This window comes from Delphinapterus leucas, chromosome 21 (genome assembly GCF_059928025.1).
Source record: "Delphinapterus leucas isolate spDelLeu-1000000601 "Yukka" chromosome 21, BTC_Dleu_Yukka2, whole genome shotgun sequence".
Taxonomy (NCBI): Eukaryota; Metazoa; Chordata; class Mammalia; order Artiodactyla; family Monodontidae; genus Delphinapterus; species Delphinapterus leucas.
In genome coordinates, this window is record NC_143149.1 from 32,526,119 (window position 1) to 32,670,297 (window position 144,179).

General features: G+C 39.7%; 1 protein-coding gene across 2 annotated transcripts; it reads right to left on the minus strand.

The window, feature by feature from the left end:
* Positions 1-1,589: 1,589 nt before the first annotated feature.
* KAT6A (lysine acetyltransferase 6A) lies at positions 1,590-111,855 on the minus strand. Of its 2 annotated transcripts, none has more exons than XM_022571308.3 (17): positions 111,746-111,855; positions 108,311-109,225; positions 56,051-56,159; positions 52,030-52,145; positions 51,355-51,436; positions 48,509-48,623; positions 46,845-47,161; positions 44,299-44,417; positions 31,187-31,302; positions 20,722-20,863; positions 19,067-19,228; positions 17,960-18,053; positions 15,259-15,490; positions 14,318-14,564; positions 12,298-12,915; positions 9,067-9,379; positions 1,590-6,978 (listed from the first exon to the last, which is right to left on the minus strand). In XM_022571308.3, exons 2-17 carry the CDS (start codon positions 108,908-108,910, stop codon positions 4,298-4,300), a joined length of 6,063 nt encoding a protein of 2,020 aa, XP_022427016.1. In that variant the 5' UTR covers positions 108,911-109,225; positions 111,746-111,855; the 3' UTR covers positions 1,590-4,297. The 2 variants fall into 2 exon arrangements, with proteins under 2 accessions (XP_022427016.1, XP_022427015.1); XM_022571307.3 differs by having other exon boundaries at positions 48,488-48,623.
* Positions 111,856-144,179: the final 32,324 nt, after the last annotated feature.

The following is a 144,179-nucleotide window of genomic DNA, read 5'->3' on the forward strand; positions in this document are numbered from 1 at the left end:
ATTTTCAGCTTTTAATTGGATGGACCATGCTCAAGAATTCCAGACATTTGACAACACAAATAAATGTCACTCTTCATGGTTTTGAGTTCATTTATAGAATATGTCACTTGAATTTTTAGATTTAAGTTACATTAAGAATATGGAGCTCCCTCCCGCCCACCATTTGTCATAACTCTGCTTACTTTGTTCCATCAACAAGGTCATTTTTTCTCTTTTCACTATGCTTTTCCATCATCATCACTGACCCTTTATCTTGTACATTACGAAAAGACGAGAGGAAGCGCGAAAACCATACACCGCTGAGGGTGTCCCAGGGAGAACCTAACGCAGTAATTCTCACCTAAAGAGCTAGAACTGTCAACCTGACACTCGGTGTTCAGGGAATACACACGGTTCTCACCACACTACAGAAGAAGCTGGCACCACCTGAGATGCTCAGAGAGGCCGTATAGGAAACTGATCCCTGGAACCCTAGTAACTGAAGGCATGGCAGTCGATTCGAAAACCGGTAGACCAAGGCTCTCAGCAGTACACGTTAGTCAAATGTGTTGCCGTTTCCCCCAACACGTACCTTCTGAGAGTGAAAAGGCCTGATGGTAGACGGTAAAGGAGAGCATTGGCTGCACATGAGATTCCTCAAGTTACAGTTTACATGTAATACACAGTGAGGGTTGTTAGCACTTCAATGAAATCTATAGTATATTCTTTGGTCACATCACCTCCTTGTAGAAAAATCATAATTGTTGTTATGCTGAACTCACTTAAAGCAGGTAGTTTGCAGTAGCAAAGGCAGTATGTCTTTGGGACAATTCACTAGTAACTACGTAGAGCAGTGGCAGTCTTGGGCTCAAACTGTGACTATGAAGCAAGAAATCAAGGGAGACAAGCCATTTATTTTCTGGAGATGACATGACTCTACGGCCTAAAACTTCAGTGGCACGAGGTTTAGAACAAGCGCCCGCTACGGACAGTGTTCACATCGCTTCCTAAATCCCTAACTCAGCGGCGAGGAACGGCAGATCAAGTCAGGAGGGCATGGAAACCTGTGTCTGCCTCACCCCTGTACCCCGGAAAGCTGTTAGCTTCCCAAAGCTACATCTAATTCTGGAATCTGCCTTATATGCAAAGTTGTTAATGATGAGAGGCGAGCACGTTAACTCAGAACACATCAGAAAAGATCATCAGTATTTAGGGCCCGGATTTCTGGCAAATCTTCCTAGATCACATAATCAAGTCAACTGAAATGAGAAAAAACACTTTGTTCCAAGTGGGAGCTACTTGTTACTGCAACTGTATTTCCTTTTTTGGTTGGAGGAATTACAATCTCTTTAGAAGGTTTTCAAATGGGTTTCCCTAAAAAATCCAAAGTGAGGTTATACCATTTTCTTTGGAAAAGGGAAAACCATCTATATTCTTGGCACTGAAACACATTATGAGTGAAAACTGAAATTTCAAAGGTCATAAACTTATACTTGCTACATAAAGAAGAACATGAAAAGGCTTATATTTCTAAGTCTCTGTGTGTAGAAAAAGAATCAGAGAATTTGAAACACTTGGAAGGGAGAAAAATTCCACATGCAAGACAGACATCCAAAATGGCTCAACATAATTTATTTTTTTTTATGTTAAAATGTACAGAGTTCTTTTGAAAGTACTTGCTAGAAAGGGGAAAAAAAAGTGATATTACATACAGGAGAGGAAGGAGACCAGCTGGCCCAGGAGCGCGTGACATGGAGAAGTACAAAGGCATCTAGGCACCCCTTCCCCTTAGCTTACGAGTCACCATGAACAAAGTACAAAGAGGTTACAAAACAGGAAAAGCAAATATAAACAGACAGGAATAGACTTAGCTTCATTTGTACATGCGGCTTTTAGAGGCATCTGGAGCTCTATTCACACACTCTAGAGATCTCTTTAAAGAGAATTTTTATCTTTCTTAAAATAGTTTTTAATATTCTACAACAAAGATAAAAAATTTTAAAGATGGAATGAAATGAAAAAGCTTTTATTTTAAAAGGCATCAAAGTCACTAACAGTGAGTTTTAAAATTTTTTTTTAGAAGATTACCCAAGTTATCTTGCTAAAAATACATTTTTTTAAACAGAAGTGAAAAAATGACAGGTACCAATATTACTGTGTTGGATAATTTCTTTTATAATATAGAAAAGAACATTTTCTCTACAATAGTTCTAAAGTCACAAAAAGGCTTGTGGAAAAGGGAGCTGCCTGATTGAAATTTTTTTTTTTTTTTAAAGAAACAAACCCAAACACAACCGCAAACCAACAGAAACTGAATTCACGGCCCTCATTTCAACAGCTTCTCCTTCTGCCTTGACCCACCCTCCTCCCAATACACCTCCCTCCCTCCCGACCCACCCCGTCCCCACCCCAACCAGGAAGCAATGACAGCGCCGAAGAGTAGGCAGAGGGCAGCACAGTGCACGTTCTACACAGAGGACTGGGAACTGGAACAGTATATACAGAGAAACTGGGTCCTACACAGCCTTGCACATGCTCAGAATCGATAGCGGTAAGATGTGGAATTCTGCCTTTTTCTACCTAACACGTTTAATTGAGAAAGTCAATTAAAGTGTATAAAAAAACCCAACAAACCTGTGCATTTGAAAAAATTTAATGCCTAATTTGTACTTCAAAAATTTATCTATATAAAATGTACAAATAAAGGAGAGAATTTAATGCTTACAGATATTTCTTTAAGCAGTACTTCCCCCTTTTGGATATTTGACTGCACATACCAAGTGGTATAATAGTCTCCATCTTCTAATGATGGAACGTATATATGTATATATATATATATATACATATACATATATATATATATTTTTTTTTACCTATCCCTGGAGCAAGTAACAAGAAGAGAATGGGCGAACTGGCTGCACAAGAGAAAAGAGAATGAAGCTGGGAGCAACACAGGAGCCTGCTGAAACCCTGCTGTCCAGATTTGCCCTACTATGCTGGTGGTTGGTTTAATCCCTCTTCTCTTCAGCCACTCACAGGAGAGGGGCTGGCGCACTCTGATTCACAGGGGAGGAACTCAGGATCTCAAAAGACAAAGGAAAACTAGAGGTATGTATCACTGAAGTAGCTATAAAACTCACACCACGATCTCCCTCACGGCACACATTCTGCGTCATCTCTTCCAACACAAAGTAAACAGTGTCAAAGGTTAGTCAGGTATTTCTCAAATCACTGACATGTACAGTCATCCACCAACCCTTTACGTGAGAATGTAAGAGGCTAATCACTGGGGACTGCTGTTTGAGTTTAACCGGAGTCAAAGGCTCAAGAATCAAGACCCTTGGCATCTCAAAGTACATACTAAAAACAAGAGGCTGCGTGGAATATGTGCGTATGGCTGATTCACCAGGTGGTAAAAAACAAGAGGTTAGCTGCCTCTTTTTGATTGTTAATTGACCATCTATTCCTCCAAGGCTGGATTAGGACTGCAAACAGCTTTCCTCTGAGATTCCGCTGTTAACTGAGACTTACCGTATTTTTGTGTCTCTGAGTGCTGAGTGGGAATAGTTTAAAAAAAATTATATTACACTTGATTGAAGAAAAACAAACATTTCAATGAAGTTCACTTATAGAAACATTCTTGGGGAAAGGTTTCAAGAGGGGTGTGTGTGTGTGTGTGTGTGTGTGTGTAGGGAGTGGAGGGGATTTTAAGAGGAGAAGCATTTTCCTGCCTCACTTTATTAATAATAATAATAATATTAACAATAATAATAAGTTTAAGGAGCTTGGGTTGTTCTCCATGTCCCCGTCCGAGTCTCCCATAAGTGCCTCCTGCTGGAATGAAGTAGGGAATGAAAGGCTGGGTGTGGAGGAAAGGGTCTGGCTAACCCTCGAGATGTATATATAACATTTAAAAATGACAACATTGGGAGCTGCAAACACTGAGGGGAAACATACATCTTAAAATAAAATAGATAATTCACTCTTACACAAAGTCTGTCCATGTGGTGTGTAAAGAAAGTAAGGCTCTTTTTAATTATGAAAAGATTTTTGTGCATGTTTCCCCATCCCCAAATCCATTTTTAGATGAGTTCTATTGTAAAATGTTCAAGATTGTGAAGAAAACCAAAACCCAGAACAAAATGAACCCCCCAAAAAAGACCAGGTTTTCTAAAAAATAAAATAAACCAAAGAAAAATTCCTCTAAATCTACAGCAATATTTTAACTGGAAAAAAGGTCCATTTTTCTCTGGTTTGTCAGTATAAAAGGTTCCTTTATTTATATATATTTAAGTTTTTAACTGCAAGTTCGTCTTGCTCATCTTCTCATGTAAGGTCCGTTGAGTGACTGCTTGGGCACGCCAGCAGCGTTCATGTAGCTGTGATGGGAGGGGCCCGTGTACATCATGTTTCCATGAGGGTTTGGCTGCATAGGCTGCTGGGTATAGGCCTGGCTCCCCATCATCCCCATCTGCATCTGCATAGGATACTGTGCTGTCTGGTTCATGTAGGCAGGGTTACTATGGTAACTGCTGTTCATCATGGGCTGCGTCATCCGATAGCTGTTCATGGCGTTCAAGGTGTTCATATTCATGGAATTGACATTATAGGCGGGGGTTGGCATCAAATTAACCCCCATGTTCATGCCACGCTGAACAGCCAACGCACGAGGGCCAGCCTGCATGGCGACCGCAGGTGGGCTGCGGCCATACAGCTGCTGCTGGTGAGCTGCCGCGGAGGGCAGGGGCGCGGACTTGGAGCGGATGGAGATGTGCCCCTTGACTGGCATCTGCCCTTGCAGCCTCTGAGTGTGGGGAATGCCAATGTTGGTGGCAGACATGTTGCACTGCAGCAGAGGGGACGTGAGGTTCATGGTAGTGGAGGCCAAGTTCGGGGGCGGCGTCATGGTGGCTTGTGCTTGAGGGGTCCCAGCCAAGGGGTGCGACGGAGCCAGCTGAGGCAGTCCCGTGTTGGACAGAGAAACACTGGTTGCATAGGAAGTCACAGCAGGAGAATGGCTATAAGGCATGGCATGAGGGTCCATAATGGTGTTGGTCAGCTGCTGCAACTTGGCTAGACTGAAGGTGGCTGACGGCTGGGAGTAGCTGCCGGCCCCGAAGTCCCCAGGGATCCTCTCGTAGATGCTGATGTTCCCCGTGCTTCCAGATTCTGGGATCTCCATGATCATGGGCGCTGGGGTGAAACTGCTGTTCATGCTGCACTGGGACAGCGGGGGCTGCTGCTGCTGCGGGGTCGGGGCCGGGGGCTGGGGCTGAGGGGGCGGTGGCGGCGGCTGTGGGGCCGGCGGCGGCGGCGGGGGCGGCGGGGCCGGCGGCGGGGCGGGCGGCGCTTGCGGGGGCGGCTGAGGCGGCGGTGGCTGCTGGGTGCTGGGAGGCCGCTCCACTGCGCAGCTCTGAGGGGACTTGATGCTGCAGGTGGCGGCGGCGGGCGGGACGCTGCTCTGCGGCATCAGGCTGCAGCTGCCGCCCACGCCGGCCATCTGCTGGGTGACCACGCAGCTGTTCTGGGTGAGGCTGCTGGAGGACGACAGGCCGCCGTAGGAGCAGCTGCTCTGGGAGGAGCTGTTCCCGCAGATGCTGCCGCCCATAGTAGAGTCGTAACTGCTGGGGTTCTCATAATTCTCCGTGGTGCTCTCGATGCTGCCCAGGTCGCTGAAGCCGCTGTCCACCACCTGCTGGGAGTGGTCCGATACGGAAGGCACATCCATCATGGGGCTGGTCTCCATGTTCTGCATAGACGGCGCGGACAGGGATCCTTGCTCCGGGCTGATCTGGGTGTAGCCCCCTTCGAGGGCAGGCACGCTGGGACTGCCGACCGAGCGCACCGACTGGCTGGGGTGGGACTGGACAGAAGACAGCGGGCTGTTGTGCTCCGAGGCGTGGCAGTCCTCCACCAGGGGCAGCTGCGGGTCCTCGTCGGCCTGGGTGTAGCTCTGCAGGGTCTGACAGGCCGCCAGGGTTTCCTCGCAGTCCTGGTAGGCGCCCTCATGCTCGCTGCTCTCCTCCTGAGTCAAAGACTGCACGGCCTGCACGGTTTCCAGATCCAGGTCACTGTGAGGGATCTCCGCCTCCTCTTTCAGCTGCAGCAGCTCTTCTTTAGAGTGGGAGTCCTCCTCGTGGTCGTCCTCAGAGCCTGGCATGTGCTCCGAGACCACGGATGCTTCGTGGGAAGTCTGCTCCTCTTCGGAATCCGGCTCTGTCTCCTCCTTGTCTTTTGCGTGCTCCCGACTGCTGTGCACATCAGGATCTAAAAAAGACTCCTGGCCACCATGCGCCTCCTGGGCATCGCCCCCAGCCGGCTGCTCCTCCGGCCCCTTCTTCCCCGTGGACTCCAGGTGGCCGTCGTCCTCATCATCCGCATCGCGGTCTTCGCTCTGCTGGGTCTCCGCAGCAGCGTCCTCCTCCTCCTCCTCCTCCTCCTCCTCCTCCTCCTCCTCCCGTGCACGCTGCGCCAGGTCCTGCGACCCCTCCTCCGACGGCGGCTGCCCCACAGGGGCGCGGGACTCCTCCTCCTCCTCGCCCACCTCGGGCCCCTTGGCTCCGGTCTCGGGGCTGCAACTGTCTGCCGGAGAGGCTGCCCTGACGTCACTGCTGGTGGTGTCCTCCTCCTCCTCCCCTTCCTCCCCCTCCTCCGCTTCCAGGGGCAGCTCCTCCCCTTCCTTCCTTTCCTCCCTTAAAGGCAAGTCTTCTCGTGGTCCAACAGCTTCCTGGTTCTCTTGAACTTGGGGTTCACGTCCAGGCTCAGGAAGGGGGACAACAGGCTCAACAACGCATTCTCGAGTACAAACGGCTGCCAGCTCCCGATTCAGCTTAAGTCCCGGCTTGCGACCAGGTCTTTTCTTCCAGTGGACTGGTTTGCGGCTCTTGCCCTTGGGCCATCCCTTCTTCTTTTTCATGGGCGTGGACGTATCTGGCTCAAGTGGAGAATCCTTCACATCACATTTTCTCAAAAGAGATACTGGCTTTAGGATAGGAGTGTCTGCACAGGAGGGATAAAAAATAAAAACAGATTACAGGGTCTTGTATTTTTTAGTGCCTCTTTCTGAGACCACACGTACAACAGAAATGATTTTAATAATCATCCTGAACTCCTATCTTCACTTTCAAGTTAAGGATCTAAAGGAGACACCCATTCCGTGATATCCTCTAAAGTCACACAGTGAACCGGCAGAACAACGAGAGGATCCTGGCCCACCCACTAGGTTCAAGTTTATCATCACCAACTGCATGGCTTTGGAGAGTTACTCTTAATATTCAGTTTCACCATCTTTAAAATGGAAATAAGCTTTATAAGGATGCAAATACTAAATAGTTCCTACAGCTACTTTAGACAAGCTGTCTTTATTGTGTAAATTACACATCCGCTCATTTCTCCTTCTTTCCCCCCACCCCTGTTTGCAATTTATATTATTGCTCTGGTTTTCTTAGTTTCTACAAAATCACTACTTCAGGTAATATCAAGCCAATTACTCCAGGCCATGTTTGAGCAACCCTGCACCAACAGTTCCCAGCCAATGTTGTGTTTGTATAGGAAGAGCTGCAAGGCATGTAGTCCCGGACAAATACTGACCTGAAGCAAAAGTTAATGTACCAATGACAATGGTTTATTAGAAATAAATTTGATTATTAGCATTATTTTCTCCCCATTGATTTCTTCTATTTCTAAAAACTATAAATATGCACAGCATAAAATTTACCATTTTAACATTTTTAGGTGTACAGTTTGGTGTGGTATTAAGTACATCCACATTTCCCATTAATTTTTAAAGAGAAGACCAGCAAATCCTATTTTTTAATAGGATTGAGGGGGAGGGGCACTGGTGGGACTGAAAAGGTAGTTAGCAGTAACAACCTGAAAATAAACAAAGGAAATGTCTACATTAGAGAAAAATTTGTCCAACAGGAACTTATAGGATACTATTTTAATCTATGATGATCCAAGATAGAATTTTACTAAAGTGCCACAATGTTTTACAAAAGAAATTTTTAGCTTCCTAGTTATACATCTCAAAATATAACATAATAAAATTCTGGAAAATCATGCACGATAAAGCAAAAAACTTAGTCATTACTATATTAAAAGTATTTATTATACAAAACTATGAGACTTTAGAAAATGCAAGTTGTCTACTAGATTTGAAATTGAGTGAATTTATTTTTAAAAGGAGAATAAAAGCCCAACTGGTTAGTACATAAAAGCTATAGGCTTATGTACCAAGCATGGACAACAAGATTCCTACAAATTCGCCCAGCAAAGCAAAGCAGCTCAATCTGACCCCAGCAAGGCAAGCCCTGCAGACGGCAGCAGCACGACACATGGGCAGAAACTTTAGGCTAGACATGAACAGCTAGTTTGGGACCCAAGTCATATATAAGCCCATTTTTTTCATCTCTAAAAAGGAAATGACAACAAGTCTAATCAGTGGATTTTTAGCTATGCCATAAAATTTAACTTATTTTGAGGTACTGTTACCATTTTTATCAGAAATTTAACTACTTGTTGAGTAAGACATATTAGAGATATGATTCAGGAACAGATTTGAAGCAAGTCCAATTTACATGAATCTGACCTTATTTGAGAACCACTTCTAAGCACTTAGTCGTTGAACAATATTTACTGAGTGCCTATTTTAAGCACTCAGCATACACAATTAGCAAAACAGGCCAGGTCTATAGACCGCACATTCCATTAAAGGGTTATTAATTAAATATCTTCCTGATGCTAAGTCTAAAATACCCATTGACTAAAGATTCAGATAATGGCCGAGAAAGGAGCAGGCAAAAGAACAATTTCCTATAACAGCAAGATACTTTCTGCAGAGGCAAAAATAGGTCTTGAGTTGAAGGGGGAACTACGAGAAAGCACTTTTATAAAAGGACAGAAAACTAAGTGAGACAATGAGGATGAGTACACCTGACGCCACTCTTCAGAGGCTGCAAGTCATTCTGCACTTGCCCAGTGGGTCGTGTCTGCCTCTCAGCCCTCTCTGTTGGAGGTTTGCCACTATCACTGCTGTATCTTTCACAACAAGAAAACCACAGTAAGCAACAGCTCTGCGAAGCATACCGTCAGCATCATCTGAATCTTCGTCTTCATCTCTGTCTTTAGACTTCCTCTTAGAAGCAGGTCGACACCTGAGGACGTCCTGCGAGGACAAGTGACGGAAGTACCCTTGAGAGAAGAGCTCGTTCTCATCCTCTTCCTCTTCCTCCTGGTCAATCTCAAACGTGGGCTCTAATCTTGGCATCGGCCTCTCAGAGTCAGAGTCTTCAAAAGGCTCGTCTAAGACCTCCGTGGTCTCAGAAATGGTTTCTGTGACCACACTGCTATTGTGGTGTTTGCGCTTTCGGACTCGCCTTCTTCGGTGAAGAATTGGTTTCTATTTAAAAGAGAAAGGAGCATTTTATTTACAGTAATGAATGCTATCATTTCCATTAGTAACATGATTAATAGTTTTTAAACCTGCTAGAATTAGCACAAACAAAATGAATAGGCCGTTTGCCAAAAGACATTTTGAATATTATTTCAAAATACTATAGTAAAAGATAAAAAATACTATAGTAAGATACTATACATACATAAAGTGTCACAGATACAAAGTATCACTGAATACAACTTTGTAAAAGAATAGACAGGCATGCCTAGAGAGTAGATATTAACATTCCCTTACTAAAACAGTTCAGTTAAATTTAGCACCCTAGGGAAGCTGACTATTTCAGAAATGACACAGTGCTAGTCCCTTAACTTCTCTTTTCCTCAAAAGAAAAAAAGAAATAAAACACTCTTCGTCTCACAGCTCCACTGTGCAGGTCAGCAGAACCATCAGGAAGGCTGTACACCATTTTCATAGGCTATCCACAAAGAGTTACAGTGGAGCCTGGGAATGGGTTCAGGTCTCCTTGGTGTCCATGAGCATTCAGAAGTAAAATAACTCTGTTACTGGGACCTGGTACATTAGGCACAATTTTGTAGTAGGGTTGATCTAACACCTTGAATCACATGAAAGATATCACAAAATAATACTGTATCACCAAAACTGATCTAATTCAATCCCCTCATTCTAGAGAGGCCAGAGAATTTACAGAACTTGCTTTAAGGTCATATCCAGTCAGTAGAGAAATGGCTGTAAAACAGTTTCTGACTCCTAGTCAAGTGAATCTCTTCAAAAACTTCAAAAGTATCCTGTACATGATCTCACTGCCTGTTATAATATTCTCTTTTTACACAGGCAAATAGCACAATTTTATTTTATAAAAAGGCAATATAAGCCTAGGATGGCAAAGATATATTCTTCATGGTCACGTAACGAACAGCAGGTTAATCATTTTTTCTTCACTTCAAATTTACTAGTTTTCTAGTTGAGAACACAATTTTCAAACTAGGTTAAACATGGACTTGCTCTGAGGAGAAATGGCTGTTCCTAGGACTGGGGCATGAAATACACAAGATGAACCTGGAACATTTTGTAGAACCAGAATGTAACGAAGTGCTGAAAACAAAACAAACCAAAAACACTTCACAATGTTGAGGGTATGTATGTTGAAGAGACACAGGAGCAAAACTGAAAGAGTTCCTCATGGCCAAGGCTGGAACAATTTGAGCAACAAATTAGTAAGATGGTAGAACTGCATTATAACTTGAAGTATAAAGTAAATATCTATGAGTCCATACTGATATAAATAAATGCTTGAATCAAGAAATAGATGGGGGAAAATGGATAAATCCCCCAAACAGAATTCCAAATAATTAACACGATATTCTGCTCTTAGGGAGTAGAGCATAACTCCCTGTATCTTAAGTGTGGGCTGTAGGCAGTAACTTCCTTCCAAAGAATACAGTATGGAAAAGAGTTTGAAAAAAGGAGTAACTTTACAGTAGAGAAACCTGACAAACCTGCTACCTGGAGCCAGGCGACCGGGGTTAATGTGAACGTGAACAGTGAGAAGTCACACTGACAGCAAATACCCTTGTATTTGGTAATCGGTGCGGACTGACGGCAGATACCCTTATATGATGTGATGAGAATGGCACTTTACCTCTGGGGCCTTCTTCCCCAAAGCCCATCACCCCATTTTACTATCATAAGGGGCGTTCTACAAAATCTAGCCAGTACTCCTCAAACCTGGCAAGGCCTTCAAAAACAAGTAGTCTGAGAAACTGTCAACAACAAGAAGGGGCCCTAAAGAGACATGATGACTAAACGTAAGGTGGTGTGCTGGGGCAGGAGAGGACATTAGGGAAAACAGAGGAAAGCTGAATGAAGTATGGACTCTAGCTAAAAATGCATCAGTACTGGTTCACTGTGACAAATGTACCATACACCAAGGTAAAAGGTTAATAATAGGGGAAACTGGGGAATATAGGAACTCTTTGTACTTTCTTTGCAATAAATTTGTAAATCTAAAACTCTTCTAAAATGGAAAGCTCATTCTTTAATAAACAGCCCTATCTTCTTTTTTTTTTTTAAGGTTCTGCTAAGGAAAAGAATGATTTTATTGTTCTGGATGAAAGCTGTCACCTCACTAGCACAGAATGGCTCATCCAGAGCTGACACACTTCAGTCTGGCTGGTCTGCAGCAATGTTTGAAGTTCACCCCATAGCCTGGGAGATTTCTGGTATACAGATTAACAGAATTCATTGTCATCATCACACAGCGTTTACTAACGATCTGGCTATCATTCAACCTCTGCAAGATGATGAAATATAGTTTAGAAAATATTTTTAAAACAAAGTTAAGTCAAACCACTGGAGGGTTGGAGAGGAAAGTGAGAAGGGAGGACAGAGGACAGGAGAGACAGTACCACCAGGGGTGAGAAGAATGGCTTCACTCCGAGCATCGCAATGCAGGGCACCGTTACGCCCACTTTCCATCGAACTGTGTAGTGGTTTCCTCTCCTTTTCTAATAGAAACATTTCTAATCTGTACGTTTTGTTTGTTTGTGTTTGGCCACACTATGTGGCATGCGGGATCTTAGTTCCCCAACCACGGATCAAACCCGTGCCCCCTGCAGTGGAAGCGCAGCGTCTTAACCACTGGACCACCAGGGAAGTCCCTGTATGTTTTTTTTTAAATCCCTGAAAAGTCATACTTTGAAATCAAACTAGCAAGCTGAAAACAGTCTGTCAGCCCTTAAATAAGTTTATGACTTCTAAGTGAACTCCCACGAACCAAAGAAGTCATGTGCACGTTTCAAATGCTCACTGGGAACATCACATGCTGCAACATACTGAGGCTTGAAGCTGAAAGGCTAACACACTATGGGTTAACTCCAGGACAGCACAGAGACGGACCCCACCTTCCGCTTCAGCGTGGGCTTGGTGAGGACCGGGGGCGAGCTGGACCGCGGGCTCTCGGGCTCCCCCTCCTCCTCGCTGCTCTCGCTGCAGCCCCGCAGGAGGGCCCTGTCCCCATCGCTGTAGCGACCTTCACTGTAGCGACGGGGCAGCCTGTCGTGGCTTTCTGGCAGCCCACACTTCAGAGGCTCGGGGCTTTTCTTGAGCGGTCCTCGCCAGAGCTCGAGCCCCTCACTCGGTCTTCTTTTGGGACCATCTGGCTTCGCGTCCTGGCTCGGCTGCTCCTGCGAGGCTGCCGACTGCTCCTGGCCTTCCGTGTACTCTTCTTGGCAGGTTTCTGATTTTTCCTCACAGTCTCCATACTGCTCCGGAGGAGCTGATGTCTCTTCCAAAAGCAGTTTTGAATCCTCATCACCAAAGCGCTCCTGGGCTTTTCTGTTCTTCCTCCTCCAGCGGCCTCTCCGAGATGGCTGATTATTGGCAGGAAGACTGTCACGGGGAAGGACCTGCTTGTTCAAACGCGTAGAACTGGCTGGTGCTGTAACTTCTGGTTTCTTTTCACTTTCTACTGAAGAATAAGAATCTTGTTCTTTTTTCTCACGAGATGCAGACTTCCCCACCTGATGTTAGAAAATAAAACCATGCTGGTTAATTTTCAGTCTTATTTGGTTGTATCTCCTACTCTGACCTTTTAAATACTGAGATAAAAAAAGAAAACAGAGCTTTAAAGAGAAAGTTATTATTTAATGGCTAACAAATATCTCTTATGTGTTAGGGACTGTTTTAAATACTATATGGGTATAATTCACACCAATTACATGAAGTATTATTATTATTATATCCCCATTTTACAAATGACGTTAACTGAGGCACAAAAGAATGTAAGTAACTTGCCCCAGGTCATGGAATGGCAAATGAAGAAGCTGGGATATAAACCCAGACAGTCTGACCCAAGAGTCAGCGCTCTTAACTGCTATACAATACCATATTCAATAAACAAAGTGAATATTATTATTCTTATAATCTGGTAAATGTTAAATGAGATAGTTTATGAAATTTCTCAGAAACAAATTTATAAACAGAGGAGACGGACTCTGAGGCATGGGCAAGAGAAAGAGGATGCTCAAAAAATGAAAGAAAATTTCTGTAATTATTTTGACTTATTTTATTCTGAATATTTTATTTTGAAAATTACACTAAACAGGGGTATGAAACTTTATGTTTATCAAAGGAGGACACAGATTTTTAAAGGATGAAAAGCACTGCTTTAAAAAAAAGAACAGGGGCTTCCCTGGTGGCGCAGTGGTTGAGAGTCCGCCTGCCGATGCAGGGAACACGGGTTCGTGCCCCGGTCTGGGAAGATCTCACATGCCGCGGAGCGGCTAGGCCCGTGAGCCACGGCCGCTGAACCTGCGCGTCTGGAGCCTGTGCTCTGCAACGGGAGGGGCCACAACAGTGAGAGGCCCGCGTACCGCGAAAAAAAAATTAAATTAAAAATAAATAAATAAATAAGAAAAGAACAGAGACAAGTACACATCACATAAAGAAAAATACTGAAAATGATGTAATGGAGTACAGTCCCTCATTAACCTTTTAATGGCTAGAGACACTGAACTATTTGGTGCTCTATTAGAAAACATGCATCTGTTTATTTCCTTAATGTTTTAAGGAAAATGTATCTTCATTTTATTTTAAACAATGGTCAGATTTAGATTCAATTCAGATTCCTCAATTCCTATACAGCTTCAAATTTAGCTGCTTATTGGCACTGTGATAAGAAATATTTACTCATAAGTAACATAACAAATTTGAAGGTTTCCTAACGATACAAGGCTTAAAAATATAGAAAGAAGTAAACAAAACCCAGTCTTCCTGAAATTTCTATCACTGAAATAAACTCAGAAATTCTAATGTGAATTTATGGTGTTGGTTTAAGATATCATTATAGGTACATCACAAACACTCATGAAAACCAAAATATGCTCTTGTATCATCAACAACAGGGACCATTCGTGCCCTTACACTCGGCTCTAATTCTCCTTCCTGGCTCTGAGGCTCTTCCTGTTCTCCCTCCTCCTCCTCCTCCTCCTCCTCCTCTTCCTCCTCCTCCTCTTCCTCCTCCTCTTCCTCCTCCTCCGAGACGACTGAATTGGAGACTATGACAGGAGTCCAGCGCAAACACTCTGGATCTACATCCACAGGCCGCAGATTCAGCTGAAGCTTTGCCATGTGATCTTGGATCAGTTTTTCCCGGCGGATAATCACAAATCTGAAACCAGAGAAAAGTTTATAGCAATCAACGACGCACAAGGAGTACCAAACAATGAATATGGAGCTACACCCTCAGAAAGCCCTGGAGATAAAAATGCTTCATAAAAAGCCTCCCTGGGAAGGCACCACCACTGAGATGGCTCAGAATATGAACTGGACAAACACTTCACACTCAACTAGAGTGAGGGATGAGGTTGTTTCAGCCACTTCCCATTCTCACATTTCCCACCTCTGAAACTTCTGCTACTCTCCTGTACTCTTTTACTCTCCATCTTTCTAGCCCAAATGCCTCCTTTCTTTGTGACCTTTTCTCAACCACACTAGAAAAGGGTAAGCTGTCTTTCCTTTGACCTGTATTTCTTTTGTCCCATTTGTATGGAAATTAATCAAGGGTGTATTTTATTTGACACTATTTCTACAGTTGTTACCTCTTGTATTGTGAAGGAGCTCCCAATAAATAAAATAAAAGATTCAGTAGCTTAGGTACAAAAGTTAAAAGGAAGACCAGAAAAAAAGTTGTTAAAAAAAATATGGTCAATAGTATAAAATACAGAAAGGAAAATGATGTCTCAGTATCACCAAGTACACCATTTGTATTAGTTTATGTCCTTTAATTGACAATTTGGCTGTCCGATCCAAAACCTTCTACCTAATTATCTTTCAAAGGTTATACAAAGGGATGTGATACTCACTGGTCACTCCGGAAGTCCAGCATTCGCAGGTGGTGGAGTGTGGAAGTAATGTCTTGAGGGCAGATTCCAGTCAACTTACTTAACTTCTTAATGCTGATTTGCTTGTCGTTTTGGTGATAAAGGCACTCCAATATTACACTTTTCCAATAAGCCATGTAGGAAAGACGACCTAGATCGGATAACGGTTTCTCTGGAGACCCTGCTTGGCCTTCACGCTTTGATAACAAATAACCTAAAGAAACCCCCAAATCACAAATATGTCAGAGAGCCTAAAAGAGGACAGTTTACAAAAATAACAAGCCCCTCTTCCACAATCAATCCAAGTATCATACGCTATAATTTCAAAGGTAAATTCCTTCAAGAAAAAGAACAAAATTACAAAATCACTTGAAAACAAATTTGCAGGAAGATTACATAATTTGTACACACCGAACATGAAGTTAGCATTACTTTGTCTATAGTTAATATAAATCACACTTTTAGAATATTCAAACTTAAAAATCAGGACTTCACATTAATAGGCAAGAATGCTTTTTATTCAATGTACAAGGAGGGGAAACCACCCTTGCATGTTTTATTTAGACCACTAGATGGCAACAGATCTACATGAACTGCACAATACAAAAGAACGCCTTTAGTTTTTACATAACCCTATCTATGAAGACTGCAGTTCTTCTGTGAATGATTTAGATGACAATTTCTCACTTCAACCAAAGCTCTCCTCACAATTACCTATCACCCTAATTTCTGGTGAACAAGAATGTCAGTGTGCGAGTGTCACTGTGCGTGGTGGTATTACTTTGTCCTCTTGTCCAGTGCGTGAGTCTCAAGAACAGGAAAAGAAAGGCATAAATTCTAAGGGAAATCAGTCTAAGAATGGTAATGTGGGAAAATACATTACATTAAAATAATGTTTGATAATTAAAAATACTGTAATCATACAATTATTTGTATATCTCAAAAAAAATGACTAATAAATGCATAATAAAATATTTTCCCCTAACTTTGCTACTTAATGGCATACATGTCCAATCATGAGTCCTATTTCAAAACAGTATACTGATATTAAAGGAAATAATCTGAGTTTTACCCTCTACTATTAGTCGGAAAAAAAACCACCAAGAAAATGTAAAAAATAACCAACGGCACATATTTCCAATAAAGTATAGTCAGGAACACAGTCCAGGGCCAAGGAGAATAAGCTTCATTGGTCTGCATGAGAATACAGTGATGTAATCAGCTGATATTTAGAAGAATTTCCCGTATCAAAATCCTCAGTTTTAACCATTACTTCTTTAAATATTATTTAAATATTATTATTTATTTAAATATTATTCCTTTAAATATTATTTTTAGCCCAATTATCTGAGGGAAAATATGCCCTCGAATACCACTATTTTATAATCAGTATAAAATTTACCTCAAACATACATTTACTTTCTAAGCAAGATTATCAATGTATAAAACAAAATGCAGGGCTTCCCTGGTGGCGCAGTGGTTAAGAATCCGCCTGCCAATGCAGGGGACACAGGTTTGAGCCCTGGTCCGGGAAGATCCCACATGCCACAGAGCAACTAAGCCCATGTGCCACAACTACTGAGCCTGCGCTCTAGAGCCCGTGAGCCACAACTACTGAAGCCCACACGCCTAGAGCCCATGCTCCGCAAAAAGAGAAGCCACCGCAATGAGAAGCCCGCGCACCGCAACAAAGAGTAGCCCCCGCTCACTGCAACTAGGAGAAAGCCTGCGTGCAGCATCGAAGACCCAACACAGCCAAAAATAAATAAATAAATTTATAAAAACAACAACAACAAATTGCAAGTTCCACAATAACCTTTTTTAAGAACTGTTAGCTTTCAATTTTAACTCAAATTTTTTACTGTATCATTTACTTCTAAAATTTTTAAAGGTGCATATTTTTAACCACGAGGTAGATAGAGCCTGTAACTAAAAAAACGATGCACACACACATTTTCTCAGATAACTGGGTAATCAAAAGAGGGCAGGTGCTGCACTTCTTTATTAGTACTAATTTCAGTAGTTTTACAGTGTTTTTAATATTGTTGTGAGAATTAACTGCATAAAACAGAACTAAGTTCTGTTGTAAATTAATAACTGCAAATTAAAACTATTTGCTATAGATCACACAGAAGCTCATATCCAATATTAGCTATTTTGGAAATATTCACATGCAACCAAAAGAAAAAAAATGTTCATGGCCTTAGGCTTTAAAGTTCCACTCAGCAGGGCTTCCCTGGTGGCACAGTGGTTGAGAATCTGCCTGCTAATGCAGGGGACACGGGTTCGAGCCCTGGTCTGGGAAGATCCCACATGCCGCGGAGCAACTAGGCCCGTGAGCCACAACTACTGAGCCTGCGCGTCTGGAGCCTGTGCTCCACAACAAGAGAGGCCACGACAGTGAGAGGCCCGCGCACCATGATGAAGAGTGGCCCCCACTTGCCACAACTAGGGAAAGCCCTTGCACAGAAACGAAGACCCAACACAGCCAAAAATAAATAAATTAATTAATTAAAGTACCCTTAATTTTAAAGAATAAAAAAAAGTTCCACTCAGCAGTATGACAAAAGATACAAGCACCCAATAAATCATCTGCAAATCTTTAAAAACACACACACACACACACACACACACACTCTCCACAGGAAGAGACAATGAGCAATTATGTTACTATGATCCTTACTGAAATCGATGAGAAACCTGCCATAGCCCTTGCGTTGGTACTGGGGAAGAATCATTATACAGGAAACGTTGTACTTCTGTTGGCAGTGCTTTTCCTGGTGGAGAAAACAAAAGCCAAGTTTTTGGCTGGTAAGACTAAACACTGATGTTAATTTTTAAGAAACAGATACTAATAGTCAAAACCACAGCCCTGGTCCTTTGGGAATAGCAATGCACATCAAGAAAAAAACACCCCTCTGGGAGGAGAAAGGACACGGTTATGTCACTGCCATTACCCACAAAGCAACCATACCAGGAGAATAAAAATATAAAATGAAATGACGCCACCCAACACCATGTGCAACTCAAAAACAGTATGTCAATGCCTGAGGTGAGCAGAGGAATCCGAGTCCCAACGGATCTGCAAAGCTACAAATGGTGTCAGTGTGGCACCCTAGAAGTGGGACGATTCATCATCAAAGTTTCCTTTATTTCCCTTTTTGGTGCTACATAGGGTGGGAATAAATACACTTTTATAAATCAAGCAATATATTTAAAATTATATTTAACTACTGAAATAGCCTAATAACAGAACTAGGACTTTTCACTTAACTATCTTTATACACTTAGATTTTACCATGGGCTTGCTTAAATGAAAGTACATCTTTTACATTGTTTGACTACAAAAGAAACTATTTTTTCTCCCCAAGAGAATGAAAAATTGAAGGAGAGAAAATACCCTTTAATAAAAATGGCTTCCTAAAAATTCTTACTTCTATGCCTAAAATGCAAATTAGGAAGAGATTTAAAATGAGAAAGAACTCAGAGAGGTAATGACTCTGTTTATTTCATGAGTTCTATCTATCATCACCATGGGAGTAGAAATCATAGTAAAGCTTTCCCTCTGGGTAAGCAGCAGTTTATGTTCCCAGCAGAGTACAGTCTGTTGAACATTACTAGGCACCTGCTGGTAACAGGTAAGTTTCTCAACGTTCCTTCCGTTTCCCTTTCCAGAAAGCTAGATGGCACCCAGAGGTGCTGCATCCTGTAGTGTCTCCTAGTGAGAACCAACAAAGATTGTTTCAGATTTCCATATGAATTCAAAAAAAAATTAAGCTGATACACTTACTTTAGAAAAATAGCCAACAAGGTGGCAGCCCTTGACATCATTCTGGGTTAGTACATAAAAAAGAAATGGCTCCACGTCATAATAGAGTGTTTTGTGGTCAAGAAACAATTTTGCCAAGAGACACAGGTTCTGACAATAAATGGTACTCACATTCCCATCAACCTAGAGGAAAAAAATAGACAAAATGGTCAGCAGGGTGTCTCTTTAGTTCTAGAGTAACACACATCAGAAACAAGCACCTGTGAGTACCCACAGTCCAGCCTAAGAGGAGCTGGCAGCTATCAGAACAAAATGGACCTGGAAGCGGTCCCTTGAAACGGCAGAGTACAGCGCCTGCTATTTTAAAACAACTAAATATATAAAACACTGCACTTCAACAAAGCATGAAAAGTCTAGACAAGGAGGTGATGGCCAGTTTTAAAAACAGCACTTTTTGCTTTTATAACAAGATTGACTACAGGAATCCTTCAGATGGCAAGCTGATCTGATCTATTTTTTAAAGTATTTAATTCAACAAAAGATCTAAATGCAACCTCTTCTAAAATACATATAAGTAAAGCAAGGTAAAACTATAGTTTAATCTGTGCCAGCAGCTAAAAGCAATGTAATCTGACTGCCATGATGAGATTTCCCCCAAATAAAGCTACTCAAGGGATTATTATCTATTGTCAGAAGCACCAAGCAGGTTCCCTAGGCAGCAACCTGGCAAGTGAGGTTATTTCTTGGACTCCGGTTGGCCAAGATCAGGAGGACTAGGCTACATGCTCCCAATACCCCTGTAATTCTTGGCACTGCTGAAGCCAGCTCTTTTATGAAAATGCCAACAATTGTCTATATCAGACCCAAAGACATTGACATTTCAAGACTGCAATTTCTTTAGCAATTTAAGTAATTTATTGTACACCACACCCTTTCCCTCCCCACGAGGTCAAGAGCTCCTCTATTCCTCACCTAAAATAAAGGCTTTGGGAAGATGAAGAAAGTGAGGGATGGAATAGTTCCTGACAATCTGAAATTCTATCATCATAGTAATTAACAGAACTGAGCACATGGCAGGTACTCAATTAATACTTGGCAATTAAACCACAGAACTGAGATCAAGAAATTAAAAACCACTACTAACAACACAGAATCACAGATGTAGCATAAGTCATACAACCATGATGCAGTCAGGAAATATATTAAGATTTATTCAATATACAGCTATTACACATACCTCTACACAATATTCCTTTAAATAGAGCAGTAGAAATCTTTTCATTTAAGTGTCATATTTCATAGATTCCAAGACACAATCTTATCACATCTAAACGTAAGTAAAATCCGTTGGCATTTAATAATCAAATGGAGTTTGATCATAATTAGCAGTACCTTTACCTTCTCAGTGGTACATAAAATAAGATATATTACAACTGATGTCTTTGATTCAATGAAATACAGAATAGTTTATTCAGAGATCAAGCTTGTGAACTGGGTACCACTTAGATTGGCCTAATTCTGCTTCTCCCTCATACAGCTGAATTACTGACTCAACAGTGAATGAACAACAGTAAAATAACATTTCCAAAAAAAAAATCAAGTTGTGCAATTAAAGTACAGGTGGCACTGTATTTGAAATGGGTAGGAAGACAACTACTAAACATCTTCTACTTTACCTCAAAGACAGAAATGTTATTCTTTCTATAAATCTCATTAGCAGGAGGATGGAACCAACCACATTTCTTCATGTGCTGCTGTAGAATAGTTCTACTTTTCATATATTTTAGACAGAATTCACAGAGATACAACTTAGGCAGCCTGTAAAAAATAATTACACAAATAAGAGGGCTTTATAAAAGACTTTAAACTTTCATCACTATTCTTTTTTGATTCTCATTACTACCCAGGTAAAAAGGTAAAGAATGTATCATTATCCCCATTAACCAAAGGAAAAAAAGGAAAAACAAAAACTAAAGATAGAACTAAGTTGAATAACAGGATCCAACTAATTAACGGCAAGAAGGCAGGGGTGAGAATCAATTCACCCAATTCAGTGCTCTTCCTATTAGACTAATACTTTGCAGTCTTTTTAAGTTACCCACGGGAAAGATATGAAAATCTCACCTTCTCTACTCCTTGATAATCTCCAGTAAGTAAAAAGTAAAGTCTACCTTGAGAACACACCAATAAGTGAAGATTTTGTTACGCTATATATTCTTTCTTCCTTTATTTGATCATTCAGTCATTAATTTCAGAAAATGAACATTTATTGAATACTATCAGGCCCCTGTGCTAGGTACACTAGGTACAGAGTGCTAAGTAGGATGGACATATAGTAGGTATTATAAAAGCAGATTTTGTATATCTTTTTAAGTATAAAATTATAGTATGTTTTTTTCAAGTTAGGACATACTACACTACCTCCTTCCTTCCACCCCTGAAATTCTGGCTTCCTCTCTAGTTAAATATCACATTAAATCCTGCAACTCAAAAGTCTATTTTTCAAGGTGAAATAAAATTTCAATTTACTCATTCACATATTCTCTGTTATAGTCATATCATTTATATTTATTCAACAGTCTTGCTATTTTAGCCGTAGTTTAACAGGATTTCTTCCTTATAATGTCCCTTTTATGAGGAGCTAGGCAACAAAGTGATGAGATCAGTTCATAAAGTAACAGAAGGAACATAACCTAAGCTAAAACCCAGTGGCTTTTATATGTATTTTAGTCTGAATTGAGAAGACCCCCAATGGCTCTCTATTATAAAATATACACCCCATGTATCCTCAGCACAGAAGCTTCCCTGCATCCTGAACTGTGTCCAAAACTGGTAAGCACGCCTCTTGGTAAGCTAAGATCTGATCCTACAATGAAAACTGCATATGTGAAAATACTGGATGATATGACAAAAAATATAATCCAAATAAAATACGGTATCTTCCCTCATATAAATAAGTACTGAGGCTGAAGGAAATTTTTAAAAAACCTCATTAATTTAGTTGCCATCAGTTTAGATAGCTATGCTTTAAAAAGATTAACCTGGAATTAAAGAAAAAGTAGATTAATGTACAAAAATGTTTACTTTGTTAACGTGTGAAGACCATAACTATTTTTTCAAGTTCTGCTTTAGAAGCAGCTTTTGAAGCATATTTATCTGAAAACATCTAACATTCAACTAAAGCCTTTCCCAGGTGTATTATGGAACACTAGCTCTGTATACATTTAAGTGTTTCATGCTCAAGTAAAGTGGGAAAAGGCATGTGATTAATTTTTTCTTCTCCCTTGGGGATTCACAATGTGTATTAATTCCTTCTCTACAATCCCACATCTTATTTTTAAAACTGCCATTCAGCACACTAAAAGCTTCCATGGAACTGCTGTGGTATATAATATTTCTAAATGTCTACAATATGTAACACAAAAATAATGTCTAATATTAGTCAAACTCAAACAACCCGAAATTATATCATTAGTACAAAAATAAGCCATTCCAAAATAAAGTACTGAGTGAAACAAATAATGACTGACATTACAAATAAAAGCAGCAGGCGCCAAGAGCACAGAAAAGAAAGGCTTCCTAGGCCACTCTGCTTATTTCCTTTGCACGTTGCCTCAAACTACTCAGAGAAGGAACGACAGCAGGATAAATAGCTTTTTCCTTCTTTACCACCAAAACTAAAAAAAACTCAAAATGAAATGGCCCCAGTTGTATACTTCATCATCTAATGTGGGCACTAATGGTATTAACTGAGTCTCAAAGATGACCCACAACTGCCAGCCTGTCTTCCTGAATATCTTGGATTTTGAACGATTTCTTCTTCAAAGGAAGGTGGAAGAATGAGGTTCTCCCTATAAATGTACTTAATGGCATCCTCCTCCCTGCAACTACTCTACTACTTACCTATTCTTTACCTGTTCTAAATTCTCAATGGGCTATATCTAGAAAAGAGAAAAACTCTTTGAAAAGATACATGAACCTCAATGTTCATAGCAGCACTATTTACAATAGCCCAGACATGCAAGCAACCCAAGCGCACATCAACAGAAGATGTGGTACATATACACCCGTATACATACAATGGAATATTACTCAGCCATGAAGAAGAACGAACTATTGTCATCTGCAGCAACATGCATGGACCTAGAGAATATCATACTAAGTGAAGTCAGACAGGGAAAGACAAACACTTTATGGTATCACTTATATGTGGAGGCTAAAAACGAATACAAATGAATCTACATACAAAACAGAAACAGATTCACAAACACAGAAAACAAACTTATGGTTACCGAAGGGGAAAGGGAGGGCGGAAGGGATAAATTAGGAGTATGGGATTAACAGATATAAACTATACATAAAATAGATAAGCAACAAGAATCTACTGTGTAGCACAGGGAACTATATTCATTATCTTGTAATAATCTATTGATATAATGGAAAATAATATATATCAAATTATTTATAATATATATAAATATATATAACAGAATCACTTTGCTGTACACCTGAAACTAATACAATATTGTAAACCAACTATACTTTAATAAAATAAATAAATAAATTCTCAACGACCAATTTTAACTTGTTACAACATGAAGACAGAGAAGAATCCTTGAGTATAGGTTCAGTGTGACAGCTAAATATTACAAATAAATATTTCCTACAAATGTGAATCTAAAAAACCTAAACAAAATTCTGAGCTTTTTGAAATAAGAAAGAAAGAGACAGAGAGATGGAGGGAGGGAGGGAAGGAAGAGAAGAGAGGAGGAGGGGGAAGGGAAGGGGGGAGAGGAGGGAGGAGAAGGGAAGAGAGAAAGAACCAGTGACTTTTCCAGGTTACAATAATGACAAATGCCAACTTCAAGCTGTTTACTTGGAATAGCAAGATGTATGGCATTTTATTGATTATTTTTTTAAAAACTTCACTGGGCCTTATTATGTGAAAACTAATAAAACAGAAGCAAGCATAATATGATCTAGTTTATTCTAAATCAGTTCCTGCTGAAAACATTTTTAAAGCCTCCTACTTATTTTTCTTTCTTTTTTTTTATTGAAGTATGGCTGATGAACAATAAGTCCCAGGTGTACAACATAGTGATTCACAATTTTTGAGTTATACTCCATTTATAGTTATTATTAAAATATTGGCTATGTTCCCTGTGCTGTAAAATATGTCATTTTAGCTTATTTATTTTATACATAGTAGTTTGCACCTCTTCATCTGCACCACTACCTTGCCCCTCCCCCTTCCCTCTCCCCACTGGTAACCACTAGTTTGTTCCCTGTGTCTGTGTGTCTATTTCTTTTTTGTTACATCCACTAGTTTATTTTTTAGATTCCACACATAAGTGATATCATATAGTATTTTTCTTTGTCTGACTTATTTACTAACCATAATACCCTCCAAGTCCATCCATGTTGCTGCAAATGGCATTATTTCGTTCCTTTTTATGGCTGAGTGGTATTCCTTTGTCATATGTACATATATACAGATACACACCACATACACAGATAAAGAAGATGTTATATATACATAACATCTTCTTTATCCATTCATTTGTTGATGGACACTTAGGTTGCTTCTATGTCTTCGCTATTGTAAACAATGCTGCTATGAACACTGAGGTGCATATATCTTTTCCCTTTAATGTTTTTGTTTTCTTTGGATATATACCCAGAAGTGGAATTGTTGGATCATATGGTAGTTCTATTTTTAGTTTTTTGAGGAACCTCCATACTGTTCTGCACAGTAACTGCATCAATTTAAATTCCCACCTAGTGTACAATGGTTCTCTATTCTCCACATCCTCGCCAACATGTTATTTGTAGATTTTTTTTGATGACAGCCATTCTGACAGGCGTGAGGTAATATCTCATTGTGGTTTTAATTTGCATCTCTCTAATGATCAACAATGTTGAGCATCTTTTCACATGCCTGTTGGCCATCTGCATGTCTTCTTTGGAAAAATATCTATTCAGGTCTTCTGCCCATTTTTTAATCAGCTGGTTTTGGGGGTTTTTTTTGTTTGTTTGATGTTGAGTTGTATGAGCTGTTTATATATTTTGTATATTAACCTCTTATTGGTCATATCATTTGCAAGTATTTTCTCCCATTCAGTAGTAGGTTGTCTTTTCATTTTGTCAGTGGTTTCCTTTGCTGGGCAAAAGCTTTTAAGTTTAATTAGGTTCCATTTGTTTATTTTTGCTTTTGCTTCCTTTGCTTTAGGAGACAGATCCCCCCAAAAAACTGCTGCGATTTATGTCAAAGAGTGTTCCACCTATATTTTCTTCTAGAAGTTTTATGGTTTCAGGTCTTATCTTTAGGTCTTTAAACCATTTTGAGTTTACTTTTGTACCTGGTTTAAGAAAATTGTCTAATTTCATTCTGTTGCATGTAGCTGTCCAGTCATCCCACCATCATTTACTGAAGAGACTTTTCCCCATTGTACATTCTTGCTTTCTTTGTCATAGATTAATTGACCATAAGTGTGTGGGTTTATTTCTGGGCTTTCTATCCTGTTCCACTGATCTGTGTGTCTGTTTCTGTGCCAGTACCATACTGTTTTGATTACTGTGGCTTTGTAGTATAGTCTGAAGTCAGGGAGCATGATGCCTCCAGCTCTGTTTTACTTTCTCAAGATTGTTTTAGCTATTCAGGATCTTTTGTGTTTCTACACAAAGATTAAAATTTTTGTTCCAGTTCTATGAAAAATGCCATTAGTAATTTGATAGGGACTGCACTGAATCGGTAGATTGCCTTGCGTAATATGGTCATTTTTAACAATAATAATTCTTCTAATCCATGAACACAGTATATACCTTTCCATTTGTTTGTGTCATCTTCAATTTCTTTCATCAATGTCTTAATAGTTTTCTGAGTACATGTCTTTTACCTCCTTAGGTAGGTTTATTCCTAGGTATTTTATTCTTTTTGATGCGACGGTAAATGGGATTGTTTCCTTAATTTCTCTTTCTGATAGTTCACTGTTAGTGTACAGAAACGCAACAAATTTTGTATCCTGCAACTTTACCAAATTCATTGATGAGCTCTAGAAGTTTTTTGTGGCATCTTTAGGATTTTCTATGTATAGTATCATGTTATCTGCAAACAGTGACAGTTTTATTTCTTCCTTTCCAATCGAGATTCCTTTTATTTCTTTTGCTTGTCTGACTGCTGCAGCTTGGACTTCCAACACTATGTTGAATAGAAGTGGTGAGTGGGCACCCCTGTCTTGTTCCTGATCTGAGAGGAAATGCTTTTGGCTTTCCATAACTGAGTATGAAATTAGCTGTGGGCTTATCATATATGGCCTTTATTATGTTGAGGTATGTTCCTTCTATGCCCACTTTCTGGAGAGTTTTTATCATAAATGGATGTTGAATTTTGTCAAAAGCTTTTTATGCATCTACTGAGATGATTATATCGTTTTTCTTCTTCAATTTGCTAATGTGGTATATATCACACTGACTGATTTGCAGATACTGAAAAATCTCTGAATCCCTGGGATAAATCTCACTTGATTACTGCTTACAATTGTTTATGATCATTTTAATGTACTGTTGTATTTGGTTTGCTAGTATTTTGTTGAGGATTTTTGTATCTATGTTCATCAGTGATATTGGCCTGTAATTTTCTTTTCTTGTGGTTATTTTTATCTGGTTTTGGTATCAGGGTGATGCTGGCCTCATAGAATGAGTTCAGAAGCATTCTTTCCTCTGCAGTTTTTTGGAATCGTTTGAGAAGGACAGGTGTTAACTCTTCACTATATGTTTGGTAGAATTCATCTATAATGCCATCTGGTCTTAGGGTTTTGTTTATTGGGAGTTGTTTTATTACTGATTCAATTTCATTACTGGGAATTGGTCTGTTCATATCTTCTATTTCTTCCTGCTTCAGCCTTGGGAGATTCTAAATTTCTAGGAATTTTTCCATTTTTTCTAGGTTGTCCATTTGACTGGCGTACAGTTGTTTGTCATAGTCTCTTATGATCCTTTGTATTTTAAAAGCCTCTTACTTTATTAAAACCAAGCCTACTGGGATGACACTGTTAGTCTAAAGGGAATCATCCAATAAAACTCAAGGAAAAAACAAAATATTTCTTCTTGTAATAGTACAAATGGCTGCAGTTCTCTCATTGAAAAGATATTATCATATAGGAAAAACATTAGATCACATGAAATGAAATGCAGTTATTGAGATTATGAATACTCCCTGCCCTAAAGAATACTGCTGGGTGCTCCTTTCTGTCATCTTCTTCCTGAGAGCACCTCGGCCTTGACTATCAAGTTGGTGTATGGTCACTGTGATTAGCTGCATCATGGGGTATAGCCCCCATACTTGACATTCAATTTTAAAGTCACCCATTATATGGACACCACAGTCTATGAAGTCAGGACTGGGCTGCAGCTTATTGTTTCCCTTACTTCTAGGATGATGCAAATATTCTTCCTAGAAGTTCCTACAATACCTTCTTGGCTTTTGAACATTGCCCAAGATAGTAGCAGTTTGTGTGACTTTTATAACAGGTCAACTTGTAGTAAAATTTTAATACAATAAAAATTATATCAAATACTACTTGAGTCAAAGACTATGGTACAAGCCATCTAAGATCAATCTAGATATCAATGCTATATGGAGTAGTGAAGCAGAGAGGTTAAAGGTTATGGCTATATGGTAAGAGAAAAGTGGGATTAAATCCTGGTTCTGCCACTTATAAACTGTATGGTCTTGAATATGTTTGCTGGGGGCCCTAGGCTGTAAAACAAAGAAAGCAATATCCACCTCACAGAATTATTCCAGAGATGTTTAGTCCAGTAGCAAGCTCAGTGAATGGTAACTATAGCTGCTATTATTTATAATTAATACTATGAATATTTTTATTCTCCTTTCATCCATTTTATGTCATCATTTAATGGGCATTCAAGGACTTCAAGGATGCTGTTCTTTAGTAACTGGGGCTGTACATAATCTACGCATCAAATCAAGTCAGGAACAGGATCAAAAGGTAGAGCAAGGTTCCTAAGCTACTCAATAATGTGGGAATCTGCCTTCTTAGGATCTTAATATGATCTTGCAGCAAAGAGGTCATTAAGAAGCTAGGCTCTAAGCAGCTCAGGAGTAGAGGCTATCCCATGATCACAGTTCCTCTTGCCTCTAGCCCATCAATGTCATGTTTTTAAAGGCAGAGCAGGGCCCTCTATGGACCTGTCTTCCATGTGTGTGCATAACATGGCCCTGTTGGAGAAACCTAGGGTTAAAACTCTGGTTTCTATTTTTCAACATCTGAGACTTAATCATACTGCTCCAAATGAAGCAGCATTATTGCTTCATTGCTGTTGTTTCATTTCGCTTTGTTTTTTTTTTTTAAGTCATGGATGCAATATTACTTAACATACACTACACACACAAATATCTGAATATTATGGGAGACAATGCATAATCCCACTTCCCAAAAGATTTTTCCTCCTGTGATCGTTTTTGTTTTTGCTCCAACTGTCCTATTTTGCATGCTTTAGGATTTGGAATTTTTTAAAAAGTGTTTAAAACCTTTAACAACAAGAAAATAATTTGAAGTAATTTAGCAGAGAATAATAGTCATTAACAAAGTAAAAATACAGGTTTATTGTTTGGAAAACATAAGATCTCTAAACATTTTAGCCAACTCAAGTTTAAAAGAACTCAGAAGTGAAACAAACCTAAACTCATTTTAAATAGATTATGTGGTTTCCTAACAATGTACTTAAAATTATGAATAGATAGAAAAAGATCACAATTATAGATACTAAAGAGCTTATTAAATTACAGAATATTTTCTGATGCAAAATTCAGGGAACCCTCCACAATGGTGGATAAGAAAATGAATAGAAAATGTCTAAAATTCTACTTAAGAAAGTTGATGAATTTTCCAGTTCTTACCCTATTGCTGCTTTCTATTACAATTCCTATTATACTTTTCTGGTTATTTATTTTTCTGCTGGCAGTGTTTGTTCATTCTTTCACTGATAACTAATTCCCTCAAAGCTGGTTAAGAAGTCACGTTCTAGTGACAACCTCATCAGAACAAAAAGCACATTTTTGATGAGGCTTAATATCTTAAAGTCAACAGCCTCATGGTTGGGTCCATTCTCATCTTCTATCTCCATTCCTTAGTAAATGGAGTTCCTCTCCTCCCCCTGGGGGGAAGAGAGACGGTGCCTGTGGTTCTAATCTCTGCACTACAATCCCTGGAACAGGTGACACATGTGTTGGACAAGCTTTCTTTTCTAAGTGAAGCACTCCTGTGATTTGGACAGCTCACTTAAAAACGGCAATAATTTATTTTAAATTACTATTAACTGGGCTTTCCTGGTGGCGCAGTGGTTGAGAGTCCGCCTGCCGAAGCAGGGGACACGGGTCCATGCCCCGGTCCGGGAAGACCCCACATGCCGCGGAGCAGCTGGGCCCATGAGCCATGGCCGTTGAGCCTGCGCGTCCGGAGCCTGTGCTCCGCAACGGGAGAGGCCACAACAGTGAGAGGCCCACATACCGCAAAAAAAAAAACAAAAAAAAAATTTACTTTAAATAATTTATTTATTAAAATAATTTATTTTAATGAAGGAATTAATTCCTCAACTTTGCTGTTCTTGATCATACAATATCCTGGCTACCCAGAACTCCTGAGGAGGAAATTGCACTGAATACCTGTGTTCTGTAGGTAGTTGAGGAACTTCCTTCCCTCTTTTAACATATATACATAAAATAATATATAAATATAATTTAATCTTTTTAACAAACTCAGATTGTTGTTCTTCCATGAAATAAACAGAATGCTGCCTTAAAGATCTACCACAGAGTTTGGAGCTGACTCTACAATAAATGGGTCTCAGTTTGCTGTGTTTCATAAGCTTTATGTTAGTTTCCTGGAGTTTTGCTTTCTCTCTCTCTCTCTCTCTTTTTCTTTTGGTCACTGAGATCTAGGTCTGTAAGAACATTCTCATTCTTATTTTTCTATTTCTGTTAGACTTGGAAACCAGACAAGCAAGTTATTAAGTTACATGGAAAGTTTAAAAAAATACTGAGTTCTAGTTTTTTAACAGATTATACTGGCCTATTCCCAGCTTCTTAGAAATAACCCCTATTAAAGCACTGTGTATACTATAAAGCACTAAATAAATCACTGTCAGTATAATTATTTTGGCTAACATTTTAGACAAACCATGTTACTAGATAGGTAAGAAGTTATATAATGAGTACTCTGAATACGTGTTTAACCCACAGAGCACCGTAATTTATTATTTCTCATAACACTCTGCTAAATGGGAAACTGAGGCATACGTAGCTTATGGATTAAAGAAAGAATTAATATGACTGCTGTACTTCAAATGGTAGGCCAGTATTTAATTTTCTGACCAAATCTTACTTTAACTCTTTCAATTTCAACCCTAAAAGAAAAAAGTAATAATAACTGACATTACTGGGCACTCACCATTTTGAAGTGATTTACATATTTCAACTCATTTAATGTTCACAATAAACCTCATGAAGAACTACTGTTATCTCTATTTTACGGATGAGGAAACTGAGGTAACAAGTAGCTGGGTAACTCCTAAGGTTACGTAGCTTATAAATGTCAGAGTTGAGTCATGAAACAAATCTGGCATGCTGCCTTACCCCAAAAAGCTGGTGACTGACCAGTTTTTATATCTAGAAACCCAAGCCATTTATATGTAATATTTGTCCAATTACTCCTGGGAAAACAAATTATTTACTAAGTTCGTTAAATTATAAAAATTTAAATAAAAGGCTACTCAGTGAAACTTTATTTATAGTTAAAAATAAGAATCTCCCTTTAAAAATATTCTTAGTGTGAAAGTATGAAGGCAAATTTCTCATAAACAAAAAATGTTCCCCTTTCATTCTGACCATGTGTCGGGTTTCCAATCTTAAGTAACAGCTTTTGGACAGGTTACAGCAAAGAAAATCTAAAGCCAACTGAGATTAAGTAGCTGCCAACGTATGCTGCTATTATGGACATTTAAAACCAACCAGTTTTTTCAAATGTAAAAACATGAACTGCACTACAGTGTCTCCAAGATCCCTTCTAGTGCTGAAGTTCTATGAATCTAAGAACAGAAAGTTAATGGTCTCTTGAAACATACCTTGAGTATTCTTGAGGATATGGAGAAGAGTACCAGGTGTGGATTTCATACTTCCCAAACTCAATAACAGAGGGACAGCGGACTTGTGGATCAGGGGGACCGGTCACTCCAACTTTCTGTGCAGTGAGAAAATACATTAATTACATAAGTTAGTTAAATTAAATACACTGAGACAGATAACAAAACCAACAAAACAAAAAAAACCCATCTGAATCTAAGTGTCGCCTTCTCAGGATTCCACAGGAAAAGTTAAAAAGCCAGGAACAAGCTAGTAAGTTTTGAAATAAGCTGTATTATCCTTTAAATAGAGCATCCAAATGAAGAATAAAAATGCTAATAAATCTCTTAGAACCAAATGCAGTTGGTGACATTGCAGTTTCCACATTTAATAATACTGTGAATATCCTCAACTAAACTCACTCCTTAATCACTTAGTTGTTAAAGAGACCCTGCCAGCACTTGGGGATATAAAGTCAGGGGTGGGGAGGAGTGCTTGCTGCCCACTGGCCGAGATCACATGTATAGTGTCCCAAGTGACAGCAACGGCAACCACCTACTCAACATGTGAGCACGTACAGAAAGGAATCATCCTCCGGTTTGTGAAAACAGATATTAAGGAATATGACAAAACAAGTAAGAGTCTTCATTTTACACTGCCCCTAAAATACCCTTCTTAGTGGCTTTTCATAGGTTTAACCAAAGAAAGTAATACTCTGTTAAACACACACTTTTATCCCTTTTTATCTATCTTCTGTATATAATTAAAATAATTTCTATACCCCCATCCCTGCAATAACCTGAACTACACTATCTTAAAAAAAGAATAACTTGTAAAGCGTTGAGGACTTCCACAGCAGCAGCTCAAATATAAGCCACTGCTATTGACTACAAGGATCAGGTTTTAAAAGCTTAAATTCAAGGGGAATCTGATCTGCCCTGCATCCACTACAGCAAGATTCATACATGTATACATGTATATAGGCATACCTCGGAGATACTGTGGATTCCGCTCCAGACCACAGCAACGAAGTGAATATCGCAAGTCACACGAATTTTTTGGTCTCCCAGTGCATATAAAAGCTATTTACACTATAGTCTAGTCTATTAAGTTTGCAATAGCATTATGTCTAAAAAAAACAACGGACGTACCTTAATTAAAAAATACTTTACTGCTAAAAAATGCTAACCATTATCTGAGCCTTCAGCAAGTCACCATAACAGATCATGAGAACAAATATAATAATAATGAAAAAGTCTGAAATATTGCAAAAATTACCAAAACGTGACAGAGGCACAAAGTGAACAAATGCTGCTGGAAAAGTGGTGCTGATACACTTGCTCAACTCAGAGCTGCCACAGCCTTCAATCTGTAAAAACCTAACTATCTATGAAGCACAATAAAGTGAAGTGCAATAAAACAAGGTATGCCCCTGTGTGTGTTATGCATATAACATATAATATATATGCATGTATATTTATTATGGATAGTCTATTAAATGACTTTTTTTAAAAAAAAAGGAGCTAGAATTTAGCCTAATCAAACACAAGTATTAATAACTCTTCAAACGAGCAACCAAAATTATCCTTCAACTTTATGCTTTAAAAATCACAGAGATTACTAAAGTCCCTTGTTGGAGCTCGTGACAAACACACACACACACACACACCCCTTCTAACAAAACTAAAAAAAAATTCAGAGGTTTTTATTCACTTTTCATATAAATTCATTTAAGGAAGAAGCCTTTTCACCACAACTCATTTGAGAACTCTCTGGTCTTTCTAACCATTCCCTTTTATAAAAGGCCAAGGGACTTATCTCAGGTTTCATGCTGGAACACAGCCAGGTGAAACCTCACCTCTTCCTCAGACACCTCAAAACAAAAGACAAACATCTATTAGTTGGATAAACTGCGTTATGACACCAAGGAGTACTGAGGCTCTTCCAAAGGCAAAAATCAAAAAGAAAAACACAAGACAGGGTTAAAATAAGATTTTTTTCATTTCTGAAAACCAAAACAGAACTCTGCAAAAGGTTTTAAACACACTGTTCTTTAAACTACATTCCAGAATCATGTATTCTAATTCATAAAGTAGTATCTTTTAGCCTATCTTCACAGCTCAAAACAACAAGGATAGTAGTATAGAAAATATCATAATAACCAATATCAGAAACCAAATCTAACTTCCTGAGCCAAGGATCAAGCAGGAAGCACGAAAGGTGAGACCATGCACCTGCTCCGGCACCGCCTGTTGTGTGAGAGCTTTCCCATCCGCTGCCCGGCGCTCCTCCAGGTGGATGCCCAACGCAAAAGTGGATACCCAGCCCCAGTACAACTGTCTGCACGTCGCCGTCACTAGGAGAGTCTATGTAAAACCAGACTCAGAGCAGACTTCCTCTGCCTTCGCAGCTCTCGCCTTCCCCCACTGTGCGAGATGCGCACAGCCACAGGGCTCCACGACCTCCAGCTCCCTTGGGAAAGAAGCCTCTGAGCCAGTGTGTTTCCCTTTACCAAGGTCTGGAAATTAACAAAGGCCCTGTGCAGTGAGGAAGTAACAGCTGCATCTATACCACTCATTAATCTAGTCCTTGCCAAATTCAAATTGTCAAATCTGAATTACAAGGTTATCTTTACTAAATCATTTTATTTTTAAATTTCAGTCAAAATTTCATTAAACATGCAGCTTTCAAAGTAGCAGATATCTAATATAATCAAGGGCACAACATTTTTTTAAACTTTTAACTCAGGTTCTGCCACTCTGTGCCCTCCTTCTCATTTGAATACGCCAAAATCTTTAAAACATAACATATATTCTGGGCCAGAATGGACTTTTTAATCTAAGAAAGTAAGGGGGGCACTAAATGCACTAGTAATTGGGCTAAATCAAAAGGTAACTTTAAATATACCTATTCTAGATAATGAAACTTTTATTACCAGCAATTTGAGAAAAGACTGTTACTCTTCTGCAAAAACTCCACTTCTGTCAAATGACTGATTTATATTTTCCAATATAGAGACCACTCTTGCACACAGAGACCCCCAAGTCTAGATATGGTACAGAATGAAAATTACAACTGATGTAAATACAGCCCTGTTCCCTCCCTCTGCCGGACCTTCCTTTTCCATTCCCTGTGGGAAATGACATTTTGGGGTGGGAGTGGAGGGTAGGACTGTACCCTTAGTATCAGTATGAGAATGTGAAATGTGGAGAGAGGACATGTCCTTCTGGTATTTGAACATTTTCCCATAAAAACTATGATAAAAAATAATTCTGTTCCTTAGGGATTAAAAGTTACCTGATGAAAGAGATGCATAAGAATGAGTTCACATGCTGCAAAGTGGAGAGAGCATGACCTTAAGGAGTAAAGAGACTCAGCATGTGTGGGGCACCTACTGTGCAGTCTCTGCACCTCGCACTGTCATCTCATTTATTCCCCACAATCCATTCCTCAAAGTAGGAAACAACATGCCTGCTTTATAGATGGGGGGAGGGGAGAGAAGCCAAGGATCAGAGAAGTTAAGAGGTGAAGAACTCCAGGACAGGAATATCAAGAGTGAAGCACAAAGAAAGAAAAGAACCAACCGGGTACAAGGTGAGATAGAAAGTATGGGTAGCCCTCAACTAATTAATTTCTGAATTCCAAAAGTTTGTGTGTAAGTTTCTTTGAACTGGAACTTAGTTTTCCAAAGAAATGAAGCTACTACATGTCCACAGTCTCTTATCCAAAACCCTTGGAATAGAATGTACTTTGGAATACTGAATTTTTCTCTTGTTAGAGAAGTACTACAGTACCTATATGTATCTTAAATCAACAGCCTCAGTAGGATTTGGGACAATGCTCCATAATCAGATACATTAATATTTCTTTAGCAAAGCATATGAATAGTCACATTAAATGGGATAAGTAAAGAATATATATAGTCTAAACTCAGTTCAGATCATGTTTTGCCAACAATTGAACTAGGGTAACTAAGATCTTACTATAAAATGAGTTATAATTTTTTTTCACTCTAAAGAAGATATACATACAGATGGCCAATATGTACATGAAAAGATGTTCAACATCACTAATCATCAGGGAAATGCAAATGTAAACCACAATGAGATACCACTTCACACCCATTAGGATTGCTACTATAAAAAACAAAACAAAACAAAACACCAGAAAATAACAAGTGTTGACGAGCATCTGGAGAAACTGGAACCCTTGAGCATTGCTGGTGGGAATGTAAAATAGTACAGCCACTGCAGAAAAAAACAGTATGGCAGTTCCTCAAAAAATTAAACACAGAATTATCATATGAACCAGCAACTGCACTTCTGGGAATACAGCCAAAAGAATTGAAAGCCAGGACTCAAACAATTATTTGTACACCATGTTCATAGCAGCCTTATTCATAAGTCGAAAAGGCAGAAGCAACCCAAGTGTCCATTGACGGATAAAGGGATAAAAAAGATGTGGTACAAACACACAATGGAATACTATTTAGACTTTAAAAAGGAAGAAAATTCTGACACATATTACAACATGGATGAACCTTGAAGACATTATGCTAAGTAAAATAAGGCCGACACAAAAGGACAAATATTTTACAACTGCACTCATGTGAAATCTACCTAGAGTAGTTAAATTCATAGACAGAAAGTAGAATGGTGGTTGTCAGGGGCTGGGGGAGGGAGAAATGGGGACTTAGACTTTCTTTTTCTTCTTATCCAGCTTAGATTCCAAGGTCTTTTACTGTACCTCATCTTTACATACATCCTTAACTTCCTTGCTTTTCTCCTGATTCACCAAAATCCCAACTCTGGTTAAATTCAATATTCCAACACAATCCAAGTTATTACCCTCATATCTGAACACTATTAGAGAAAAACACAGAACCATGCTCACTAGTCTCAATTTATAATTCATACCCACTAACCTCAATGGGCGCTTGATGCTTCCCTACTCCATTCACTCTCCTATTCTTCTAGATTATTTCATTACTTTCTCCTGTCTCTCAAGCCTCCAATACCTTGTACCCCATCTTCACATTCAAGCAATGCCTTTGCTTTCTAAGAAGCAATCAAAAGAGAGCTTCCACAGCTTTCCACCGCACATCTGTATGTCTACCCTTGTGGCCATGCACCCTGCCCTTCCTTAAGGCTATGGATGAATGGTCTAGTCTCCTACCTAAGGCCAACGCCCCAAATGATGTGAATGACATACTAAGCGCTTTGCAAATATCAATTCATTTAATCCTTTCAAGAAACCTATTAAGTAACTTGGTTGACCAAGGTCACTCAGCAGAGACAGGATTTGAACCCGTGCAGGCTATCTCTAATACCTAGGCTCTTAACCACTATCTTAATACTCAATAAAATTTTGCTAAATCATCAAATGAATGAACTCAAAATACATCTAAACAGCCTTTAATATGTGACTCATAATTAATGGGTAAATGCCTGCAGACACTAAAACAGCCCTCTGCTCCCATCCCTAATTTCAGCAGTACCAAGGAGTCCACTCCAGCAACAAAAAAGCAGTCATGGGGCTTCCCTGGTGGCGCAGTGCTTGAGAGTCCACCTGCCGATGCAGGGGACACGGGTTCGTGCCCAGGTCCGGGAAGATCCCACATGCCGCGGAGTGGCTGGGCCCGTGAGCCATGGCCGCTGAGCCTGCACGTCCGGAGCCTGTGCTCCGCAACGGGAGAGGCCACAACAGTGAGAGGCCCGCATACCGCAAAAAAAAAAAAAAAAAAAAAAAGCAGTCATGGAGATACCTTAAAACCCCAGCATGCTAAAACTAACGTCCTCTTACTAGCTTTCAAAGTCCTCTAAAATCCAGCCCTATACCAGTAATTCAATATATTTTTTACCATTACCCAACAATGTTCCATGCAGTTTTACCTCTCAGACTAAACTACAGGCGGTCCTTGCTTTGCATGCTACCATGTTAACTGAAACTTATGCATATCAAAACTGAGATCCAATCTCAGTTGCTACAGAGTGCATGAAGCACGAACACAATTCTGATATTCATGCGTCCCCATCAGCACAGCGCCATGCAAAGCAAGGACTGCCCGTGTTATAACACCTTCACAGGCAGCTATTGTGTTTCTACATCATCGCCACAGTATGACCTGCACATAGTAGGCCCTCAAATATCTGTTGACCTGATGGACCAATAATCACAATGTCTCTTGTATTAATATAATATATACACTGTATTCCTCAAAGCTGAAGTTAATGTTGTTTACTCTACCTGGTAAGCCCTCATCCTCTTCATTTACCTAAATCCTGCTTCTTCTGTGACCATCTCAGATCATACCAACTCTTACTAATCCTAGAATATACTGTGAACATATGGAACAGTCCATATCATTTAATACAGCAACAAATTACATCAACTGGTACTCTGGGCCACTGTTTGCTGTTTATCTTACCTTTCCCTACTTGCATTCAGTACAGGCTTTATGATTTTGATGCCTCTGTAATGTCTTTTACAAGGTAATGCAGGATGTTACTGTGATCAGGGGCACAAAAATGGAAGTCACACAGGCTCCAGCTCTAATCCACCTCTACCATTACTAGTTACATAACTTCAGGAAAGTCACTCAACTAAAAGTCTCGGTTTCCTTGTGTAAAATGGAGTGGGTTTCAAGAAGCATGCCCTTTGGGCACTCAAAGAAATCCAGAAATTTGCCATGAAGGAGATGGGAACTCCAGATGTGCGCGTTGACAACAGGCTCAACAAAGCTGCTGGGCCAAAGGAATAAGGAATGTCACATACCGTATCCGTGTGCAGTTGTCCAGAAAACGTAACGAAGATGAACAGTCGCCAAACAATCTCTATACATTGGTTACCTATGTACCTGTCACCACTTTCAAAAATCTCAGACAGTTAATGTGGATGAGAACTAACTGCTTAAAGTTATAGAACCGCCTTTGCATCTTGACTTTCCTATTCTAGTTGTAGCTAACAGGCTCATATATCTTAAAGCAGTTCCCAACTACAAGATCATCTGGCAAGTGTTTCCTAAATACTGTACCTGGGCCCCTTCTCCTCAGTCCCTGGAGTTTCTGAATATTTGAACAGAGCCTAGGCAGGTTAAGGTGGTTTTGCAGTACATCCTGGCTTGAGAATGACTGTTTAGGTAGTTGCGACATTAGGCATATAATGTTAATGCTTTTACATGCATGTTTTGTTAATGCTAAGATAAACATTTTTCTAGGAAAAAAATTACTTACTTAATTAAATTAAATAGGGATAACAATCCTTACCTCATAGGGTGAAGAGAGTTGTTGAACCTAGTTTACTCCATTTCTAATTAACTGTTCAATTCTTTATGCAAGGAAGAAAATTATTTTAGTGGCCCAGACAGATTTCAAAAATGCTGTTAACTTTCTAGAACCACAAAAAAAAACAATCAAATCCTTCAAAATTAGAAAGCACTAAAATTACTATAGAAATATAGTGTGCTATTTGGTGATATTTTATGTAAATATCATTCTATATATTTCGGGGAGGCTGTTATGCTCTTCAATGTAATGAGTTGAATACAAATGCTTCTTTCTGGTAATGCATCTTTTAAGAAAAACCATTTCTTCCAAGCTCACAAGATCACTGTTGAAATATAATTCCAAACAAAAGCCTATACTACTACTTTCTTATACTTCTGTTTTTCTTTTTAGAGGTGGCTCTTTTTTATGAAGTGTTCGCTGACTAGCTAGTAATGATGGAACATAGTACCAGGCAAACTATATCCTTCTCCTGAAATTAAAACAAAAACAAAAACAAAACAAAACAAAACCAATTAATAGATGACTTTTTTTGGGGGGGGTGGCACTTGCTAAACATTTCAATAATGCTCAACTTAATTAGATAATGTATCACACAAAATTTAATTGTTCAAGATCATCACTATGAGCCATCACTATTGGATTTGCTTTTGTGAGTACGTTTCCTACTAAATGGTAAAAGCTCTACGAAAATAAAAACAATGTCTCATTCATAGCCCCTGCACCTAGCATAGTTTCTAGAACAAAGTAGGTACTTAATAAATGATGGGTTTTTGCTTGGATGTATTCCTATATTAACTCCTTTATCATTTATTTATCTCTTATGAAGACTGCATAAGACCCTGTAATAAAATCTTCCTGCAAAATTTGTGGAACAAAGGTTGAAGCAGTTTCTACTAAAGAATATCTAGGCTCTCAAAAATGACTTTGTATGTTATGTTTATGAATGCTTCTATTATTTAAAAACATCATCTAATCTAATCAATAGTGACTCTCCCCACTGGCTTCAACCCACTTTCTCTGTTAACATTAGGTCAGAGAGCCTGGGAGCTGTCCTTGACAACCTCCTGCTCCTTTACACTGCACACTGAATCTACCACCAAGTTCTGCTGACTCTGTCTCTGAAATGCATTCTAAATCCATCCACTTCTCTCCCATTTCCACTGCCACCTCTCTAGTCTAAGTCACCATCTTCTTCCATCTGGATCACTGAAAAAGCCTCTAAATTGGTTTCCCAGCTTTGACTCTTGCCTAATTCCAATCCATTCCTCATAGAGTGGACAAAAAAAAAAAAAAAAATTAATGCAAATCTGATCTATTTCCTTTCTAAAATCATTCAATGATTAAAGAAGATGTGGTGGATATATACAATGGAATACTACTCAGCCATAAAAAAGAATGAAATAATGCCATTTGTAGCAACATGGATGGACCTAGAGATTATCATACTAAGCGAAGTAAGTCAGAGAAAGACGAATATCATATGACATCACTTATATGCAGAATCTAAAAAATATGATACAAATGAAACTTATTTAAAAAACAGAAATAGACTCACAAACATAGAAAACAAACTAATGGCTACCAAAGGGGAAAGGGACAGGGAGGGATAAATTAGGAGTTCGGGATAACAGATACACACTACTATATACAAAAGAGATAAACAACAAGGACCTACTGTATAGCATAGGGAACTATATTCAATATCTTATAATAAACCATAATGGAAAAGAATTTTCTAAAAAAAGCATTCAATGGTTTCCCACTACAGTTACAATAAAAACCCCAATCCTAACTTATGTCGTCAGCTTATCTCTTCAGCTTTATCTTTTGTGACTTTTATTCACTGTACTCTAGTTATACTGGCCTTCTTTCAGTTTCTCAAATTTACCAAGATCCTTTATGCCTCAAGACGTTTACACAGGCAGCTCCTATGTCTGGAACATTCTTCTTAGTAGTTTTGTGCCTTGCTGACTTTTCCACTCAACCTTTAGGTCCCTGTGTAAATTATCACTGCCCTAAAAGAGGAATCCCAGACACCTGGACCAGGAAGTGTCTACTATAACCTCTCATTGCATTCTTATTTCCTTCCTGTTACTTATCAGTTTGTAATAACAGATTTATTTGTATGATTGTTTACTATCTGTCTCACTCATGAGGCAAAGTTTCATGAAGGCAGAAGCTATGACTTTTTGTTCAGCCTATAGCTCTAGTTCCATGCCGGGCACATGAATTCCAAATGAATGAACCTCATGCAGAAATACCACCATCATCAGAATTTCAGTGCACTGCCAATGAAAATAAGCACAGATTAGAATTCAAATATCTAGTTATTTCTTTGGTGCCAGATACGTACATGGACAATCACAAGTTTAATAAAATGCTGGAAGAAACACACAATTAGCCAGATTATTGTCAGTACAAATTTATATTGTCTCCACTGGGTCTCAGCAAGGCTCAGCACCCCTTTTAACTCTCTCTAGTCATCTTTCTCTTCACACTCCTATTATTCCAACTCCTGGCCCATTTCTCCCAGCAGAAAATTTCATTTAAACATCCATATTTACTGAGCCTTTACTATATTCCAGGTACTTGGTATAAAGCAGTGACGAAAAAGAAAGTGCCTGTTCTCAAGGCACTTACATTCTAGAAATAAATATTTACATTCAGGAAGTGATAAGTACTATATAGGACCAGCAAGCAGGTAGGGGGACACAGAGTGATACAGTGGGGATAAATGTATGCTATTTCAGTTTGGGATTTAGGAAGGGCCTCTCTGATGGGTGACAGGAGCAGAGACCTAAACAGAGTGAGCCAACTAGACGTCTGGGCCAGAGGAAGGGCAATCCAGACGGGGAGCAGTAAGTGCAAAGGCTCCAAGGCAGAAGGGTGCCTGGTGTGTCTGAGGAAAAGGAGGAGGCCTGTGGCTGGAGCAGAGCAAACAAGGGCAAGAGTGGGAGGACAACGTGGAAGAGGGGGGCAGGCACAAGGTCATGGTGGGCCTTTTTAAACATTCTAAGCAAGACTGAAAGACACTGGAGGGCTTCTGAGCAGAGGAGTGGTATGTTTCAAAACATTTACTGCGGGCCCTGTATAAAGAATACAGACTAAGGACTGGGGTGAGGAACAGGAGTGGAAGCAAGTAGCTGGATCTGGAGACATTACAACAGCCCAAGCAGGTGCCAGCAGCTTAGGCTAAGACAGAGGTGGAAGGGAAAAGGAGGAGTCATATTCTGGATATATTGTGAAGGCAGAACCAACAGGATTTGCTGATGAACTGAATATGTACAGAGCATGAGACAGAAAAATAATCAAGGACCTCTTTGGGCCTGAGCAAGTAAAAGAACAGAACTACTACTGACTCCTGTTCTCCAATAAAAGGAACCAGGCATTCTTAGAGAAATGGCTGAATCTACAACTAGAACAACAAGAGCCTAGGATATACTGCTGTGGCCAAAAGTAAATATGAACATGGACTGTACAAATATCAAATCATTTTGTTGTACACCTGAAACTAATACAATGTTATATGTCAATTATACCTCAATTTTAAAAATCACCAAATGAATAGAATAAATTGGAGAAAGTAACACACACAAAAAAACCAAAGTTAAGGGTGAGGTAGAGATTAAAATCACAATAAATGTTCTCAATCTGTGTGGGGGGAAAAATGACAGAGACACGTCAGAATGACACAGGGGCTGGCTTAAGGTTCCCCCTGCCCAAATCTGGAACAATCTGAGCATCAAAATAAATATCAATAGCAACAAATGATAAGATAATTCATAAACTAAGAATCTACATGTCATAGATAGACAGATAGACATATGGATGGAGGGATGGATGGATGGATAGACAGACTGATAGACAGGAAGAAGGAAAAGCTCTTCCTTCCAGCAGTACGCCAATTAATAAACATAAAATAAATGATGGAATTAGAAAATCATCTAATTCCATCTAAAGCAACCTGCAAAGTCTAGCAGGTAAAATTTGATAAGAAACAGGATATTTACAGAAAGTGTATTCCCACAAGATACATATTAATAATTACAGAGGGCAAATGATTTCACAGAGAAGAAACAAGGCACGATACCACTGTAACCAAGTGATCAAGTTAACATCACTTGTAACAGGACGAACACCTACTACGTGCCTCCTGGTATGACACACTGACGAGGACACGTCACCTCTGTAAGACATTCAACAAAATAAATGACCTGCACACGTCAAAAATGTCGAGGGCGTGAAAGATAAAGACTGAGAAACTGTTTCAGGTTAAAGGAGACTAAGGAGACACAACAAGTAAACGAAACACATGATCCTAGACTGGACAGTGGACCAGGACACGGCTTATTTTTCCTTTTGCTATAAAGAACATTAGTGGTACAGCTGGTGAAATTTGATTAAAATCTCCAGATTAGGTAACATGCTTCATTGGTGTTAAATTCCTGATGCGACGACTGTACTGTGGTCAAGTATAAGAACGTCCTTGTTTTTAGGAAATACACACAAATAAGCAGGAATAAAAGGCATTAGCATATGTCTGCAACTTATTCAGGGAAAAAAAAGGTTCTTAAAAAGTGAAGAACTCCTTTGAATTCCCACTGAACATCATGTAACTTTCTACTACAGTACCTATAACACTTTTTTTTTTTTTTTTAACTTATTGTCCGGAAAAGAATATGCCTTCAGAGGTTAAGCAACTTGCCTGAAGTAGAAGTTAGTAAATGACAGACCAAGGCTTGACCTCAGATCTACCTGACTCAAAGCCATACCTGGTTAAATCATAAGACGGTGCAATGCCGAGTAAATGTTTGCTGAATATTTATACTGTTGTCTTTATTTTTCAAAAATACTCTACATAAACAGTCTATTCACTAATGGGTCTCTTAATCCAAAGAGTTTCACCTATGCAACAGGAATCCCCAGCATCAGCCTCATAAATTCTTAATTTCAAGAAAAGAGACAGAACTCAACTTGGCTTACACAGTGAGTTGGTGGCAAAGAAGGAAAAGACAAAAGAAAAATAAACACAATCCAAAGGAGCCTTTATGATCTACCCCTGCACTCTTCCAATCTGTTCTTCTGCCATTATCTACACCCTATGTTCTTCACATTTCCGCCCATTTTCAAATCTTCACACTTCTGTTCCTTCTAATTATACGGGACCCCATTCCTTGTCATCCCGATAAACTCCTATACATTCTTAAGACCACCTCAAGTAGTATTTCCCCTCAATGAATCCTCCTCTGACCTCCCCAGAAAGAAAGAAGTACATACTTACCTCCCATACTCCCCAAATTCCATGTATTCTATAATTAAACTTTCACATTAAGGAAATTATCTATTTACAAGTCTCTCCTGGCTAGAGAAGGAATCCTGTCATTTACCTTGGCATCTCTAGCATCTGGCACATAAGTAGGTTCTGTGTCTGTACATTTGTATCTTGCTACGTGTTAACAAAGGATTAAGGCAGAAGCATTTAATAAATATTTCCTGAATTAATGAATATGTGTTTTATCACTTGAGAGAGGCTTGGTTTTTGTTTGTTGGTAAAATCCTAAACTCTTCTTCATACGTAAGACAGAAAATATTGATAAATAAACCAAGCTCATTTGATACTGTTAGTCAAAGCAATGTGTTTATCTGCAAAACCAAAGCAGTTATCATGGGTTTGAAAAGAACACCAGCAAACTATGCACACGCACAAACCACATCTATTTGCAGATCAGATGGATAAATTGCTATTACTGCTTTACCCACAATACAATTAATCCTCTGTTTCTCATCCATGAACAAACTGTTTGTCCCATCTGAATATTCAACTTTACCTGCAGTGCTTGTTCTTGGATATCACGAAATAATTCCATATCTTTCTCAGTCATGATTTCCTGGCTCCCAAAAAGCCGTTCCTCACTTTCTTGTTTGCCGTCCCAGCCATCCTGATTGTCTGCACATTAAGAAAGGGCTCACGTTATTAATGCTACCTTCAGTTTAGTACATGAACTAGAACAAATTTCAAAAGTCTTAATATTATTTATATAAAAGAGAAGAGGATAACATTAAACTGACTCCCAGAAAGATACTAGTCAATAAACAATATGTACATATTATATCTTGCCTTATAATGAAAACCCTGAATTGACTTAAAGCTGCTTAAAAATACTAGCTAAATAACTAAACTTAAACTTCATTAAAAGAGATTATATTTCAGTATATACATACATACATATAAAAGTAGAACAGGGAAAAGGTCTAAGAAGTATGAAGTCTATTTTGAAATAACATGAATATAAAACTTTTAATATGAGTTTAACATGTCAACATGCAAATATTGCTTCTTCATTCTTTGGCAGTATGGATGAAGTTTATGTTATAGCAAGACATAATTTTTATCACTTCAGAGCAAAACAAGGAAATTTTGCTCCTTTTAAAATTCTCAATGATTCCGCAATCTTCATGAGGCCAATACATTCTTATCTCAACAAAAAGATGTATTTCAAATAGCTACTTTAACTGATGCCAAGTTACCAACTCCCCTCACATTCTGGGTACCCTTTTAAAGTACAAACTCCAAAGCCTGAGTATCACAGATGGTAATCCTCTGGGTAAGTATGACAAATTATAATAAGCATACACTAAATGATGCACCTTCCTCAAATGGGTAAAGAAATGAGGGAAAGGAGCATTGAGGGATTAAGTAGATCACTATCCTTTGCACTTGAAGATGACACTGATGTGGTCTCACTTCCTCTCTGTATGAGTATGGCTGAAAAAACCCCATTAGTGACAGACAGTTCTCTTTTAAAAATCAATTGCACATACAGTTACTCATTTAGTGTAAGAAGAAGAAGGACAAGGACTCACTCTTGACAATATTCCTAAACTGAAAAATACATATATAATCTGAAGATATTCTGTGCCTTTAATGCCCCCTAGTGCATGACACAGACGGATGCAGGCACAGATCTAGCACAGTATTCCGTAGCATTGTATCAGATGGTGCAGATTGCTTCTTAAACTCTACAATTCATAAAGAAAATGACAGAGCCAATTAAAGCAAAAGCTCATACCAATGCCTAAAGCTCAATACTGGTTCTCCATACACTTTATACATTTGCTCTAATAATTTCTAACACTTTCCAGTAGATTCTTCTAATAATCCACCACCAGTGAAATGGTTAATTCAAAAATGTCTTTTATCACGATCTGCTTTAAGAGATTCCTTCCTAAATCCAACCTAAATGGCTTGCATATTTTCTTAGATAAATGTACTCAGAGTGGAGCTTATCTACAGTCTACATGGCTGATAAAGACATGAAAAGTACTTAAATGCTTAAACTGTAGTTAGTTGATTGCCACTCAGGTGAAAAGCCAATCAATACAGCATAAAAGGGGGGACCTGACAAGGATGAGGATTTTTCTCTCCTGCAGTGGACCAATCAATCATTGATATAAGCAGGAATGATGAAGAAGTGAATACAATCACCAATGGGACACTGCGGGGAAGGAAATAAAAGTTAAGGAAGTCCTTGCAGCACATGAGACACTACAGATTCGGCCCTGTGATCCAAGAGCCCTTTCTAACTTTCTTCACAGGTTAGGCTCTCGCAACTCAACAGCGATAAGACCAGCTCTAATTATCTGGACAGCTCATCAAAATGTTCTCCTCTGACTTGAATTATCTGCTATACTTTTAACTCTTCTCCACAGATGTTTTCTACTTTGAAAACTAGGGACCTGAGCCTGACACATAAGCAAATGGTGTGAAGCTGTGGTTCTCTTTCTCTGTTTTTAAGTATAATCCATGAAAAATTACAACTGTATTTGCCAAGATATGAAGTAGAAAAATCAATGACCTCATCATATTTGCATATAATTTGGTCTTTCACTTATGCTCATATCATCAGCATTTTACTGGGTTGGCCCAAAACTTCGTTCAGGCTTGGAAAAACCCAAACGAACTTCTGGGCCAACCCAATATTTACCTATACTCTGCAATTTCCTTCCAGGAATAAAGTAAGCATCTTGATGTTCATCACATCATTTATTTTGTAATTTATGAAATATTACATGAAGTTATCCTTGAGTCAAGGTTATAACACCAAATTTCTGTAGGCAGATTCTTTGTGGTTCCACCCAAAAAGCATCTTCTTTTGTCTAAAACTCCTACTTGCCCATTCTCCAACTTCATCTCTAGCCTCTAAGTTCCTGCCACAGTTATCACCTGAGTATCACCTACATACATATCTTTAGCACATTCTTATAGTCCAAGACCAATTTTTAATAATCAAATATGAATCTACTCCAGATAGCTATTGTTATTCCAAATAACACACTTCGGAACACTTTTTGTCTCTAAGTGAACAGCTTTTACCTGTGGGCCAATCTGAAGTGCTTGATTTTCTGTTGCCCTTTTTCCTGACTCTGTATTGCTCAGAGTAGTCCACCACCTCCCCTCGAGGTTTCCGCCCATCAGGGGAAGGGGTAAAGAATTTGGTAAGGCCATCGATGAGCCCTTTGGTTTTCTTATTGAACTTCAAGGGGACGCTGCCATCTCTGCAGAAGTCCAAGCCATCTATTTGCTCTAGATATCCGTCTTCTGATGACGATGCTGACTGGCTGGAGAGAGTGATTTTACGTTTCCGACCCCTTCCAGGGCCTGTTCGAACTTTGCTGAAGGGACCTTTTGACCTAAAGAATCAAACAGGGAAAAGGGAAACTATTAAAAAGAAATCTTTATATGGTTTCTATTTAATATATAACACACAGTAAATAACCTAAAACTATATTTTAAAAATCTATATTGTTAAGAATATTCCATAAACTGTAAATATTATATGACTAAAAAGTAATGTTATTAGAAACATCTATTCCTGGGAAGGCTTTTCATTTTATAGAGAAAAGAATCCTAGGCCAGGAGTCAGAGGGCATATCTGAGTCATAATTCTGCCACTTACTAGCTGCACATCTTGGACAAATCACATTCTCTCTAAACAACAGTGTCTTCATCTATACAATGAGAGTTGTACCAGAGAAAAACTAAGACCTTTCCAGGTATGAAGTCCAAGGATCTCTGCACCAACTCAGTTATACTCTTACCTCTAAACATAAGGATGGGTTACTCTCTGCAAGTCAGGAATCAAAAGATCTTTTTACAGGAAAGTTAAAGCTTGATTTAAGATTTAAAATATGAACTACAATACTGGTTCTATGTATTTCAAGCTGCTAATGCCCACTCATTTCAGCTATACCACCTTCGTCTTAAGTGTACAAAGGGTGGGTAAATTTTGTGAGAGGTTGACAGGCCTAAAGATAGTTTACATATCATCAAAGGTGAATTACTGTAAAGATACTCCAAAGAAAAGAGAAAATTAGCTACTTAATCTTGCCCCACCTCCTCCAAACCTAGCCCAGTTTTCTAGTCCACAAGAGATAATTATATCCCTGATTTCTGCTAACAGATGAAAATTCACATTATTTTACTTCAGGACACAGAAATGGGACTTAGCTATGACCTCAATAGGAGAAGCTATCCAGCAATCTGTACATATAACAGAAATAAACTACTGAGATTACATCAAGAGAAGAATCTGTGAAATGCTTCAATAACGTAATTTTTTCTTCCTTGTTTTTTAGGTAAAAGAAGCAATCTAAGGTAACGGTTTAGAGCCAGACCTTGGGGCCAGCCTACTGGGGTTTTAATCTCAGTTGAACACTTACTATAAACTATGCAAGTTAATCGTTCTAGACTGCAGTTTCCTCCTTTGAAAAAGGAGAGTACCAGCAGTACCTACTTCACTGGGCTGGTGGGAGAATTAAATGATTTAACACATGTCAAGCACTTAGAACAGTGAGTGCCTTGGTACTTTATTAAGGGCTCAGTAAGAGCCATTATTATTACATAAAAGTGGCAGCTGTGACAACCGCGTGTCTTTTCGCAGAGCAAACAAGTGAACCCTGTGCTACAGAGAAGACCCTACGCTCTTCTCCCCTCACCTTGCCACAAGTACAACTTACACCGTGTTTTGTTTCTTTAACCTGTTTTTTGGACGTCCTATTGGATTAGCATAGCGCCGTTTTATCTGTGCCGCCTTCTTCTGTAGAAGTTTTCGTCCTTTTTTCCTAGGTCGACATATCTGACATATCCACATGCCTATAAAGAAAGAAAATTCCACATAAAAGCATAATGGACATAAATACAATGAAAGAGTTCAGATACTCTAAGCCAGGAGTTCTTAACCTCTTTCAGGTCAAGGACTCTCATTTGAAAATCTGATAAAAGCCCCCCAGAAAAATAAACATGAAAACATACACACACAAAATTCTACAAACAACTGGAAGAGACTCACAAATATCCTGAAGGCCACACATGGCTGAAGTCCACTGATCCTCACTTTATACCCAGAACCCACATACGGGCTTCTAATTACTGTTCTGCAAGAAAAGAAGCCAGGTTCCCATAGAGGAATGGCTGAGTCCAGGACTGGAGCTGGGAAAATACAAGATAGCCTGGAACAGCTTGTGGTGCCAGGAAATAAAGAAGAGCTCAACAGATGATGAAGGCATGTGAGAAGGACCCAGAAGCCAACGTGAAGGAACTCCCAACAGCCAGATCTGGGTCAATCCAGAAAAAAAGGAATAATCACAGCAATGGACTATAAGCCATAGAATAAAATAAATATCCATGAGTCCATAATGATTTGAATAGCTGAATAAATAAATAAGTGGGAGAAAGGGATCACTCTTACTTTTTTTTGGGGGGTGGGTTTTGTTGTTTTTACATGTCCATTTATTAAACAAGAACTCCTTCATGACAATTTAATACAGTATTTATTAACAATTACTGTTGAGAAAATTATTTCCCCCTACATACAAAAGTACAGATTTGAACACTATGAAAACAATCAGGACAAGTACCATGAAAAATTGGTTCTTCAAAAGAAATAAAGGGGGAAAACTGAGGGCAGCACGAGGCTTTGTCTGCTGTCAGGGACAAACCAGCAGGAGCAAAGGCTTTGGGGTCCCCAAGCCACTCCAAATGGATAGAGTCAAACCTGGGAGCCCGTGGGAGCCAGGTGGTGCCCACCCCAGGGCATCCATATCGGCTTCAGAAGCCAGGATGGGAGCTCTGACAGCAAAAACCAAAGTCTGACAAACAGGCATCACCTCTCAGATCATCCCACAGCTGGGGATCACTCTTTCTTATAGCAGAACTGCAGTTAGTAAATGTAGAAGAAATGATGGAAATAGAAAACTCATCACTATGTAGACAAACACCACAGTAAAAAGTGGTGCATGCACGAATCAATGACTGATGCTAAAGGAGATACAAAGCAGAAAAGGAGTAACTTTAAGGTGTCTGTCAAGTTTCTCCACTATAATCATGTGATCCAAGTTAACACCACTAGTAATAAGACACACCAGTATAATATACCCCTGTTATGATACACTAAGAGGGCACAAGATCACTTCGCTAGTATTCTTGTCAAACTGCATAGCCTCAATCTAATCACGATAAAGCAAGAGACAAACCCAAAATGAAGGACTTTCTACAAAATACTTTGGCCAGTATTCTTCAAAAGTGTCAAGGTCAGGAAAGAGAAAATCTGAGGAACTGACTGGAAGAGAGTAAGGAAATATGACAACTAAATGTAATGTGACATCCTGGATTGGATTCTCAGGACCAGAAATTCAAATAAGGTCTGTAGATTAATCACATCAGATCAATGTTAGTTTCCTGGTTTCAATAACTGTAAGATGTTAACATTAGGGGAAGCTGGGTAAAGGGTACAATGAGAACTCTCTATACTATTTGTACTACGTTTCTGTAAATCTGAAATTATTTCAAAATAAAATGTTGCCTGCTTTAAGCTTCCATAAAACTTCTTTTGTAGGCATTAAATACACAGGAATGAAGTCCTAAGAAAATCTTTACTATCTTGAAGGATTCTCAGAAGGCCTTTTGTCCACATTCAAGTAAATGGAAGAGGTAGGAAATGGGGGATACTTATTCTTCCAATACATATAAATGTAGGCTCTTCAAAAGGTGACAATCTATAGTGGCACAGAGGGACTCAAGTAAAATCCTAAAGTGGAATAACTTGGCTGTAACTAAGGTTGAGTCCCTTTCCATCAACAGGAAAAAGTTCTTCAAACAGACACATCAAGTATCCCATAAGCATTTTACTTAAGAAACCTATAAATCACAAAATCCGAGTTGAAAATGGAATTTATGGTAAGACAAAGCAGGGAAGACTAATGATTTTTTTTTTTTTAAGAAACTATAAGCATACGATAAGATGGAAATCCAACCAACAGGCAACTGAATCCCAACTAAATACCTTTCAAGGAACAGGAGTCAAAAGAGTAGAATAACATTATTAAGCTGTATTCTTCTGATTTGGGCACCTGTTTGTTTGCAAAATGTTATAAAATTTTTAAGGTTTTCGATAAATCAGAGGCCCTAATAGCTTTAGGCCCCTCAAAAGTGATGAGCTGTGATATAATCAACATGACCTAATACAATTTCACTTCTTCCTTTCAAGAAACAGATATTTCAAACTATTACATAAGGAGGCAAGTATTTTGCCCTCTAGCTATAGAGCTGGCAAAAAATTATAAATGAACACCTTCACCCTCCATGGATACTTAAATAATGAAAACAGAGGAAACTAATAATAAATCCACACCACATAAGAATGTTAGGATGCCTAAACAGAAAGACTATCCCCACCTTTAAGGTGACTGCTCGCTCTCTTCCTACTTATACAACACCAAATAGAAAGATGCAAACTATTCTCTCATCTTAACAAAGCAGATTAAAAAGCGCTTTCACTAACCTGCCCTTTTATATTGCCAGACTGATTTCAGAAAGTATGTCTTACCTTTTGGCATCCGGGTGAGTGGCGGATCACAACACTCCATGTGAAAACCTCGGTCACAGGAATCACAAAAGAGCATGTTATCCTAAAGGAGAGAAAGAAGAGTTCAGTTCAACCTTGTGAAACATGTCAGGATCATGACTTCATGAAACCTAGGAAGCTCCTTTCTGTAAAGAAGATGAGTTACCATAATAATGAAAGTTCCCTTAATTTGTATTAGTTGAGTAAACGGACAGCCTGAGTTAGCAAAAAGTTTTGCTTCATCCATCCTTAATAAAGAACTAAAGTTTCATTATTTTTAAGTTTATCCAGTAGCCAGATACAAGCCAACTTTAGTCTGTTTTAATAAAAGAAGAGAAATGGATGACTGTAATTAATATAACTGACCATCCCTAAATGAATACCTCCATATTACTCAAACAAATTTCACGAGTATTTCTTTAAAGTAGCTAGTCTCTCTGCAAACATACAATTAAGGTGCTTTAGAAACTACCTAGATATCATCCAAGTGTCAATGAGCAACTATTCTAAACTAATGATGGAGCTACTGAAGGAGCTACTGTTCTAAATTCTGCTGGACCACGTGACTGAAAATAACCAACCAAACTTAGAGGAAAATGCCAGTTGTACATTCTACTTCTAAATGAAATATTCACATTGGAGGACGAAGATACTCACTGCATTTTTGCCTTGATCTCGACAGGAGCTGCACGTTTTACACTCGATGCACTGCCACCGTAAGGCCTTCACTCTAACCGTTAGCTCAGGGGAAAACTTTAAACAGGATGGATGACCTAATAAGGGGAAAGTTCGCAAACAAAACAACGAAGAATCATTTTGTAACTGTATCAAAGGAATGAGGTAGAAAAAGGCAATTTTCTTAAACCAAAACATCAAGGAAAACAAGAAGCCCCTGGAAGCTTGCCACACACGCCTCATCAGGACTGGGCACTCAATTCAGTTTTATGCGTGCTAAATACATCACCCTCCCCAATTTGAAAATAAAAAACTTGACAAACTCCAAACTTTTATTAAGCCTGCATTAATTAAAGCACTATGTGTGTACACATGCTCCCATGCATATGAATACAAAACATACCTGGGCCGTTTCTGGAAGAGTAACACAAAAACTGTTTACAACTGTAACATCCTAGGATATAGAGCTATGAATATTTTGCAGGAAAAGGATTTTACATTTTACTTTATACCCTTCTGTGCTCTCATTTTAAAAACAATAACATGAGTTACTTTTACAACTAAAAAATATATTTTTTAAATGCCATCATTTAAAAGTGAGTTATGGGGCTTCCCTGGTAGCGCAGTGGTTGGGAGTCTGCCTGCCGATGCAGGGGACGCAGGTTCGTGCCCCGGTCCGGGAAGATCCCACATGCCGCGGAGCAGCTGGGCCCGTGAGCCATGGCCACTGAGTCTGCGCGTCCGGAGCCTGTGCTCCGCAACAAGCGAGACCACAACAGTGGGAGGCCCACATACCGCAAAAAATAAATAAATAAATAAATGTGAGTTATGTGCTCATGATTTAAGGCACTCAAGCTAAAATTAAAACCTAAGCAATATTTCTATTGTGATCAAAATTAATAGTAACAGAAAAAAATGTTTCTTCTCCCGAAAATTAGTATCAGTTTGATTCTCAAAAACTTAGGGTAGCCAATTTGCTCTTAACTCTGAAAAGATTTATCCCTTTCCTCTAAAAATTCGTTATGTTTATTTTTCTTCAGTGAGAGAAAGGGTTGGTTAAATTATCTTCTCTCCTCTCTCTTCTATCCCTAAATAATTTTCTCTTTTAAGAGATAAGAAATTTATCATCAAAACATCACTAACATCCAAGGAAAATAGAAGAGGCGTAAAAACCTCACCCATAATCTCATCATCCTAGAATAGCAATTTTGTGTCCTACTCTTCCTTTGTAAACTAACTAAAGCCCTTGCATGGTTTTAATTATAGAATATATACGGCTTTGATTTGCTTTTCTTCATTATTTTATTCAAGCAAACTTTATATTTACATTCCTTAAACTGATTATATTCCACTGACTTGACACACTATAACCTACCTGACCATTTCCCTGTTGCAAATATTTAGACAATTACCCGTAACAGTTATTAGATCACTAAAGTGAATTATTTCATGATGATAAGATTCTTTCCTTCTTTTAAGTTAATTCCTGAGAATAAATTCCTGAAAGAGGAGTTGGTGAGATGAAATAAACATTGTTATAGCTTGAGAGGTAGACTTGCTCTGCCAAAACATGCTTCAAATCCTATGATATAATACCCAGTGCCACCAGCAAAGCACAAATACTTCACCACAATTTTATCAGCTCCAGACCAGTTTGGGCTCTCTTATCTTTCGAGCTCTATAAAAGCTATAAAGTAACACTTCGCTGCTGCTTTGGTGTGCGCTCCTATTATTATTTGGGTAGAACGTTTTTCACACGCTCAACTCTTAAATTTCTCTCGTGTGAACTGCCTATTCATAGGCTCTGCCCCCAGACTTCACATTTAGAAATGTAAGCACACGCTCTATACTTTAGAGCTTTTGGCCCCTTGCCATATTTAATGCAATTATTTTTCTCAAACAATTCTTGCTTTTAAAAATTTGGGGTATTTTAGTTCTCAATTTGAAAAATACCAAATTTCGTATACTTGACCATGTCCATACTTTCTTCCTTGATTATTCTGATAGCCAAGCTCCAAGCAGCCCTCCTGGCAACACCACCAGTTCACGCCCTTGTGTAGTTCTCTCCCACACCAAACAGGATACTGCTGAGATGACAGCATGACTTCTAAGGTAAGTATAAGAGATGCTGCCAATTCCACCTTGCTCTTTCTCTCAGATACCTGCTTGGGGGAATCAGCCGCCACCTGTGGACACTCATGCAGCCCTATGGGAAGGTCCACAGGGCAAAGAGCTGAGGTTTCCTGTCAACAGGCAGCATTAACTTGCCAGCCAGGTAAATGAGTCACCATGAAAGCCTTCAGATGACACAAGCACAGGACCTGCAATCTTAATTGCAACCTCATGAAAGATCCCAAATCAAAACCACCCAGATAAGCCACTCCCTAATTCCTGACCCAAAGAAACAACATGAAATAAACACTGTTTGTTGTTGCTTTTAGCTAAGTTTTGTAGTAATTTATTTCTATAGCAATGGTAACTAATAGTTATTTATCTTACTAGTTCTTTAAAAGTCCCCTCTATAGTAAGATTTTCAAAGTACGCTCTTCCCTGTCTTACAGAAACTCCGAGACCACCTCAAATATAATGCTTCTTGGAAGGCAGGGCTACAACACAACCCTCTCCCTGCTCCCATTTCATTCCTACCTCACCTAAAGCAGATTCATTTTTATCTGTTTTATATATTTGAGTTCTCATGAGATTTCTGAAGGGTTCCATTACTAAAATAGTTTGGAAATCACTGTATTGTATGACATATCACTATATTTTTGTCTAACCTTTTATGATTTTATGGTTTATATTAACTGTGAAACCACCCAGAATTCATTTTGGTTTGTCGTATTATGCTGGATATGGTCACCACTACTCAAGATCTCTTCCCACCTCCTTCTAATGCCTTCTATACATAAAAACCGAAAAGCTGAAGACTATACTTCCCAGACTCTCTTGTAGTTAGGCTCTAGATACGAATTAAATTCTACCAATGGGATGTGTTTGAGTGATTTCTGAAAGGCAGTAATGAAGCAAAGACCATCTTCTTCCTGATACTGTTTTCTAATGAAAAGTTATGAAAACGCCAGTGTCTACTCTCCACCTTCATAGCTATCCAGAAGCAGTTGTGACGATGGCCGAATTCAGTATTTCAGCACCAGCTACAGAACTCAACGGTTCTGCAGTGACTTCCCACTTCCACCTCCTTCCAGATGGAGGCAGATGCAGTGGCTCCCTGGTGGGCCAGCTCTGCAACGTCCCAGGAATCAGTCCTTGAGGCCCAGTCCAGAGCTTGCCTCTTCAGCCCTTCCAACGATCTCACAAAAACCTGATTCTAGTATTAAATTCCTCTCCCCTTGAAGTATGTAGTGTGTTTTCTGCTTTCTGGACTAAATCCTATTTGTCACTGGTATAAAACACTGACTATTAAGCCAATGATTAAAGATACTCCAAAGCCTCTTAAGTTCTTAAAATGCAGACCAAGACTATCTCTGGAATTGACAAATTAGGAGACTCTTTGCAAAACCTTTTTTAGAGCCCAGAGTTTCACACAGCTCACTAAATTGCAGTGTCAACGCTCTATTTCCCAATGTGACATATGTTAAGTTTCTATCAAGAAAAACAAATCTGTTATCATCCTGGTTCTATTCATGAAGCCTGAGGCATAAATCAAGAAAGATAAGTAGTGATTATTAAAGAAACCAGCAATAACTTCTGATTGCTGTGATTTGAACAGATGTTTGATAGTGAAATATAAAGACCAACAGAAAAAAATAAGTCTATGGAAAGCTTTTTATAAAAACAACAATAACAGCTGAGGCCTGATTTAACTTAACTGAATAAAACATTTCAACTATACATTTAAATCCCTCCCTCATCTAGAAGCTCATCTCAGGTACCTAAAACCAGAATCAAATTTAAATGTTCCTTTCTTAAGGACCAAGGGTACAAACTCCAGTCAAACATCCTCTCGCCTGAGGGCACCTGTCACAAGGACACAAGGGCTACATACCACTGTTGCCGCAGTCTGCACAGGAGATTAGTTCCTCTGGCTTCTTTTCTCGGTTTTGGTCTTTTGTACCAAGACAGAAACTACAGATGGGGATTGGTTCAGCAACCGGCTGTAAAGAAAAACACAATTCACTCAGGTACTGGGCTTTTTTTTTAGTATAAATATAAAGACATTACAATTACAGTTGTAAATTCCTTCGAGAGTTACATATAACTTTAGGACAAATGTATCCCCCTCCTGAATTTCCAACAAAGTAGGTGAGTTTTTACCAAGCTGCTTTGGCTGGGCATTTACAAACAGTCCCCATAGTGACAAGTTTGGTCCAAAAAATCATATCCCAATCATGTTGGTCACTTAGAAACTAAATGATACAGTGTGGATTAGGCAAAGCAAATCCATTACCTAAGATTGAAAACTTCAACTGAATTAAGCACAAGAAATCATAGTATCAGCCCTTAAAAGGTATGTGATGTAGGAGAAAAATAAGATGTTTAATAAGCATAATGAAAGGTAACAGTAAGTAGCTCTGTACAAATGGGAAAGATAAATTGCGACTGTGGTTTGGAGGAGAAGGGTTGAACGAGGAAGATAACACATATGAAGTGCCAGTACTTAATACATGTGTGCTATGGTATCTTAAGAAGCTTGTCCAAGGACAACAGATAGTAATTGTTAAAAGCAGGTTTAAACCTAGGTCTCTAGGTTCCTCCACGGCACTGGATGGAGAGAAAGGCAATACAAGTAGTGTAAACAAGGTGAACTTCGGTTTGCAGTCTGCCAAAGCTAGTGCTTAAAGGATATGGCTTCCGTGATGAGTGGAGGGAGGAAGACTAGACCAGTTCTTTAAGATTGCCACTGAATGTCTTATAAAGAAGTTGGACTTTATCCTGAAGAAAAGACGAACAGGTTACTGAACCAAAAGATGATCAACTGTATTTGACAAAAATAATTCCAGTAGCAATAACAAAGACCAACTGGGGAAAACCTAAAGATAGGTAGAACAATTAAACAGTGATTGCAATAGTCTAGTGAAGACAAGATAAGAAGCTGAACCAAAGCTAAGGGAAAGGAATAGGAAAACATAGCTATGGACTCAGAAACCAGCTAGTTGTGGAAGTGATAGAATAAGAATTAAACATGACTAACTTAACTGAAAAGATGGGGATGTCATCAACTGTGAAAGGTGAGTCATTTTAAAGAAGAAAACCAGGAGGAAAGCAAAGGGATGATGAATCTGATTTCAGGTGTGTTTAGTTGGAGGTACTCTCATTCACCTCTCAACTACATATGCTAAGCATTGTGCAGGACAGTGATACAAACCCCTCAAGATGCTTTTAGTCTACAGGGGAGAACAGATGTTTGCAGGTACTATGATACGGAAACAAAGGAAGAAGTGACCAAGTAGGGAAAAGTGGTATCAGAGAAAGGCTTCACAGAGGTATCTGACAGGCAGGCATACCTGAAGGGGATGTTCAAAGAAAATATATAATCATACAGAACTGGATTTGGGAGATGGGAGGAATGAGCTTAGTTTGGGACTTAATGAGGTTAAAATGCCTAAGAAACATCAAAGGGGCAGTGCCCATGGATCTGGAGTTCAAGAGAAAAGGTGGTCTGGAAATAAAAATCTGGAAGTCACAGACAGTCAGCCCTCCATATCCGCAGGTTCCACATCCTTGAATTCAACCAACCGTGGATCCTAATCAGTTGAATCTGGAACCCGGACCCTGCAGATACCTTGAGGGCTGACTGCACGTACAAAATGGCAGTAAGGCCATCAGAGTTGATGAGTTCTCCCATGGAGAACAGGTGGAAAGAAGAAAGCCAAGGTCAAAACATCAAAATTTAAGGGACTGGCAGAGGAAAAAGCCTGAAAAGGAAATAGACTAGTCAGAGAGTTGGATGGTACATCAACGTAAAAATGTCCAACACAAGCAAACTAACAGTACTGCTCAGCCAAGAGATGAAATTGAGAGATGAACAGCAGGAAGCTGTCTTAACAACTGTGCCTGTGGTAAAGACAACCACATCCTTTCTTTATAAAGAAATATGAAAAGGAACCAGGGACTAAAGTCGGGAAAGACTTCATCCAGGAGTAGAAACTTGAAGTAACCTCTAAAGAAGGTAGAAGCAAGGTCATGAGGCTTAGGCTTTATGCTGTAGCCTCTAAGTACCACAAGAAGATTTTAACAGAGGAATGATATGAGTAAGATTTGAAGTTTAGAAAAGTCACTCTGTACGTGGTTGGAAATGGATGGGAAGGGATATGATCTATGATCCAGGCCCTGAGTACCAAGGGCCTGCATTAAGGCACTGATGAAAGGACTGGAGAAGAGACAAAAGAGGTATTTAAAGGTATAACTGGCAGGAACTGCTGGCTAACTGATTTGGGGTAGGAAACACAGTAAGAAGGACGCAAGACTAGAAAGACATCATTAAAGAAGTGAAGAGGCAAAGCCACAGAATGGAAGATATTAACTCACATTTAACCAACAAATGTTCATATCCAGTACTGTATATACAAAGAACTCTTACATGTCAATAAGGAAAAGACAGACAGAAGACTTCAACAGGTACTTTACAACAGAAAATACATATGTAATATACAAGTGGCCAATAAACATAAGAAAAGATGCTCAACCTCACTAGCCATCAAGGAAGCAGATCTTCAAGGATGGCTAAAATTATGAAGACTGGCAATAATAAGTATTGGTAAGAAAATGGAACAAAAGAAACTCTCTTACCCTGCTGATAGGAATATAAATTGACAAAACCACTCTGAAAACTACTAAAAATAAACACAGCATACCATATGATCCTGCACTTCCACTCCTGGCTATATACCCAAACGAAGTACATACACACAATATATAATAAAATATATACACAAAATGAGCAGAGCAGCATTATTCATAACACCAAAATCTACTCAAATAAAAACTACCCAAATAACTATCAATGAATGGTTACACAAATAAATTATGCTATATCCTACTACAGAACATTAAACAGTAATGAAAATAAATTACAGTCAACAACGTATCACAAACAACAGCAAATGAAAGAATAGACCCAGAAGAATACATAATATATCATTTTATTTATATAAAGTTCAAAAATAGTTCTATATTATTGTAGGTCAGGATAGTGATTATACCTTTAGGGAGAAAGAAAGAGGTAATGAATTGGAGAGGGACTTCTGAGGTATAAATAATGTTACTTTTCTTGACCTGGATGATGGTTTCATGGATCTTAATTAGGAATTAAGGCATACACTTACAATCTGTGTACTTTTCTGAATATATATTTTAATTAGAAAGTTAAATTTAATTATGAACATCTATTGAGGAGGACTGTGGTACCTCTGGAATATTCTGAAAGAAATACCAATGGTGATTTAGACAGTGAAGTTTGGAACTTAGAAAAGAGGCTAGAGATAGATTCAAAAGACATGAGTGTGCAGGTGATAACTGACAATGCCCAGTGAGAGGGTGGAGGTAAGTGGAGTAGGTGGAAGGGGTAGACAGTAAAGGGAGGGGAGTGGAGAAGTGAGACAAAGTCGGGATAGAAGAGCAGCAACATTTAGAAGCATCAGAGGAAAAGCAGGCCAGAAAGGACCAAGACAAAACAGAACCAAGAGAAGGGATGACACAAGAATTTCAAGAAGCAGAGAGCAATCAAAAATCAATGTTGGGAAGATAAAGTAACTACTGGATTCTACAACTGAGAAATAGCTGGAGACCTCACTAAGACAGAGCCCTTCTCAGTGACAGGATAAGAACTGAAGTCATAGGAACCAACAAGCTGCCATGCAGGGACAGAGAGTAGACAGGAGACAGCTAAAAGGAAATGACAAAGGGTTTTGATGTGTTCTAGTTATTTCAAATGAGAAAGACTAAACCTATTTAAATGTGGAAGAGAAGACACACATGGTCCAAGAGATTCAAGAAACAAGAAATAACAGGAACATATTATGTAGTAAGGATTAGGCTACACTGTTCAATATGGCAGGCACTACAACATGTGGCTATTTAAATTTAAAATAAAACTAATTTAATCCCTCAGTCATACCAGCTACATTTAAATTGCCCAAGAGTCGCATGTGGCTACTGACTACAGTTTTGGACAGCAAAAATATAGAACTATTTCATCATTACACAAAGTTCTATTGGAAAACACTGGCTTAGAAAAGAGGATGGATTTGTAAGCACAGGTAAAGGGACTGGCCTTCGCAGACAGAATGGTGTAGATGCATACTGCTTGTAGGTGGGATGGTGGGAACAGGGAAAAGTCGAGGATGTTCACTTTCAATAGCCTCATTATTTCTGGAAAATAGGAAATAAAATCACCTGCTACAAGTGGGACAGCGACTGGCTGGACAGACCATGAGAAAGTGATAACTGACAGAGAAAACTGAGAGGTGAGACTGGCTGGGTTTAAGAACAGAGATAACAGCAACAACAGAAAAACCTCCTATCAAAATGGAAATGGACACACATTCCTCAGGCAAGACAGAATCAGCAAAGTACGTATTAACATAGAATAAATTTGAAATACAGAAGAGAAAAGCTGATGAAATCCCTGCAAAGTGGCCTCTATATTTTCACTAAAATAGAAGGCTATGTTTTTGCTTAGAGAAGTAGATAGGTATGGGTTTGGGCATTTACAGAGCAGAAAAGTCTGAAAATCTGTGTGGAAAGTGACAGGGAATCACTTCGTGATGGAAAATAAAACTGTCAATCAGCCCTAACCACAAAGCTAAGATAGGAGAGAATCAATGTGTAGTATTTCCAATCAAGAAGGTTGTACAACTTTCCTTAACACCTCTGAAGCCTTGGACTCACAAAATCAGAGAACTGTAGATAGACAAGATAAGCTAAAGGGTGGGAATTCCCCAGAATGCAAATGCAAATATTTCTACAATAGTGGGCCACAAAGTTAAGGCTGGACATCATAAGCAGAACAGGGCCTGACAAACTGAAAGCCTGAGTTAAGGACCAACAGGAATCCTGATCAAATGGAAATAAAGGTCCAGTAGAAAGTAAAAGAAACAGAAAAGTAGAAAAACTAAAGATTCTGGTTAGCAGAGGAGTGTTAGAGTTTCTGATTTCCTACGTATGAAGTTCTTGCTAATAAAGAAAACCCCAGATGGCAAATGTGCATGAATTCTTTAACATTTAGTAAACACTATTCTAGACAATTGAGGATACAATGGTGAGAAAGACAAAGCTCCCACTTTCAAAGAGTTTTACATTCCAGTTGAAAGCAGAAGAAAGTAAAACTGAAGACAATAAAAGAAGTCAAAAAGCTGGGAAAGCATGATCTTAGAAGAATCATATACATGTGTTCAACTAAGTGAAAATGATGACTGTGCCCAAGATAGGAAAGTTTTGCAAAAACTTTTTTAAGTTTTAGAGAAAAGAATATTGGTAAATGACAGCTCTCCCCACCACCCGCCCGCACACACACACAATCAGAGCTCATGGTGGGAAGAACTTCATGTCAGAACTTGTTCCATAAGAGAACAACAATCATCTGAGAAGTGGTAACGATCAAGGACTGTGTATCAACTTGTCTTCTTGGGTCTCTCCCTACCCACCCTCTTTTTAAAATACGGATAAGAGTATGGAAAAGTAGCTCCACTAGGAAGATATGGACACAGTCCAATGTAAGGATCTGCTACTGGCAGACTAGTGGTTCCACTTTCACATAAAGTGCAGTGTATCACTTCAGCAGTCTGGCTAAAAAAGAAACAAAGCTGGGTTCAGATAAAGAATCCTGTATAACCTGCAATCGTGGAGCTGGAGAAACCTATGTTACAATAAGAAGCTACAGGGCAGAGCAGGAACAGTATCATAACTCAAATTTAGTTAACATAATTAACAGATATTAAGTTAATCTGCTGCTACTTCTGAGGGATAGATTAGATCATACTTAAGGAAGCAAACATGCAAGGATGAAGAAAAGAGGAAGTCTGAAAAACAAATTGCTCTTCTTCAGTATAGGAAATATAGTCTTAAAAAAGTAAAACTATGCAGTAATCTGTGTCTTCAAGCATATATCTTTGTCATCTAGAACCAGACAATGAAGTTCTTAATGGCAGAAATGTTATTTAAAATCATACCTAAGAAATCTTTACCAAAACTATCCCCATATGTTCCTGTATGTTCCCTGTAATATTTCTGCTGTTAATATTTTTAATATATGATCACTGCTCCATATTACTAGATTTTGTCTACCTCAAACAAAATAACTGAGTTCATTCAAGTCTTTCATTAAAGTTGGGGGAAAGGGGTGGGCAGTGATTTAGACATACTGGCTGCATGGTTAACATGGAGCTGTGCAGGCAGTGTAACTCGAAGCTGTGCAGGCAGTGTAACTCAGTTATTCTGGTACTTATCAAACAACAACAGTCTTAGACCTTGCCTACTCCCTACACAAAACAATTTGATTATTATCAGCAATAAAAAGTTTAAACAGTATTGGTATTTACAGTGTGAAAATAAGACAGGCTGGAAAGCAATTTGTTAAGTCAATTAAAGACATTGGTCCAAACAGACTCAAATTTTATACAGACAGATACTTTTCAGTAACACATGGCAGTACAGCCGTAATTTCCTTGAACTAAACACTGTACAATGAAGATGTTTATTCTTTGACATCATAGGACCAAGCATAAAAATAATAAATATTTCAGCTACCAAAACAAAATTGAATCCATAAAGAAATACTATTACCAACAGTGATCGTGATATTTTAACTAATTGATAATTTCAGGGGTTTAAAAAAATTATTTTCAGGGCATTTTTTAAGTGCAGTTTGGGAAAGAGTAACAGTACTTTGAGGATGAGTCATTTTAGCTGATGAACTAGAAGCAAAAAAGTGGTTTAAATAAATCATCTAGGTTACAAAATAAATCTGAGGTTTTCTGTGTTGATCAAATAGAACTGCTCATCAGTTAACTGTGTGATTTGTTTTAGCATATGCCTAACCATATCGTGAAGTGCGTAAAAACTTACAACTCCAGATCATTCTCATTCCCGAAATATCACTGAGCATGAAAATCAGTGAGAAAAGCTAACACTACATTGTGTTCACTGTAAGATTTGAACCTGAAATGTACTGGGGTAGTGATATTCATAACATTTTCCAAGTAAAACTCTACCAGCTGATTTCAATTATCCTGTATCACAAAGATAAAATAAGAACAATTGATAATCCATGAGTAAAGTCTTTTAAAATATGTATAGAGATACACAATATGCAATATAATCACTTGTTCCCAGAACTGTCCAAACATAGTCCTTATATCTGATTGTTCTCATATCTATATAAAGTAAACCTACTCCTACAGCTAACAAAACAAGAAAAAAAATTGTAGCAAATGACTTTACACACCACTGAACACAGAAGCCAGAGTGAGCCTGTTAGAAGGTAAATCAGAGCAGTCGCTTGGTGCCCCAAACTCTCCACCCAGCCCAGCACTTCCAGCTTAAAGGCCCCATGTGATCTGTACCCCTGCACACAAGCCCACAGTGGCCTCTCTGACCTAATCTCTTATTGCTCTCTCCCTCTCACTTTCTACTCCAGCCCCCTTGCTTGCTCTTTCTTTACAAGTCAACTGTTCCAGGCCTTTGCATTTGCTTTCCTTCTATCTGGAATGCTCTTCCCTAGATCCTTCTGATCTCTACACAAAAGTCACCTTCTCAGTAAGGCTTTCTGTGGCCACTCCAACACTTCAAAGCAACTCACCAGCTACAATAATTCATAAACCCCTGCCTTGCTTTATTTTTTCTTCTTAACCCTGTTCACTAATTAAAATATTGTGTGTATGTGTATCTTATCATTTGTCGCCCACTAAATGTAAACTCCATGAAGGCTCTGACTTCTGTTTGTTGAGGACTGTATTCCTAGTACTAACAGTGCCTAGCATGTAATATGCATTTGAGAAGTGTTCAATACATTAATCAAAGTACCTTGAAAAACTGGTAATAATAAGAAAAACAGTATCTCAGAAAGAACTATGAGTTGGTTATGAGCCTGATAAAGCTATGCACAGCTCAATAATACTCTTAATAATATAAAAATGCTCTACTGTTTCAAAGTAATCTCACCAAGTGATTTCATGGCCTCAATAACTAAGTAAGATTTCGCTCACAGCAACCTACTGCCATTCAATTTCTCAAAAGTAGGGGGAGATTTGTGGCAGGAGGCACTTAAATTGTACCCTGTGTCATGGGTTGCCCTAGGCTGCCTTAAGCACCACGTTGAGATCTCCACAATAATCACTGGATGGCAGCACTGAGCCAAATACAGTAGATGCTCCCATTAGTAGACAGATGGTTGAGGAGCACTCTGACTTGAGTTTTTGGAAATAACTTTGATTAAAAAAAGAACAGCAAAAATTTTGCCCAATGATCTCTATTACATGAGGCTACGCCATGAAAGAAAATAAATTTTGGACACAATCATTTAGACAATTTTAATATAATGACATTTTCTAAATGCTGAGATACATCATCTGAGATATTCCCATCTTTATTAAAGTCCAATTTTAATTTTTCCCAGACTTGACGTTAATTTTTTAATCCACTATATACCTGTCACTGTCGTCATCTTCTAATATCTTCTGATGACCTCAAATCCACCTTTATGTTGTCTCTGTTCTTAAACACTGACATAAAGGATAATCAAGAATCTGTTTTGTTGCAATTATTTCTTTCAAGACTGACCTGAATGATAAATTCTGGAATTGTGACCACCAGAATTTTCAAGGAAAAAAACCCTGCACTTAGACTTATGATTTCAGAAACCTCTAAGAGATCCTGTCACAGACTATCAGGCAATAAAGATTTGTGACTTCTTAAAAGCTACAAATTCTCGTTTTATGACCACTAGAAATGATTGAGACAAGTTAGCAGAGCCAATGTTAAGAGTATGAAAGAAGTACGTAATTCATATAAGACTCCCTATAATACTCAAACATGCACTAAGCAATAATAATGGTCATAACGTTCTTAGACTTAAATACGAAATATCTATAAAGCACTATAAAAACATTATATAAAAAACTTAAAAAAAACTTTATGTTCAACTATAATTGTTGCAACTCATTTTTTAAAAAATCAAGTGGCAAACCACAAAAAGGAAAAATATTGTATGATTCTACTTATATGGGGTACCTAGAGTGGTTAAATTCATACAGAAGTACAATAGAGGTTACCAGAAGCTGGGAAGAAGGGGAGAATGGGGAGTCACTGTTTAATGAGTACATACTTAAGATGATGAAAAAGTTCTGGAAATGGATAGTGGTGATGGCTTTAAAACACTGTGAAGGGAATTCCCTGGTGGCGCAGTGGTTAAGAATCCGCCTGCCAATTCAGGGGACACGGGTTCAAGCCCTGGTCCGGGAAGATCCCGCATGCCATAGAGCAACTAAGCCCGTGCGCCACAACTACTGAGCCTGCACTCTGGAGCCCGTGAGCCACACCTACTGAGCCCACATGCCCCAACTACTGAAGCCCACGTGCCTAGAGCCCGTGCTCCACAACAAGAGAAGCCACCACAATGAGAACCCCACGCACCGCAACAAAGAGCAGCCCCCGCTCGCTGCAACTAAAGAAAGCCCGTGAGCAGCAACAAAGACCCAACGCAGCCATAAATAAATAAACATTTTTTAAAATAAAACACTGTTAATATACTCAATGCCACTGAATTGTACACTAAAAAATGTTTAAAATAAATTTTATGTAAATTTTACAATAAAAAATAAAAAAATTAAGTGCTATGATTTTTCATATTCTCACAAGTCAGATGATTGAAGTAATAAGGTCAAAATTGATAAAGGTGAGAAGCAACTACTATAATTTGTCCTTATCTTGAAAACCTGTATCTTTTAACTGTTCCTGTGGAACCCCTTATTATGTTAACTTTGAGTGCAGTAATTAAGACTTAGAAATATAGTTTTAACTCTCCCCAAAATGAAAACGTCTTTAATTACTAATAACAAATTATGGTTATTAAATTTAACCATTAGGCATTTTATTCTCACTGTACCTACACCGAAGTTGGTTACCTTTTAATCCAATTACATAAAAATAGCTCACCCTTATGCCGTAACAATTTTCTTGTAAAACAAGTCTAAGAATAAGTCTATCAATCAAGCACCAGTCTCAAGCTGAAACCTCTTTCTGACCACTGTGTGATCCAGCCAGTTTCTGAACCACCATAAGCTCCTCTCAAATCTACCCACTGAACTTCTCTTCCTTACATTTAACTTTTCCTAAAACCACAGCCCTCACCTACCTCTCTGAATTTTTCTAGTGGTTCAGATCTATTTGTTTATCCTGTTTCTTCTACTGCAATTATAATCAAGTAAAATAAATTTAACTGCAAATTAACTTTCTTCAATGGATATTTATTTCACACAACTTGAAATTTAAATAACTTTCAGCAGAGATATCATTTATTAGTTGATAATATCTACTGCTGAAGTACTGTTGTGTATAATAAAGCTAAAAAAATGGCTCTATTATATATAATAAGTACCCAAAGGATAAACAGGAGGTAAGTCTTAGCTTAGAAAAGACGAAAACTGAACTATTCTTAGGTATGGTATAGTGAAGGAAACCAAAATGTTGCTCAGTGACAGAGCACACGGAAAGCAAATATTGCTACCTTTTCAAAATACTATCCAAAGCATAAGAAGTCTGGTAAATACTACTGTTTGGTAAGCACTGTAATGTAACATAAAAATCTGAGAAGACAAAAAAAGAATCAGGACTCACATTTTTAAAGCACTTATAAATGTCAGTAAATACAAAAAATCCACACAAAATAATTAGAAACCAATTAAATTGGTTTCACTTTTCACATTAACCACTTACACACACACACAAAAAAATTCAAAAGCAAGCCTTTTGAGAGGATGTTTGCACGATTCGTTTTTTCCAATATTAGAAGAGAAGCAAACTGCCCATAACAGTTCACTTTAGGAAATGAATGTGTTGTTGGAAGGCATTTATACACTGTTGAAAAAGCTGGACATTCTAACATACACTGTCCCTCTTCCAGCCAGGCAAGTCCTCCTCTCGGTTTCACCCAGTTCTTCATTCCTTCACTACCAACGGCCTTGGATGAACTCATGCTCCTTCCAAATCCTTTCCAACAGCTTAGAATCCAATCTGCCTTCATCTTTTCCAGAAAGACAACCCTAGGTAAGCAGAAATCACCCTAGACCTCTTAATTCATCTCGTTAAGTGCCTGTACACAGTATGTACTAAGCACTTGCTGAAATTAAAATACAACAAAATCATGCTTAGCTCCAAATAGGTTTATTAGCTACTTCCTCAAAGCCTTTCCTCCAAGAATCGATAACCTTCAGGGGAGACATAACTTGGGTAGGATTTAATCTCTTTAAATTCTTCAGCACCTCATAGGCTATTAAGTACTCTGTGGCTGCTTATTAAACATTCTTTTAGGATAATCTTTTCCTCAACAGCATACAGTCATAAAAGATATATAATAATAAAACAACATGAATGGCCTGGAAAAGAGTCCATTTTCTACTATTTACAGTCTACAATAAGGTAACCTTGCATAATTTTAATCAGTTCCAACATAACCCATTAGCCATTACAAAGCTTTAATAGGGGTACTAAATTGAGTTATTTTATTATTACGAGTTCATTCAATAACTTCTACACTTAGATACCATAACAAGATCACTGGTGAAAGAAAATACATTACTGATATAATGAGATCAGTAACGATCAATTTCAATTTACACTTTTACTATGTATACAGATTACTGTACATTTAGATGAGAAAGCAATCATCTGTCAAGATACTATAACAATTTTCTATTTCTTAATCAGAGGTGACATCAAAAATGATAATATGCTTATTTGCTGGATTTAAATTCTGTGCTAAGAAACAGTAAAGAGTTGTCTTTCTTTCACATATTCATCAGTTATTTGAAAGCTCCACTTTCAGTTTGTCAGATATATCACTATGTATCAATTTCCTCATTCATCCAAATATGATACTGCCAAGTTATTACTGCCTCTCCTTTCCTTTGTGGGCCTTTCCTTCCTATTTCAGTTTCTTTTCTATACCTATGGCTCTCCCCTAATTCACAGTCATATCACCATATACAATCTTCTACACGGACTGACTCTCTCTACTCTTTGTTTCTGCACACTACTACCAGATTAATCCCCCTAAAATACTTTTTTTTCATCCAGTTACTCGCCTGGCTCAAAACTTACACAACACATACCAACTCCTGCTGGCTGGTATTCCATTCCCTCCACCATACACCAAACTACCTTCCTCACACTATCTTCCTCTACTTCCAATTACTCACTTGTCTTCAAAGATCATACTTAATGCTCTTTCTCCAGGTTATTTTACCCCATCCCTCAAAGTCCTTTGTATCCCTGCCTCTAAGAATCAACTCAGTACAGCTTAGGGACAGACTGGGCTCCTACTACGGCATCACTTTGGCCAAGTTACTTAACATTTTGGTGTAAAACGGTACAACAAGTAACTTTCAAGTTATCACGAAGATAAAATGAGATAAAGTTATTGGGTGTGTAACTCAAACATAAGAAGTACCTAAAAACTCTGACTTCTTATATTCCTTTTCAAAACTGTATCTATCTTTCAAAGTTTACCTTTGTTAAATGACCACCACTTTTTAAGTCAGGGCAAATGTTTGTTTTGTTTTGACACCCCCAAAAAGGCATGGTGATAAAAATTTTCCATGGACTTATTAATTTTCTATATATGTTATTTATTTGCAAGACTGCATTAAGTGTTTAAGTCTTTCTGCACACACACATTTACCACTTAAAAAAAAAACGTTAGTGGTACCTGAGTATAACAGTATTAGCAAAAGAATATTTTCTATGCTAAAAATATACAAAAGTGATGGTTTACACGAAGCAAGATGTTCAACAAGACTTTTGTGTTCCCTTACATTTTTAAGAGACTGCAATTATAGGCATTTATTCTGGCCAAACTAAGGTCTAAAACAAGTAGCACTTAAACAAATTGGCAAAAAGCATCATTTCCTCAAGTCCTTACCAAAAATAATAACTGACACATATCTGACAGAACAGGTAAGTGCTCTGCTACTACCAGAATCACGGTGTTTGGAATTGGAAGGGATCTTCAAAAAACATTATATACTAATTTTACCAAAGATAAAAAACATTGTCAAAGGCTATACATGACTAGTAAAGTAATTAAGTTATTCAGTCAGGTAGATAGTCTGAATCTATTCATTAGAGTATTAACTCTAGTCAACAGCTTCAACTAAGTCACTCAAGTAAACAACCTAAAGATAAAATAATTTTTTAAAAGAAAGACCTTGCAGATGGGAAAGGTTGAGTTTCCATTATTGGTAAACAGTGATACCGTTCACTAATAATATGGTGTGGCAGGATTTAAACTTACATACTTAAAACTAAAGCTGACCAGTCATCCTCTCCTGCCTTCTTCAAAGAGAAGCATTATTCGCAGCAATAAGGAATCAATCTTTGGGAATTCCCTGGCAGTCCAGTGGTTAAGATACGGCGCTTTCACTGACGTGGGCCTGCGTTCAATCCCTGGTCAGGGAACTAAGATCCCGCAAACCACCTGGTGCGGCCAAAAATAACTAAGTTAAAAAAAAAAAAAAGGAATCAATCTTTTACCCCTTTTTCCTACTCTGGGGGAATGATTAAGGAGGGGGTAAGGAAAACAAAAATGTAGAAGTCACAGCAGGTTCCTAATTGTAACTAAAAGGCTAAAGAGCCCTTCTGTTTCAGCACAGCACATTAGGGTCTTGGTAAACGAGGAAGGCAAACTGTCTGCCTAAAAAACCAAGAGAGGGTATTGAGAGAGGGTCAAGAAATGTGGAGGGGGCTTTCCTGGTGACGCAGTGGTTGAGAGTCCGCCTGCCGATGCAGGGGACACGGGTTCGTGCCCCGGTCCGGGAGGATCCCACATGCCACAGAGCGGCTGGGCCCGTGAGCCATGGCCACTGAGCCTGCGCATCTGGAGCCTGTGCTCCGCAAGGGGAGAGGCCACAGCAGTGAGAGGCCTGCGTACCGCAAAAAAAAAAAAAAAAAAAAGAAATGTGGAAGAAGGCTGGAATGTGGATAAAGAGGTGGCCAGTAAAAGGACTTTGAAGAACTGTGTAACACTCAGTTCTAAGACTGTTTCCATGCTACAATAAAGATGTTGAAACTTGTACTCCACATGAAAAACAGAAGTGAGCGATTTTTCAGTAATTAAAAAAAAAAAGTGAGGGAACTTCAGTTTGGTTCTTCACAGAGCAGGGCAAAGGTAAGAGAGCCCACTCAAGGAGCCCAGTCAGAAGCTTGTCCCTGGGTATCTGAGTAAACCTGCCCCACAGGAGGAAGGAGGCTGTTAGGAGACCAGCCTCAGCATGGAGGCTGCAGTGGGAAATGCTCTCCTACATACAAAGCACCCTGGGGTTCTAGGACTTCCAGAAGTAAACAAGAATACTTATTATATATTTGTCAGCTTCCTCGTTTTTAGTTTTAATAGAAAACTTTATTGTTTACCCTAATAATAAAATCATTATATTCTCATTTTAAAAATTAGATAAGAAAGAGAGAAGAGACAGTTAAATTCTCCCTAGTCTTTCTCTTCCTCCCCTACAATACCTACCATTTACTGAGCAACCAAAACACTGTCATATATACTTTATAGGTATTAACACTTTTACACCTAACAACCACCCTATGGGGTAGGTACTATTATCACCATTTTCCAGATGAGAAAACAGATCCCTAGAAAGATTAACGTATCCTCGGTCATAAAAAGGGGCAGAGCCAGATATTATACAAACCCCAGGCATACTGGCTTCGGGGCCCACACTCTTCAACCTGGCACTGTGCTGCCTCTTTTCATGTACATTGTTCTCAGCTTTCCCTATATATACAGTTTTTTTTAAAACAAAAGACATAAATAGGCTCATATTACATATGACGTACAATCTGCTTTTTGTTAAATTTATTTCCACAATAAATCTAAATCAACATCATATTTCTAATGCCTATATAACATTCATTACATGTTTTAAGATAATTTAACCAATCCCATATACATGAACATCTAATGCTTCTAATATTTTATTATATCCAATACTGTAATCAAATATCCTTGTACATACATCTTTGCTCACCTTTGGGATTACTTCCTTAGGATATATTTCTTTTTTAGGATATATTTCTTGAACTGGAATTGCTGGGTCAAAGGGGTGCACATTTCTAAGATTTCTGACACATGCTGCCAACTGAATTTGAGAGAGGCTGACTCCCACCAGTAGTACCTGTGCCAGCTAGAAAGCTGTTGTCTCTCAATTCCAATCTCGCCCTTAGGCTGCTTTGTGATGCTGCACTCAGAATGCACACTTGGTTTCTCCTTGCTCAGCCGCCTTTCCATTAAGCTCCACCAGTCAGGGTGCTAGAGGGAGACCAGAAGGTAAAGACAAAAGAGTGGACTTGCTCCTTCTGGTCTGTCTCCTGTTCCTGCCAATGCCATCCTAGCACTGGTCCTTTCCCAGCAGCAACAGTCATCTGCCGTCTTCAGCTTCTTCCAGCTCTCTCAGAATCAGCCTCATCAGCAGCAGGACAATGTATCCTCTATCTTCTTGGGAGGTCTGCACCCCAACTCTGTCGGGCACCTCTCCAAGCTTTTATTTTTTATAAATTTATTTTATTTATTTATTTTTGGCTGTGTTGGGTCTTCATTGCTCTGTGCGGGCTTTCTCTAGTTGGGGCGAGCGGGGGCTACTCTTTGTTGTGGTGTGCAGGCTTCTCATTGTGGTGGCTGCTTTTGTTGCAGGGGTCTAGGCAAGCGAGCTTCAGGAGCTGTGGCTCACGGGGTCTAGAGCGCAGGCTCAGTAGTTGTGGCGCACAGGCTTAGCTGCTCCGAGGCATGGGGGATCTTCCCGGACCAGGGCTCGAACCCGTGTCCCCTGCACTGGCAGGCAGATTCTTAACCACTGCACCAGCAGGGAAGCCCTCTCCAAGCTTTTAAAAGCAACCAAGCAGTGGGCCCTCCTCACAGGTCTGAACTCCAGCTCCATGGGGCCTCTCCTCCAAGCTTCTAGGTTCTAATAATCCAAATCTCTTCCTTTTGTTGTCCCAGCCTTAGGAGTGGTAGCTGCTTATGGAAGTTATCATCGTCAGTGTTCCCACTGTGCTTTTCAGTTCTCCAACATCTGCCTTATCAATGCCCTATCCTGCATTCTCTCAGGGTTTCTGTTTTTCTGACTACATCTTGACTGGTATGTTATCTCATACCTTTTTTTTTTTTAGTTTTTATTTTATACTGGAGTATAGTTGACTAACAATGATGTGTTAGTTACAGGTGTACAGCAAAGTGTGTTACCTCATACCTTAATAACTTGGCATATCTATCTTCAGGCCAGTGTTCTGGACTGAACTGTACCCCTCCAGGATTCATATGTTAAACTCTAACCCTCAATGGGACACCTGTATCTGGAGATAGGACTCTTAAGGAGGTAAAGTTAAGTGAGGTTACAAGAGTGGGTCCCTAATTATAGAGGTCTGGTGTGTTGTAAGAGCAGGAAGAGACACCAGGGTGGTGTGCCCAGAGGAAAGGCCATGTGAGACACAGCAAGAAGGTGGCCATCTGCAAGCCAGGGAGAGAGGCCTCAGGAGAAACCAACCCTGCTGGCACCTTGATCTCAGACTTCAGCCTCCAGAACTGTGAGAAAAGAAATTTCTATTTTTTAAGCCACCCAGTCCATGGTATTCTTCAATGGAAGCCTTAGCTGACTTAGACAGTCAGCCAGTAAAATCACCTCACACAATTCTCATCTTCAATGTTACCTCTACATACTATTGTCCGTACGATCTATTATTTATAAGGACACCAAATTCGATGCTGGAGAAACAAGGTGTAACAAAACTAGTTCCCTGCTTCTGGGTCTCACAATCTAGTTGTAAAACCAGAACATACACATTAAAAATACATTACAATACAGGGTAACACATGATAAGGAACTAATACAATGAAAATACTATGGTTAAAGGCACCCAAATGAACCTATTTAAAATAATGCTTTTCTAAAATGATAAAAAGTAGGACCTCATCTTATTTTTTTAAAGGACTATATAAATCTTTAATTAATAGCTAAAACCATTTTCTTTAGACATGGATTTAAACAGTCTCACCAAACTATGGAAAAGAACAAAAAGCTAATTTTTTCTCTAAAATCACTGACACATTTTACACAATCTAGATACTCAATTTCATTAGTAGTCTTGAAAATAAGAACCCCAAACTTCCAGATCTCATATTATCTTCTTTAATTCAACACAGTAAGTAAATGAAATCACTTGTCCTAGAAATGTCTATCTGCAATGAAGATCAAGTTAAAAATGAGTACATCTCTGAACTGTCTTCGAAGTCATTTGAGATGATATGCCTCTTCCTGAAGAATACATTTTTTTTTTTTTTTTTTTTGCAGTACGCAGGCCTCTCACTGTTGCGGCCTCTCCTGTTGCGGAGCACAGGCTCTGGACGCGCAGGCTCAGCGGCCATGGCTCACGGGCCCAGCCGCTCCGCGGCATGTGGGATCTTCCCGGACCGGGGCACGAACCCGTGTCCCCTGCATCAGCAGGCGGACTCTCAACCACTGCGCCACCAGGGAAGCCCTGAAGAACAGATTTTTTAAAGTGATGTAATAATTTCAGGTAGTTACCAGGACCTTACTTCTCTACACCACCCTACGGTTGTCCAGAACACATGAGCACATGCCCACACATGCCCAAGTGGATATTACATCAAATTAAAATGTCTCTTTCAACCATAATTCAAGAAGAGTCATGTACCACAACGTTCACTGCAGCTCTATTTACAATAGCCAGGACATGAAAGCAACCTAGGCATCCATCGAAAGATGAATGGATAAAGATGTGGCACATATATACAATGGAATATTACTCAGCCATAAAAAGAAACGAAATTAAGTTATTTGTAGTGAGGTGGATGGACCTAGAGTCTGTCATACAGAGTGAAGTTAGTCAGAAAGAGAAAAACAAATACCGTATGCTAACACATATATATGGAATCTTAAAAAAAAAAAAAAGGTTCTGAAGAACCTAGGGGCAGGACAGGAATAAAGACGCAGATGTAGAGAATGGACTTGAGGACACAGGGAGGGGGAAGGGTAAGCTGGGACAAAGTGAGCGAGTGGCATGGACATATATACACTACCAAATGTAAAACAGACAGCTAGTGGGAAGCAGCTGCATAGCACAGGGAGATCAGCTCAGTGCTTTGTGACCACCTAGAGGGGTGGGATAGGGCGGATGGGAGGGAGACACAAGAGGGAGGAGATATGGGGATATATGTATGCTATAGCTGATTCACTTTGTTACAAAGCAGAAACTGACACACAATTGTAAAGCAATTATACTCCAATGAAGATGTTAAAAAAATAAAATAAAATGTCTCTTTCAGACACTAATATATTTCATCTTCAATATTACCTCCGTAACAGTATAAATAAAGCCTTAAGTGTTTAACAAGTTTGAAGCCTGAGGACAGTAGCTTGTCAAAAGAAAAGGCAGTGTCCTGAGGGTGGAGAACACAGTGACGTAATGCTCCACAAGGAAAGCCCTGGGCTCACAGACTGCACACACAATAAGAGATCAAGGAAGCAAGCCTGAGCAGCCAGCTTGGCTTCATGCTGCACATTTTTGGCAGACAGTCAATTCCTTCTGCTGTTTTCCTAGCCAGCACATTTATCTCTGTAATGTCACCAGATCTAGGGAGGGAGTGAGGTTGAGAGGAGGAGGAAGACCAAAAAAACTGTTTCACAGGCTGCCAGCCCCTCCACACGTGCTGTCACTCTACAAAGGATGTGTAGAAAGCCAGTGTGCTGCCGCTGCACAGATCCAAACGCTGCAAGCAAACACACCGTGCACACGCACGCGCACATGCACACACACGCGCACTCCACCCAAGAGCTACTGCAGAGGACAGAGCTGCCAGTGGAAAGAAGAAAGCCTATACTTAAAGTCTTGATTCACAAGCAATGACTCCGTTCTGAAACTGATGTCAGTTCTTGGAAGAAGGAAGGAGGAGGGGGAGGTATTCTGACCCTGTGGGGAAACAACGCAGTCTGAAAAAAGCCTCAGCTGGTCTGGTCCATGCCCACTACAAGCATATGCTACCACAGAAATAAACCAGTAATACTTCTGAGAAGCAAAAGTATCCTGTCTAATAACAATTACCTTATAAATACCTAATGTACACTTTGCCAATGACTACAGAGAATAAAAATGAATTTCAAGGAACAGTTCATATACCCTAGAAAGTCTTGTCTATATGTAGGGAAGTATGCCGTTCTTAGTATTCCTCTGTGTGTGTGTGTGTGTGTGTGTGTGTATGTGCCGGCATGCATGTGTGTGTACACAATAATAATATTGAAACTGGAACTGGAATATGAAAGTAGAGATCAGAATTCATAGCTCATAGAAACTCAACACTATTAGTTTCAATAAATGGATACTGCAACCCCATGACACATTACATGAGTCACTATTACCAAACGCAATACATGAAAATAAAAACCCTGAGTATTTATTTAACCTGAGAAACCAATCTATTTCAGTCTAAAACCAAAAATGCCTTTTCAAGATCAAATGCTGTATCTCCAAAAATAGAATACAATCTGCCCCTAAGAATGTGTCATAAGAAACAAACAGGAAATATCGTGTGTTGAAATCAGTAGTTATAAATAACTTTGTTGTACACTGACATAGTTTACACACAAAATAGATTCAACCAACAGTTGTGCTTAGGACTTGCTTCAGTTTAAACTTTAAAATCAGCTAATTAAGGAGACAGCTTGCCAGGAAGCTATCCAAGTTCTCTAGTCCTAGTTCTCCAGTAATGGGCAACTTAGCCTGTCATGTTCTTCATTTGTAAAATGAAAATATTTGACACGATTATCTCTAAAGCCTCTTTCAGTTCTTAATTTCTAAAATTACAGGTTAAATACAAAATAGGGTTTCCTACTTTCAAGGAGCTCATAATCTAGTTAAGGGTAATCGTATTGGGTAATCATAAATGAACTAGCAAATAATGTAAGACAGTGAGTGAGTGGTCCAGAGGAGTGACACAAGTGTGAGACCATTCAGCGAGGCACTGAGCTGAGAGTCCTGACGTTAAGTAAGGGTTTTAGAGGCTGAAGGAAAGCTGAGGCTGAGATAACTTCAAAATAGAGCAAAGAGTTCTGCTGGGACCAGGAGGTTCATCAGGATTCGAACTGTTAACTTCATAACCCCAATCAATTAATTCAAATTCCAGGTAGCCATTATCTCATTACCTCTATCGATAAGGAAAAAGATATTAAGCGTTAAGGCTTAAAAGATATTAAACATTAACAACATAAAACACATTTGCAAATTTTGTATTACTTAGCCCAAAATACCCTCAGCCTAGTATGACTGATTTATACAGAGCCAGAGAGACTAAAAAAGATTAGGGCGAGTGTGAACATGACAAGCTTGATCCACAGATAGTAAATCACAAAGCTCATCTCATTAGGATAAATAATTCAAAGCTCACATGCTTAATAAACAAAAGCAAACCCTGTCCTCCCATGATACTGTCTTTAATACTGTTCTTAAATGAACTTTCTGTGAAGATGAAAATGTTCTAGATCTGTGCTGTCCAATACGGTAACCACTAGCTACGTGTGGGCTAGTAGGTACCTGAAATGTGGCTACATTAATTTTTTTAACTTCTTTTTTTTTCTTTTGCAGTACGTGGGCCTCTCACTGTTGTGGCCTCTCCCGTTGCGGAGCACTGGCTCCGGACACGCAGGCTCAGCGGCGAGGGCTCACGGGCCCAGCCGCTCCGCGGCATGTGGGATCTTCCCGGACCGGGGCACGAACCCGTGTCCCCTGCATCGGCAGGCGGACTCTCAACCACTGCGCCACCAGGGAAGCCCCTTAACTTTAATTAATTTAAATTAAAATAGCTACATGTGGCTAATGGCATCTGTATGGGTACCATTCTAGAAAATCCATATAGAGGGAAATCACATTTTAAAACTGATAAAGTTTTAAAGTTGATGCATAAGACAATTATAAAAAGTGAATACAGCAATGTCTACACAGCAATATTTTACCCTGAAAAACAGTTTTTGACAAACTCACCAGTGTATGACTACATGCACAGCACCCTGTGCAAGGCCACTTTTTAATACCAAGTGCTTCACATCATGTGTCATCCCCCACCTTTAATATAATGCTCTGAGGGTTTAGCTTAGTCGGTTGATGAAAATATAGCTAGCTACCTATACTGGTTCTCTTTCATCCCCCATAAAATGGAGCTAACAGTAACTAGCTCTGTCTGACTTGATTAAATGAAATAAAATGGAAACCATTAAGTACTCTGAATTAAAACATAAAAAGGCAATGCCACTACTTCATATAGGAATAAAATTTTAAATATTATTTTTAATGTTATCTCAAGAAACTTCACAGTAACTGTGATTCTCACTGAAAAACCATATACAGTACTATTTATTCTATCTAGGTACATATAACTTAACAAGGGAGTTTTTTTTAAAAAAGCTATAAGAAAAGGCATAACAAGTGTCTTCATTGAAAAAGTTACATATGAGGTGGTCCTAAGTCAACTGTGTGCATGTATTTTACGTTCCTCACAAAACTTTTAATGCTTTTTTCTGTTTTCCCACAAAACATTCGATATTAGCATCCTTTGTCAAAAGCACAAAAATCTTATTAAAGAAAAAGCACACCTTTACCTAATTTAAGAAGATAAACCCAATTCTTGAGTGATAAGTTTACCTTTATAGAATCCATCATGCTACATACTGTAAAAGCTATTAATCTCAATTACCATGCTCCTATTAACAATCCCCAGATTGGAATCTAAAAAGCGAAGACAAAATTCTATGGTATGTACTTGGCTATAAAATTCTGCCCTCCCTCTAATTTAAGAGTTCAAGTTTGCTTCATATAAATAAGACTTAAAAACTACTCTTAAAGCCCATCTTTCCAACCTACTCTCAAATGTGCACTACAACTACCAATAGCACAAACTGGCAAGAGGCTGTGAAGGGAAAATCTTTCAAACACTAGTGCAAAAGACACGCAGTAATCTTCTACTGACAGTGGGCCAGACGCAGTCAGACAACCCATGTATTCTCTGAGTATTTCAGCAAAACACAATACTAGTTTCCTATGGGAAACAAAAAGAGAATTTGGTTCAGATTCTAGGATTTCAACCTTATCTATAAGGCAATTACATCTACTAAATGGGACAGAACCCTTGGCTAGCTGTTTACATTCAGTCCTCAAAAAGATTCAAGAAAGCCCAGAGCTCCGCCTGGGTTCCTCTAACACACTTTAGGCAAGGTGTTTTCCCATTCAAAGCTCTCAGGCTCAGAGCACCCTATCCTGCAACAACTGATTATCACCTCCCCATCACTGGGATTTGTGAGACAGTCCAGGTTTACACCTGTTTTCCCAGCACTCCCTTTCAGCTCAGAAACCACCTCACTTGAATGACAAACTGTATAATCACCTTAACCCTCACTAATTCAACAGTCATTCCCAGACAGGTTATAAACTTTGTGCTCTAGTGCATGTCCAAACATTCTTGACCAGATCCTTCTCTGTCTTGAACTTCCCAGCACTGGTTAAGAGAGCAGCAAATAAATGGACAGTCAAAAGGAAAGTGACAGGAAGGGACAATACAAGCAGCTGAACAGAAGCCTCCTAGGGTAAGCACAATGGAGCAACATGAAGGTGAATGTCATTACTGATGCTTTAAAACATCTGGTTGGCCCATAACTTGGCCACACCACACTATGTACTAGAAAAAGAGCGTTAATCAGACTCTACTGGCTATTGTTTTAAATCAAGATTTTAAACTTAGTTTGGACCAATGCCTGCAGATAACTCTTAGAGATTATTTCTATTCAAATAATTATACTAGTAAATACAATGACTAATACCAGAATTAATCACTATTATTTTTCTTTAAAAAACTAAAAGAAATGTGGCATCTCATCATAGGTTAACTTGGAGCCTACTGCGGTGGCTACTGTGTTTCTGTCTATCCACCAACCCCCACCCTAAATGGGCACTAAACCCAGGTTGGGCCAACTGTAAAAAAGCATTCTGATTCATTCATTCAAAAACCTTTACATCCTACCATATGCCCCTCACTACACTAGAATTGGCGATACAAAGGTAAACAAGATAGTCCCTAAATTCAAGCAATTTAGAGTCTAGTGGTAAAAAGACAAAATCCAAGCAAAGAGATGGATCAAACGACTCTCAGCTGTTATAAGTAGTACTATGAAGCAAATAAATAAGGAGTTTGGAAAGAGATGGGAATGAAGAAGGAGCTACACTCCTTAGAAAGAGAACCTCTGAGGTGGTGACACTTAAGCAGAGGTCTAATGGTAGAGAAGAAGCTATACCCCTAGAGGGGTAAGTCACTGCATGCAGAAGGAACAAACAACATGTGCAAAGGTCTCAAGAAGAGAAAGAGCTTGGCACATGGAGAAACTCGGGAAATAGCAGTGTGGTTACAGAGCAGCAAGCAAGGGTGATGGTCTGGATATGGAAGAAGAGGGCTATTCCTTACAGGAAATCGAGTAGGACTCCTTATTCTCTGGCTTTGACAAGGGGTGGATTTACTAATAGAAAGAAAACTATGGGGGAAAAAACAGAGGGAAGAAAACAAGAGTTTATTTCATTCCCATTAAATTTGAGTTAAGATGTTCAAGTAGGTCAGAGTGACTGCTTTTTACTGATCTGCATGTGCCTTCATGCTGAAAACCCCAGGGGTTTTCTGAACAAAGTCTGCAAAGAAGATCTTTTTTTCCCTCTAGGGTCACTAAGGTGGAAGGATCTGAGTCCTAAGAGAAGTGCGACCAGTGAGAGAAAACCTGTCTGAGATAGGGGACAATGTAACCAATTCAAAGAGAGAAGCAGAGTAGGGAAGAGAGAATTCGCAATGATCTAGTCCTTGGACCAGCGGTCCCTAAAGCCAGCTCCATCTCTACCTTTCCTTGCAGTTTGTTCTTATGCACTAATAAATCACTCTCCTTACAACCCCAGACCTGACTAACACACCCACCGCATGCTGATTTAGCTTCATTTCTTTTACATAGTAAATCTATTAGGAGCTTTTGAAAAGGACTCAAGTCTAATTTATTTAGCTTTAGAAACTCAAAAAGGAAACTTTGTAGCAAGGAAATGTAAGAAACATCAAGGATTACAAAAGCACCAACAGCTTCCTAATTTCCTGGGACCCAGAACTAACTTGGGGAGAACAGAGTTGTTAAAAAACGAACAAACTCGGGCTTCCCTGGTGGCGCAGTGGTCGACAGTCCGCCTGCCGATGCAGGGGACACGGGTTCCTGCCCTGGCCTGGGAAGATCCCACATGCCGCGGAGGGGCTAGGCCCGTGAGCCATGGCCGCTGAGCCTGCGCGTCCGGAGCCTGTGCTCTGCAACGGGAGAGGCCACAACAGTGAGAGGCCCGCGTACCGCAAAAAAAAAAAAAACCACGAACAAACTCAACTGAGAAAATAACCCAATTTTTAAAATGGTAAAATATACGAACACTTCACCAAAGAAGATGTAAATAAATAAATAAGCACATGAAAAGATGCTCAACATGCCTAATCACTATGGAAATGCAAATTAAATCACAATGATAAACCTATTAGAATGTGGTTTTTAAATGACAATACCAAGTGCTAGTGAGAATGCAGAGCAAATGAAACTCAAACATTGCTGGTATAAATGTGAAACAGGAACTCCCCTGGAGGCGCTGTGGTTAAGAATCCGCCTGCCAGTGCCGGGAACACGGGTTCGATCCCTGGTCCAGGAAGATCCCACATGCCGCAGAGCAACTGAGCCCGTGCGCTGCAACTACTGAAGCTCGCGTGCCGAGCCCGTGCTCCACAACAACAGAAGCCACCGCAGTGAGAAGCCCGCACACCGCAACAAAGCGTAGCCCCTGCTTGTAGCAACCAGACAAAGCCCGTGCGCAGCAACGAAGATCCAATGCAGACAAAAAAAAAAAAATTGCAAAACAGTAGAGCCACTGTGGAAACAGCCTGGCAGTGTGTTATAAAGTTAAACACACCTTTACCATTCAACCCCGCAGTCCCCCTCCTAGGTGTTTACCTAAGTGAAATGAAAACCTACTACAGTAAACTGAATGACTGTCCCGGAAGATATCAGGTCTTAAACCTAGGAACCTGTAAATGTTCATTTATTTGGAAAAGGATCTCTGCAGATGTGATTAAATTAAGGATCTTGATATTGGAAATTATCCCAGATTACCATGTGAGCCATCATATTTATCCTTATAAGAGAGGGACAGAGGAAGACTGGACACACAGAGGGCGGACGCTGATGTCAAGATGGAGGCAGAGCCTGAAGCGATGTGGCCACAAGCCCAGGAATGTCAGGAGCACCAGGAGCTGGAACAGCCTGTAAACTGAGTGTGTTCCTGCCAACACCTTGATTTTGGCCTTGAAATACCATTTCAGACTCTGGCCTCCAGGACTGTGCAGGAATAAACTTCCATGGTCTTTAAGGCACCCAGTCTGGCAATGTGTTACAGTAGCCACAGGAAACCAAGCCATCTATGTCCACACAAAAACCTGAATATGAACATTTATAGCAGCCTTATTCATAACTGATAAAAACTGAAACCAACCTAAATAACCCTCAATAAAGGAAGAGATAAACTATGGTACATCCATACAATGGAATGCTACTCAGCAATAAAAAGGAACAAAATACTGACATACACAACAACACGGATGAGTCTCAAATGCATTATGTTAAATGAAAGAAACCAGACTCAAAAGGCTATGATTTCATTTATATGATAGTCTGGAAAATGCAAAACTATAAGGAGAATAGCAGCTCAGTAGCATGCCTGGTCAGAGGGTAGCAGGGTTTGACTGCAAAAGGGTAGCACAGAGAAAGTTTTTTGGAGAAGATGATGGAATTTTTCTGTATCTTAATTGTGGTGGTGGTTAGACAACCCTACGCACTTGTCAAAACTTGTAAAAACTATACACCAAAAAGAATACATTACTGTACATAAAGGGAGGGAGGGAGGAAGGAAGGAAGGAGTTACAAGAACTCTGCCATTTACTACTTTAAAAGAAAGTTCACAGGCACACATGTAAAATCACTTTTTTATTCAATAAACATTTAAACACCAAATATGTGATTCCCTGCTCCTATCTTAACCAAGGTTGCTTGTCCTTTTATGACTTTCTTTCAAAACTGTGCTTGATATTAATTTACTGACCCTATTTCATCTAGACAGAGAGTATAGTAGGAGAGGAGATAGGCGAACAACGTGATGGCCTTCTAATCTCATAATATACCCCTCACAGACTAGGTAAACTAATCCATGCATAAATGACATTCTGAGCATTTTACAGCCTCCCAGCATTTCTATCACCACACACTAGAAATAAGCCTGGCCTGTAAAACCACAGCCCTGAATTCCCACAGGTGCTCTATTTCTTGCTCTCTCTTCCCTCATTCTTTTCCTTCAGCTCCCCCCAAAATCCCTTCTGCCTAAACTTTTTAGAAAAGTAATCTTCAATCAGCAATTCAACTTCAAAAAGTCTGTTTGTAAATCAGTGTTTACAACTTGGAACAAAATGTCCCATTTTTTAACAGTGTTCTAAAAGTTGATTAAGCCCCGCAAAACTCATGAAATACAGTATTACTGAAATAGTTAGATCTCTAACTACTTTTCAATACACAAAGAAGGTGTGAATTAAAGCTCTAGATGACAGAAACACCTTCCCTCCTTGGCCCTATCCCGTAAAAAATGTGTGGGGGGAGGGAGAGGGTGTGACTTCTAGGCACCAGAAATCTGTTAACTACAACGTGACAAAATATAATAGCTATAATCTGTTGAGCACTTTTAACTATATACTAGTATCTTATAACATTATTTCATTTAATTATTACAGAACGCCTACAGTATCAATTTCTCAGTTTTACAGATGATAAAAATTAGGCTTAGAAGAAGACAGTTTGCCTAAGATATCACAGAAGTGGGAATACCACTCCTTACTGATACGAAAAAAGGTACATAAAAAATAATGGGCTAGAGACTCAGGATCTATACCTAGAAAGCTGTGTTACCCCAAAAAGTTAACGTAGCTTTCTAGGTCTCGACACAACATTTAAAACAAGTGAGATGGAGTACATGTCCCAATTCTAAAGTTCTATTATTATGAAGACCACCATAGAGAAGTATCTTTCTACCCTGGAAGCAACCAAGAATGTGCCTACCTGTAAGTCAAAGGTTGGCAAACTGTTTCTGTAGAAGATCAGAAAGTAAGTGTATTTAGGTTTTGCAGGCCATGCAAAGTCTGTGTCATCTATAGTCTCTCTTTTTAAAATAACCCTTAAAAATATAAAATTGGCTGAAGGGCCATATAAAAATAGGTCTTGGACAGGATTTGGCCCACAGGCTGAGTCTAGTTTGCTGACCCCTGCTCTATATCAATTGTTTTGAGGCTATTTTGAATTAGGAAAGAGAAGAATCATGGACGAGGGGAGGAACATTTGCGTAGACTTCCTTATGGGCATTCCTATTTAGAAGTAGGACATTCAGGTCACTGCCTATCTAGATGTATCACTAAGCACAGTCTTGTTTTTTTCCCCCTTCCATCACCATCCAACATCACTTTTTTTAAATGGCTATCTTTCCACTATACATAGGTAGCTATTTGATCTGAAAAGAAACAAAATCATCTTGAAGAGTACTTAGTGGTGCTGAACTTCCTCCTTTGCTTCCAAATTTATCACCCAATAACCTATTTCTTACTAAAAAGCAGTAAATACATGCAGTGATAAGCATGCTATAAATACCACTGGTAAAGAATAAGTCTAGGGATTAACAGTTCACCTAGACTGATTCATTTCAGAAATACTTACTGAACACCCACTATGTGCCAGACACTAAGGAAAAAGCAGGAATCAAAAAGAAAGCTCTCTTGGAGCTTACATTCTAATTCTAGTAGGAGGAGGCAAACAAAAATAAAATACAGAGTATGTCAAATGACAGTAAGTACTATATACAAAAACAACACAAAAATGGCACTAATGAATCCCCAGTGTGGTGGAGAGACTGCAATTTTCTATAGGGCAGTCAGGGAAGAAGGTGAGGTACACAAGCCACACAAATACTTATTTTGGAGACCACTCCCCCCTCTCCGCACTGCCACTCCCAGAGATCTTTGCATACATCACTTTATCCACAAGGCCTCTCTTAGCAGTCTATTTTTTCCCATTGCATGTGTCTTACGACAAACTGTATCCTTTACTTTTTATATTTGCTATTATTTTTACTGTCTACACACACACAAACACACACACACACACACACACACACCAGTGTGAGCTACATAAGATGATAAGATTTCAGGTTTTGCTCACAGATAAATCCCAAGAGTTGAGCGCAGTACCTGGTACATAGCAGGTACACAACAGATACCGACTGGGCAGAGAGAGTTCCAAGTAGAGGGATCAGCAAATGCAAAATGTGCTTAGGCAGGGATGTACCTGGGGACAAAAATCAAGTCCATGTGGCTGGTGGACAGCAGGGGAGGAGAATAGGAGGAAGTAAAACCAGGAAGTGTGTGTTACGTGGAAGGAAGGGGTTTGGGAGGATTTCATAGTATCTAGAGCAGAAGTCAGAACACTTAAAACCCACAGGGCAAATCTAACTTACCACCTGTTTCTGCAAATAAAGTTTTATTGGAACTCAGCCATGTCCATCTGTTTTCATACTGCTATGTTTGCTTTTCCATTACAATCAGAGAAACTTTACACACTTTTCACACTTACTCTGAGCAAGACAGTAAACTATTAAATGGTTTTAAGCAAAGTAGTCACAAAATCTGGTTTACTTTCCAAAAAAAAGTCCTCTGGCCATGCAGATGTAGGGGAACAAGGACAAAAGCAAGGAGATAATTAGGAAGCAACAGCAATGGTCTAGTCAAAAAGTTTGACCCAGGGACTTCCCTGGCAGTCCAGTGGTTAGGATTTCGCCTTCCAATGCGGGGGTGTGTGTGCAGGTTTGATCCCTGGTCGGGGAGCTGAGATCGCACATGCCTCACTGCCAAAAGACCAAAGCATAAAACATAAGCAATACTGTAACAAAATTCAATATAGACTTTAAAAATGGTCCACGTCAAAAAAAATCTTAAAAAAAAAAAAGTTTGACCCAGATAGTAGCAGAGGAGGAAGTGGGAAGTGGATGGATCCTGCTGTGTACTCTAGAGCAGTGGTCCCCAACCTTTTGGCACCAGGGACCAGTTTCATGGAAGACAATTTTTCCATGGACCGCGGGGTGGGGGGGGGGCGGGGAGGATGGGGACCCCTGCTCTAGAGCAGGGCTTGGTAGACTCTTTCTGTAAAGGGCCAGGAAGTAAATATTTTAGCCTCTGCAGGGCATATTAGCTGCAATTACTCAACTCTGCTGTAAAGTGTGAAAGAAGCCACGAACAAGTGTAGCTGTGCTCTAATAAAACTCTTATAAAGATGTGAAATTTGAATTACATACACTTTACACATGTATGAAATACTATTCTTCCTTGGACCTTTTCAACCATTTTAAAATGTTTTTTAAAACATTCTTATAAAAAAAAAAAACATTCTTAGCTCACAGGCTGTACAAAAAAAGGTGGGGGCCAGATTTGGCTGGGGCCGTAAATCACCAACCCCTGCTGAGGGCAGAGCCAGAAGGGTTTGCTACTGGACTGCAGGTGATACGTGAGAAAAAGCTGCCAGACACACTACCAGTCTCTCTGCTATAGTTAGTACTCCTACCGCACTGCCCCATACACAATACAAAGCAAGTGCACTTCTGTAAGAACTTTTTAATTCCTGTAATCAGCTACTATAGGCCGTTCACAGTCACTGTACCCATGGTATAGCTATCCAGGGCCAAATCCCATAGAAAAATCAACTGAAGGCAAATATACCAGCAAAAACAGCCACATTTTTGGCTTAAGATTTAGGGGCTATGCTCTTTCTTAAAACACACACACAGAGAAGTCTCAAGCTACCAGGGTCTGCTTTTTTTTAATATATAAAATTAAGTCAACAAATAGCCCTTCAATCCATAGCATGATCAGTTTTTGTTTCTGTTTTTATGTTGGGGTGGGGCAGAAATCACAGCAATAAGACAAGGATAGGTAGGAAGACAAAAGAGAAGCAAAGTAAGAAAAAAGAAAAGGATAAAGTGAGGCAGGGAGGACAATAGATTAGCATGCATATATACTGGGTTGGCCAAGAAGTTCATTCGGTTAATGAATCCGTTTTTCAATAAAGTTCTTGGTGAAAATGAAAAATGTCTTATTTTTACTTAAAACCAAACGAACTTTTTGGCCAACCCTACACACACAAAGAAATTCAGAGATGTGTTACTCAATTAGAATGAGCAACTTCACGTACAAAGGAGACAGAAACTGAAGCAGAATAACAAACTTTGGTACATGCAATGATTAATTTTAGCTACAGGTTCAGGATTACATTAGGTTAGGTTAGATTATAGGTTCAGGTCTCTTTAACTAGCTGAGGAAACACTGTTCATAATTCTTCAACTACTCCTCATCCTTAAGCCTCAAGAGACTCTTTCAAATGGCTGAACCACTGCACGAGGGGAGACACTAAGGCAATGAGAATAGAGTAAGCTAGAAAATGTCAAGTCACAGTTAGAGATGCTCCACCAATGCCATCCACAAAGACATACCAAAACCTCCTGATATATCACTGACATCAAAACCCACAAATCATCTGTCCACTGAGGTCAGGGCCATGCCTGTGTCCCTTCTGTACTGAAGAGAATCCTGGCTCAAGCCGACAGGCCTGTGTTACAGTAAGCAGGACTACAATCTACAGCCAGATCCCTTCAGCCCCTGTGAGCTGGGGGAAAGCAGAGCTGGGAAGCAAGGAGGGCAGATGAATCAGGAGGTAACTACACAAACAACTTTCCAGATACCACAGTCACATTTAATGGCCATCCCAGGTGATGAACAATGTCAAGACACACAGGAGGCACTTGGTAACTGAACACAAAGCCCTTCTTGCCTTAAATGAGGACACAAATTACTGCGGCGCGTAAAACAATATTTGCCCGTGAGCAACATACAGATGAACACTTTACCTTCAAGGCGCTTACAGATTAGTAAATCTAAAAAGCCTGCAATGCGAGTTCACAATTTCCTGTAAGTTTTCTAGACACATTTCAATTCCTGGAATATGTATTATCCTATCTTCTCAACAGAGAAACAGGTAATTAAAAAGCCCGAGCCAAACAGTTATGTTCAAGGGTATTTTTCTTCGTTTGAAAGTTTTTCTTTAAAAAAAGAAAAAAAAGGCATTGATTTAATCACAATTTTGTTTTAAACATCTTTTTGTCCCTTCCAATGCCATGAAAAATTGAGCCGAACGTCAGTTTCCTCCTGCTCCAATAATCCAAACAGCCAACAAGTCTGATGTTCATATAAGAACTAAAAGACAGCAAAGAAGTTTGCTCATGGACATACACAGATGCCCTAGCCACAGGTTTTTCCAACCAAAAAAGGCTGGCTCCTTTTTCCCCCTTTAAGTAACTCCCCTAGATATTTTACTGCAAAAGCAGGCAAGAGCAAAGACTCCAGCTGCCATTAACAATCAAAAGGCCAGGTTCTGAAAGAATATTAGAGCCCCAGAAAAAGCATGACAGCCGTGGTTCCTAAACAGGTCTCAAGGGCAGTTAAGAGGTGGGAAAGGTGGGGAGTTGTCTCCCCTTATCCAAATAGGTTTAGTTAAGCAAAGTGAAAAAGATGTAGGGGTGGAGATTCCACAATGCTTTTAATATGCTTATGTGAACTATGAATATGCACTGTTCCTAAACTTACTGTTGACCAGGATTCCTCTGTTCTCTGAACACGAATTCAGGAACTGGTATACCAAGGAAGCAATTTGGGAAACACAACTCTCTTCTGCTTATTGTTTTAAAATTAGTATTAAAAGTGAGCAATAAAAATTAACATCAAGGCTCATCAGTCGAAGATTAACTAAACCTTTTCCTTATAACAAATATACACACACTGTGCGTGTATATTAACAATCCTTTTTAACAATCCTTTTCAAAACAGATTTACATATGCATATCCCTGAATTGAAAATACCAGCATGAGCATACAAACACTTTTAACATCTCTAAAAATATACAACAACAGATTGAGAGATTAACGGTTACAAAACACAAAGAGAACTGCAATATGAAAATAACTAATCTACTATTTTAAAAAGGAGGGATATTGGTGAAATATGAGATATACAAATAGACAGCTCTACTACAAAGGTCATTTAAGGTCAAAACTTTATGCTTATTTGGCGGAAGAAAACATTTACAAGCCTTCACATTTTTAAAGATAATAAATACAATGATTTAATGAGCAAACACAGTTGTTTAAAATATATTTTGTATGCTACTAAACTATGCAAATGACTTGGGATCTCTGAGGGGTGCAAAAAATACTGGCATTTTATATACTTCTATACTTCCATTTCCCCAGTTTTTTCCAAACTCTTATTAAATTTTTAATGTAAACTTATTGAAAGTGCTCTTATTTAGACATACTTTTATCATTATTAGTCTTGTGCAATCAAGAAGGAAAACTGTAAGCAAAGTTAATTAAGTATCCTTAAACCTTTTTCTGAATTCAGAGTTCATCTCTTTTGGAACACTTTTCTATTCAGAGTTGTCAGTGCTCATTTTTTGTTGGTGGTTTTTTGTTTGTTTAGAGTATCACTCTTTGAACCATGCAGGTGTCAGTGATACAGTAATTCTTAAAGACTATTTCACTGTGGTCTCCAGAATTTTCTTCCAAGCTACTGACCCATTCTCCAAGTTCGGATGCTGACACTTTCTTAATCTTACCAGAAGGTGTCCACAGAAGTTTTCTGACAAACCAGGACTCATATTCCTTCTTCATATGACCCTAAAATGGTTTGTGGGTCCCCAAATATTCATCAGTCTCTATTCAATAGTTTAAAACACTGCTTTACTAAAAAGATAACATCAACACTGTTTGGATACTTGATAGCAGAGACTATTTATTATTTACATGTGTGTGCACACACGTGTGTGTGTGCGTAATAATAAAAAAGATAGCCTGTTATAAAAGGAAGTTGTCAGCCTTATCATTGACTCATCTGAGAGCAGGTTATCTACTTATCTATTATCTGACACATAGTAAGCACTCCACAAATTCAAAGGTTTACTGAATGAACCCCCAACACACTTTAGTCATCTTGATAGCGCTGAGGTAGTATAAGTTTCATTTCACAGGCATTTTATTCACTGTTCAATAAAAATTTCAAACTATGAGCCAGGCCCTTTGACAGACACTGAAAAATAAAGAATAAAAAGCAACTCTGCCTTTAATTCCAGTAGCAGCAGAGGCAGCTAAATAGACTATCATAATACAGGGAGAAAAATCAGCATGCCTAATGTACCATGAGAATATGTCTGCTATGGCCACAGGAAGAAAGTCATCTCACCAAATCAGTAATGGTAGTGGGTAGGTCAAGGAGGCTTATTAGCTCGAGAATGTGGTGCCTACAGGGAACTGTAATACGTCGAAAGACAGTAAGTTAAAAGAGTGTGGCAACAGATGAAGCTGCATAAAGGCTCGGGAGCCTGAATTTTATCCAGACATTAACAGAAATCCAACAGGCTTGAGGATTCTAAACAAGGAGAAGACAAGATATTTTAGAGAGAATAATCAGACAGTATAGATATGAGCTCCAAAAGTCTAGACTGGAGTCTGCTAGATAATATAAGCCCATGAGGGCAGGGATTTTTATCCATTCGGTTCGCTGCTCAATCCACAGCATTTATTGTCAGGTATCATTTACTGAATGAGTGAAGGAAAGCCAGCTGAAAGACAACTGCAATAAACCAAGATAGAAAAGAACTGAGTTAAAGCAACAGGAGACAGATATAGGAGCATGACTAAACAGCAATTATCTTATATATATGTATAATTTTTTCTGGCTTGTCAGTATTCAATATCTCCTTTCCCTTCTACTAATGCAATTCAAAAAGACTCACAGTATTATAAGTTCTTAGGTCTGCAAAAAAATGCAAGTTAAAAGAGCTACAAAAATGCCATTTAAAAATTGTTCCTAGTGGCAACATTAAACAAATCAAGATTATTTAATTTATAATCAAGACTACAGTTACTCTTCATCTCTGTTGAAGTCAGAAAATTATTTGAGTCAACATTTACCAAGGTTCCAAAATAAGCAAAGAAAGCTATTAGGTGCTTAAAATGAAACAAGATGAATTTAGCTTAGAGATAAAGAAAATGCTAACCAAGAGCCAGTAACATGCATTCATCAACATTCGAGTGTCCTTCTCTACCTATTTACAAAGACAACATAGAGACGCTTAGGGGAAGTCGTTTAATCTCTTCTCATCTGTAAAAATATGGATCTGAATTAAAAGAATTCCTAAGACTTTTAGTTCCACAATTAAATGATAATTTCTTACCTACTTACCTCTCTATTAAGAGGCCTTACATTTGTTCGTGTGTTATTTTGAACATGCTCCTCTTTTACTTTTTTACCTCCAAGAATATTTTAACATTCTTATATGACAGAAACATTTTTTCTTAATTTTCCTCAGGCAGGTCAGAAGGGAGGGGAAGCAACATCTACTGAGGGCCTACTATTTACCAGTGCTATCAAATAGTGTTTCTTATCATCTCCAAAAACTGTATTCAGTATCATGATCCCATTAAGAAATTGAGGGGCAAAGAGGTTAAATTCTTTGCCCAAGATGACACAACTAGTTAAGTGGTGAAACCAGAAAGCAAACTCCAGAGCCCAAATTCTATTCACCACCCTAAATGATATCTTGTTTGAGTGCCCAAGAATGTCATCCTCTTCTGGTCCAGGAATTACATGTTTTTCAATACTGGCCAGAAAAAGTAACTTATGGAAACGTTTCATTATATAGCTGTACTGAAATTCCCTAATCCCTCTAACCTGTCACAGCTTCTTTCCCCATATAAGAAAAGGAGAAAATAAGTGTTTCTGCTACTCTTTAAGAACACTAACTATAATTCTTTACCCTTCCTTTCCCGATGATACACATGACAAATGACAATCACATGCATGATATATTCTCAGGGGTATCTATAGGTATATGAACAACTCATGTTCCAAGATAGCATATTTGAATGCAAACAAATCAGTAATGTTATTATAGAGGTAACCACCTCAATTTTTTAAATAAATCATTACTTTATTTTCAATTATTTTCAACACATCTTACAACTGAGTGTAATATACTGCTGTTCTAGAGCAGGGTGGGCAAACTATGGCCTTCAGACCAAATGACACGTGTTCATTTACGTATTGCCCATGGCTACTCTGCTAAGAGCTGAGTAGTTAGGTCAGAGGCTATAGAGCCTACAAAGCCTAAAATATGTACTATCTGGCGCTTTACAAAAAAAAGTTTGCCATCATCTGTTTTAGACTGACACTTTGATCAGAGTTCCACTTTATGCCTATTGGGAACTTAGATGTCAATATACCAGACAACCTAGCTTCACTATCTTCTTAAACCTGTTTAAAAAGTAGTTTTGTACTTAGATTTTCAGAGTTCCCTGGACTTAACACAATTTCATATACTTGGTTGTTATTATATCCTTGGCTTTCCCTTGACTGAGAGCAGAGTATCTATCTATCCAGCATCCCCATTATAATCCCAGTCCTAGCACAGTGCCTGTGACATAGACGTTCAGTGGAAGTCTAAATGAATACCTGAAAATAACCGTATGATTTAAGACACAATCAGTCAAGAGTAAAGGGGCTTCCCTGGTGGCGCAGTGGTTTAGAATCCACCTGCCAATGCAGGGGACACAGGTTCGAGCCCTGGTCCGGGAAGATCCCACATGCTGCAGAGCAACTAAGCCCATGTGCCACACTATTGAGCCTGTGCTCTAGAGCCCGCGAGCAACTACTGAGCCCGCGTGCCACAGCTACTGAAGCCCACATGCCTAGAGCCTGTGCTCCACAACAAGAGAAGCCACCGCAATGAGAAGCCCGCACACCGCAATGAGAAGCCCGCACACCGCAATGAGGAGTAGCCCCCGCTCACTGCAACTAGAGAAAGCCTGCGTGCAGCAACGAAGACCCAACACTGCCAACAATAAATTAATTTTTTTAAGAAAAGAGTAAAGGAGAGATTCAGTCCTACAGAAACTTGCTGCTCAAGGTGTGTTCTGTGCAGCAGCGGAACTGTTGGGAGCTTGTTAGAAATGCAAAATCTCAGGCTTCAGCAAAGACGTAAAACTGCATTTTAACAAGATTCCCAGATGAAAATTTGAGAAGCAGTGCTATAAAAATAAAACATGGTGCTTAATTATATTGAAGTCCTTAGTTTGACTTCTGATATGGGCCAGGTTGCTTTGCATGGGGAGAAACAACAGCTCTAAGGCTTCATCATTACTCTAATCTTGAAATTCAAGATACAAAATACAGACTTATATTAACAACTTTAACAAAGGGGGTACTCTGCAGGGAGGGGGGTGGTGAGGGTTGTTGGTGTTTTGGTTGTTGTTTTTACTCGGGGAAGAGAGAGCTACTATTACTTAAAAAACAGGACCAAATGAGGGATTGTCAAATATTTTGCCTATTCCAAAAGAACATGACCAGAGAACATCCATCCTAACTTAAATGGATTACAGATATGTGAAAAATGCTTTTTAAGCTATTTATATGTCTGCTTCTATGTCCTGTTAAAATTGACATGTGTTCATGAAAACTTCAGTCTTTAAAGTATGATGGCAAGATTTTGTGGTTTAATAAATTGATTTGTTTGGTTTGGTGTTTGGTGTTTTACCGGAGAAAGGAGAGGAAAATCAGCACTATATCCTGCTGTTTATTTTTGAAAGTGAAGGCAAAAAAAAAAAAAAAAAAAAAAATCCCTGGAGCCATGACCTGCTCAGGCTTAAAACAATCCTTAGCAGGCAGCTGCTGCATGCATTGGGTGGTTACTTCTCTTCTACAGAAAAGGAACTGAAGCTCATGGAGGGCAAAGTAATTTAAAGATCAAACAACAAGTAATTGATGAGGTCAAGATAACGTACTCTTAAATATAAGCCCTAAACTAATCAGAAATAATGTTGTAATAATTCAGGAATACTTTAAACCACTGCACCAATTTACCAGAGTTTCAGTTTATCTCAACTCTGAATTCACAGTGCTTTTTTCTTTTGACACTCCACTAGCCTCTACCTTCTGGCACGTATACTATAACTATACAACCTTGGGCATATCACTAGACCTCTATGAGCCTTTGTTTCTTCTATAAAATAGACAGTCTTCCTTAAAATGTTGTTATGACCTAAATGTAACATCAAGCATATAATATTTATTCAAAATTATATAAGTTTTCAAATACAAGCACTTAAAAAGATTGACAAAGAAGGTCATACTAAATCATCTGCTCCTTGCCATCAGCAGAAAAGCGACAGGCTAAGATTTCTACTTGGGGGTGTTGTGGGAGCTGACTCCACGTGACAGAAACCTATCAGTATAAGCTGCTGCTCACAAGGGAGGTCCAGCAAAAAGACCTAGATACTTCTTAAAGCAACAAAGCAGCAGTTAAAAAAAATTTACGATGACCCCAAAAATTGTACATTTTCAAGTAATCAGGCTTAAGACAGCCTAACAGTAGAAATACAGATCAGAGGTTGTCTCTGGTCACTAGGTTGGAAGAGCTAACTCCAATGAAAGCAAAAGAATAGAGTCAAAAATGGATGATTATTCATTTATCAGACTGCCAAAGATCAAAAGGTTTGATAAACTGTGTTGCCAAGGGTGTAGGGAAACAACTATTCTGATACACTGTGGGTGAATCTCTATGGAGAGGAATTTAGAAATATCAAAATTACCAAGACACACTCTTCGCCCAATTATTCCACTTCTAGGAATTTGTAAGTAAAATAATGCACAAAGGAGGTTATTGAGTGCTATTTGTAGTCACAAAAAATTGGAAACAAATGTCCATCAGCAAGGGACTGGTTATATAAATTATGGCACACCCACATAAAGGAATACCACCAAACTTTACGTATTGATGTGGAACACACTTAAGATATGTCCTTAAGTAGAGAGGGGAAAAAAGGAGGGTGCACAACAGTATGTTAAGATATGCTACCAACTGTGAGAAAAAAATGTATATATAAAGTGACTGCTTACATACACACAGAATCTCCTTGGAAGGTAAAAAAGAAACGAAAGCCACTGACCGCTGCCCAGGAAGGGAACCGGTCGGCTAGGGAACCAGAGTCAGAAGAACACTTCTCGTGGAATACTCTTTCGTACGTTTGAAATGTTATGTACCCGTGAATGTATTACCTATTGGGAAAACACCATTGTTTACACTTTTAAAAATACTACAGGGGTAACAGAGAACAAATATTACCCCAAAGGAAGTGGCAAATGGTACTTTTCAGCTGAGGTGTCAAGCATTTGCAGAAAACGTCTGAACTCTCTCTCCTTTCAATCTATATTATTTTGAGAGGATAAATGGTTCAGCTTCTAAGTTTACTAGGAGACTTAATATTTAAAAAAATTTTTTAATCAACCTAATTTCTATCATTCCCCTTTCCAGTTTAAACCTGACAGTTTCCATTCAACAAACATTTTCTGAGCATATTACAATCTGTCAAGACCTGGATACAGGATTAATAACATGTATGACTTGATAAGTGGTTTAACAGATGTATGTAATAAATGCTGAAGAAGTACCCACTTTTTTTAATGCTTGTCATTTTCATGAACAAGAGGCAGCCTAATGCGGCTGAAAGAGTACTGGGCTTGAAAGGGACCTGGTTCTAGTTCTATTTATTCCCTTAACTAACCATACAATTCTGCATAAGCAAAACCTGGCCACCATAGCACTTGGACTGCCTACCTTACTACAAGTACTATGTCAAAAATAATATGTATGAAAGCAAAATTCTTTTTAATCTGTGCAACACTTCAGAGTATGTTATTACCACTCATACAAAGTTTGGGGGGAAAAGACTATTTCCCTTTCTCCTTCTCTAGCTTTCTTGGCTGAAGTTGAGTTCTCCGCGTAGCTGAAGTTATCAGAAACAAAATTGTGTATTTTTAACTTTCTTCACAGTTAGTAGATGATGGAGCCAACCCACCTGTAGAACATTCAGAGAGAGTAAAAGGTGAGTTTCTACTAAAACGTACATAGATAAAGTGGGTATTCAACAGCTATGAAAAAGGGAGCTTACATAGCACATTAACCAAGGCCTTGATGCGCTTACAATGGAGGGTAAATGAGAGCAACAAGAAGCCAAGGATGGCAGCAACAAGGGCAAAAAGGGCCAACACAGAGCGGGGCTACAGAAGTGACCGGTGGTGACTGTCATGCTGGCTGCCTTTCAGCCCTCCTCATGATATGCTTTGTCAATGTCCTAAATTTGAAGTTGCCTGCTTAAAATCTTGGCCTATTCTTATGCAGTGAAAGGAATGCTGTTTACCTCTGCTACCACCGATGTGTTACTCACTCTGAAGGATAATTCTTCAGATAAATTCTTTCTTCTACCATAAAAAGGCAAAAAAAAAAAAAAAAAAACCAGGAAGGAAGAAAGAAAAAAGATAAATGTATCCTGCTGGCTTGGAGGTTACCCTATCATACCTTTAATCAGCAGCTCAAAGAAAGCATGATATCAAATACAAAAGCTGCTTATAAAATACAGAAACATAAAATGCTAACTAAAGTTTACTAGGGAGAGTAGCGACTTCAAAACCAAAACCTAAAAGTTAAACATGTGACTTTTTTATTCGTATTCAATTAAACATTTATTATGGGCCCACAATGTTTTGCTTCTAGGTCTTTGTACATGCTGTTCCTTCTGCAGGAACCGCTCTCTTTCCCACCCCACCCATCTGCTTCCCCATTTTCTAACCTCTCACATGTGACTTCCTCTGAGAAGGCTTCCCTAACTTTCCCCACCCCCTCTTCTGGGTTTCCACAGCACTCTGTTTCAGCCCATCAGAGCACTTATCACTGTGTGTGTTAATTACAGGACTGTATCTTCTTCACTCAGGACGTAATCACTGTGCTGGTACCTGGAAGATGTTCCATAAATAACTTGCAAAGCACCAGACACTGCGTTATTAGATAGACAGGGTATAAAGATGAAAAACCAGATCCTAAGTTCACTATCAATACAGTGTAAAATGGGCTATGAAGGAGGGGTGTTCAGGATATCAGGGGCTTGAAGAGAGCTCTCTAAGTCAGCCTGGAAGCAGGATGGGTGACAAGGAAGAAATAAAGGATACGCCTAGGCTAAGTCTTCAAGGTTAAATAAGAGCTAACTGGTAAAGAAGAGAGAAAGGATTCCAGATGGGACGAAAACAAAGGAGCAAGAGAAAACAAGGTAGACCTGAGGAACTCCAAGTAGTCTGGAATGTGCAAACCTCAGCACGCATCAGAATCAATGGGGGGCTTATTAACATACAAATTGCTGGACCCCACCCCCAGTTTGTGATTCAGTAGGCATGGAATATGGCCCAAAAATACGCACTTCAAACAAGTTTTCCAGTGACATTACTGCTACTTCTGGTCCTAGGACCACACTTTGAGAATCACTGGTATAGTGAAACACAGAGGGCTCATGAAGCAGTAGCAGTAGACAATTTGGAGCAACATGGGAGGTAAAGTAGGGGGTTAAAAATCATATATATGATGCCACAGAATTTGGCACTGAAGGATCTTAAGCAGAGTTTATTTTAGAAAGATGGTAATACGTAACATTTACAGAGCACTAGACTTATGTGTAGCTCAATGCAATAGCTGCTAGTCATATGTGGCTATTTCACTTAAGTTACAATTAAATAAAAATTTAATTTAAGTTCTACAGTCAACCAGCCATACTTCATGAGCTCAAGAGCCACATATGGCTAGTGGCTACTGCTTTGAGTACAGGTATAAAACATTCCACCATCATACAAAGCTCTATTAGACAACACTGATGTACATTACATTAACCCGTTAAATCTTCACTACTTCATTATGAGAGAGGTACTGTATTATCCCCATTCTATAAAAAGAAACGTGGCAAAGAAAGATTAAGCAAATTACCCAAGGTCATAAGGCAAGTAGTACCAACATGGGATGCAAACCTGGATGGTCTGGTTCTTGAGCCTGTGTTCTTAACTGCTTCTTGATAAGATCATTCTTGGCAATAATGTGAACCAGAAGGAGATGATACTGGAGGAAGGAAAAACAGTGAGGAAGCTACTACACTTAAGTCAGGAGAGAAACAATGAGGACCTGCACCAAGAGAGCAGCAGCTAGAATGGAGAAAGGGCTCATTAATAGAGATGTTAAAGCAGTAGAAAAGACTGGGGATGGACTAGAACTGAATCCAAAAGAGGTGCAAGCGAGGCATAGAAGATGGCACCAAAGTTCCTGTTTTAGGAATCAGAGTCAATGGCAATGCCTCTCACCACAGTAAAAAATCAAAAGAGCAAGCTGAAGGAGGGTGATAAACTCCTTCTGGGTCATCATGAATTTGAAGTGACTGAGATAAGACACTACACTACACAGTGAGATATATAAGTCCAGAGCTCAAAAGAGAGATTTGGTTTAAGATATGAATTTAGAGTCATCAGTATAGAGAAGGTACGTCTGGAGATAACTCAGGAAGGTTAACACAATAAGTAGACAAAGAACAGAACCTTAGGGAATCCAACATGTAAGCTACAGGCAAAAGATAAAAAGTCAGTAAACTGAAAATGAATCACCAGAAAGATGGGAGGAGTGGGGGAAGACCTAGGAAAGAATTATCCCAGAGGTCAAGGGAAGAGAGAAGAGTAAACACATGCTAAGTGCTGCTGAGAGGTCAGGTAAGATAAAGACTGAAAACTGTCCACAAGAGCTGTTTCAGACAGTGTTAGGGCCAAAGGCCAGATTGCAACAGATCTGGAACAACTGTAGACTTTTTTCCAAGAAATTTCAAAACGAAGGAAAGGAGACAGGGTACAGATGGAGAGAAGAATCTGGAGCAGTGTTGCGTCTATTCTGACTTGATGGGAAAGACTTCTCCATGCTAAGGGGCAAAGAGTGAAAAGACTGGAACACTTGATGGAAAGAAAAGGATCCTGCACATAAACAGAGATATTACCCCTAGACGCTTCTTTCACGTCCTCTGAAGGGGTAGTAAAGGGGGTAAAAGTAAGTACAAATATATTCAGGGTAGTGTGGGAAGGGTAAAGCTGGATGAGCTCATATGGTCAGAGAGATTCTCTTCTCTCTATGAAGCAGAATACAGGAGTATCTGCTGAAAATGAGAGAGGCAAAAGGGTTGGAGGGAATATTGAACTGCTGCAGAGAAAACAGACTACAGACACAGACGTACATCCCCAAGCAGAAGACAGAGCTGAGATTTGAGGCCACAAACTTGCAAGTGGCACCCTACCAGTGGGTTTGTGCCATTTTCTTCAAAATGATCGAGTCTCACAGAGGAGCAGGGAGAGGATGGTTGGCTTAATTTCAAGGTTGGGGTTTGCCAATTAGATGCAGGAGTAAAGTGAGTAACTGCAATGATAAACCGTAAGGCCATGCAATTAGAAGAAAAGCATTCATGGGGGGATAGGAGGGGCGTCAGAATCACACAGGGGACCTTCTTTGAACTACATTCCCTATGGGAAACCTTGATGAGATAAAAGAGCAGGTGCAGCAAGAGTGAAAAGAGAAAAGTGGAAAATTAAGGCAGTTATGGTCACGGAGTAGAACAAAATTCTGTTTCCAGAGGTACCCTGTCCTGGGTTCAAAGTGCGTTCATGAGAGTAGGTATGAAATGTGCTGTTTCCTGTATCTGAATTTCAATCCCTAGGCAATTCTGTCCCCTGACTCCCTCAGCCAGTTCCCACCACAGGACATGTTGGTTCGAAGCGCTAGAGCAGGGGTTCTCAACCCTAGTTGCATATCAGATGCACATGGAGACTTCAACAAACAAACAAATAAACAAACTGAAATCTGGGCCCCACTGTTGGAGTCTAATTGGCTTGGTGGTTATTTTTTAAGGCTCCTCAGGTAATTCTAAAGTGGATTTAGTGTCGAGAACCACTGCTTTAGAAAGAACAGGACTTTAGCTTTATGTTAGAGAATTAAAGGAAAACAGACTGGCATGAGAAGAAATGAAATAACTAAAGCAGGAAAATGGTGAAAGAGGATCTAAACCCTACGTCAGATATTTAAAGATGTCCTGAATAGAAAAGTTAGGAAACTATTAAAACACAGCATCATACTCAACACACACCCAAAAATGTAATAATGTTTCCAAGAGTTCTGTTATAGGTTCTAGAAAACTCAGGAGGTAAATGCTTCGCTGTAGCCAATGACTAAGAAAAAAGACAAACCTGCACTGTGCTAAGCAGAAAGAACTGAAAACCAACACTGAACAAGAGCTCTCTAGGTCAACTACGGTTCACAACTCCCTGGAGGAAAAGGCAGCCTACAGTAAAAGCACGGTAATAATCTCACGTACATGGACTCTACCTCTTCTGCACAAAAGGTAAAGGAATCAGCTGTCTTCTTTCACATATACAAAGGTTTTAAGTTTTTTAGTCTGCCTGATTGTCTTTCTACAGCACTTTCTCCTTAACAAGTTTTACCAATAATCTTAAAACCACCTACTGCAAATCTAAATGCTACACTCCTATAATCTCTATGCTTAATTTAACCCTAAACCAAATAGTGCCATACTACTCTATCCAATTATTTTATAACTGTCCCCAATCTTAACCTTTATTTGCCACTTCCTAGTCTATTTGCTAAGTTTTACAACAAAGTAAAAGTTAAAAGTAATGCAGAGATGAACGGTTAGTCATAAAGACCAAAAAAGACAAACATGACCTGTTGTCTGTTGCCTTCCCTGTAAGGTTTGTTTACTGGTATTAACAAACTCACCCAGAACCAAGATACTATGTATACATAACAATGAGTGATGAACTGTACACTCCTAGGCCACCCATATTTAATGCCTTTAATGAGAATTACTTCATTAATTAATATAAAGGCTTGTACCTTTCTATCTCCGTCTTAAATATTTAAAGTTGAAACCAATTACCCAAATCACGCGGACATCATGAGTTGTAGACTTTCTGAAAATTAGACTTAACTGGAAGTGGACATTTTTTTCAAAACTCAAGGAGTACTTTATCTCCCAGCATTAGGGTAGTTTAACATGTTCTCCTAATATTTAGCTAAAACAGAAGAAAACTTTCTAATTCCTCTAGTTTGGGTCATAAGAAAGCAGTCTTTTCCAAAAACAAAACAAAACAAAAAACTGTTTCGACTTTCTGGAGTCTTCAAACACTGAAACAAGCAGATTTACATATTTGTGGTTTACAAAAACCACCAAAATTCTCTACACCAGGGTTCATCCTATGGTTTCCATTAAGGAAGAGATTTCTAACAATGTTATTTTATACTCGTTGCTCTCTAAAACTGTAAGACAGTACTACAGCCTAACGAAAAAAGCACAGAACCGAGAAGGGCCCGACCACTTCTCCCAGACGCAATTAACTTGCTGTGGGGCATTAAGCAAGACACTCAAATCTCTCTGACCCTCAGTTTCTCTATTTGTGAAATAAGATTAGAATCATTTTTATCCAAGATTGCTACTGGCTACAAGTTCTACAAAATGGAGATGATTCTACCCTTTATTTTTTCTAAGAATGTATCTATGCTTTGTAAGAATAATCCAAAATAAAAATTACATACCTTAATAAAAATGTACACTTTAATATAAAATATTAACATAAAACATATAAAATATAAATAAATATATAAAAGATACTGTAATCAAAAAATATACCTTACTCAACACTACAGCCAGACTTATTTTTTCTTAGCAGGTCTTTTTCTTTAATTGCTAGCAGTTAAAAACTATTTTGACCCAGAATGGCATTCTGCAAATCTAAATGCTACACTCCTATAATCTCTATGCTTAATTTCAACCCTAAACCAAATAGGGCCATACTACGAACTGTTTCTTCACCTGTTCCTTAATAAAGTTGAAAGTAATTCTTTTGACTTGAATTTACAGAGTTATGTACAGTGCTGATGAAAGCCATCTGTTGGGAACTTTGACTTTCCTGTCAAAAGGAGAAAACCAGAAGAAACAGCCTAGATTTTCCTGGGAACCAGCTGCAGCTGAATGAGTCCTAATCCTACTCCAGCTGGGAAAAGCAGAAGGGTGAAGTGGCTACTGGCTTAATTCATCTGCTGCAGATTCTTTATGAACTGACTCCACCCCTGAGTAGCCAACTGGTAAACAACTTTACCAGACTGAGGCTCTTAATTAATCCCTATATGTAACATTTACTTGGTTCTTTAAAAAATTTCAAATCAGAGCATGAAAAGTATTCAATATTATAATTTTAAAAAACATTTCCCAGTTCACTAGAAACAACATTTTTAACTCTAGCTTAACCAGCAAACTTGGCACCCAGATTCAGTCCTCTCACATATCTAAGAAACACGTCAGTATAAATATACTTTATCCAGTATTCTAAATAGAAAGGGAAGAAATATCTGTGAAGGAGATTCTTACAACCTCAAGAAACCTGGAATGATACAATATTTCTTTCCCCAGATTCATCGCACAGTTCCTGTTATCTATTTGCTTTCATAGTATTAACAGTTAAGTACAATGTAAAAAAGTGCTGGCCCATGTGTCCGAATGAACTGAATAAAAAACAGGCAGCAGAATAAGAAAATAATGTATTTTGCATATATTTATTTTCCATTTGGCATTTTATAAGAAGCCATAATAAAAACTTGTATTATTAAATAGCTATTATATAAATATATCATGCCTATAAAACTTAACCATGTAAAGTTCTTTTGAGACTTCAATAAGAAAGTACTCAGAACAGTGCCCAACACACTGTTAGGCCTTAACAAATGTTAGCTATTAATAGGTTTCTACAAGCAACTGCTTACATTCCCTTGGCCTCCTGATACAGGATAAAGAAAGAGGTTAGAAGCAATTTGTAGTACTATCTGATGTCTTCGTTAATTTCTTCCCTTTATTTCATCAATTTACAAGAAGTTAGCCCAAGAAAGAGTAAAGTGTTAGCAACTGTAACTCTAAGAAAAATGTTTAGGTTGTGTGCACTGGCTGGGTACAGAAGTTTGATCAGCAATGGCTAAATCAAAGGTTGCTTTAGTAGCTCAAGTTTTCTTTCAGGGTGTGTCATGGACTGAAAACTACCAAAGCACACATAGCTCAAAGGCTAACTAGAAGACCAAAAAAGTATCTGTACAGGGACTTCCCTGGTGGCGCAGTGGTTAAGAATCCGCCTGCCAATGCAGGGGACATGGGTTCGAGCCCTGGTCCAGGAAGATCCCACATGCCGCGGAGCAACTAAGCCCATGCGCCACAACTACTGAAGCCTGCGTGCCTAGAGCCTGTGCCCTGCAACAAGAGAAGCCACCGCAATGAGAAGCCCGCACACCACAACGAAGAGTAGCCCCCGCTCGCCGCAACTAGAGCCTGCATGCAGCAATGAAAACCCAACACAGCCAAAAATAAAATTTTTTAAAATATCTGTACAATTGATTGTATTTAAATAAATATTGCATTACAAACATATCTCTGCCTGAGTTATTTTTAAATTTCTGTTTTGTTTTTTTTTTTAAATAGGACAAGTCTGCTGAGACGAAGTCAGTTTATATTAACCACGTTTATATTTAATCCACCTCAATGACTTGTTAGTAACAAATTTTTATTTCTAGCCAGTTTCTCCTCAGGACCCAGGATATTTAAGAGTCACCAAAAAATGGTATAAACAATGATGTAAGAAATGTACAATTACTGTAATTATAATTAATGTAATTAATTATAATGTAAGAAAATATAACTATTGAGATCAATCAGTTGCAAACTCGGTGACATTACAAAATCTACAATATTCATGTCGCTGTATCCTTGCCATTACTTGAAAAATAAAGTCAACTACATGAGGTTAGGACAATTTTCACTAAAATAATCCTTCTTCACTTAAAGACTGATACAGTTGGCATTATCCTCCATTCCTTCCCCCATGATGTAAGAATTAAAACTTGCAACTTAAAAAGTTTCCCAATAATTTTACTATGAAATACACTTCCTTGCATGCTCTCATAAGGATTTTTAAATTGAGAACTTCTTCCACTTTTTACTACTATGTATCTCTTCTCAACTTTTCTGTAGCACCTTTGCTTTGCAGTTTTTTGGTGTGCCTGTGTTTTTTTTTTTAAATAGACAATCATTCTGCCAAGCAGTCAACACACCCCTGAATTTAATAGCATGGACAATTACTATAAAGTATGATAGCAACAAAATATCTGAAAACAACATTACCAAGCTTACATTTATAAACAATTTTATCATATCACTGTTCTAACACATAACATGTGAAACAATTTTACAATAAATGCCATTTCCAAATAGCTAAATCAAAACTATCATTCTTAACTCTCGTAACCTGAAAACATACTTCCATTCTAATCAGCATCTCTACATCAAATACCAAAGTTCCTGTCAAAGCCCCTTTTATTCTATGAATTTAAAATGCCCAGTTCCAGTAACACAAAATAATCTGGACTGCACTAAGAGTTTACTGAATTGTGATATAACTTATATTAGAAGGCTAGTATTTATCACTTGATCTTTCTGCTCCAAGTCACCTAAATAATAACATTAATAACCTAATGGGTAATAAGCTAAACAATAACATTAGTTGACAATATCTTCTCTTCCTTTCCCAAGTGGAATGCTTCAGCAAAATATAATTCTGTTCCACAATACTCCACAGACTAACAACACTTTCCTGATGTGGCTGATTACCGTAAGCGTATAGTTTTCTGTACTAGTAATATGGAACATAAGCTTTAGATATTCAAGTAAATTATTCTTTGTGTAAAATGAACCCAGAAATTTGAAATGAAGGTGAAAATTACGCCTGAAAGGGAAATGGAGACTCAGTGTCCAAAGTAATTCTTTTAATGGACCATTAGAATCTCAAATAATTAGCCTCACCCAAGAAACATCTCATTCTTTCTCAGAGATTCACAATACCTAATTGTTACCAAAAATATATATATATAGTGAATGCAAAAAACTAAGTTATATTTCATAAGCTAAACAAACGTTGCAAAAAAGTTATTTCACATTTCTATGCCTTAATCCCCAACAGGACCTAAACCCTAAATGCACTGTTCATGGTAGACGCCTAAATGCTTACTGAATAAATAATGAATAAATGAAGTAAATGAACAAATTATCTTACAGTAATATCTGTATTTCAAAAAAAAGAGAAATTTGCAAGGAGGACATTGTTATTTAAGCTAGTTACACACTATCACCCTCACCCATATCCCATAATTCAAGGGAAAGCAACATTTTGTCCCAAATGAAAGCACTCTATTACAGCCATGCAACCAATCCCAAACTACAAATCAGAAGACTTCAGTGACATCTGAAAGGAAAATGAAACACAGAAAATATCTTTAAGAAAAAAAAAAAGTCATGTAGACCAAACTGTCTTTTTAATTTATGGACCTCAGGTATACAAAACTAGATTATTCATAATCTCTGGTTTCTGATACGTTCTTAGTGCTGGTTCAAAGTCAATTTTAGAATTCATTCTATGACAGAAAGAGAAAAAAGGGACGCAGTCAGTGAAATGGGAACGGGGGGGGGGGGCGGGGGGGCGGGACATGTCCTTTTATAATCAGAGAATGTGCCTTGAAGTTAACACCAAGAACATTTACAATTGTGTACTTGAATGCGGTGACAGGCATTATACCCAACAACTCCCAAGAGGCAGTAGGTATCGCTGTCACAAAGACTCTGGAGCCAGAATGCCCAAGTTCAAAACCTAGCTCTGTCACCTAATACCTCTGTGACTCGGACAAGTTACTGAACCTCTTTTACGCCTCAGTTTCTCCATCTGTAAAACAACAGTACCTATCTCATTGAGTTATTTGAGGATTAAATGAGTTAATATATGCCTGGCTGTAAAGTAACATCTGGCATATAGTATAAATACATCATTAAGTTAAATAAACTCACCATAAACTACAACAACCTAAAGTTAGTACAGCAAATCTCCCTTATAACATGGATAAAACTTTTAAATCACAGTATCTCCAGATTCTCCATCAAGTGAAAACACACTTAAGTTCAAGTGTCTTCACAAAAACTCTTAAAAATATTTCTGTACAGCTATCTCACCAAAAACAGCAAAACAAAAACCACTCAGTGGCTGAAAAGTTAATGTACAGTTCCTTCCAAAGGTTAATAATCACAATAAAAGTTAGAACCGTATAGAAAAAAGAAAAACGTACTCAGGCTGCTCCATTAGTCCCTGAACTTCATCTCTCACCCACACCTGAGCAGACCAGTAGGTACACATGCACTCCAGAGCAGGTAAGGCCACCACAGCTCCAAGCAGAGCACCTGGCCCACAGTAAGTGCTCAGTAACTATTTGCTGAATTAATTAATGCCCTAAAAGTGAAACTACTTCTAGCCTACACTTTCCTTTCTCCACCCCTGTCAAATATAATCTGGATAATTTTTTTAAAGAATATCTAGGTTTTCATAACAGCAAATCAATCAATTCCAAATGGGGAATGATTGGACAGTTTTGGTTTTTTTTTAAAAAAGAGGAAAGTAGTTAAATACAACAAAAGGAACAAATGTAATCTGTTCATAGGAGGAATAATTCCTTGCCCTAGAGTTTACTGTATTATGATTTTTAATGTGAGCTTTTCATATCTTTGGGGAAAGTCATGCACAAAACTTAACCACTGAAAATAAGACTCCATTCAAAAATATATAACAGATCTCATCAACTCTAATTTTGTGGATACTATCATAAGTTTGTTTCCCAATTAGACCAGTACAAATATACAAAAGTCTACTCAACGAAACACAACTTTTCCAAGTTTAGTTACTTTGGTTAACAATACTGTATATTAAAGTTATATAAACCGAAGAGATGTTCCTAACCAAAGCAAGCCAGCAGATCTCTACTGGATTAAACATTTTTTTAATGCAAACGTCTCAGGCTCAGCTGCAAAATAAGGATTGCTGGATTAGATGGTTCTTAAAAGTCCCTTTCAAAAGTAAAATCCTAGCGGGACCTCCCCAGACACGGGTTCGAGCCCTGGTCTGGGAAGATGTCACATGCCACGGAGCAACTAAGCCCGTGTGCCACAACTACTACTGAGCCTGCGCTCTAGAGCCTGCGAGCTACAACTACTGAGCCAGTGAGCCACAACTACTGAAGCCCGCGTGCCTAGAGCCCGTGCTCCACAACAAGAGAAGCCACCATAATGAGAAGCCTGCGCACCGCAACCAAGAGTAGCCCCCACTCGCCGCAACTAGAGAAAGCCCACGTGCAGCAACGAAGAGCCAACACAGCCAAAAATAAATAAATAAAATTAAAAAAAAAAAAAGTAAAATCCTAGGGTGACAGGACTCAGTTTAGTCCTACACTGTACTATATTGACTAACTTTAAAAAATATGCACTACTGACATTTTATGTATGGCTACTATTTTTAAAAATTAAAATATCTAATTCAAGCAAGGGAAATTATAATAAACACAAGCACCCAGGTGTTCTAACAAAAATTTATAATACCCAATTCACAGATATGACACTGAATTCATTCTAAACTTTAAATTATTTCCTGTTTCCACGCACTAAACCTGTAGACACCTGATAACAGTTGTTGGAATCCTTGTATTTCATTTCAGCCATGTGATCAAGAAACAGTTCTTACAGATAAGTCCTTACAGCACTGAACTGCAGAATAAAGTATTTCAGTTACTTGTCCACCTTGAATTTTCAATACTATACCCTTAATAAATGCTCCAATGATACAGAACCATGTTATGAATGGGACTGCCTATTAATCCATGACTCCATCAGAATCATTTTAAGGGTAGTAACAGTAAGATAATGCTTCTATTTCAAAGTTCACAGGGAAAACTGAACCTTAAAATAGATCTCTAACACCTGCATCCAAAAAAAAAAAAAAACCTGTTCATTTTCAGTTGCTATTTAAACAAAAATCTACTGGTGGGTTACTAACTGCAATGAATTTAGATCAAATCTCAAATATTTTAAAATACATTCAGTGCCAACTTTAGAATCTTAACACCCTAGAAGTAGCCTCCATGATCTTAAGCAATGACGATGATGTTACTGGTGTACAGTAAGGTGTGCAACAACTTAAAGTACAGCCACTCCCCACAGAACCACAATTCAGAACACCTGAAATAAATTCACAGCTAAGACACCAGGTCAACGTACAAAGGAGCTGCTAACAAAACTCTCCTCATCCTCAAATATCTATTTAAGGGCCAAGATTGACTGTTAAGAAGACATACTTTCAACGGTACAAAATAATGGCATAAAACACACAGCACAGTAAAGTATACCATTTGAGTATCAAGACTCCGGACTCCCCAGAACTCTAGGAACATAGGCTACTGTATTCCTGATGCATGCAGTTACACCTGTCGTAAATAATAATGTTTAGGACTTCATCATATGCAAAAAAATAAAGCATGACCAAAAGTTAGAATACAAAGAGCAAAAATAAGAATTGCTAAATCTGCTTAGCCACTACTATGGTCAGGATAATCGGTCTCATTCCTGTCTAGTAATCGGCATCAAAACGGAAAAAAGAAAGAAGACAGGTTCTTAGAGTCTCCAGCATTTGGCTGCTCATCAACTTCAGCAATAAAGTATTATAAGAACTTTTATGTAACAGGTTTAAAGTTGTGTGCTACTTTTTAATTCTAATCTAGGTATGTTCTTTTAGGCAGAGCAATACTCTACACTTTGAATCTTAGGCATCAAATATGTCAAAGTTTCAGAACAATTAGCATCTACTGAGTTCTCACACCTAGAATTCACCAATAAAAAACAGGAGGTGATTATTCCACAAAAGGCCCCAAACACCAACGGTAACTTCTATTCAACTTCCTAGAAATGTGGCTTTGTAGCATGCTGTATCATCAGCTCTGCGAACACTGATGCATAGGCCATTCTTACCTTATCCTTTTCATGTGGAAGGAGTGACACTGGAGGTAAAGAAGAAAGAGACTCACAACTCTCTTTCCCATCCACATTGGTTGCTTTAGTGTTGAGCCGATAAAGAGGTCCATCTTTAAGGAGTCTGCCGTGGCCAACGGCGCGTTTAATAGCCAATCGTAACTGCTGGTGAAAGCCAGAGGCAGCACCGCCTCCAAACAATGCAGACACATCCTTCTGACCTTTCAAAAAACGTTCAATGCTTTTCAAAGTTGAGCCACCGGACTCTGCCAAGCCCTCGACTGCCCGCTTGATCAGTTTATTCCAGTCTACATTTTGTTTATTATCCACTTTTCCATGGTTTCGAGGTTTAGGAAGTGCTATTCGCCCAGGATTATCAGGATCTTTATAGGAATTGAGTCCTTTATTTGAGACTTTCAAAATTGTTCCATCTTTGACACTCAACTCCAATTGTTCTAAAACAGTTTTACGATCCAAGCCATGGGATGAAGACACTGCATTGCATATCCTTTCTTCTGAAGGACGCTGTTTTTGCTTCTTCACTTTTTTGATGGCCTCCAAAATCCACTCCGTATACAGCGGGTTGGCGAGTTTTACCATGGTGAAGGATTCTGTATATCCATAGAGTCGTTATCCCTTATCCTGATGCTGAGTAAGTTTTACACCATGGAAAACAACATTCCCGGAGGCTGGGAACCAGTTAACCATAGCATACAAGTTTTCTGGCCTGAGTCCTTCCTCCTTTCACAAAACAGAGTGCCTCCCCACTTTTACTTTAGAAACCAAAACAACCTGTTATCTGAAATATCTTCAAACTTCTCAACAAACTTCTCAATAGCACCACACATGGGTCTGTTCATAAAGTTGTAAGAACTCAAGAATCTCATTCCCAGCAGAAAAATGTGCATCTTATGCCTGGAAAACAATTAAAACAAGGTCAGTTTCCTATCAAGGCCCATTTTATAAATACACTGGAACTGAAACATCCTAGTCTTTAAAGCACTCAAAACAGTGTTCACTGAGCACCTGTAGGAGTTTGATCATGTTTCTATCAACATTCCAAAACGATCATGTATGTAAACCACTGGAAAAACGAAGAAAAGGAAAAAAAGATTAAAAATTAGGATACAATGAGGAAACAAGACGAGATGCACTGTGAATGACCTTAGGCTACAACTAACCAGAGGGGTGCTGGCTATTCTGCCCTCCACAATCTCTGCTCACCAGTCTATGAATTGAAACTCTTCCTTGACATCTTTCTCCAAGAAACTATTCAGCACTTCAACAAGTATCTAGATTAGCAGAAAGAATCCTGCAATTAAAGTAAGAGTGAAACTTTCATCTTTCAAAATTCCAGACATTCAGACTGGATGAAAACAGTCAATAAGATGGACAGAAAACCATTGAGAAAATTTTAACTATTGCATATAGTAAAAGAAACAAATACAATTTCCACAAACCAAGTTCACATTTTAAGTATGATATTACTTTCAACATTCCAAGTGGAAACAAAATTAACATTCTGAAAATAGTCAAGTGCGAAAAGTGTTCAAAGAATTTTTTTAAATTCCAATTTCCTTCAAATTTTAGGAATCACATGCTGATAAGCTTCTCCTAGTAACAGTCAATATACTGGAGAGAGTCCAACAACTGTCAAAATGTTCATAACCAATCTACAGACACAGCAACTAGAAATGAGAATGGCCCAGAATCACTGGGTTCAAATGTACACACTACATATCAAATGTACAGCACAGGAAAAAAATGTATTGCCTGTCTGTAGTCTAAAGAGAAGACGACCTCTAAAGACTCAAGATTGCTGTCCTGAAATGAACATCAATGAATAAGACACCAACGTATACGTATACACACACACATCTATGTATGTACACACACACACATACGTTGCCTCTCCAGGATCAAAGTCAGTATTCTTTCAGACAAAAGAATCTGGCAGATACAAATCTTTTTGAAAATCACCAAAATAATGAATTCCGAATCTAATAACTTCTTTGCTTCCAAAAATAAATTTACCTTTACCTAAATGTTTTTTAGAACTCCTCGTACTCTGAGGAGCACTTTACAACATAAACATCCTAGAAAAATGGCTCCCACAGTAATCATTCTTCCGAGTGCCTCTAAAATCAAAAGGAAAACTAACAGATATGAAGAAACTGATAGTATTACTAACTCTGATAAGAAAGAAAAGGCTGAAGGAAACACGCAAACCTGAGCCAAGACTTCTTTTCTAAATTAGCTTACTGAAAAGCAGTCCCCCGAGGGAAGAACTCAGCTTCACCGTGGTGAGAGTCTCGAGAGGACAGAAATCATGGTACTACTCGGAGTGGGTGCATTACGGAGGCATTAACGCTACAATGAAATGAGAGGCTTCAGCCCGAGTTGCAGACGCTGAGCCCGTCCTGGCTGCTTAACCTCGCAGGTGAGAGAACGAAGGACAGTCACCCGCGGTCTCTCGGGCCGGGCTGCGCACGGGTCTTCAGGTCTTCAGCAAGCGAAGCGCCTGCAGACCTGAGCTTTAACTCCAGGAAAGTACCCCGGCGGCCGGAGAGAAAGTGCAGCTCGCCTCCGGCAGTCCTTCCCCGACCTCCATCCCCCCCACCTCCCAGCGAACGCCTCTTCGCGCTCTATTTTTAAAGGGAGAGAAACTTCAGAAACTTGCAACGGCACCAGCCCGCGGCTTGCCGACGGGGAGTCGGCGGCTCCCACCGGACGGGAACGGAACCCGAGGACAAAGTTAACAATGAAATCACGTGAAACAGTTGAGAGCCGCACATCTGCGCTCCCAGCTTCGCCGAAGCCGCGGCCGCCCGGAGGCCGGTCCCGTGCGGCGGGGCGCGGGCGGGCCTGGCGGCTCCGCGCTGACAGGCGCCCGCCGCCCCCGGCGCCGGGGCTGACAGCCCGGCGCACACGCCGCCGCACGTGCGCCCTCCGCACCACAACACGGCCGCCTGTCACCCCGCGCCGCGCGGCCGCAGGGACCGAGTGCGAGCGCCGGGAGCGCGGGCGCAGGGGCCGGGCGGCGGGCGCAGGAGCCAGGCCGGTGGGCGCGCCCCGAGGGAGAGCCGGCCGCCTGCACGGCCCGCCCGCGGCTTCGCGGCCTGGGCCACCGCCGCCGCCTCCTCCCGGCTGCCCGCTCCCCGGCTCCCCGGCCGAGCCCGGCCCGGGCCGCCGGCGGCGGCGCGCGGGCCGCGGGGCGGGGGAGCCGGGAGCCGGGCGCCGGGCGCCGGCCGGGCGCGAGGGGGCGGCCGCGGCGCCCCAGCCCGAGGCCTGGCGCAGAGCAGCGGGAGGCGGCGCAGGCCGCGGCGGGGCCTGCAGCGGCCACCGGCCCCGCGAAGCGGCGAGGCGGGTCCAGGAGCGGCTCAGCCTCGGGCTTGACGGCCGGGGGCGGCCGGGGGCGGCCCCTCGACTACTTACCGGGGGAGAAGAGCGCCGGGTAAGCGGGGCCCCGGGCCGGACCGCGGAGATGCCCCAAACTGACACGGCCGCCATCTTGGAGACAGTGAGCTCCGGCCGGGGGGAGGGGAGGCGAGGCGGTGGAACAGCCGCGGGGGGAGGGGAAGCGTCGCGAGGGAACGGCTGCCTGGGGGAGGGCGCGGGAACAGCCCGAGAGCTAGGCGAGCGGGAGGGGGAGGAAGGGGCAGCGCGGGAGGAGGACGGCCGAGGAGCGGGAAGAGCTGGGCCGAGAGCCGGGAAAGGCCGGAGGGCGGGGCGGGGCAGGAGGGAAGAGCCGGCCGGGCGGATCACGTGGGGCCGGTACAAAAGGCCAAAGCCAAAGCGGGAGGAGGACTGGAGGAGGCCGGCGGCCGGGGGCGCCTGCTCGCCCCTCTAGCGCGGTTGGGCCGGGCCGATAGCCGGGGCAGGAGGTGCTGTGTCCCCACTGCACAGCTGGGGAAGCAGAGGGTCGCGCCGGGGTGGGGAGGCATCGGTGCGGCGCGGAAATCCGGTAGGATCTGAACTCTGATGGCGCCTGTGTTTACCGTCACCGAGCCTCCCTCCGCACCGCGGTGCCCGCGCCCCGCTCCCACGGCGACTCCCCGGAACCGGGTCGGGAGCTGGAGCGGAGGGCGGGGAGAAGGCCGCCTCGCTTCATCATTCCCTGTCTGCGCGCATCTTCTCCCCACACATCCACCCCTTTGCGGGAAAATCAGTAGGTGCGAGGAGGAGGGGAAGGGTAGAAAGTTGGATGCCGTGTCGAGCCCTTTCACCACAATGACCTCATCCTCCCTACCCCAGGAGACTTGTTGGACCTCACCAGAGCCATCTTTGTAGGGACCAGCGAGAAGGCTCGGTGGTGAGATCCGCACAGGTCACACAGCTGTCTGGTGGCACACTTCTGAGTTTGGAGCCTCCATCTGTCTAATGCCGACGCCTGTCTTGTACCCGTGCCCTACGCAGCACTGCTCTTGTCCGAATTTATGGCTGAGCTGCGGACTGGCACTTTTCATGGCCTGCCTGTCCTCTACTGACTGCATGGATGTTTCTTTGTCTGGTCTCTCTTCCAGTTTAAACTCCTGAGGCAGAGACTGAGTCATACTTTTTATTACCCTGCATTCCCTGGAAGGGCAGTAAATGACAAATGAAAAGACATACTAAATAATTGATAATCTTGTGTGGAAGCGTTTTCCTGCCACTGGACCTTTTTATCTGCTAGACTATTCTCCCCCACACCTCCTCGTTTTATCTCAGCTTTCCCTTTTAAAGTGCACCTTCTCGCTTACTACCTTATCGTCTACTTCCTTTTCTGAACTTTTGTAGTTTGACCACTTGCCCTGTTTTTCGTGTGGCACCGGTAGTGTGGCCTCATCTATGTTCTGTGAATGCATTCCCAGGTATATTCTCTTCTAGGATGCCTCTTTGCACCTCTAGTGGCATAGAGTTGTGCAAGCAGTACAGACTCCAAAAAATGTTGCTAGTGAATGAACATTATTTCAGTTACTAAGAGATTGAATTTCCACCCCCCAAATCAAGCCCTGCCTTGTTTATACCTCAACCTATACTTTCCTGTCTCTATAGCTTTTCTCCACTCTAATCCTTAGCCTTATTGTTCTATACCATAGACTGTCTAGACCATTCAATAATAACATAACAACTTATATTTTCAACTCAGTATCCTACCACTGACAACTGCTAACGTCAGTGTGATGTGGTGAGATTTACTGAATCACCCTTCATCACCTACTGCCAAGCCCCATCCCCAAATTAGGAGAGAAATTTGGGGATAGAAAATAATCTATTAGAATATTTTCCATCCTAGATGAATCAGACAGATGCAGACTCAGGTAAAATAAGAGATATTTGTAATGAAAATACATTTGGGGGGAAGAAGTGGGGGAAATTCTCTTTTCGAAGAGTAAAGCAATGTTTTTATTTCCCAAAGAGGACAGATAAAGTCATATTAATAGAAAGAAAATGAGTTCTTCATGTGAGACTAGTGTGTGGTCTTCAGAAGAAAAATAATACAGAGATGAGCTGTGTTTGCTTTTGGTTAATTTAGAAGGAAACTAGCCACAGGCATTCCTGTGAAAAGACCAAACTGGAGTTTAAGCACACAGTAGCAAGAATTTAAAACAATTTGCAACAACAAAGCACAGTTTAGCTTTTCAAACAGCTTCTACAGAGACTCTTTGCTTTACATTTGCATAACTTAATGGCACATTCAGGCGGTCTTCTCAAAATAAAAGATTTGCAACAAAGACATATTAAGGTCTTCATCTTTTGCATGTTAAAAAACAAAATCCACAGTACTGAGAGGACAGCTTCTCTTTGGTTCAAGCTTACTCAGAATTCAGCCATGCAGGGCTGGCAGCTAAAAGTTCTTACCCCTTCCACATTTCGCTCTAGGAATCCCTGCCCTTTCAGTAGTATCTGTTATAAACTACAGTTTATGCAGAGTCCAGCTAAGCCTAAAATTGGAAGGCTGCTCTATCCTTGTTTCAACAGGCGTTTTTAGTCCATCTACATTTAATATAATTACTGCTGTATTTAGATTTATACCTGCCATCTTATTATTCATTTCCTTTGCCCATTTACTTTATATCCCTTATTCTCTTATTTCTTGCCTTTTGAATTAATTTAAATATTTAAGTATACCATTAACCTCCTCTATCAGTTTATTAATTATACATTTCTAAAGAAGTCTTAGAGATTACAGCATTCCTGACTGACTTATTACACTCTAATACAAATGATTACTTTTACCACTTTCCCCCAAATGCTAAGAGCTTAGAGTAATATTGTGCCTCCACTTACCCCTTCCCGTTTTGTGTTTATTGTCATGGATTTTAATTGTGCATATATTTTAAACCATACAAGGTTTTATAATCATCGTACAGTCAATACTTATTATATTCGCCTACATATTTACCCTTTATGTTGCTTCTTGTTCCAATGTACATTTATGTGCTTATGACTGGAATTTTTTTCCCTGTTTGAATATTCCTCTGTTCAGAGCAGGTCTGCTGGAGACAATTTCTCTCCATTTCTGTTTGCCTCAAAACTTCATTTTATCCTTCGTATTTTTGCTGGGTATAGCAGTCTCGTTTAGCAAGTTTTTTTCAGCACTTCGAAGATCTCCTCTGGTTTCCATCATTCCTTTGTTACTCCTTTGGAAAGTAATGTCATTTTTCCTCTGGCTTCTTTTAGTTTTTTTGTTTTTTGCTTAGTTTTCAGCCATTTTCCTCTGATGTGTCTAAATATGGTTTTCTTTGTACTCATCCCACTTGGGTCATGGGATGAGTGCCACTTACATAATCCCTTCAGTTGGTAGCTTGATATCTTTTCTCTGTTTTAGAAAAATCTTCGTCACTATCTCTTCTTACCTCTCTTTTCCTTTTAGGATTTCATGTACACCTATGTCAGAATTTTTCATTGTTTACCATCTGTATTTCCTATTATATTTTTTGCCTCTTTGTGCATGAGTCTGTATATTTTGTACACACAATTTAAATCTTATCTTAAATCTATGTATTGAGTTCTTAATATTGATCATTGTATTTTCAAGTTCTAGGATGTTCATGTGATTTTTAAAAAAATAAAATTTAATTCATTTGGAGAAATTTTCCATCTTTTTATTTTTCTCCACTTTTGCCAATACTTTCTTGAACATCGGTCCCAGCTATTTTAAATCTCTTTCTGATCATTACAATATCTAGATCTTCTGTGGGTCTATTTCTATTACATTTTCTTTCCATTGGTTTTTGGGTTTTTTGTTTGTTTGTTTGTTTGTTTTTTAAACTAGCTCTTGGCCTGCCTGGTAATTTTTAATAGACTGCCACACATTAAAACTATAGAGGGGGCTTCCCTGGTGGTGCAGTGGTTGAGAGTCCTCCTGCCGATGCAGGGGACACAGGTTCGTACCCCGGTCCGGGAAGATCCCACATGTGGCGGAGCGGCTGGGCCCAAGAGCCATGGCCGCTGAGCCTGCGCGTCCGGAGGCTGTGCTCTGCAACAGGAGAGGCCACAACAGTGAGAGGCCCGTGTACCGCAAAAACAAAACAAAACAAAAAAACTATAGAGGCTCTGGATAATATTATCCAGATAATATTATCTCCTTTGCAGAGCCCTTAGGAGGACTGAGCACCTTAATAGATCAGAGACTGAATTAACTTATTGTTTTCACTGGATCATTGGTCTGCTGTAAGTACCCCCACCATACTCAGAACGAGGAAAAGTTTTAAAACTGAAAAGGTCTGTCCCTCCTTCTGATTAGAAGAATGTCTGAACAAGGCTTTGCCTGATGTATCAAGATATAGTTTCCAACACTTCCTGTGTATCAGAATCACCTGAGTACTTTTTAATAAGTAAAGATTCCAGGATTCCAGGCCAAACCTACTGAATCTGAGTTTCTGAGAGTGAGATGAATTTGACTCTGTGTTTTAAAAGGCTCTCCAAGTAAGAACTTCTGCTCTGTCCATGACTGATTACTGGGGACTGGATTTATCCTCCCCTCTTAAACGACTAGAAAACCTGAAAAAAGCTATATGAAACAACAGTTTTTAGACATTGGACAATAGACAGTGTAGGGCAGTGATGACTGAAGCAAGAGAGGTACACAAGTGGAACCATCTAATTGCCCCAGCCTACTGCATTGAGGCAGTGTCCAGGCCTCAGCCCAGAGCCCAGCAATATGCTGAGTTGAGGATACCAAGATCACAACTGAGGGAGAACAAGGTAGCAAACATTTGCAGGACAGAGAACCAGAAAGGGGGAGGATGCATATATATATATATATATATATATATATATATATATATATATATATATATATAGAATCCCAGGTATCTGCAGGGTCTGTGGATGGGTATTAATTTGCACATGTTTGAGAACAAACTAATTGGGGAAAGAACCACCAAAAAATGACAGGTAAAACAATTCCCAGAGCTCCCATGTGGGTGGAAATAGTGCCTGTTAACAGAAGCCAGAATGGAAAGAGCTTTCAACACTGTCGGCCTTGGGTAGAGTCCTCAGGAGGGTATCATCTTAGTACTGAGGATGAATTTACCCTATATTGGGGGTTAGCAGAGAGATTTGAAGAATAATGGCTGGAATATTCCCAAATTGAATAAAAACTGTAAATCCACAAATTCAAGGGAGTTTAATGAACACTAAGCAGAATAAACAAAATTATAACCTCACCAAGGCACATTATAGTAAAGTTACTGAAAATCAATGATAAAGAGAAAAATCTTAACATTTGCCAGATTAAAAAAGACACATTACATATAAAGCAACAAAGGTAAGAATTACAGTAGACTTATCTTTAGAAACTATACAACCAAGAAGAAAATGAGAAAAAATAACTTTAAATTATTGAAAGATTAAAAACTCCATCTGAAATTCCTTAGTCAGCAAAAAAAAAAAAAAAAAAAAGAATGTCTTTTAGAAATGAGGGCAAAATAAGTTTTTCAGACACACAAAGAAAAAGATAAGACAGTTTATCCCTAGCTGACCTGAACTGCCAGAAATGTGAAAAACATTTCTTCAGAAAGAAGAGGAAAGTATATATCCTTTATTAGATAGAAATGTGGGTTTGTAGAAAAGTATTAAGAGTACTGGAAATGAGAAATGTGTGGATAAGTATAATGTTTTTAAATTAATCTCCTTTATAAGATGATTGATTTGAAGGCAAATTAAAGACAATGCACATGGAGTTTAAAACTTATGTAGAATTGGGGCTTCCCTGGTGGCACAGTGGTTGAGAGTCCACCTGCTGATGCAGGCGACACGGGTTCGTGCCCCGGTCCAGGAAGATCCCACATGCCGCGGAGCGGCTAGGCCCGTGAGCCATGGCCGCTGAGCCTGTGCATCTGGAGCCTGTGCTCCGCAACGGGAGAGGCCACAACAGTGAGAGGCCCGCGTACCGCAAAAAAAAAAAAAAACTTATGTAGAATGAAGTGGATGATGGGGTTGTCTAAGGAAATGGGAGTAGCTGTCACGGGTTTTACACTGCACATACAGTGGTATAATATTTGCAGGTAGACTGGGGTAAGCTAAAGATGCATATTGTAAACTCTAGAGCAACCACTGAAAGGAACAATAACAATAAATCTGAGGTATAGCTAATAGGCCAATACTAGAAATAAAATGGAGTCACAAAATTACTCAATCCAGAAGACAGGAAAAGAAGAAAAAAAGCAAAGAACAGATGAGACAAATAGAAAACTATAGCAAAATGATAGATTTAAACTCAACCATATTGGCAATTATATTAAATATATATGGTATAAACATCCAAATAAAAGGTACAGATTATCAGATTGAATAAAAGCATGGGCCAAATATGTAGTGTCTATAAGGAATACATTTTAAATAAAAAGACACAGATAAGTTACTATTAAAAGAATGAGAAAAGATACACCATGCAAACACTAATCAAAAGAATGCTGGAATGGCTGTATTAATATAAAAAAAAAGGTAGATTTTAGATCAGGGAATATTACCGGGAATAAAAGTGGATATTTTAGAATGATAAAAGAGTCAATTCATCAAAAGGACTTAACAATCATAAATGTATATAGAACTAATAACAGACCTTCAAAATACTGAAGCAAAAACTGATAGAAATGAAGAGAAATAGACAAATCTACAATTACAGTTAAAATTTCAACACTCCTGTATCAATAATTGATTAAAAAATCAGTAGAAAGAAAATGAGTAATGATATAGAATACGTGAAGAACATTGTCCACTAATAGAGATTTATAAAACATTGTACCTAACAACAGAAGAATCCACATTTTCTGCTAGTGCACACAAAATATTCACCAAAATAGACTATATTCTGGATCATGAAACAAATTTTAACATATTCAAGAAGATTGAAATTATACACACTGTGATCTCTATCAAAAATGAAATTAAGCTGATATTAATTACAGAAATGTATCTGGAAAATCAGTAAATGTTTGCAAAGCAAGGAACACGTGGGTCAAAGAATAAATTACAAGAGAACTTAGAAAGTGTTTTATTGAATGAAAATGAAACATATCAAAATATGTAGAGGCTAGCTAAATCAGTGCTTAGAGGGACATTTAGAGCACTAAACAGTTTTATTAGAAGAGTGGGAACAAATCAATTAATGAAGCATCTACATTAAGAAATTAGAAAAAGAAAAGCAAACAAAAACCCCATAGTAAATAGAGGGAGGAAATAATAAAGAGTTGCAATCAATGAAAAGCAGGAAAGCAAAAGAGAAAAATCAATGAAACTAAAAGATGGTTTGTTGAGAAGATTTTAAAAATCAATTAAATTCTAAGGAGACTGACCAGGAAAACAAAAAAAGAAGACATGAATTAACAATATAAAGAATGAAAAGAGAGACATAACCTTAGATACTACACACGTTAAAAGAATAAGGAATAATATGAACAACCTTATGCCAAAACAGTTGACAACTTAGATTAATGTCATTCCTTGAATGACAATCTACTAAAGGATATACCAGAAGAAATAGATAATTTGAATAATCCTACATCTATTAAAGGGATGGAATTTATAGTTTATAAACCTTCCACAAAGATACTTCAGGGATATATGGTCTCACTGGTAAGTTCTACCAAACATTTAATAAATAAATAAAACCAATTCTCCATAAATTCTTCCAGAAAATTGAAGGGGAGAGAATATTTCCCAACTTATTTTCTGAGGTCAACATTACTCTGATTGCAGCACCAGACAAAGGCATTACTAGAAAAAGAGTATCCTTCATGAATGTGGAAACACAGATGCAAAATTCTTTCAGAATTTTTAGCAAATTGAATATGACTGTATATAAAACAGATAATGTATCATGGCCAACTGGGTTTATCCAGGACTGCAAGGCTGGTTTAACATTTGAAAATCAGTTGAGGTAATTCACCATCCTAGAAGACTAAAAAACAAAAAATCATATGATCATCACAACAGATACAGAAAAAGCATTTGACAAAATAGATGTTGGACATCTATTCCACACAAAAATCTCTCATCAAATTAAGGATAGAAGGGAATCTTTTCTCACCCTGATGAAGAGTATTTTTTAAAATGTAAAACTAGCATGATATTTAATGATAAAAGACCAATACTTTCCTTCGGAGACATGATCAAGGCAAAGATGCCTGCTGTCACCATGTCTATTCAACATTGTGCTCTAGATTCTAGCCAGATAAATAAGGCAGGAAAATTAAAGGGCATTTAGATTGGAAAGAAAGAAATTAAACTTTTATTCATAGATGACATGATTGTCTATCTAGAAAATCATACGGAATCTACAAACAACTGCTAAAATTAATGTTTTTCAAGGTTGCAGCACATAAGATCAACATACAAAAAGCAAGTGTTAATGATCTGATTTCAAAATGGGCAAAGGATTTGAAGTGACTTTTCTCCAAAGAGGACATACAAATGGTCAATAAGCACATCAAAAGATGCTCAACATCACTAATCATTAGGGAAATGCAAGATCAAAACCACAATGAAATACCACCTCACGCCCATTAGGGTGTCTACTATAAAAAATAACAAACAACAGAAAATAACAATGTTGATGAAGATGTGGAGAAATTGGAACACTTGTGTGTTGTTCAAAATGTAAAATGTTGCAGCCACTGTGGAAAATAGCATGGTTGTTCCTCCAGAAATTAGAAATAGAAATACCATGTGATCTAGCAATTCCACATCTGGGTGTATATCTAAAAGAATTCAAAGCAAGTTCTTGAAGAGATAGTAGCACATTCGTGTTCATAGCATGAATAGCTATGAACTATTATTCATAGCATTATTCACAGTAGCCAAGAGGTAGAAGAAACCCAAATGTACATTGATGGATGAATGGATAAATGAAATATGGTCTATACGTACAATGGAATATTATTCACCTTTGAAAAGGAAGGAAATTCTGACTTCTGCTACAGCATGGAAGAACCTTGAGAATATTATGTTAAGCAAAATAAGCCAGTCACAAAAGGACAAAAATTGTATGATACCACTTATAATGAGGTCCTAGAGTAGTCAAGTTTATAGAGACATAAAGTAGAATGGTGGTTTCCAGGAGAGAGCGGGAGAGGGGAATGGGAAGTTATTATTTAATAAAGAGAGTTTCAGTCTTGCTCTGGAGATGGATGGTAATGATGGATGTACTTAACACCACTGAACTGTACATTTGAAAATGGTTAAGATGGGGAATTCCCTAGTGGTCCAGTGGTTAGGACTCCATGCTTCCATTGCTGGGGGCCCGGGTTCGACACCTTGTCAGGGAACTAATATTCCACAAGCCGTGCAGCATGGCCAAAGGAAAAAAAAAAGGTTAGTTGGTGAATTTTATGTTATGTGTATTTTACCAGAGTTAAAAAATAAATTGTATTTCTATATACCAGCAACAAACAATTGGAGATGAAAATGTAAAAAAACAATATATTTTACAATCACATCAAAAATATGAAATATTTAGGGGTTAATCTGACAAATAATGTACAAGATATGTTTATTGAGTACAAAATATTGCTGAGAATGTTAAAGAAGTCCTAAGAAAATGGAAAGATATACCTTCTTCTGGATTGGAAAACTCAATATTGTTAAGATGTCAATTATCACCGCATTGATTTATAGATTCATTGCACTCGCAATCATAATCCCAGCAGGATTCATTTCTAGAAACTGACAAGCAGATCCTAAAATTCTTTTGGAAATACAAAAGATGTAGAAGTGCCATGCAACTTTGAAAATGAACAAAGTTGAAGGAGTTTTTACTGCCTGTCTTTACGACTTTCTAAGTTTTCTCATGCAGGGCACATCAGTAGTAATAGCTGCCATACTGTCACATAGGTCTGTTGTGAGAGTTTAAAGTTGCTATAGTTATAGCACTAAAATAGTCTGCATTATATAATAAGCACAATTTTTAGTATTGTTATTATTGTGGTAGCTTAATGTGCATTTCCCTGGTTACTAGTGAGATCGACCTTTTTTTATACATTTATTGGCCATTTCAGTTTTCTTTTCTGTGAAGTTCTTGTTCGAATCTTTTGCCTATTTTTCTATTGCATTGCTTGCATCTTTCTTAATTCTTTATATTTTCCAGGTCCTGATACATGTCAGTTATATATGTTGTATATTATTTCCCCTAGTTTTTAGCTTGTCATTTCACTTTTCTTAGTGGTGTCTCTTGGTGAACAAAAGCTCCTATTATTAATTTACATAAATATGTCAATCCTTTCTTTTTATCATTTGTGTGGTGATAGTTTGAACCCTTGTCTTGCTTCTAATCTTGCAAAAGAAATGCTTTCAAATTGAGGGTGATATTTGCTATAGTTTTTGAGGGTGCTCTTAATAAGAATGAGGAACTTACCTTCTATTTCCACATTGCTAAGAGCTTTTAACATTACCAAATGCTGAATTTTGTCAAATGCTTTTCCTGCAACTAACGATATGATTGTTAATTTTCTCCTTTAACCTCTGAAGGCAGTGAGGGGCAATGATTATTTTTCTAATGTTAAATCCATTTTGCATCCTGGACAAATCCAACTTGGTCATGATATATTATATTTAAAAAATAGCAGGATTGGGCTTCCCTGGTGGCACAGTGGTTGAGAGTCCACCTGCCGATGCAGGGGACACGGGTTCGTGCCCCGGTCCGGGAAGATCCCACATGCACAGAGCCGCTGGGCCCGTGAGCCATGGCCGCTGAGCCTGCGCGTCCGGAGCCTGTGCTCCGCAGCGGGAGAGGCCACAACAGTGAGAGGCCCACGTACCACAAAAAAAAGAAAAAGAAAATGGCAGGATTTACATGCATAGGTAAATTTTTTAGGATTTGTGTGATTATGTCCCTGAGTGAATCTTGTCTATAATTTTCCTGTCTTGAATTATTCTTTCTTATTTTGTTATCAAAGTTATCCTTGCCTCATGAAATGAGAAAGGAGAGTTCTTTCTTTTTCTATTCTCTAGATAGTTTTTTTAAGATATTTATTTATTTATTTATTTTGGCTGGTCTGGGTCTTAGTTATGGCATGCAGGGTCTTCGTCGTGGCATGCGGACTCTTAGTTGCCACATGCATGCAGGATCTAGTTCCCTGACCAAGGATCGAACACAGGCCCCATGCATTAGGAGCACAGAGTCTTACCCACTGGTCCACCAGGGAAGTCCCTCCTGATAATTTTATAAGGTAAAATTATTTGTTCTTTAAATATTTGGAAAAATTCACCAGTAAAACCATCCAGACCTAGTGTTTTCCCTGTGGGAAAATGTTTGCATACTGATGCAATTTCTTATAATGGTTGTAAAATTATTATGGTTTCCCATCTTCTTTAATCAGTTTTGAAACCATATTTTTCTAAGAATTTGTCTATTTCATTTTCATTTCAGGAAGTTGTTTATAATATCCTTTAATATCCATGTAATTTCTGTAGTGTCTGTAATTATTTTTTCTTTATTATTCTTACTATTGTTTATTTTTGCCTTCTCATCTTTTTTTCCTTGAACATTATTGGCAGAAAATGCTGTAAACCTTTTCAAAGAAACAGCTTCTGGATTTGTTGATCTCTATTTCTGTTTATTTTTTAATTTCCTTAATTTTCATCTTTATCAATATTTCTTTTCTTCTATTTACTTTAGATTTATTCTTTTGTTTTTTATCTAACTTCTTGAGGGGATACTTAGCACATTTACCTTTTCTTCTTTTCTAATATAAGAATTTAACACTGCTAAACAATGGTATGTGGTATTTTTATCATTTTCAAGATAAAAATATTTTTCTGAGTTATGTAATATTGTATTTGTTAATTTTCAAATACTTTTCTAGTTATCTTTTTATTGTTCATTCCTAACTTAATTAAGCTGTGGTTAAATAACATAATTTGCATGATATTAATCCTTTGAAAATTTGTTGAGAATTGTTTTATGGCCTAGTGCATATGATCAATTTCATAAGTGTTTCACCGTGCTTGAAAAAAAAGTGATATTGGAAAACAATACTCTATGTATGGCTATTGGATCAAGCTTCTTAACTGTGTTGTTTAAATCTTCTGTTACCTTATGATGTTTTTCTCCTGCTTGATTAATCCATTAAGAGTAACGTAAAATTCTTTACAATGATGATGGATTCGCCTATTTTCCCTTGAAATTCCAAGTTTAAAAATACAAGTGTGTTTTGAGGCTATGTTATTAGGTTCACATACACATAATTGTGATATCATTCTTGGGAAGTGAACTTTTTTATTATTATACTGTGGTAAATAATCTCCAGTAGTACTTTTTGCCTTAAAGTTTATTTGGTCTGATTGTAGCTTACATTTGTTTGGTATTTGCCTGATATATCTTTTTCTACTCTTTTCCTTCAACTCTCTGTATACTTATGTCTTAAAAATGTCTCTTGTAAGCCAACTAATATCTTGACTTTAAAAAAAATAGTTTAGGGCTCTCCTGGTGGCACAGTGGTTAAGAATCCACCTGCCAGTGTAGGGGACAGGGGTTCAAGCCCTGGTCCGGGAAGATCCCACATGCCGCAGAGCGACTAAGCTCGTGCGCCACAACTACTGAGCCTGCACTCTACAGCCTGCGAGCCACAACTACTGAAGCCCACAAGCCACAACTACTGAAGGCCACACACCTAGAGCCTGTGGTCCACAACAAGAGAAGCCACTGCAATGAGAAGCCCGTGCACTGCAAGGAAGAGTAGCCCCTGCTCCCCGCAACTAGAGAAAGCCCGCATGCAGCAACGAAGACCCAACACAGCCAAAAATAAAATAAAAATAAATAAAAAACAAATAAATTTATAAAAACATAGTTTAATATTTTTTCTTTAACTAGAGCACTTAGTCTATTTTTATTTGTATTTACTTCTACTATTTTATTTTGTGGGTTTTAGTTATCCTATCTTTTCTATACTTATTTGCAGTTACTTTCTTGACTTATTTTGAATTTTTTAAGATTTTTTAAACATTTACTGAAGTGGATGATAAATATCCTTCTTTTAGTTGTAATGCCAGACATTTTAATACGTATACTTGTCAAAGTCTAAAGTTAATATTTTTATCATCTTGTTGAATGGCACAAGAATCCTAGAACGGTTAAACTGTGATACCCTGTTCTTAGTATACTTGGCATTTTTTTCATGTGTATTGGCTCTTTTTTTTAAGTCCTCAAAATATTATTGTTTATATAGTTTTTTTAAATATTTATTTATTTTAATTATTTATTTATTTTAAAATTTTATTTCATTTATTTTATCTTTGGCTGCATTGGGTCTTCGTTGCTGCGCACCGGCTTTCTCTAGTTTCAGCGAGTGGGGTCTACTCTTTGTTGTGGTGCGCAGGCTTCTCATTGTGGTGGCTTCTCTTGTTGCAGAGCATGGGCTCTAGGCGTGTGGGCTTCAGTAGTTGTGGCTCGTGGGCTCCAGAACACAGGCTCAGTAGTTGTGGCTCACGGCCTTAGCTGCTCCACGGCATGTTTGATCTTCCCGGACCAGGGCTCGAACCCATGTCCCCTGCATTGGCAGGTGGATTCTTAACCACTGCACCACCAGGAAGGCCCTTATTTATTATTTATTTATGTATTTTTGGCTGCACCAGGTCTTAGTTGCAGCACTCGGGATCTTCGTTGCAGCATGCAGGCTTCTTGGCTGCAGCATGCATGCAAGATCTAGTTCCCCGACTAGGGATCAAACCTGGGCCACCTGCACTGGGAGCGCTGAGGCTTACCCACTGGACCTCCAGGGAAGTCCCTATAGTTTATATAGTTGACGTTTGTTTCGAATTACCAAATACTTACAATTTCTCTGCTTATCACTCCTTCCTGAATCTCAGACCTTCCATGCAGAATCATTTCACTCTGCTTGAAATATATTCTCTAAAATTATCTTTAGTGAAGATCTTTTGGACAAGGTATTATCCCTTTTTTTCTTTTTACTTTAAAATAATTTTCATACTTTTATTTTGAAATAATTCTCGTTTACGGAAGAGTTGAAATGATAGTCCAGAAAGTTCCACCATAACCTTCACCCAGCTTTCGGGAAGAACATCACAGAGATGGTGTGTTCCTCTCCTGGCATCACATCAGAGGCTGCCATATATTAATGTGATGCATTTCTGATGATGTTACCCTTGATGGCTTAGTTTAGGGGTTTTCTTGTCTGTAAAGTTACAATTGTTCTGTTATCTACCCTGTTGTTAGAAGCCAGTCACCACGATCCTGCCTGCATCGCGGGAAGGGAAGCTTCACCTCCTGGAGAAGGATTGAAGAACGAGCAAGCATTCAAGCAATGATTTACCCTCCAAAGGAGGAATGTGTGGTGGCAAGGGCACCCCTCCAAACTGCAAATTGTGCTGTAAATTGTACCTGTCACTCTCACACGGCAACCTTCTTTGGCTCCCGATCACCTATGGAAGAAAGGCCATGCTTCTCAGTGAGACCTGCAGAGTTCACCTGCTAAGCACATTTTCTTGCCCTCCCCATCCTCTGCCTTCCTGAATTACTTGTAACACATCAGATATGCTGTGTTTTCTCCTATCTACATGAGTCCACATATGCAGTTCCATTCTGACTGGAAAGTTCTTTTCTTGTTTGTCTCTCTGAGGCTGCAGGCAATTACATTGTTGATCCCCGCCTGTTGCTATCAGGCCATTCTACCATTCTATGTGGGCAGCTAGTTGTCTGCTGTTGGGTGATTGTACATGGTAAGATCAGAGAGTCCTGAGAAGATAAACCCATTACCTTTCTTCTTTCAGTGTGGATTGATTTTCTAGGTTAGAAGTAATATTATTTGGGAGTATATGACAGTATAGTGTTCTGTAAGTCCCCAGATGATGGTGCTAGAAGGACAACAAAGAAACCAAATCCAAATTCAGAATAAGTATACATCCTTGTGAGGGTGGATTCCTGCCCACTTTGTAACTGAGGAGGTCCCGTGGTACGTAATCGACCTACTACCATGTGACATCTGTTTCCCTTGGGAGGTGGCACCACATTAGGAGCACAGGATTGCTGCTGCTGGCATGTCGGGCACTCAGCAATGGCAGTTAGCCTATGATACACAAGGCTGGCCCTGGTGAGGGCAAGTCCAGATTGATGAGGTTTTGCACAGCTTCTGTCTTGACACCATTACCACTGTATTTACGAGCAAGCACTGAAATGGTCGGACAAGGAGGTTGACCGGCATCTGCAAAGTGAGTTGTCTTGCCAAACTGACTATGATGAGCCTTCTCCGCAGTGGAGGACTCTTGGTGAACATTTACCTGTGCACAAATTAGTTGCACACTCTTGGCCCAAAGCTCCTCACTAGCAATCTCCCCATCGTGGTCATTCCAAGTCACTGGTCATCCAGTCAAGACACTAGCCTTTGCCCAGGAATTGATGTAGTTTCTTAGTTCAGGTTAATCTCTTCTTCTGGATGTAGAGGACAAGGAGATGTGTTGCTTAATGTTCATCCCACTGGGAGGATTTTTCTGCTTCCCTGTCCTTCAGGACAACTTCTGAGAGGGGCTACATCACAAGAAGCATCTCTAAATGAGGCTCAAAATAGTTTCTCCTCAGTCAATGACAGTAGTGTCCACAGTCAAGCAGGGGCCAGCGTGTAGCATGAGCAGACACACAGCAAATATGATCCATCTGCTCTTTTTTTTTTAAAAAAAAATTAATTAATTAATTTGCCTGCACCAGGTCTTAGTTGCGGCATGCAGGATCTTCATTGTGGCGTGCAGGATCTTTAGTTGCGGCATGCGGGATCTTTAGTTGCGGCATGTGGGATCTAGTTCCCAGACCAGGGAATCGAACCCAGGGCCCCTGCATTGGGAACGTGGAGCCTTAACCACTGGACCACCAGGGAAGTCCCAATCCATCTGCTCTTGAAACAGTTATCTTTCAGGACCTGTTCAGGCATAGTCCTTATTGTACACATTTATTCCTTTTTTTGATGTAGCACCTCTGGGCAGGAGTAGTATAACAGCTAATTGGGCCAGCTAACACCTGGCCCACGTAAGGCAGCATAGGTTACATGGTGTCTAATGGCCCAGTTGCAAGTCAAAAGCTGTTTCTTTTTCTTTCTTTTTAAAAAAAAATCTTTAAAAATTTTATGATAATAATAAAATAAAAAATACAAGAGCTCTTTCTTAAAACAAACAAACAAACCAAAAACCACCTCGCCTCCTCTAAGAACCTGAGACATTTCCCGTGAGCTTGCACATCACTTGTTACTGGGGCTCTGTAACCTCCTGATTTGCCCCAAACACACTGATGAAAAAAGGCTGAGGGTGGGGGAAATCACCAGCCATACATATCTGGTCCTCGTCCAGGTGTAGTTAGAGACCTCCCTGCAGGCCGGGATGATTCTAGCATTCAAGGTCCTTCATGATCTGGCATTGTCTGTTTCTAGAAATTCATCTCCTGAACTCTGTTACATTCATCCTTCCTCCAACTTTTGAGCATTTAAAAATGGATCTTAGGGACTTCCCTGGCGGTCCAGTGGCTAAGACTCTGCGCTTCCCCTGCGTGGGTCGTGGGTTTGATCCTTAGTCAGGGAACAAAGATCCCGCATGCCACGCGCGTTGTAGCCAAAAATTCTTTTAAAATAAAATAAACGTGGATTTTAGAAGGACCATTGCAATTCCTTCAGGAAAAAAACTTTTAAATTAGTCTGCCAATGTCTATAAATCCTTGATTAAGGAAAAGGAAGTTCTGAGCAAAATGCCAGTGATTTTGCTTACTGTCTTTTGAAAGAAATTTTTGTTTTGAAATATAGCAAACGAAGCTATAATACACAGATAAATAATATAAAACACATGTACCATTTACAGAATAATGATATGGTGAACATCTACATACACATCTCTCCCTCTCTCTTTCTCACTCACAGACACACACACACCTAAACATACTCAGGGTAATAAATAGAATATTTACTGGTACCTTTAATATTTTTCCTCCATTTTGCCCTCCCCAACTTCCAAGTAACCACTATTCTGTGTTAATAATTTCCTTGCTTTTTTTTTTTTACAGTTTTCCACCTATGTTTGTATTCCTAAACAAACAATACATTGTTTTGAAAAACTGAGTATCAGAAACCTAGTTGTGTAAAGAAAGGGCCACTGTGACCTGGGAGTCAGTGGGTAAAGTAAGGTCATGGGTGAGTGTGGCCAAGAATCACAGGGCGCACCATGGTCAGGACAGCAGGCGGGGTTGGAGTACGTATGGACCAGGTATTGGATGCACAGCAGAAATCTGTCGGAGAGAGTGGGTTGCCCTGTATTTTCAGCTTCTATGTTTATGACCCACCTCTAGTGCTCATGAATAAATGAAAGCGACCACTTAGGTGGAGTGAACTAACTGTCTGGGCATAAAAAGAAGACTGGAAATTCATAACCATATGGTTAAGCTAAGTCAAGGTTACATAAGAATCAGTGCCAGGCTCACTCTGTCCTCAAAAAGATGGTACAATGGCAATAGAGATCTTGGAAATTATAATCTTCAATATACTGGTCTTTTGAGTACATTGGATAGGTTGCCCTCACATCCAGGGTGTAGCTGTGATCCTAGTACTTCTTTCATGGTACTTCATGGGATTCCCTTTACCCCTCTCCCATGTGGAATCTTCTTTTTCCTCATATCTTATCTGGTTCTCGGCTAAATCTTTTTTTTTTTTTTTTTTTTCCTCCTTGAGACCTTCTTGAGGAAAGAGTGCATGGGAGGCAAATTTGGAAGGATTTTGAAAGTCTAAAAATATTTTAAGTCTATCTTCATACATACATAATAAATGAGCTGGGTATAAAATAAAATTATGCAAGAAAATAATTTTCTTTCAGAATCTTGAAGGCAGTGCTCTCTTTTTACTTCCAGAGTTTCTAAAGGAAAATCAAAAACATTCATATTCCAAATTCTACCCTCTCTTTTCTAAAAACCACCCCCACACACACCATCTCTAGAAGATTGTAGAATCTTCTCTTTGTTCCCAGTGTTCTGAAATTTCACAGTGAGGTACCTTAGTGTAAGTCTTTTTAATCAATTGTGCCAGACTCTACACCCCTGCCCAACTCTACACCACTGGGCAATTGCTCCTCACCTACCGATGATAGAAAAATTCAGGTTTCTAGATTTGTGAAATTCACTCAACAGGGCTTTTGATCAAACATCTTGTTCTTCAGTTCCGAGATTGTTTTCTTAAATTACTTTAATTGCTGATTTCTGCCTCTCCATTTTCTCTCTTTCTGGACTTCCTATTACTTAGGTTTCGTACTCACTGGACAGATCCTCTTACCTTCTCACCTATTCTCTCTAATCTTCTATCTCTTTGTCTTTTTTCTCCACTTTTGTGGAAATTTCCAAAACTGTTTTTCCAAGGAGCTCCTCATTTCTGCTAACATGTATTTAATTTCTAAGGGCTGTGTTTTTCTTCTCCTAGTGTTCCTTGTCACAGGATCCTCTTCTTATGTCATGAATGTGACACTATCTTATCTCTCTGAGGACGTGAATAATAATCCCCCCAGCCCCTGCCCACGTTTTTTCTCCTTGTGTGCTCTCTGATTCTCTAACTTGGGCTTTTTTTTTTTTTTTTTTCTGTTTGATTTTGTATCTTGCCTCTTTTGCTCAGGATTAAATTCCAATTACTCATCCCTAGCCAGAATACTCCAAAAGTGATGTATCCTTCTCAGGGTAACATCTCTGGAGGTATGTGAATTCCACTTACCCCTCATTGATGAAGTTCATTTTTTAAAACAAGTTTGTTGAGATATAATTCACATACTATAAAATTCACCCATTTAAAGTATACAATTCAACAACCACAGAAATCACAATTTAAAAAGTGTATAATTCAATGGCTTTTACTATGTCCACAGGGTTGTGTGATTTCCACCACAGTCTAATTTTAGAACATTTTCATCCCCCTTAAAAATAACATACCCATTAGCTGTGACCTCTCATCTCCTTCCCACCCCCCACCCCACATCCACTTCACCAAAAGCCCTAATAACTACTAATCGACTTTGTAGATTTGCCTGTTCTTGACATTTCATATAAATGGAAGCATACACTATGGGGTCTTTTGTGACTGGCTTCTTTCACACAGTATAATGTTTTCAAGGTTGGTTTGTGCTATAACATGTGTCAGTACTTTGTTTCTTTATATGACTAAGTAATATGCCATTGTATGAATATGTCACATTTTATTTATCCACTCATGAGTTGATGGACATTTGGATTGCTTCTACTTTCTGGCTATTATGAATAATTCTTCTAGAAGTATTTGTTTGTGTACAAGTTTTTATGTGGACATATGCTTTCATTTCTTCTGGGTGTATACCTAAGAGTGAAATTACTGAGTCATATGGTAACTCTATGTTTAAATTTTTGAGGAAGTGCCAAACTGTTTTTGCAAGTGGCTATACCATTTTACATTCCCACCAGCAACCTATGAGGCTTACAATTCTCCACATCCTCACCAAAACTTGTTATTGTCCATATTTTTTATTATAGCCACCCTATAGGTTGGGTGCTTTAGCAGAATCTTACTGCTAAAGTAAGTTTTGGTTTCCCTAATGAGTAATGCTGCTGAGCATCTTTTCATGTGCTTAAGGGCCACTTGTATACCTTCTTGAGAGAAATGTATATTCAAATCTCTTACCCATTTAAAATTTGGGTTATTACTAAGTTATAAGCATTTTTATGTATTCTGGATACAGCCCATTATCAGACATAAGATTTGCAAATATTTTCTCTCATTTTTTGGGTTGTCTTCTCACCATCATTTTGCCCCCAGCTTTATTGAGATATGTGAAATATAACAATGTTTAACTTTAAGGTGTCTAACATGATGATTTGGTATATGTACATACTGTGAAATGATCATCACAATAAGGTTAGTCAACACATCCACCACTGCACATAGTTACCTTTCGTGTATGTGTGTGTACACGCTGAGAATATTTAAGAGATTCTCATTTAGCAACTTCCCAATAGTCTTCACTTTCTTTATGGTATCATTTGCAGCACAAAATTTTTTAATTCTCATGTCGTCCAAATTATCAATTTTTTTCTTTCACTGCTTGCACCTTTGATGATATATATATATTTAGTAAGATGTGAATTCAAAAATATTCAAAAATCTATAAAGGGTAAGAGCTAACTACACATAAAATTTTCTTAGAAAATATCAATATTTCTATACAGGAAAAAATGGAACTCTTACCCAAAATAGCAGTACAATTATGAATTTATGTAGCTGCATTCCCTCCATTTCTTTCAATTTTCTTATTCTTATTTAACAAACTTAATTTTTACAATTTCCAAGATAATTCCATTCATAAGCAATCAACAATATTTTCAACCATTAGTCAAAAGCATTGTAATACATTGTATTTTGTGATAATAAGACGAATATAGGGCTTCCCTGGTGGCGCAGTGGTTGGGAATCTGCCTGCCAATGCAGGGGACACGGATTCAAGCCCTGGTCCGGGAAGATCCCACGTGCCGCAGAGCAACCAAGCCTGTGCGCCACAACTACTGAAGCCCATGTGCCTAGAGTCCGTGAGCCACAACTACTGAACCCACGTGCTGCAACTACTGAAGCCTGCATGCCTAGAGCCCGTGTTCCACAACGAGTAGAAGCCACCACAATGAGAAGTCCGCGCACCGCAATGAAGAGTAGCCGCTGCTCACCGCAACAGGAGAAAGCTGGCGCACAGCAGCGAAGACCAAACGCAGCCAAAAATAAAATAAATAAATTTATTTTAAAAAAAAAACTTGAATACAAAAATGTCTTCTGATTTATATGTTCTGGAAAAAACCAAAAGTACAGACAGCATTATGGTTGATGCTCTAATATCCACTCCCCCCCCTCCCCCCCAGCAGCAGTGTGGCTGGGGGAACTGAGCTCAGCTTAAGAGGGGCGTGGTCCAATAAGTGTTAAGGTGTTCTCGCCCTGTTCCATGTTCTGTTCAAGAAGGGGCATCTTAAACCCTAAACAAAACGAAAAGACAACCTATGGACTGGGAAAAAATATTTGCAAATGATGCGACTGACAAGGGCTTAATTTCCAAAATATACAGATAGCACATACAACTCAATAATAAGAAAACAAACAGCCCAATCAAAAAATGGGCAGATGAAGACATACAAGTGGCAAACAGGCACATGAAAAGATGCTCAACATCACTAATTATTAGAGAAATGCAAATCAAGACTACAAAGAGGTATCACCTCACTCCAGTCAGAATGGCCATCATCAGAAAGTCTACAAATAATAAATGCTGGAGAAGGTGTGAGAAAAGGGAACCCTCCTACACTGTTGGTCGAATGTAAATTGGTGCAGCCACTATGGAGAACAGTATGGAGGTTCCTTAAAAAACTAAAAATTACCATATGATCCAGCGATTCCACTCCTGGGCATATATCTGGAGAAAACTCTAATTCAGAAAGGTACATGCACCCCAATGTTCATAGCAGCACTATTCACAATAGCCAAGACACGAAAGCAAGCTAAGACGTTGGCACTTCCTCTTAATCCTTCTATGTATCTTTTGCATCTGGCTCTGCTGTTCCTCAAACTTCTTTCATATTCTTTCCAAAATCGTGCCTCTTTTCAAGAACCCTGCCCCTGTTGGCAGATGATACTGCCTCCTGCCTCATGGAGAAAATTGGAATTCCTCAGAGTGAAAGCTCCCGATGTCCTGCTCCTGTACCAACTAACTTCTTTCCAGGGGGTTTCTCCTCCCTTTTGAAGCTAATCATTACACCTGTGGAGACAATTCCTCTCATCAATTGGAGACAATTCCTCTCATCAACTCAGGGATCTGAGCTCATCACACCGCATCTCCTACTCTTGCTTCTCAGCTTACAGACATGCGCAAATTTCAGCCATCTTACAAAATTAAGACAAAACAAAACGCTGTCCCTCTTTGACTCTTGTACACCTGCAGCTGTTGACCCTTTTCTCCTGCCCCTCCAGGTCAAGCTATTTATTAAGGGAGTGGTCTACGTTCATTACATTCATTGCATTGCCTGCTATTTGCTGAACAGTTACTGTGAGCTGGATGATTTACATACATTATCTCCAGTCTTTAAATCAATACTACTAAGTAGGGCCATCACTCCCATTTTTTAATGTATGAGGTGCCCGAGGCTCAAAAAGATTTAGGTATCCTGTTTCAGCTCAAACCGCTTAACTGTGACAGCATCAGGATTAGAGCCCAGGTCAATTTGAATACAAGTCATGTTATTTGCTTTCTATCAGTGGTTCCCAAACTTGGCAGGGCATCAGCGTCATGCCGAGACCTTTCAAAAACACAGGTTCTTGGGTCCCACCCCAGATCTGCCAAGCCACAATCTCCTGATGAACAGCTCCGGTGTCCAACTTCTTTCTTTAGCTCCTGGAACACCACTCTGCTCTTGGATTTCCTCCCTTCCTTTCTGACCTCTCCTTCCTTGTCACTGTCTTCCCTGTGATCTGGACACATCCTAAATGCTGGCAACCCTCACCTTGTTTTCTATCCTCACGCTCTTCTCACTCCGAACATTGTGCTTGAGTGATCTCACCACCTTCCCTGGATCTAATTGCTGTTTATGTATTAATTCCTCCCAAACTGGTATTTCCAGCCTCACTCAGCCTCACTCTCGGCTGATGGATCTGTAAGTCTGTATGTGAGAAATTGCCAGTTGACTATAACTTAGGTACCTTAAAACTCAACAGATCTGGGCTTCCCTGGTGGCGCAGTGGCTAAGAATCCGCCTGCCAATGCAGGGGACATGGGTTCAACCCCTGGACCGGGAAGATCCCACGTGCTGTGGGGCAACTAAGCCCATGCGCCACAACTACTGAGCCTGCGCTCTAGAGCCCACGAACTGCAACTGCTGAAGCCCACGTGCCACAACTACTGAAGCCCACATACCTGGAGCCCGTGCTCTGCAACAAGAGAAGCCACCACAATGAGAAGCCCACACACACCGCAACGAAGAGTAGCCCCTGCTCTCCGCAAGTAGAGAAAAACCCGCATGCAGCAACGAAGACCCAACGCAGCCTAAAATAAATAAATTTATTTTAAAAAAACCAAAACTCAACAGATCCATAACAGAATTCATGATCTTTCTCAAAAAACCTGCTCCCAGGTCTGGCTTCATGGATGTCTTAGTCAGCTCAGGCTGCCCTAACAAAGTACCTCAGACTGGGTGGCTCAGACAACAGGAGTTTGTTTTCTTGCAGTTCTGGAGGCTGGAAGTCTGAGATCAGGGTACTGGCCTGGTTGGGCTCTGGTATGAGCCCTCTCCTTGGCTGGCTGCCGGTTGGCTTTTCCTCGGTGTGTGCAGTGTCCCTCTTCTTGTAAGGCCACCAATCCTCTTAGATAGGATCCCACCCTTAGGACCTCATTTAACCTTAACCACCCCCTAAAGGCCTTGTCTCCAAATAGAGCCTCATTGGAGGATAGAGAGCTTCAATCAATGAATTCTGGGGGGACACAGACATTCAGTCCATAACAACAGGTCCGCAACCAGGCAGTCACTCAGGGACCCAAGCTCAGAAGGGTCTCATACTTGGCGTTTAGTGCTCTGCATTAGCTGTTTTGAAATTCTTAATAACTTTATCTTTGAATTTATGTTTTGTAGGTGAAGTCCTACGAGACAATGGAACACGTGTGTCGGCTCACACGCCATCCTCCCTCCCTCAGCCACCCTGCACCCCTGGGAGAGGTTCTCAGCCTGCTGCTCCTGGCCTCTTGCACGGAGGGCCTCACCTCCCCATCTCCTGTGCTTCTGCATCTCTGTCCCCAGTGGTGGGACCCTGGGCACGGGTGCAGGGAGGGTGGGGGATGGACATGCTTAGTGTGTGTATCTCGGGACAGGGCAAAGCAGTGGCCGTCCCAGTGTCAGGCTGGCAGCAAACGGTCCCATTCAGCGGGCAACTTGGCAGTTGTGTAAGCCTCTTGCCCACCCCTATCCAGGTACCTAGTGCATCCTGGCACAGAAGTAACGATATTCTTGGGGGTCACCCGCCTACAGTTGGGTTGGGACTGCGGCGTCAGGGAAGAGGAGATGCCTGGCTTGAGTTCCACGGGTGCTGGTCCCTGATTGGCAGGAGGCATAACCTGGCTGCCCTGTGCCTCCTCATCTATAGGGTCTGCGCTCACTCTGCATGTGTCCCTGTACCCAAGAGAGTGTGACATTAAGTAGGAAATAAAGACCACCATGACAAGTTGAGAGAGACACCATGGAAGGAAGGAAAGAGTTCTCCCTGCATTTTGAACTAGGGACCTGTATTTTCATTTCCCAGTAAACGCTGTAAATTATGTAGCATGCCTGCCTGCGCCTCCTCTTTCCTTATGTCAATCAATGATGCCACCACTCCAATCTCCCAAGCCAGAAATCTGGGAAGTATCCCTCTCTCCTATGCCCCCACAAATAACTCTATAGTTTATTTTCTAGATATTTCTAGCATCTTCATTTCCAAATGCCACTGACTTAGCGCAGGTAAGTAAAAGAAATTTGGAATGATCCTGGTTTTGATTAAGCTACCTATGACGCTTTTCCCCCATCGGATAGCGGAGAAAGAAAAAAATAACAGCTATGCTTAGTTCATCCTTTGTAGTGTCTGTGTTTGTGGGAATGACATCAGCTGGTTGACAATTGGAGGTAAGGTCTAAGAACACTTACAAACGTCTAAAAGACCAACAGTGACCAGGGGCACTCAGGACCTATAAGAATTTAGCTGAGACAGAAAAAAGAAAGAAGGAAGGAAGGAAAGAAAGAAAGAAAGAAAAAAAGAAAGAAAGGAAGAAAGAAAGAGAGAAAGAAAGAAAGAAAAAGAAAAAGAAAGAGAGAGAGAAAGAAAGAGAGAAAAAAGAGAAAGGAAGAAAGGAAGGAAGGAAAGAAAGAAAGAAAGAAAGAAAAAAGAAAGAAAGAAAAAAGAAAGAAAGAAAAGAAAAGAAAGGGAGGAAGGAAGGAACGAAGAAAAATCAATCAGCCAAGAGACACCAATAATTTTTAACTGAAATAGAATTTCATATAACTATGCTACTTTTTAAGACCAAAAAATTAAAGTTTATTCAAGTTAATGACTTTCCAAGCTTCCCTCCCCCAACTGCAGAGGCTAGAGAAGCTGTCTAGGGCAAGACAAATTTCAGAGTTGAGAAGGGCCAGCTGGTTGCCATGAATACTTGTAGGTGTGGAAAGTGTCCTTTGATGGGCCAGTTGACAAGTAGCTCATGGGTGTGTCAGGTGGGTGTAAAGGTGTAGGATACCCTCAGAGCGCTCTTCCTAAAATGTCACTTTTCTCCACGTCACCTGCCGGCTGACCATCCTTCCGGAGCTTCCTAGTGTTTGACAGGTGAAAGCCCAGACGATTTTGGAAGATGATCAAGACTGCACTCATGGCCTCACCCTATGGGGCCAACATTTTCTGTCACTGCTGCTCGATGCCCAGCGCATACAGCAGACACACCACTTCCTTCCTGTTCCCTAGCATGGCTATTCTGGTGCCCACCGCAGAAAGCTCTTCACTCCCTTAACAATACTCACCCCATCCAAGTGAAATTCTACCTCCATTTAAATTTTATTTAACAGACACTTTAATAGCATCATTATGCGTAAGGACTGTAACTGCTTTCCTCATATTAATTACCTCAGCCTGCACAGCATCCCCGTGACATAGGGGCTATTATCCATCGCCAAATTACAGATGAAGTTCACCAACTTTCCTGAGGGTGCGTGTCCAGGACTTTTTTTAATTTAATTTTTATCTTATATCGGAGTCTAGTTGATTTACAATGTTGTGTTAGTTTCAGGTGTACAGCTAAGTGATTCAGTTATACATATATCCATTCTTTTTCAGATTCTTTTCCCACTTGGGTTATTGCAGGCTATTAAGTAGAGTTCCCTGTGCTATACAGTAGGTCCTTGTTGATTACCTCTTTTATATATAGTAGTGTGTATCAGGATTTGAGCCCAAACACCTGCTCTGGACCAGAGTCCATGCTGTCAACCCCATGCCATGCTGCCTCCATTAAAGCCTTTTATGCCCACTCCAGCCCATAGTGAATTCCTGTTTTTTTCTGGGGGGGGGCGGTTATATTTTAAAATGTCTTGCTGGTTTTATATCCTGATAAATCAGGAAAGGCCCATTCCATCCTCTTCTTCTACACATCTTCACTTTGTTGTATCTTAAAAATCCTTGGAGCAAGCATGCAACATGTGATTCTGCAGCTAGATCAACAGACGTTTCTGTGGGTAAAAGAAAAGGAGAGAGACAAACAAATAGGCAAGAGCTTAATATTCCTCATGGTTTATTAGCACACAATTACCTTTGATGCGGTTTTTCAGTGGAGGGATCATCTGGGAATCAGTTCTGGCAATGCCATGTGTATCAGAGTTCAGTGGCAGATTAAAAACTGCTGTGGGTACCTTACACAGAAAAGGAATTTAATCCAAGGAATTAGGTGCTTACGAAATTGTGTGAGGGGTTAGAAAAGCAGGCTTTAGGTTGAAACTTGAGGAATGATTCTCAGAATGATTCTACAGAAGTGACCCTGTCTTCTTCCCAAAGCGGTCCGGGGTGATCTCTGAAAGTGGTTTGCTGCTCACTTAACCCAGAAACACCCACAAAACCATGCAGTTCAAGAGGTTCAAATCTTCATGTTCACTTCAAGGACACCTGTGAACTTGCACGGGCCTTCAAGGGTGTGCATATCCGAAAGGCCCCCGCATCTCAGAAAGATGTCCCTTTACTGAAGAGCAGCTCGGCATTCACGGTTATGATGGTGGAGCTGGCAGGTGCCTGGCCCTGGATCCAACATTGGTGGCCCAAAAAGAGCACTGAAATTTTGTTGTACGTACTTAAAAATGCAGACAGTAATGCTTAAGGATTTAGATGTCAATTCTCTGAGCACTGAGCTCATCCCGGTGAAGGAGTCCTGAAGAGGCCTCTGGATTTACAGAGCTCAGGGTGGGATCAGCCCCTGCACCAACTCCTCCTGCCACATTGCCGTGGTCCTTACTGAGAAATAACAAATTGTTCCTGAACCCGAAGCGGTTGTTGCACCGAAGAAAAGATATCCCAGGGCTTCCCTGGTGGCGCAGTGGTTGAGAGTCCACCTGCCGATGCAGGGGATGCGGGTTCGTGCCCCGGTCCGGGAAGATCCCACATGCCGCGGAGCGGCTGGGCCCGTGAGCCCTGGCCGCTGAGCCTGCACGTCCGGAGCCTGTGCTCCGCAACGGGAGAGGCCACAACAGTGAGAGGCTGGCATATCGCCAAAAAAAAAAAAAAAGAAAAAAAAGAAAAAGATATCCCAGGAGAAACTGAAGAAACGAACACTTAACGGCTCAGGAATACATCCAGAACAAAATTAAAGTACAAGCAAAAAAAAAAAAAAAGTGACCCTATGAGGGAGTGACTCTTTTGTCTTGATGGACAGCTTCAGGAATCAGGATGCCACCATCTGAAATCCAGGCTCAGGACAGGCCCTGCTGGCATTTGGAACAAGACGATTCTTTGTTGCAAGGCTGTCCTGTGCCTTGAGCAAGGTCTCACAGCATCCCTGGCTCCTGCCTGCTGGATGCTGATAGCACGTCCTCAGTCATGAGAATCAAAAAGGTCTCCGGACTGTTAAATGCCCTGGGTGCAGAGTGGTCCCTGGTCGACAACCATGGCTCTAGCATATGGCAGTCTAACCTCAGTCAGGGGCTCGGGAAGCTGCTGCCACATTGTTATTTCCAGGTACAAGTTGCGTGGGCCGTGATCTGTGGGTCCACAGCACCACTGGATCAGTCAGGCCCCCCACTGAGATCCAGAGCAGTCAAAGCCTGGGCTCCTCTTCCCACTTATTCAGTTTCACATTCATTTCTTGCACGAAGGCATCTGATCGGTGGAACCCAAATCATACCAGCCCCTAAGCTGCAAGGGAGCTTGGGGAAGGCCGTGCTCAGCCCTGCTGTTTTTGAGGTACAAGGAACAAGAAACACCCTAGAAGGAGGCTGAAACAAGGATGGAGAAACTCTGTCCACCGTCTCCGCCACAGCATGCAGACATTTTTGTTCTTGCCAGATGAGCCAGGTGAGATGAGAATGTTAGTCTGTTGGAGTGAAGTGTTTTCTAGTTGTGTCCATTATCAGGAAGATAAATTCTGGCATTATGAAATAGGAAGGGAGAAAGAAAGAAAGAAAGAAAGAAAGAAAGAAAGAAAGAAAGAAAGAAAGAAAGAAAGAAAGAAAGAAAGAAAGAAAGAAAGAAAGAAGAAAGAAAGAAAGAAAGAAGGAAGGAAGGAAGGAAGGAAGGAAAGAAGGAAGGAAGAGAAAGAGAGAGAGAGAGAGAAAAAAAGAAAGAGAGAGAAAGAAAGAGAGAAAGAAGGAGAAAGAAAGAAAGAAGGAAGGAAGGAAGGAAGGAAGGAGAAAGAAAAAGAAAGAAAGGAGGGAGGAAGAAAGGAAGAAAGGAATATGGGAAGGAAGGAAGATGGGAAGGAAGAAAATTGGATGAACTAGAGGTATTGGTGAGAATTCAGGCTCAGTATAAAGAGGTGGATAATAAAATGAATTTAGATATAGATATATACGTGTGTGTGTGTATACATATATATGGGAATAGACATAAGGAATATATATATATATGTATGTATGCATATATGTATGTATGCATATATGTATGCACATACACATATCTATGTATGTCCACTGAGAGGATCTGGGAGCAGCCTCACCCCAATATCATGACGATTCTTCCTACTAAAGGTCAAGGATGTTACATGTCCATAGAGGAGAAACCACAGATCCAGCTATCGCTTGGTAATTTGAGTAACTTTTCTTTGAAGAATGGCTTCAATCTTTGCAAGTCACAAGGATGGAACAAGCATGTCAGCAAGCACTACATTTCTACATTTGAAAAATGTATTTTATAGACATTAACTTGTCACGTATAACAATAATAGAAAAATAAAGTATGGGTTTTGGGTTAGTCCTGGGATCCAGTTTCAGCTCTAACATTTACTAATTTTGTGACCCTGAGGAATCGTTGGATCTGACTCTCAGTTTCCTCAAATGTAAAATACGTATTTACTTAAAAACCTTTCAGGGCTTTTTGTTGTAGATTGTGTGTATTCCCACAGTGTCTGACATGAGATAAACACTCAGCAAATGATAGCTGTTAGCACATTGGTGAGGGGTGTAACCTGGGCAGGTTTTTACTATTTTGGTTGAACAGGGAAAGAAAAAGAGGGGCAAAGACATCAGAGCAGAAAGTATCCATTAATTCAGACAACAAATGACTTTTAAGAAGAAACTGGGTATGCCCTGAAGGAGGAGGAGGTTCCAGAGAGCTGAGAGGGTAGGAGCGAAACTCCAAGGTGGGCAACAGCAGGAGATGCCAGGCCATGTCACTCCCTGGGTCTGGCAGACGCAAAGGTGCATGAAGGAGGTACAGGAGAAGTGAGGATGTTGGGACGACTTGCCCCACACTGCGTGGAGCTTCAGCACAAAGCTGACCTGTGCCGAAGAGCTTTGGTCATCACCCTGCAGCAGTGAATACTGCAGCTGTGACCCGCAGCCCACGTGACCACAGCACGTGCAGCTGTCCCATCATCAAGCACAGCCTCTGATTAAAGGAGTTACTCATCACATCGCGCTGTGTCCAAGCCAGCCTACACTGCCCTTGGTCTCCCAGGTGAACACTGCTTTTTATATTGTGGCTTCATGAGGGATATTCAAGAGTGAGGAGCTCTTGCTAACACAAATAAAAGTTCGGTACGGGTAAACTCCCTGGGGCATTTCCCCAGAATCCAACAGCAGGGGCCATGCAACACACCCACAGCCTAAAGTAGACTCAGAAAACAACACAGGAAAAATAGATGGTTCCAAAAAGGTTAAAGGAACTGGAATTATTTAATGATAAAATACTTAAGGCAATAACCTCCCTCCCACTCAAACAACTAGGCAAATAAAGGACAATTGTAAAGAAAAGGCACATCTCTTAACCAAAGTCTCAGGGACTGGATTGTTTTTTCTTCCAGTCTTTTTTTTATTATTTTATTTTTAGCTGCATTGGGTCTTCGTTGCTGCGCGCAGGCTTCTCTCTAGTTACGGCGAGCAGTGGCACACGGGCTTAGTTGCTCTGGGGCATGTGGGATCTTCCCGGACCAGGGCTCGAGCCCGTGTTGCCTGCATTGGCAGGTGGGTTCTTCACCACTGCGCCACCAGGGAAGCCCCTCTTCCAGTTTTTTTGAGATCTCGTTGACACACAGCACTGTATAAGTTTCAAGGTTACAGATCGGGACTTCCCTGATGGTGCAGGGGTTAAGAATCCACCTGCCAATGCAGGGGACACGGGTTCGAGTCCGGGAAGATCCCACATGCCGTGGAGCAACTAAGTCCGCGAGCCACAACTGCTGAAGACCGTGTGCCTAGAGCCCATGCTCCGCAACAAGAGAAGCCACCGCAGTGAGAACCCCGCGCACCACAACGAAGAGTAGCCCCAGCTCGCTGCAACTAGAGAAAGCCAGCACGCAGCAACGAAGACCCAACGCAGCCAAAATTAAAATAAATTAAAGGGTATAGATCATGATTTGATTTACATACATCATCAAGTGATTATCACAAGTTTGGTGAACATCCATCGTCTCATATAGACACACAAAAAAATGGAAAACAATTTTTTTCTTGTGACGAGAACTTCAGAGATTGGATTTTGACATAGCTCTTCTTTGACTCGAATCAGAAGTGTTTCCATGCTGTCTCTTATGCAGTAGGACATAAAAGATACTGCAGATCCAGAGGCTTCACACCTGGAACCAGTGAAGATTGAAAATTAGCTTTAATGCTCCCCGTAAAAGACAGAACTTGTTTCTCCTCCCAGAGGGTGGGGTGGAGTTGGGCGCTGCTTCTCAATCAACGTGTCTTGGCACTTGTGTTTCCAGGGCTGTTTATGACATCCTGTCATCTTGGGTTTATTCCATAATCCATTTTGCACAATTCTCCACAGGGGAAGAAGCAGAGTTGGCAGTAACTGTTGTGGAGAGAAAAAGGAGAATGTACAGGTTAACTAGGAAAAAAGGTCTAAGTGGAAGGTGTGGAGGCTGGAATTGACCACTAAGAAAAGCAATGGAATCACCTTTCCTAGAAACTGTTGAAAAATACAATAAACGTTCATTTGTAAAGTTAATGAGTTTATTAAGATGAGTTCATTAATGCTATGGTAGGCCCTAGGGAAATAGTAAATAAAGCAGAGTTCCCGCCCACCAGGAGCTCACAGTTCCAAGGGGAATCAGACACATACACAACAACTCTGATACCCTGCGTTGGGCCTTTAGCAGAGTTAGGGCATGGGCGTGGGAAGGAGGAAGCACCCAACTTCTGGAGAAGTCAGGGAAGGCCTGAGACCCCAGAGCCCCCGGACTGGGACTGGGAAGAAGAGCCTGGCCCACCAGCAACACAGACATCAAGGTCAAGGTGAGTAACATGAAAAGGCAGAGAGGCCTGGGTGAACATGAGGGCTGGGGGAGGGCCCATGGTTCAGAGCAACTATTCCTCGGGGTGGGTGGTGGAGAGCTGGGCAAAAGAGGCTGCGTAGAAGTTGGAGCCATCTCAGCCTTGGGTGCAATGCTGAGAAGTTTGGGCTTATGGATGTGAACAGAAGCATTGAGAAAAAGGTAGAAGGAAACACACCTGTAACATGGTACCCCAGTAAACTTCAACCTAGATTGCTGTCTTCAGAAGTAGTGGACATGAACCCTAAGATTGTGGACACTTAAGCCAGTCTGTGTGAGTTCAAGTCTCAGCTCTGAGACTTACTAGCTGTGAGCCCTTGGGTAAGTCACTTAACCTCTCTATGCTTTAATTTTCTCACCTGTAAAATGAAGGTACAATAATACCTGTTTTATAGGATTGTTGTGGACTAAAGGAACTAATATATGGAAAATGCTTAGAACAGATCCTGGCATGCAGAAAGCACATGTAAGTGTTTGCTATTATATAGTGGGGAGATTTTGTGCGGTTTTGGTTCCTGAAAGAGGAAGACGTTTTGTTGTGGTTACTGGGGTTTCCATTCCCATTTGTTTGTGTTCTGGGTGCCTGAATGCCTGGGAGGAGCTTAGAGAATGAAAGAGGGAAACCCAGGGACCCAGTCACCCCAGAGGATGGAGGAAGAGCGTTCCTTCCAGGGTGTCAGCTCACGGGGGCCGGTAGTGTCCAGTGGAAGGACCAGAAACCAGTGTTCCCATGGTGACACCTGTAGCTGATGCACCTTCCTGAAGGGCTGGAATGTAGCAGAATCTCCACGAGGAAACTAAAGGGGTTTCTTGACAAGTCAGTCAAGGGCTGACTTGTTCCTGAGCACACGTGGGACTCATCCCAGACTCAGAAATAGCTGAGGGAGCCTTTGAAGGGGAGGATTCAGAAGGACACTCAGTTGTGAGATGCAATCTCAGA

Bases quoted from the DNA above. Each gene is read 5' to 3' on its own strand.
- KAT6A (XM_022571307.3), bottom strand. From the start codon at position 108,910: ATGGTAAAACTCGCCAACCCGCTGTATACGGAGTGGATTTTGGAGGCC. The intron at 56,160-108,310 runs GTAAGAATGGCC...TTTTCTTTACAG, and splicing joins TTCCACATGAAAAGGATAAG to CCGGTTGCTGAACCAATCCC. The intron at 44,418-46,844 runs GTAAAAGCTGTT...CTTAATGTGCAG, and splicing joins CACTTCAGATTGGCCCACAG to ACAATCAGGATGGCTGGGAC.